Consider the following 144,179-nt stretch of genomic DNA (forward strand, 5'->3'; position numbering starts at 1 on the left):
ATATCATACACAACAGTAGTAGAATACACACTCTTCAAGTTCACATAGAGTGCAAACAAAGATACACCACATCGTCGCCATATTTTAATAGATTTTAAAGGGTTCATGTCAAACAAAATGAGTCACATGAAGATGTGGGGAAATCCCCATCTGTACATCTGCACAGCAATCAAAGAAAAAAATCAATAGTAAAAATATAAACATATATCACAAAATACATAACATTGTATAGAATTGGCAATACAATATGTATGTAAGATATATCATGAAAGATTAAAATGCCATGATGTGTGGTGTGTGTATAATACCATAGTAAGAAGGAAATTTGTAGCATTAACTATCTGCCTTAGAGAAGAAAGGTCTTAAAACAATGATTTCAGCTTATACCATAAAAAAAAAGAGAAAATAAAATTCCTCAAACCAACAGAAGAAAGAAAGTGATAGATGTTAGAATGGAAGTCAGTGAAACAGAAAACAGAAAGGCAATATAGATAACCAATGAAATTAAAAGTCAATTCATCAAAAAGATCTATAGATATTAAAAAGATAATAAGGCAGCATTTTAAGAACTAATTCAATAATATAGAAGAAATTAAAATTTCTCTAAAGATACAAACTATCAAAGCCCACTTAAATAAAACCAGTAGAACATATAACTATTAAAGAATTAAATGTGTGACTGCTGTGGGATAAGCTCTTGTACACTGGTTTAATAAAACGCTGATTGTTCAGTAGCCAGGCAGAAAGTATAGGCAGGGTGAGCAGACTAAAAGAATTCTGGGAAGGGGAAGGGCAGAGTCAGGAGTTGCCAGCCAGACACAGAGGAAGCAAGATGGTAAGGCAGGACTAAGAAAAGGTACCAAGCCACATGGCTAAATATAAATAAGAATTATGGGTTAATTAAGTGTAAGAGCTAGTCATTAATAAGCCTGAGCTAATGGCCGAATAGTTACAAATAATATTAAGCCTCTGAGTGATTATTTTATAAGGGCTATGAGACTACAGGGGCCTGGCCAGACTGGAGAAACCTTCTGACTACATGTAACTTCAAATCTTTCCCCTAAACTGTCCTACTTCAGACCTGGGTGACTCCACTGGAGACTTCTGTTAAACATTTAAGAAAAAAATAATATGAATTGTAAAAGTTTTTCCAAGAAAACTGAGAATAATGAATACTTCCTAACTCATTCTGAGTCCAGTGTTACTTTGGAACTAACCCAGTCTGGCACCACAAAAAAGCAAAAACATAGATCAATATGTCTGTGAATTCATAACATTTTATTAAACTCTTGATGGCGCTTCAGATTGTAGTTGTTTGGGCTTTTTTTGTTTGTTTTTTAACTCTTTGGGGGCCCACCACTCAGCTCCCAAATAAATACACAAAGACTTATTCTTACTTATGATTGCCCAGCCTTAGCTTGGCTTGTTTCTAACCAGCTTTTCTTAACTTAAATTATCCCATCTACCTTTTGACTTTGGGCTTTTACCTTTCTCTATTCTATATATCTTTCTTTCCTTCTTACTCAGTAGTTGGTTGTGTGGCTGGGTGTCCGGCCCCTGGTGTCCTCCTCTCCTCCCTTTTTCCTCACTCTTTTCATTCTTCTACTATTTATTCTCTCTATATGCCAACCTCACCTATCCTTTCTCCTGCCTAGCTACTGGCCATTCAGCTCTTTATTAGACCAATGAGGTATTTTAGACAGGCAAAGTAACATAGCTTCACAGAGTTAAACAAATGCAACATAAAAGAATGCAGCACATCTTTGCATCATTAAACAAATATTCCATAGCATAAATGAATGTAACACATCTTAAGCTAATATTCCACATTTCCCCCTTTTTGTCTAAATAAAAACAAAAGGTTTTAACTTTAACATAGTAAAACTATACACAACAAAAACAGATGTCAAGTAAGAATTACATTTACAATATTCAGTCCATTTGAATTTAGCAAATTCACAGAAAATACTTCATTATCTATCTTATCCTAGTGATTCCAAAGTTTTACACCTAATTTACTTTCTATCATAGCTAAGGAAAACTATAACTCTAACTATTCAGTTGCTAACTCCATCAAAGACCCCAGGAGGGTGTAATATTATCTAACAACAGAAACATCTAGCTGCCTGGACAGTCACCCAATGTTCCTCTACAATGTTGGGACATCCATCTTCAGCCTACAGACCTAGAATAACTGGCAGACTTTTCAGTGAAGCAGGAAATTTGAAGGATTGTCCCACCTTGTATTGGCAAAGTTCAGCAGTCACTTTCCTGTGTGTCCTGCAGAAGGTCTGGCAGACTTTTCTATGGAGCAGAAATTTGACAGACTGTCCTGCCTTATCTTGGCAGAGTTTGGTAGTTGCTTTTCTGTATGTCCTGCATGTCCAGTCTTTACAGCATATGGTCAGCAGTTAAGACAAAAGCAGTTTCTTGCTCAAATACTAACCTTGCCACAATGTAGCAAACTATATATGGAAGTTCTTTGATACCCATCATCCTTTTATGAAGTAAATTGGTGTTCACAGAGCAGGTGTGTCTCATTGTCATGAAAAACCTTAGGTTATTAAATATCTTAAATGCCATGTTCTGTAGATCTCTGAAGTGTTTCAGAATCATCTATCTGTCTAAAATATACCTGTTTAACCTTGAAAACATACCTATTGTGACTACAAATTTGACTATTATAGATTAACTATGAACCTCATTTCTTAATTATACATTGCATTTTTTTTTTTTTTTTTTTGGTTTTTCGAGACAGGGTTTCTTTGTGTAGCTTTGCGCCTTTCCTGGAACTCACTTGGTAGCCCAGGCTGGCCTCGAACTCACAGAGATCCGCCTGGCTCTGCCTCCCAAGAGCTGGGATTAAAGGCGTGCGCCACCACCGCCTGGCATACATTGCATTTTTAAATGAGCTTCATAAGTACAATATTCATTGTACAATAAGTACAATACCCCAAACAAGAGTAAGAACATATACAGCGTAACAAAATAAGTAATCTGAGGTTATGTGACAGGTCAGCCTCCACTTCCATTTGAAGTAGACTTGGCCCTAATGCTGGTGCTCAAAGCCCCAAATAGCCATAAAAAGATAGGTCTGTCTCATTTTACTTTTCTGTTCTGGTTTTGTTTTTGTTTTTTGTTTTTTGTTTTTTACTGTGATAAACATAAACACTATGACCAAAAACAATATAGGGAAGAAAGGGTTTATTTCATCTTATACTTCCAGGTCACAGTCCATCTTTGAGGGAAGTCAGGCATGAACTCAAGGCCTGGATGCAGCAACTGAAGCAAAGATCGTAGAGCCACACTGCTTGCTGACTTGTGTTCAGCGGCCTTTCTTACCTACCCCGGGCCTACTTGTGCAGGAATGATGCAGCCCACCGTGGTCTGGGCCTTCCTACATCAGTTAGCAATCAAGAAAACTTCCTCATGGGGCAATCTGATGAAGGCAGTTTCTCAGCTGAGGTTCTTTCTTCCCGGATATGTCAAGTTGATTACCAAGATTAGTCATCACAACTTCTCTGCAATGACTTTTCTTCTAAGGATATAGAAGAATTGGGGGTTAGGAAGGGCTCTCTGTAAACTACAGGCCTGGGTGGCAGTCACCACAGTAAACTCAGAGCCCTTCTTGTCTCCTCTAACATAGGTGAGCTGGTAGGCCAGGCTCCCTTTTCCTGTGGATGATCACCAGCATGGGAGTTACTCTCTGTTATACCATACAGATTTTTTTTTATTAGTTTCCCAAACATCAAATGTCTTGTCTGAACTTAGCATAAGACTCCTACCCTATTTAAAGGGAGATGCAATTAAAGTGAAGATTTTAAAAAATAGAAATAATTACCCACTTAATTTATCAATCACTGCTTAATCTACCTCAGGTTTTCCCTGCAGACTTGAGCTGAATGATGTCTTCAATTCAGCTCAACCTGCAAACCTCAGTTAAAAGCCCCCCTGTGGGTAAATGCTCAGGAGTGTTCATGGTTTTTCTCTGGAGTCTCCTTTCCAGGGAGCCTTCACTTCTCTCGGAAAGAGAGAATGGCAAAGGCACTTTGGAGGTGAACGGGAGAGGCCAGGATGGCAGGACAGGTCCCAAATGAGGACCGTCTTCTAGCACTTTTCTGCCAAAGTCTAGATAAAATGAATAAATATGTACTCTGTGGGTAATCTGTCTTACCTCAAAAACTCCAGGGTATTTGAGACAAGAAGATGGATGAGAATCTGCCCTGACTAGACACCTCATATGAGGCAAGGAATGTAGATTCTTAAGCCTGGCCTGTATATTTCTTTCTTATAAGGCCTACTTCAGTTTGTTATAAAATTCTGATTCAGTGCAAATATTAGAAGTGCTAATTCCTTAACTTTTCATAGAATTAACTGTGTTACTTCCAGCAAACATCTTGGGTCCAATGAAGAGCTCTGGTTCAACCACTTAGTCATTTTATCCAGGGACCCCTTTGCCCTGAATCTCTAATCCAAATCTACCAGTGCCTTGACACGTAAAAGCAAAATTCTCCACAGGTTAACTGTCTCCTCTGACAACCTTATTTCTGTTCTTTCCTTAATTGTCCCATCTGCCCTCATCAAATATACACAACTCCTATCTAGGCTGCTCTTTTTCCTCTGTTCACTCTCAAAATACTTCCAGTAGCTTTGCCAATCAGCCAGCAGGGAGTCGTTCTTCAGCCGACCTTCACAGCCAAAACTTCAAACGGATCAAATATGAACCACAGCAGTCTCTTTGTATATGTGCTTCTCTGGACAGAAGGCAAGGTGGTACCCATTTGCGCTGCCCAACAATCTCCCACGGACCCTTACAGGGTTTATCAGATACAGAACTTTCAACATAGTGTTCAAGTTTACCTCCTTTTTATTTGTTCATTTGTTTTTATTGTTTGTTTGTTTGGGGGGTGGTGTTGTTATTTTTCAAGACAGGGTTTCTCTATGTAGCCCTGAATGCACTGAAACTCACTCTGTAGACCAGGCTGGCCTCAAATTCACAGAGATCCGCCTGTCTCTGCCTCTCCAGTGCTGGGATTAAAGGCTCAAGTTTACTTCTTTAACATTAAATTCCAGCTCCATGTCAGGACTTACTGTTTGGCTTGTCTTGAAAAGCCCATGCCTTTTCTAGTTATCACAAGCTTTGTGTCCTAAAACAGATTTACACTGAATAGAAGTTTGATTTTAAATTCACGAAAACCACAGGAAAGTAAGCAAACCTCAGAACCTGTATTTTTTTTTCATGAGACAGAACCTTATTCTTTTGCCCAGACTGGACTGTAACTCTCAATACTCCTGCCTCAACCTCCAGAGTGCTAGGACTATACACCCACAACACAGTGCCTGGCCTCAGAACTATTTGCTATCATGAAGCTCTGTGTTCTGTGCCCCAGCACCACAAAAACAAAAATGAAAACAAAACAAACCTTTACTTATGAACCATTAAATTATCCCACTGCCTGAGGACCAAGGGACAGAGGCTGAGTGTGGCCTAAGAAGGCATTGCTAGTACTTGTTAGGCCAGTATTACCCCTCCTTTTAAAAAATAATAGCCTGCCAGGCAGTGGTGGCGCTCACCTTTAATCCCAGCACTGGGGAAGCAGAGGCAGGTGGATCTTTGTGAGTTTGAAGCCAGCCTGGTCTACAGAGTGAGTTCCAGGACAGGCTCCAAAGCTACAGAGAGAAACCCTGTCTCAAAAAACAAAAATAGGGCCGGGCGGTGGTGGCGCACGCCTTTAATCCCAGCACTCGGGAGGCAGAGGCAGGTGGATCTCTGTGAGTTCGAGGCCAGCTTGGGCTACCAAGTGAGTTCCAGGAAAGGCGCAAAGCTACACAGAGAAACCCTGTCTCAAAAAAACAAAAAAATAAATAAATAAATAAAATAAAATAAAATAACAATAATAATAATAATTAGTAATAATAATAATAGCCCACTGTAAAGTTAACCAGGAGTTAAAATCTAAAAATTACTAATGCCTGGATATTCTGGCATTATAAAATACGCAGCCATATTGAACTTGTCTAGTTGCCTAGTGATCCTAGAGCCAAAATTCTAGCCTTAGCACTCTTAGTGTTAGTCATGAAAATTCCCTGACAGTCTGGACATTCAAAGCCCTACAGAACTTTTTTATTCAAGCTACAGAGCTAATATTACATCCCTTCTTATCATCAAATGCACAAGGATTTCAGAGAGAGTCTCTGAACCCAGTGCCACCTTTGAACTTGAACCTGTTTGAAATGTATTGCCATAATTGATAGATTGACTTTTTTCAATCTTTGTGTAGCTAACTAGAGACAACTTGCATGTAAGCTTGACTTTCTTATACAGTATTTGGATTAAAATCTCATGTTCAGAATGTTAAACACAGAGTCTTTCTTTTTTTTTTTTAATTGAAAATAGATTATTTTCTCATACAACACACCCCAACCACAGTTTTTTCCTCCCTCCACTCTTCCCATCCCCCCATCTCCCCTCTCCCCCAGATCTACTCCCCCTGTCGTCCCTTCAGAAAAGAGCAGGCCTCCAAGAGAAAACAACTAAACAATAAGACAAGGCAAAAAGCCTCACGTGGAGGCTGCACAGAGTCTTTCTTACATCATTAGTTTATTTCTGTGGGTCACTGGAATGCTCTATAAGTAGTGAAACTATTGGATAGGTGCAGCGCCACAGCTCGACTTGTTAGAATGAAGAACATGGATGCAGTTACATAGATTGGGGGAAGCTGAAGGATAATTCCCACCTGAGAAGTGAAAACTGCTTCATTACCTCTGAACATCAGAAACACTTTAATGGAATTTTATGTAGAAACTTACTTCAATTAGTGCCTTAGCATCTGACACAACACATTCATCATTGCAGTTAGACAGGCTGCACGTGCTCCCTTAGGTCTCTGAGATATATGAGTCTCCATAATGTATGCCACCTGATCTCAAGCAGTCATGAAGAGCGGTGATAGCAATTAAGCAAAACAATCAAATCTGTCTTTCCGTAAAGTTTGCACTAGAGAATACCCAGAGATTTAGCTATAATCCTGAGTCAAAAAGATAAGCCAATGCTTTGACCAAAGGATTGTGGAGTTCATATGCCCATGATGAAGAGAATAACCAGCCTTTGAAGCCCTTTTTGATCCTCATGGTTTCTCAGTGCCCATCCCATTGCACTCTTAACAGCACATTGTTTTTCGTACAGCAGGCTAAATGAGCCTCATTTCATCAGACACTAAAGACACACTGATCACACAGCTACAGTAACTGATGATTATTGAAAGTTTACTATATGCCAAACACAAATCTGAGTTCTTTATAATCAGTATTATCACCAACCCTATGACAAGCACTTTTTATTTATTCTTATTTTTACAAGCATTTTTTTTATAGATTAGGAAGTTGAGGCACAAAGAAGCTAATGGGCTTTTCCATGGTCATAGATCAAATAAATGTATCAGTGGGTTTTGGCACAGAGATATTTTCATGCTGGAAATATCAGTCAGTATTTTTGAGTTTTTCGTATGTACCAGTAATTATACCAAGCACATTAGTATTCTATGCTACTTAACTCTCACCTGGTTTAAATTTTCTCCTCACACACATCGAATGAGTAAACGAAAGGAATTTGCTCTCTGATAACTGAGTTTTCTTGACATGACGTATAAGATAGTTCCAGGGCAAATATCAAAAGGCTAGGTCATGACATTCAAAAGAGAGGAAAGAGATTTAAGCTCTATCAGTTCACCAATAATATTGGAGACATAATCCATCTTTTCTGATAAAGTAGAGGAAGTTGGAGATAACCTCCATTCTCTGTGGAAGCCTAGATTTCCACAGCATTCTATATTAGTTGTTTGCATTGTTCTTATTACCAGTGAACTGTGCACATGGTGAGGCTGTACCTACGGGAAATTAGGTATTTCCAGGGCATGGTGGAGTAGATCGAGATGACAAGATAAGATGAAATTCCTTAGAATGATGGACAAGGTCAACTCTAACCCCAAATGAACGCTTCACTACAATTTTATGATTCTGCCTCTGTCCCTGGGATATCACTTATATATCCTTTTATTTTATTTTTGTGCATTTTTCTCTGAATTATTTTGGTGCTCCACATATAATTTCTAATTTCTTCTGTGAGCTTTGCAAATCCTTCCTAATATAGAAAGGCTTTCCATTCCATCTCCTGTTTCCTTCCTTTTAGTCCTCTCTTTGATCAGACTTTCTCCCTCTCTCCCACCCCTCCCCCATTTTCTCACCTCCTTTGATTTTTGTCTATACCATTAAAAACTTATCATCACGTTACCATAGTTCAGCATGAGAGAATAAGCCTGAAGGCTTGAGAATTTTCAACAACTCCACAGCTTGTCAATTTAGTCTGAATGTCTGAATAGAAGTGTCCTTCCTCCACATTCATAAGTTCAAATCCCAACCCCCAAGGTGAATGAGGTGGGGTCTTTAGGTGTGATTAGCTCCTGGGATAGAAACCTTACGATGGGATTAATACCCTTATAACAGACTTCAGAGAGCTCCCCCATCCTTCTGCCATATGAGGAGGCAGTGAGAATATAGTGGTTATAAACTGGCAGACACCAAATCTTTTAACACTGATTTTTGACTTCTCAACCTCCAGAAATGTGAAAACTACATTTCTGTTGTTGATATACCATCTGGATTTTTGTAGTTTGTTATAGTAGCCTAAATGAACTAAGGTATTCAGAAAGTTTGTCTCATTTAATATCATCACATGAACAACATTTCATATCTCATTTAAAAAAAAAGCACCAACATTCTTAAAGAAAAATAGTATTTTGGTTATTCATTTAAAAAAAAGCATAATTGCCCTGCCATGGACACTCAGTTCCCAACATTCTAGATTCTTTCTGATGCACACACCAAGGATAACACTCATGAAGGTTGTTTCTGCACCCCACTAAAGCTGTACTTTTGTGTTATGGAGTATTCCTCAGGTATCCAGCACAGATGAGAAGTTGTAGAAAATGCATTTAGTCTCTAGACTTGGATGGTCCTCTCTTTCCTGTCTATTATTTCTTTGTCCTTCAGATTCCCAGTTCTCTTATAGTGAGAATACTATGGTGCATGCACAGCTTAAGGTTGTCTTTCAAGAGTCCATGTGCAAGAATCTCGGTCTCTAGTGTGATAATATGAACAAGTGATAGACCTTCTCGGAGGTAAATACTGAAGAAGGTGTGAGAGGGTAAAGGGGAATCGTAGGACGTGGGTGATCTGATGGGGAAGTGGAAAAGGATGGCTCTTAGGGAAGGTGAAGGAGGGAAAAATAAATAATAAAAAGATAAATGGGGTAGAACTTTTAAAAGGCAAATGCTCCCCCACAAACACACACATTTCTCTCTGTCTCCCTTTCTCTTTCCCTTTCTTATCATGTAATCTCTTCTCTTGAAGATGCTCCTGTGATATTGCCCATGACCAGATAATGTAGTCATAAATGCCCTTATGGGTATCAGCCTTTCTTTTGGTCACCAATCAGCTCCCAAATCATGACACGGAGACTAATTATTAGTTACGAATACTCAGCCTTAGCTTATGCTTATCCCACTGGCTCTTATAACTTAAACTAACCTGTTTGTCTTCATCTACATTTTGCCTCAGGGCTTTTTAACCTTTCTTTCATTCTGCATGCCCTACTCCACATCTGGCTGGCAGCTGTTTGGATGGCTGGCCCCAGGCCTCTCCCTCTTTTTCTCCCTTGTTCTCTCCCCTCTCTTCTCTCTCGAGCCTAGATTCCTCATCCTATTGAGTCTCTCTGTCTGCCAGCCTCACCTATCCCTCTACTGCCTAGCTATTGGCTGTTCAACTTTTTATTAGACCAATCAGGTGCCTTAGGCAGGCAAAGCAACATATTAAACAAATGCAGCATAAGCAAATGTAACACATCTTTACACAGCTAAAGTAATATTCCACAACACTTACAATAGCTTATGGAATGTTATATGGTCTTCCAGCCTCTCAAACAATAAGCTAAATAAATGTGTTTTTAACTGCTTCTTTTACTACACTAAACCTCAGGTATTTCACTATTGTAATAGAAAAGAGACAAAAACAAAGAAAGGATAACCAAAAGCATTAACTTTTGAATGAGGTAAACACACACAAAAAGGATTTCACCAAGGAGTGTCAGGATGAGCATGGGTGGGAAGGAGGCAGACTAAGCACAGCTGCAGCTATTTCTCAGTTTGTGAAGTAATTAGGAGGGTGTTTCACAATCTCAGCCAATAGGAAACTGGCAAAGCTTTTTCCTAGATGAGCCAGGTTTAAAAGGAATGGCAAAGCGTTCTTCAGGAGTCTGAGTATGAATGTTTATGAGTGACTGGTCAGTGTGTGCAAAGTCTAGCAACAACAGCTTCCTCCTTCTTGGTGTTTACAAATATATGGTTGAATGAAAACAAATTGAATAAAGAGAAATATTGAAGAAAACTCAATCTGTAATAAAGGTGGAATTAAAAATCTTAATAAGCCAATTAGAAAACTTGAGAGACTTACCAGTAGAATGGATCAGCTACATACAAAGCATCAGAACCTGAAGATAACATAGAGGAACTGAGCCAATCAATCAAAGGATATATGGTATATGCAGAAACATTGATATTCCATTTAAAGATCAAATCAGCAAATTACAGGCACAGAAGAAGGAGAAGCTCAGATCAGTTGAACAGTCCAAAAATTAAACTGTATCATAGAAGAAAACTTCTCCAAAGTAAGGAAAGACATATTGAGAAAGACACAAGAAGAACTCAAAACATCAATAAGACCATAAAAGAAACTTCCCATGATGTGTTATAGTTAAAATACTAAATATACAGAAAAACAGAGTGTTGAAGGCTGAACAAGAAAAACTACAAGTCATATATAAAGGAAAATGCATTAGAATTATCAGCTGACTTTTTTCAATGAATAAAGCTAAAAGTCAGAAGAGCCTGGATCAATGTACTCCAAGTTCTGAAAAAAAAAATCACAAAAGCCAACCCAGACTACTTAAACAAGCAAAACTATCTGCCATGGCTGAAGAAGAAAGAAATATTTTCTATGATATGTAAGGAATTCATCACACAACACCAGTCCTACAGAGAATACAGAAAGCAATACCTCAAACAGCAGAGAGGAATAAGAGGAATAAGGACAGCTAATAACCTATAGAAAGAAGACATAGTCAATTTGGCTTTATCCTGAAGATGTGGGATGATTCAATATACACAACTCCATACATATATTAAGCCATATAAAAAACCTTAAAAGCAAAATTCATGTGATCATTTCAATGGATACAGAAAAAGGCCTTTGACAATCCAATATGCTTTCATAATAAAAGTCCTGGAAAACCTAGGGATGGAGGGAATATTCCTCTATATAACAAAGTCTACATACAATAAACCCACAATGAACATCTTCCTAAATGGAGAAAAACCTCAAATTAATACTACTAAAATCAGGAATAAGCCAAGGCTGTCCACTAACCCCACTCCTATTAAATAAATTCCTCGAAGCCTTAGCTAAAACACTAAGAAAAGTAAACTAAAGGAACATGAATGGGAAAAGAAGTCAAGCCATCACCACTTGAAGATATGACATTGTACATAAGAGATGTTAAAAACCTACATCAAGAAAAATGTCTAGAAGTGGTCAACACTCTGCATCCCTCGCCGGACACAAAATCAATTTACAGAAGTCAGTAGCTTTTCTATATACCATGTTGGGAAAGATCATGTAAATACTTTCATTCACAAAAGCCTTTAATAAATGATTTAGGAATAAACTTAACCAAGGAGGTAAAAGTCTTCTACAATGAAACCTTTATATGGAAGCCTCCTCTCTCAGGATTAGCTCCCATAGTATCAGAAGGTGCCATGCAAGCTGTCAAAGGAGAAAAGCAGTCAATAATCATAAAGCCTGTAGTGGGTAGCTGTTCCAGCTTTGACCTGGAAGTACTACTACCCCTAGTGAGGCTTCTGGCAACTGCCATGCCTACCTATGACCTGCCCCTGGGGTGGAGCCAAGACAGGAGCCCTTAAGACCTCATATCCGGATGTGTCCAGCCTCTTGGTTCCTGGTGATCCTGGATGCTGGATGGCAGACCAAGTCAGAGTTCTCCAGAGAACCCTGCTGGACTGCACCTCACCTCTCCTGGATCCTGTAACCAACCCCTTTACTGGCTGTAAGTTACCCCAAAATAAACCTCCTTTTTAACTATGTGGAGTTGCCTTGATAAATCCCCACATTAAAAGCCTATGAACCACATGACTGGCCCAGTAAGATATCCCTAATGGTGTGATATTTATGCTTCCATCTTGGGAGTAATCAAAAGTGGTCTAATTGGTCTTAAGGCCTGATCATCAAGAATTCATGCTTTATACTATAAACCTTGTCCACTGACCATTGCTAAAGAGGTCACATATACTAGAAGATAACCCGTTATGTTTCCTAAACTAATACCATATTTATTCTAAATGCATATTCTTATACCCACAGTTAAGTGTAGCACTTATCAGTCATCAAAGAAGCTTCTTTTTTGCAGCATATGGGACTACTACAGGGACCCACAACTTGTCAAAATGCAGAGAATAGGTGACCACAGGGTGCACAGTCCCAACTGATACATCTACAACTCAACCCCCACTCCTAAGACTCAGGGAACATCACAGAAGAGCTGAAAGATTGAAAGAGTCAGAGTACAATACCTGCTGCTAAATAGCATTTTTTAGACATTCCAGGGAAGGTCCCCTAATAAAATCTCAACAATATGGTTGTCTTAGCTAGGGTTTCTATTGCTGTGAAGAGACACCATGACCCAGGCAGCTCTTATAAAGGAAAAACATTTAATAGGGCTAGCTTACATTTTCAGAGGTTTGGTCCGTTATCATCATGGTGTGACACAGTGGTGTGTAGGCAGACGTATTGCTGGAGAAGTAGCCAAGTGTCCTACATCTTGACTTTCAGGCTGAAGAAGTTGTCTGCCTCACTGGGCGTGACTTGAGTATATCTGAGACCTCAAAGCAAGCCTCCACAGTGACACACTTCCTCCAACAAGTCCACACCTACTTCAACAAGGCCATGCCTCCTAATAGTGCCACTCCCCTTGGGGTCCATTTTCTTTCAAAGCAACACAGTGGTTTTTTTAAACAAGACCCAAATGATGACAATACTGCTTGGCATACCAACAGGGAGCATGGGTGGGCAAAATTTCATCAAGTCCCACTCCCAGACAAAGAGCTATGGGAAAACACTAGCCGCTGAGAGGAGGAGAATCCGTTTTTCTAGAGATGCAAGCTGCCTGACAGGTTAGCAATCCCAAGTGGTCATCCATAAACACATGCACATACTAGTAACATTGAATGTGTGTGTGTGTGTGTGTGTGTGTGTGTGTGTGTGTGTGTGTGTGTGTAATCCTCAGAAGAATTGGAGGGATAGAGGAAAAATGGAAATGATATAAATACAGTACTCGTGTATAAAATGCTCAAAAATAAAAAAATTAAATTAAAAAATAAAATGAGAAAAATAGAATTGATGAGACATGGCAAAGAGATTTTCATTTAATTTCACTGGCTACAATTTTGTAATTAGGATATCTTCTTCAATATAGTTATTGCTTTTGTTATTTTATAAACAAGAAAATGACTACCCTCCCACATCCCCCAAAAAAACTCTTGCTGTTTTCCCTAACTTCAAGAGCAGCTCTCATAGTGTTCTCAATCATTAATAGCCATCTCACATTTTGGCTACCACACTCTTGGCATGACAGATCCCTGCTAGAGATCTAGAGAATGAAAGGCAACAACCTAAGTCTGCGACTTCCAAATGGACAATGCCAGGACTCAGGAAGCCTCAGCCGACTTTACAGGTTACTAATTAGCTCTACAGCCCACAGGGTTAGTGGAATGAAACGGGACAAATCATAATTCAGCCAGTCTGTTAGATGTGTATGTCTCTGAGGAGAGAAGACAAGGGAAGAATAGGGGAGGGCTCCCTGTTTCCCCCAAACAGGAAAGGACAGTATTCAGAGGAGGAGCAGATGGGTCCCGTTTCCTCTGATGACATCATCAAAAGGATCAAGCTTCTGTGACAGGAGTGCCCAGGTGGGTCTAGCACAGCAGCCCATGAGCCTGCTGCAGTTTGCTGTGTTCATGGTTTCTTTGGATGCTACACCCCTCACTGTGACACATGTGGCAAGAGGATGAGAGGCATCCAGTGCTGAGGCAATGTCACTCAAGATCTGTAATTTTCATACCAACACTATGCAAGGATCTGGAATAAACAGCCTCTGGATCCAAGAGGGAATGGGGAATGTAGGGATGTGGGATGCACTCTTCTGTAGAGACACCTGATCCCTGGTAGGAAGGGAACAGGCTGAAGGAATTCCACCTCAATTCATCTGGATGCCCTGTTCTCATGTCACCTCTGCAACCTACCAGCTCCGATCTACCTAGGAAGTCCCTACTCAAGCTGTAACAACCAGCTGTCCCAATGGGTTTGATACTGGCTATAAATTAATCTGTCTTAATTGGCTTTATTTCCAGTCAAATGTGGTGAGTAGGACAAGGGATGGGTCCCAGGAGGAATTCAGAAAATCATCTCATTTTACTTTATTCCAGCTTCTAGAAGAGTTACAGTAAAATAAAATGTAGACACCTCCTCTCCCTGGAACTCACCTGTGTCTCAGAATAATAAGCTTTCCATTTCAGTAGGGAACGAAGCTATTTGTCAGTTCCAATGTCAGGAATGAATGCAATTCGAATTCTCCAGCCATTTATTTCAGCAATTCTCTATTCTTCAGCTGAAATAACTTAACATAAGAAATCGCTGTTCACTCAATGTAAAACTTGCAAACCTGGTTCCGAGAGACATAGTTCCTCAAAAAATATGAACCAGGGCAGGGGCTATTAGATAAGATGCTCCATCCATCTTTGTACAACAGCAATGCCCAAGCCCACTGGACCACTTTTCTCCACCATCCTAGGCTCAGGGGAAGCATCCCAATAGACCCATCCCTTCACTTCATTCTTCATTACCATCATTATAATTGCTACCATTTCCTCATAAACATTCACAATTCATCATCTTTCCTGTTTAAACCTGATGGTTTGATGACACCCAAATGGCCTGGATATAAAACCTTCAATGACTGAGATATCGTGAAAAAATTAGAAATAATGATAAAATTTTTCATTTCACTACTGACAAGTCCCAGTTGTAGACAGATGAAGAAGATAAAACTGAGCAGCCATCTCCAGCAGGAACATGGTTCTGCATGGATGGTAGACAGGAATGTGGGGTCCTGGGGAACTGCTAATGTCAGCTGGAGTCTTCTTGCTCAGTATCTGTCTTTGAACTCAGCACCCAACCTTGAGATTTGCAAGTGATTTTTACTTCGCAAAGCTTCAGCCATCCTCTTTGACTTCCACTCACCACCCTGCTAAAGGAAGATAAAAGACAGAGAATGCCAGAGCCCTGAAAAATGTCTAGTGGAAAGCCAAATGCTTAGATTCTCCTTGAAAACAGCAAGCATTTTTGCATGATATAGCACTCACTATCTGCCAGAGATGTCTGCCATGCTGACAAATATATGTACTTCATGTATGGTAACTCATTTAGCCCTCATAGTCTTAGGAGGTAAATACATCTGCCATCTTTCCCCCATATGCAAAGCCACAGAAAGGTCAGCTGCTCTGTCTGAAGACATCTGGCTTTGTAAATCATGGTACTAAAATTGATTCACAGGCATCTTTACCAAAGCCTGTGCTCTTAACCAGCACACCAGGTATCCTCTCTCAAAACCGCATGTTGCTGACGTTTCTAGAATGTTTAAGACCTGAGGACTCTGAGCAATGGTGTTTTTGTATTTCTGCCTAAGGAGAGAAGAAACAAATTAATAACAGCTCTCCAGCTTTGGCATGCCAATACATATTTAGCTATTTTCCAAATACTGCAAAGGAAGAAAGATGTAAGCTTCTTTTGAAGGTATGCTTGTGCACTTGAATTTCCTTTGGGTGAAAGTAAAGAGTGCAAGAGGAACCAAAAAGGTTAAAGACTGATGAGGAAGACGGTCATAAAGGACCAGTATATTGCATGATCAAAGACAATGAGTGGAAGTTTCTCCGGGGTTGGATTCATGCAGGAGAATAAAGGGGATGTGGGTAAGTGGAAAGATAAGATATGCCCGGACTCGGACTTCAGAATTGAGTTCAAAGGCGCAGTTTGTGTGACCAGCGGAGTGGTCAGAGGAATGGATAACATGTACATAGGTTGCATTCTGCCCGCCTTCCCTCACACTGGGAAGCTTTTCTCCTAAGACCCTTTCGCTTTATTCCCAAAGGCCTTGCCTTTTCATCTCCCCAGAGTAGCCCAGGAGACATTCCCTAGTCTCCAGGCTTCTCTCTCACAATCCACACAGCTCCTTGAGGGAATTCCCCACAGTGCTTGCCTGAGTTCAGTCAAGGTGCAACCCCCAGGGTGGATGTCCACAGCCACTTGCTTGTCTGTCACCTAAGAGTCCTGTCATGCTAGCTGAAGAATTCACCTCTGCAGGTCACATCTCACCTCCTAAATTGTGGGTCCTTACATGAGATCTGTTTGCCTTTTTTCTTTTATTGAAAATATATTTTTTCACACAATATATTCTGATTACTATATCCCCTCCCCCACTTCTCCCAGTTCCTCCCCATCTTCCCTACCATCCAGATCTACCCCCTTTGGTATCTCTTTAGAAAACAAACAGGCATCTAAAGAATAATAGTAAAATAAAATAATCAATAACTATGAATCAAAATATGACAAAATAACCAACCAAACAAACAACAACAAAAAGACCCCCAAAAAAGCATGTAGATATAGAAACAAACATGTTCTCACACACAGGAAGTCCCCTCAAAAAACAAAACAAAAGAAACAAACAAAAACAGAAGCCATAATAGATTTGCAAAGGATGAGCAAGGTTTAAAAAAAAATGCCCTGACTTAACATTATGAAACAAAGAACCTCCAAAGATGCCATTGAGTTGATCATGTTGGCCATTTATTGCTGGGCATGGGGCCTGCCCTTAAGAGTAGTTTGTTTCCCCAGTGAGACTCTCTTGGAGAAAACTAAATTTTAATTTGCAAGTGGCTATCAATTGGAGATAGCTTTTCAGTTAGGGATGGCGCCTTCTTTCCTCTTCTCCTTTCAGCTCTAGGATCCCATCTGGTCCAGACCCATCCACATCCTGTGCATGTTGCCATGGTCTCTGTGAGTTCATAAGTGCACCAGCCCTCTTGTGTCTAGTAGGCCTTGGTTCCTTGGTGTTCTCCATCCCCTCTGGCTCTTACACTCTTCCTGCTTCCTCTTCCACAGAGTTCCCTGAGATGTGAGGGGAAGGAATTGATGGAGACATTCCTTTTAGGCTGAGTAGTCCAAGGTAACTCACTCTGCATATTGTCTGGCTCTAGTGGCTCTAGGTATTTGTTCCCATCTGCTACAGGAAGAAGCTTCTCTGATGATGCCTGAGCAAGGCACAGATCTATGAGTATAGCAGAATGTCATTTGGAGTCATTTTATTACTATGCTCCTTTAGGAGAACAGTATTATTTGATTTTTCTACTAGGTCCCTGGCCTATCTAGTCTCAGGTTCCTGGCCTCCCAAACAGCACTGGGTTCCATCTCATGGGCTGGGCCTTAAGTCAAATCAGATACTGTTTGGTTACTCCAGCAAGCTTTGTGCCACTATTACACCAGCATATCTTGCAAACCAGCCGCTATTGTAGATGGAAGCCTTTGTAGCTGGGTTGGTGTTTACCTTTCACCTTTGGTAACACACAGAGTACCTTCCAGTACCAAGCTCTAGATAGGCACCAGCTCGTCTTCACTATGTTCAACGTAGGTTTTGTCTTCAGTAATAGGACTTTTCCCTCCGTTTATGGAGAGTTGCCTATGGCCTTGGAAATAGCCTTTGTTGTTTGGGGATCCCCACTGGACCCCTTTGGACAACAACTTGATTAGATATAATCCGATTCTGCTACTGGAAGCTTCATTTAGTGACAAGAGATGTCCAGTTGGATCTCTTTCTCCCCCATTACTTGGTGATTTCATTTAGATTGCCTTTATATATGTATATATTATAGGAAGCTTCTTACTGTATTAGGTTTCCATAGGACCCCTCAAATGGACCTTAGTCTCTTTCTGCTTCCTAAGGAGATCCACCCTTCCCACCTAATCCCTTACTCTCTACCTGACTTCCGTGGTTATACAGATTGTAGTGCGCTAATCAATGACTTAACAGCCAACATCTACATATAAATGAGTATATACCATATTTGTCTTTCTGGGTCTGAGTTACTTCAGTCAGCATTGTTTTTTTTTTTTTCTGGTTCCACCTATTTACCTGCAAATATCATGATTTCATTTTTTTAACAGCTAATATTCCATGTGTTAATGTACCACATTTTCTTCATCTATTCATCTGTTAATGGACATATAGTCTCTTTCCGATAGAGCAGCAATGAACATGGCTGAGCAAGTATTTCTGTGGTTAGGATGAAGCACTCCTTGGATATATTTCCAAGAATTTTATAGCTGGATCTTGAGGTAGACAGGTTCCCATCTTCCTGAGTAACTGTCACGCTGATTTCCATAATGGCTGAAAAAGTTTGCACTCACACCAGCAATGGATGAGTGTTCCTTTTACCCCACATTCTCATTGCATGAGCTGTCATTTGTTTTACTGACCTTGGCCATTTTGATTGGTGTAAGATGAAACTCAAAGTAGTTTTGATTTTCATTTCCCTAATGACTAAGGATATTGAACATTTCTTTAAGTGTTTCTCAGCCATTTGAGTTTCCTCTTTTGAGAATTCTGTTTAGACCTGTACCCCATTTTTCAGTTGGGCTACTTTTTTTCCTGATGCACAGTTTTTTGAGTTTTTTATATATTTTGGATATTAGCCTTCTATCGGATGTGTAGTTGGTAAAAATCTTTTCCCATTCTGTAGGCTGCTGCTTTGCCCAAATGATGGTGTCCTTTTCCATACAGAAGCTTTTCAATTTCATAAGGTACCATTTATTAATTGTTGTTTCTATTTCACTAGAGGTTATAGTGTTTAAGTTGCTTATCTGATCTTGATTTAATGTTGGTAGATGTAGCAAGAAAATTATCCACTTCTTTTAGGTTTTCCAATTTGTTGGAATGCAGGTTTTTTTAAGTATGTCCTTATGAGTCTAGATTTCTTCAGTGTCTGTTGTTATGTCCCCCATTTCATGTCTAATGTTAATTTGAATATTCTCTCTCAACTTGCTAGTTAATTTGGATAAGGGTTTATCAACCTTATTAATTTTCTCGAAGAACCAACTCTTTGTTTTGTTGTAATGTATTGTTTTTTGTTTGTTTGTTTCTACTTGATTGATTTAAGCCTTTAGTCTGCTTATTTCTTGCCTTTTGGATGTTATATCTTTTTGTTCTAGAGCTTTCAGATGTGCTGTTAAGTTAGTAGTATGAGGTCTTTCCAAAGTTTTTATGTAGGCACTTAATGCTATAAGCCTGCTGCTTAAAACCACCTTTATTGTGTCCAATGAGTTTATGAACGTTGTATTTCCATTTTCATTCAATTATAGAAAGTTTTTTATTTCTTTTCTAATTTCCTTATTGACTCATTTTTTCTTTCAGTAGTGAGTTGTTCAGTTTCCATGAGTTTGTAATCTTTCTGTTTATTCTGCTATTGGTAATATCCAGCCTTAATCCATGGTAGTCAGTTAGTATGCAGGAAGTTATTTCAATTTTCTTGTATCTGTCTAGACTTGCTTTGTGGCCAAGCATGTGGTCAATTTTGGAGAAAGTTCAATGAGCTGCTGAGAAGGGTGTGTGTGTGTGTGTGTGTGTGTGTGTGTGTGTGTGTGTGTGTGTGTTTATGTGTGTGTGTTTATGTGTGTGTGACGTGCACACATGTCTGGTGAAATGTTCTGTAAATATGTTAGGTTCATTTTGATTATGAAATCAGTTAGCTCCAGCATTTCTCTGTTTAGTTTTTTTCTGGATGATCTATTTATTGGTGAGAGTCAGGTATTGAATTTACCCACTATTGCTGTGTGAGGGTCAATAAGTGATTTAAGCTATAGTAGTGTTTCTTTTATGAACTTGGGTAGTCTTTAGTTTAATGCATAGGTGTTAAGAATTGCAATGTCCTCCTGGTGGATTTTTCTTCAATGAGTATGTAGGATCCTTCCTTATCTCTTCTGATTAGTTCTGGTTTGAAGTCTATTTTGTTAGATGTTAGAGTGGCTGCTACACTGGCTTGCTTCTTAGACCTAGTTTCTTGGAATTCCTTTTTCCATCCTTTTACTTCGTGGATGATGGCTATCCTTGAAGTTATGGTATATTTATTGGATGCAGCAGGATAGACCTTGTTTTCATATCCATTCTTTTTAGGCTGTGTCTTTTTATTGGAGGATTGAGACCATTGATATTGAGAGTTATCAATACGCGGTTTTTGTTGATTCCCATTATTTTTTGTTATGGATAGGTTTCCCCCTTCTTTTAATTTGCTGGTCTGGTATTATTTATTCCTTGTGTTCCTTAGGTATGGTTAGCCTCTTCAGGTTGAAGCTTTCCTTCTTTTGCCTTCCATAGGGCTGAATTTGTAGGTAGATACTGTTTAGATTGGATTTTATTATAGAATGTCTTTCTTTATCTACTGTAATTGAAAGTTTTACTGGGTATAGTAATTCAGTCTGGAATCTGTGGTCTCTCTCAGAGTTTGTAGAATATCTGTCAAGACTCCCTAGCTTTTAGAGTCTCCATTGAAAAGTCAGGTGTTATTCTAATAGGTCTGCTTTTTTGTTACTTAGTCATTTTTCCCTTGTAGTTTTTGATATCCTGTCTTTGTTCTCTACATCTAGTGTTTTGATTATTATGTGAGCTGAGGAATTTCTTTTCTGGTCCTATTTGGTGTCCTGTATGCTTTTTATACCTTTATAGGCACCTCCATCTTTAAGTTAGGGAAATTTTCTTCTATGATTTTGTTGAGAATATTTTCTGTGCCTTTGACATGAATTTCTTCTCCTTTTTTCTTCCTATTATTCTTAGATTAGTCTTTCCATGGTGTCCCAGATTTCCTGGATGTTTTGTGCCTGCGTTTTGTTTAGATTTAACATTTTCTTTAACTGAGGTATCCATTTCTTCTATCTTGTCTTCCATGACCAAGATTCTCTCTTACATCTCTTCTATTCTGTTGGTGAGGCTTGCCACTGAATTTCCTGTTCAAGTTCCTAAATTTTTCAGTTTCAGCTTTCCCACAGTTCATGTTATTGATTCTGTTTCAGCTTGCAAGTCTTGAGCCCTTTTCCTCATTTCATCCCACGGTTTGTCTGTGTTTTCTGAGATTTCTTTAAGGGATTTGTTCATTTCATCTCTAAGGACTTCTAACATATTCATAAAGACTATTTTGAAGTCCTTATCTTGTATTTCAGCTATGTTGCATTTCTCAGGGCCTATTGTAGTAGGGCTTTTTTAGTGGAGACATACAGTTGTGGATGTTATTGGTTATGTTTTTACACTGGTGTCTAAGCATCTGGGGTTGGAAAGATTGTATTTCTAGATGCTGATCTCTAGTCTTGTCTCTGTTGGGTGAGTGCTCCATTCCCTGTTGTCTGATGGCCTTTCTGGTTTGGTTCTCAGGTGTGTTGTGGCTGTGGGTCTGGTAGGGAACGAAGCCGAGATCTTGCTAGGTATGCCTGCTGGGGTTTCCCCTTAGAATGTGTTTCTTGGTATTGGGAGCTGACGTTTAGTAATGTGGATGGACTAGAGGGGGTTCACAGGAGGAAGGAAAGCAGGATGTGCCACCAAAATCTGCTTAGTCCCCTGATAATGGGGTCAAAGAGGAAGGAAATACCAGAGCAGGTGGTCTGCTACAGAGTTGAGGATGAGACTGGGGAACTGTATTTGGAGGAGAGGAAGGAGAGTGAAGACCTGAAGTTCGCCTATCTGCCTTCCCTGGCCAACATGGCTGGAGGGTTCCCAGGGAACGCCTGCAGGAATTGGAGGCTGAGATGATGGGGTGGGGAAACTGGATTTGCAGGAGGGGAGATGAGGGAGAGTGAAGGTCTGAAGATCACCAATAGGCCAAGTTGGACTTTTATAACAGGTTTTTTCTTTTGGGCCACCAACAAGCTAGCTCCCATAGCATGACACAGAGACTTAATATTTAGTTATGAATGTTCGGCCTTATTTTAGCTCTTATTTTAATCTGTTTCTCTTTATCTATGTTTTGCCTCAGGGCTTTTTACCTTCTTTCTTTCTGTATATCTTACTTTCCTTCTGTCTCTATGTCTGGCTGGCTGGCAGCTGGCTGGCTTCTGGCCCTGGGTGTGACCTTTTTTTCTCCTCCTTCCCCTCTCCTTTTTCTCCTCTCTTCTTTTCTTCTTCTGTTTATTCTCCCTGTCTGCCAGTCCTGCTTATCCTTTTTCTGCCTAGCTATTGGCTGTTCAGCTCTTATTAGACCAATCTAGTGCCTTAGGCAGGCAAGGTGGAACAGATGTAACACATGTTTACATAATTAAACACACATGCTGACATCAGTAAACAAATGCAGCATAAACAAATGTGACACACCTTTACATAGTTACATATTCTGCAGCATAAACAAATGTAACACATCTTTATATAGTTAAAGTAATTTCCACAACAGACTTTTGATCTGTCTCTCTTTGCATTTCTCTTTCAGTCTCTCTGCCACAGCCCCCACCTCTAATTCATACACCAAGGAAGTCTTATATCTGCTGGATGATACTTTCTGGAGACCATAAAAAAGAATATGGAGTTCAACTATCTCTTCTGTGAATTTGGTCTTTATTTCTACATATGAATATATGCTATTCACTTTTCAGTGGTTATGCATTACTGTGGGATTATAGAGGTCTGTGGGGATAAGGACATGGCCCAGAGGGCAAAAATACACACTGAAGAAAAGACAGCATCTCCAACAAATGGTGCTTGACAAAACAGGGAGCTACCTGTAGAAGAATGAAACACAACTCAACAATAGATCAAGAACCTCAACATAAGACCCAATAACCTAAAATTGTTATAGGGGAAAATAGAAAATATGCTGGAGCTTACTGGCATAGGTAAGGACTTTCTGACTGGGACCCCATTATCATTCTTATTCACCCTGGATGCTGTCTATTTATGGTTTGCCAATGTAATCAGAATGAGGAGGTAGCAGGCTTCCAAGGGGCAACCTTGAGAACATGACGATAGTTTTGCACCCACACTTAAAAAGTGGGGGGAAATGAGCATGACAGCCCATCAAAGCTAAAGTAAGATCGCATCAGTCCACATGGACAATATTAAGCAAAATCCTTCATTAACTTGATGTTTGCCTTTGATCCGCTATTGACGTGAAGAGACAAATAATCAAATTTCAGATTTATAGATGATGTTAAAAAATTACATCAAGAAAATGAAAAGGTAAATGTCAGCCTGGGAGAAAATACCTGCAAAAGACAAAACTGATTTAAGACACTTTAAAACATGTCCAAAATACACAAAGAACTCTTAAGATTCCATGAAGACAATCAACAACCTAATTTTAAAAAATGGAAAAATAACCTGAGTAAATGCCTCACCAAAGGATATATGCATATAACAAAAGGACATACAAGCCGGGCGGTGGTGGCGCACGCCTTTAATCCCAGCACTCGGGAGGCAGAGCCAGGCGGATCTCTGTGAGTTCGAGGCCAGCCTGGGCTACCAAGTGAGCTCCAGGAAAGGCGCAAAGCTACACAGAGAAACCCTGTCTCAAAAAACCAAAAAAAAAAAAAAAAAAAGGACGAAAAAATGTTCCAAATCATATGGCAGAGGGGTCGTGCAAAGTCAAACAACCATCAGAAACCACTTAGAGTGGCTGTAGCTAGTAATAAGTACCAGGTGTGCCTCATGAAAACTCTCATTCATTGTTCAAGGTAATACAAAGTGACATGATCACTTTAGAAGAGTCTTAGTAGTTTCTTACCAAAGGAAATATTCAGAACTTGGACTTCTTTTTAATTTGGTTTGGGTTTTTTTTTTTTTTTTTTTTTTTTTTTTTGAGACAGCCTTACTATGTAGCCTTGGTTAGCCTGGAACTCACAGTGCAGACTAGGCTGGCCTCAAACTTATAGGGATCTGCCTTCGGAGAGCTTGAATTAAAGGCATGAACCACCACACCTGGCTTAAGCTTCTTGATATTTGTCCCAAAGCATTTAAAAAAACTATGACTACCAAAAAGACTGCCCACAGATATTTGTTAAACTTTTATTCATAATCCAAACTTGAGAGCAACCAAAATTTCTTTCAGTGAATGTATAAGGAAAGTGGGGCACGCCAAACAATGGAATATTATTCAGCACTAAAAACAAATGAACTCTCAAAGCCAGCAATGGCACAGCTCAGGTAGTGGAGGCGGGAAGATCACAGGTTTGAGAGTAGCTTAGGTATCATAAAAGGACTCCGACTTAAAAGAAGAAAAGGGTAGCAATCAGATGATTTATCAGGCCAGGAAAAGTCATGAAAGAATCTGCGATGCATATTACTCAGTAAAAGGAAACCAATATGAATTACTACGAGCTATGTTTTTCTAACTATGTAACATTCTGGAAAAAATAAAACTATGGAGGCAATAAAAAAGTAGCAGTGGTTTGTAGGCGGCAGGAAAAGACAGATGAGATGAATGGATGGAACTCAGATGCGGGAGCCATGAAACTCTTCTGTAAAGGTAGATAAATGTTTGTGAACACCTCAACTGAACACCATGAGTGAACTTTAAGGTAAACTTTGCAGTGTGGCCATAGCAACGTGTGAGTGTAGGTCTGCCGCTTGCCACACTTCCCATTCCACTGAGGTACAGCAACAGTCAGTAATATTGTGTTGTACACTGGAACTCCATCCTTTCTGCTTAATTCTGCTGTGAAACTGAAACGTCTCCCAAGATTGAACATTTGAATAGTAAAAGTTACCAGGATGCATTTTGAGCTTGGAATAAATTTGGGCCCATATCTTACTCTATACATGTCTACAGAGCTTAGCCAGTGAGGGCCTTTCTCTGGACTGATGTGCTAAAGCCTTACTCGTATGAATTTAAATTCTGACCAGACAGCCAAGGGTCACAACATGTGGTAGATTAGTCTCCATAAGGAATTTTTCTACAGCTTCACTAAACAGTTATGGGGGCGCCAAGCTGAGCACTGGGGCCTAAGAATAATCCAAGTGTACCCTAGCATTGAAAGGCTCATGGCATATCAGGAGAGACATGGAAGCAAATAGTTGTACTGAGAACAAGTAGCTTAATGGGATAAGTGTAAGTGGGAACCCCCAGGAGAAATGAGAATTGACATGGAAGAGATTTCTGGCAAATACTCTTTCAACCAGCTCGACCCCCATTCCTATGCTCCTCTAGTGACAATTCGGCCGGTCATGGTTCCAGATACCAGGCAAATAATAGTGACCATGATACTTACACATTCTAGGGTCAGGAAGGTTGCAGTTTAAAAGCCTCGATTTGAATTACTGAAGAAACATGCTACCTAACCTGAAACAGGACACCCTTCTCAAGACGGCTAGTTAATGAGAATGGGGAAAAGCAATTTTGTATGCTCACACTACAGACAATTTGGCATTTGGAGGGATATCACAGGTGCTCTGACACAGTGGTTCTCAAACACAGCTGAACATTTGCACAGCATGGTAACCTTTTAGTAAGCAACAGTACCAGGTTTCACCCCAGACCAATTAGATCAGAATAGCTAAAGACTGGAAGTTGGCAATGGAATTAAAAAAAAAAAAAATTCTCTGGGCGATTCTGGTGTATAATGAAGACTGAAAACTCTTATTCATCTGATTTTTCTCTTCTTCCCAATTATGAATCTGTAAAAGGAGATGCATGATTACAATTATATCACTAATAAAGTAAAATCCATGAGCCACCCTGCAACTTACAAACCACATTACCAATATCTTGTAACTACCTAATATACCCTCCCTTGAGTCCTATTCCCCCAAGTATAACAAATATACTAATTTTTATGACGGTCACTCTTTGTTTATCTCACATACAATACCTATAAACAACACTCTGCAGATCAGCTTGTTTTTGAGTTTCATTAATAGGCTACTATCAAGCTAGGGATGTAGTTCAGCAGAGAGCTAGTCTAGCATACACAACGTCCCAGATTTGATTCCCAGGCTGGCAAGATGGCTCAGCTGGTAAGAGCACTTGGTGCTAAGCCACAGAACCCAAGTTCAATTCCGGAGTCCACATGGTGAAGTAGAGAACTGACTCCCACAAACTGACTCTGACCTCCACACATGTATCACATCATGTCTCCTTCACCCAGTAAATACACAAATGTAATAACACAAATTTTAAGCCAGGCAGTGGTGGTGCACGCCTTTAATCCCAGCACTTGGGAGGCAGAGCCAGGCGGATCTCTGAGTTTGAGGTCAGCCTGGTCTACAGAACGAGATCCAGGACAGGCAGCAAAACTACACAGAGAAACCCTGTCTCGAAAAACCAAAAACCAAAAACCAAAAAAAAAAAAAAAGAAAAGAAAAGAAAAGAAAAAAGAAATGTATAATCCCAGGCACTAGCTCAGATCCACTAATAATAACCCTTATTGTAATAAATCCCACATACTAAAGTTTAAGGAGTATTATTCTAAAGACTTGACACAGGTTTATCCAAGGTGTGGCATGTGGGTACAGCTTCACAATGACTGCATAGGAGTTTCTATTTTTTATATAGAGAGATAATGATATAGTATTGCCTTACATGAAGAACCTTACCTGTCTTCTTATATACAAGTGAAGGGTTTTTAAGTGCTGAGGCTGGAGTTGACTTGGTAGAAGACCTACCTGAGACGCACAAAGCTTGAGGTTCAATTGCCAGCACCACATACACTAAGAATTGCGGCCACACATGTAATACCAGCACTTGGAAGGACCAGAAGTTCAAGGTCATCCTTGACAATATACAAAGTCTGGGGACAGTCTACTGCACTACATAAGAAGCTGTCTACAAAAAGATATATATGTAGAAGTATGATAATAGAAAATAAATTATATAAATAATGAATTTTACAATGCCAAATTATTTTTATTATATTATTTTATTATATTATATTATCCCCTGGAATACCTATTCAGTTATTTTGCCAGTTTTTAAATTGAGCTATTTGGATGGTTTTCTAACCAGTGCACAGTCTTTCATATTTATAGATATGTATATTTTCAATTACACACATTTTAAATCATGCCTGCTAATATATAGCTTGTCTTTTCATTTTCATCATGGTGACTAACGATCAAGAGAAATTCTAACCTCTCCTGTCATTCATAAGTTGTCATTCCCATTTTAGTTAGTGATTTTTGTCTTTTTCAGGAAAGATTTCTTTGCCCTAAGGTCTAAAATATATTCTCCCACATTTTCTTCTAGCAATGTTAAAGTTCTGCTTCCTTGTTACAGTCCTTAATCCATCTGGAATTGATTTTGTGCTCTTTGTGCAGGAGAGATCTAATGTCATTTCTTTTGTGTGGAGAATCAATTGTCCCAGAACTGTTATTGAATAGTCCCCCTTCGCTTCCAGTTGATCTCAAAGCCTCTCGGGTCATGTATATTCATCAGTTTGTTCCTGGCTCTCTGTCTTGTTTCATTGGACAAATCGTCTCTCCTAGCACCAATGCCACAGAGTTTTAATCACTACAACTTTATAATAAATCTTCATGTCTGGTAGGGCAAGGCCTTCCGATTTATTTTTCTCTTTTAGTGGTCTGGCTATTTGGGCCCTTTAACATCCATATAAATTATAAAATCAATGTGTCATGTTACACTCAAAATACTGTTCGAATTTTTATTAGAATTGCATTAAAAATCAATTTGGGGAGAATTGATATATTTCTAGTATTGAGCCTTTCTTTCTATGAATATTGAACATTCACGTCTTTCAATAAAATTTTATAACCTCTCCACAAAATTCTTGCATGTGTTGCTTATACTGACACATATGTGTATTTCCTTTGGTTATTAAAATTTTAATTCCTAGTTTTTGTATATCACATAGAGAAACTTAAATAAATTTCTTGGCCAGTCACTTAGATAAACTGTCTCATTATTTCTAATACTTTTAAGAAATTATAAACAAGCCATTTATCTGAAAAATTAGTTTTATTTCTAGTTTCCAGTCACATTTATTACAGAGGGTGCTAACTTCACTCAATGCATATCAGATCGAATCATCTCTTTCTCACTTTTAGTACGAGAACACCATGAATTTTAGCTGATGCATTATTGACTTTTCTCATCACTGTGATAAGATATTTGATAGTATTTTGTGCTGAGTCCTTGATGCAGCTCCAGGAACCTAGACCTGATTCAGGGCAGCAATGAAGAAAGACAGACAGATGGACACATAAAAAGAAAGCAGGGATTGGATAATCTGAGCTCTCAGGTGGAGAAACCTCAGCATCCCCGAAGCTCAGTGTTTATTATATACAGGGAGTGGGGTTATTACATACAGATGAATAAGGAGACAGGGTTATTACATACAGATAAACAAGGAGGCAAGATTTATGGGATACAGCTGGAGCAAAGAGACAAGTTTAGCTGATCTTGGTTAGGTGTCCTCTCTGTAAGGAGCAGTCTTCAGGCAGTGAATATTTGGGAGAGAGAAAGCAACAGACATTTTCTGCACACACTATTGACACCCACACTTGGACAGGAAGGGGAGGCTTTCCATTTCCCTCTGGATCTGAGGCTACAGTCATTGCTATACCTCTGCCCATTTCATCAGCACACGTGAAACTCAGTTAGCACACATGCCTATAATTTCCACTCTTATGGAGGAGAAATGAGAGGCGGGATAGGAGAATCCCTGGAAGGTGATGGGCCAAATAGCCTGATATCATATAGCAGAAAACAACACAGAGACTTCATCTCAAACTGGAAGGCAAGGACCGACACCTTATGCTGCCCTTTGACTGCCATGTGGTGTAAAGGCACTCTAGTTACACATGAATTCATGCACACCCAAAAAGGAAGGAAGAAAGTGGGGAGAGGAGGAGGGATGGGAGAGGGAGAGAGAGAGAGAGAGAGAGAGAGAGAGAGAGAGAGAGAGAGAGAGAGCTTATTTCACTGATCTGATTACAAAAGCTCCAAAGTCCAAGAAAGTCAGTAAATAAACCCCAAGCAAAAGAAACTTGAAGAAAACTTAGAGAAATATGTAAATCAGTGATGCTATGTATTCCATATAGAGGAATGAAGGTAAGGATGATATTAGATCCTTAGAAAAACTAAAAAATAAAACCCAAAAGACAGTAAAACACTATTTTTAAAGTACTAAAATCTAAAACAGACAAAAATTCTTTCCATCCCATAATTATATACCAAGAACTACATTTTCCCAAATACTGTATGAGGTATTCTCATTTGTTTTCCATTGCTGTAATAAAGACCATGACCAAAAGCTTCTTGAGAAAGAAAGGGTTTACTTCATCTTACAACTCCCAAACACTTCCCATTACTGCAGGAATCCAAGGCAGGAACTGAAGACAGAAACCTGGAAGCAGGAACTGAAGGAGACATGGGGGATTGCTGCTGCTGACTGACTCGCCTAGCCAGCTTTGGTAGACTACCCAGGACCACTTGCCAATGTGGTCATCACCAACCATCCATCAAGAAAATTTCCCACAGACCTGCCCACAGGCTCATCTGATAGAAGCAAGTCCACAACTGTGGTTCCCTCTTCCCAGATGACTCTAGCTTATGTCAAATTGAGGGGGGAAAAACCACTAACCCTGCATAAGGCACAGGAAAAGTAGAAGATACTATTTCCAGCAGCATTATACTATTCTACTTGCCAAGTCCTCTAGACAGAAAAAAAGGAAAAAAAAAAAAAAGAAGAAGACAAGTCATACAGAAACCTTCAGTGCCACCAGCCTCAGGAAATGTGCTCAGAAACATAATATTTGTCTTTATTACTTAAATCTTTTTAAAGCAAAGTGATGTAATAAAGTCTAGTGATTTCAAAATGAGTTGAGTTAAATGTATAACAATAATAATGTTAGCCAGAAATAGAGAAACAAATATCCACTGTTGCAATATTACTAAAGTATACGTGAAGTGTGCTGTATTATTTGATGGGAAATCACATCAAGTTAAAATAGATGCTATAAACCCTAAAGGAAATTATACATATGTATGTATGTATGTATGTATGTATGTATGTATCAAATGGAATGACAAAATAAAAAACACAGTGTTAGTAAAATTGCAATTCAGGGCTGGAGAGATGGCTCAGTGGTTAAAGGGCACTGACTGCTCTTCCAGAGGTCTTGAGTTCAATTCCCAGAAACCACATGGTGGCTCACAATCTGTCTATTATGGGGTCTGATGCCCTCTTCTGGCATGCAGGCATACATGCAGATAGAACACTCATACATAAAATACATAAATAAATAAAATTTAAAAAATTACAATTTAACCAAGAAAATTTTTAAAAAGGAAGGGGAAACAGTATAAACAAAACAAGTAAAAAGCAATTAGCGAGGTAATGGGTTTAAATTAAGTAGCCACATATGTACTTATGATACATTTAAGTAATTAAACACCTTATCTAAAAGACAGATTGACATACAGGAGGAGGAAGCCATAAACTATCTTCAAGAAATTCTATTCATATTTTACTCACATTTGATAAGAGGAACTATGTGGTATATAGACTGTATACCATTCTGAACAAAAGAAAGCTTGAATGTAATTTGAAAGTTATCTCCATAACCAATTTGCATTCAGTTAAAGTATCATAAAGAATTATGACAGATAACTGAAAATCAAAGGCTTCTCAACTCATTTGTATAAGATAGAATTGCTGTCATATCCAAACAAAAACTCAGAAAGTAAAAACGCATGGAAAAACATATATTTAAAAATGTGTGCATGTTTTTTTTCCTTTTCTTGTATTAATTGAATATTTTTCAAATACTATATTTTAAATTTTACTGTTTTACACACATGTACAATGATTCTTCATAAACTTTATTCTGTAGAGTATCTGTCCTGATAAATTTTTGTCAACTTGACACTATATATAGTCATCTGGAAGAGGAAACCTCAATGGAGAAAAATGTCTCCATGATGTATGGCATACATCCCTAGACAGACTGCTGTCCAGAATCCATCAGCTATGGTATGGGTATGCTATGGGTATACAAACAAAGGTCTTTTCATAGTGGGAAGTGTTGGTGGAAGTTTCTGTCCCACAAGCTGCTCTTAAGTAACTACTCAGAGGCTTGGTATTAATTATAAATGCTCGGCCAATAGCTCAGGCTTGTTACTAGCTAATGCTTACATTTTAAATTAACTCATATTTCTTATCTATACTTTACCACATGGCTTGGTACCTTTTCTCAGTACAGTATGCCCATCTTGCTTTTCTCTGCAGCTGCTAAAATCTCCAGACTCTGTCCTTCCTCCTAACATTCTCAGTTTGGCTCTCCCACCAAATCTCTTCCTGCCCAGCTATTAGCCAGTCAGCTTCTTTATTAAACTACTCACAGTGACATATAGTCACACAGCGTAAAGGAATATTTCACAGGGATGCTTCCCTGAGCCTTGGGGGATACCTTTCCCAAATCCTGGGCTTATACTGCCCCTTTCTGCCTAACTGTGGATGACAATTTTGTTTTGTTCAAATTCATTTTTTATTTTTGTTTGTGCAAGTAGTAGATATTGCATCTTAAGATGCATGGGGCTAGAGTGGTTCCTGGTAGTTTAAATGTATATAGTTGATTTTTCTTCTTCTGGAGTGCCATGACTGATGTAACTCTTACACTGAGTGAAACTAAAGGAACAGAATATTAATTAGTTCGTGAATTTTTTTTCCAGGGCTTCTGGAGTTACTTCTCTAAACTGATAATGTTTAAAGGCATTGATAATTTTGCTTATTATAATAAAGAGGACACTGATAACTCTTGGTATACTGTAGCAATAGAAATGTATAAAATATTCTAGGCAAACTAAGATGAATAAAGAGGCAATGGAGAAGGGGGAAAGATGGAGGTGCGAAGTGATTTTGTTTGTTTGTTTGTTTGCTTTTTTGTCTATTTTTGTTTGGTTTTTTTAATTTTTTATTTGTGTTAGTGTTTGTTGTTTTAATATTATTATTTGTATTTTTATTTTATTTTTATTGTTTCTTTTTAAGTTTTCCTTTGGTGTTGGATGGTACAAGGGTGAAGGGCAGATATGGAAGCACTGGAAGGTGAGTGAGATTGAGGTTCATGATGTGAAATTCCCAAAGAATCAATAAAAATTATGTTTAAAATAGTCCAGGAAAAATGGCACACACCCATAATTCAAGAACCAAGGAGACTGAGGTAGGATGATCGAGATGTTGAAGCTCGTAGATATAGAGAAAGGCTCAAGACCAGCCTGAGCTGTGTAGCAAGTCTCTATTCCATTAAAAACAAGTGAACAAACCAACATAAGAAAGAAATGTATAAAATATCCCTACTGGATATTTCTAATCCAAATACAGCGAGACCACATAATGACATTCCTGTAAATGACTGACCTCATTTGTGATGGGGTCTCATAAGCTTTTATCTCCTAATGAGAATGCAGCTATCTCAGGGGATGGAAGTACAATACATGGTTTTTGAACAATAACCAAAAATCAAAATAAAAACCACCCAATGACACATTATCAGACCATACCCTATTATTAAGTGGTGCATGTACAGGCGTATAAAAGGCAAGGTTCTGGATGCCTATGTATTTGATATTTAAAACATTTTAGTTCAACTATCTGGTATAATGAAACTGTTACTAATAGAAAAAGGAAAAATGACCTTGAGCTAGTATTGAAATTCCTAGTTTAAGCTTGGTATAAGTAAAAGAAAATGTCTATGTCATCTCTGAAAGAAACCCCATCACCTATGAGAAGAGAACTGAAATTTCTAAAAGCCAAACTCAAGAGTCTAACTGGTTTTTTGGATGAATTAGAGCCCAGATTAACTTTTGAACCTCACAGAGTACAGACAGCATTCTTAGGAATCAACAAAATGAATGTTAAAATTACTCTTATATTCCATCAGAATGGCTATCATCAAGAAAATAAAAGCAGTAAATGTGACGCAGATTCAGGGAAAGAGGAACCCTTACACATGGCTGGTGGGAATGTAAACTGGTACAGCCACTGTGGAAATCAGTAAGAAGCTCCTAAAACAACACTACCACATGGTCCAACTCCACCACTTCTGGGTAGACAAAGGACTGTGAGTCAACTCACTATGCAAGCTGTTGCATACACATATTGTTATAGGATTCAAAATAGCCCAGATATAGCCAGCCTAGATGCTAATCAATGAAAAAAATGGATAAAGAAAATGTGATATATATATATATAGAGAGAGAGAGAGTTATATATACATATATGTATATGAGTTTTATTTAGCCATAAAAATTAAATTATGTCAGTTTTATAAAAATGTATGGAACTGGACATTGTTGTGTAAAAAGAACTAAACCACACTTAGACTAATACTGCAGTTTTTCCTATGCAGAAGAATATTCAGACAGAGAGAGGAGAGAGTGGAGGGGGAACAGAAGAGGAACTAAGTAAGAGGACTGAAGGATCTAAGATGAGGAGAAGAGGAACAAGAGAGAGTAATGGGAAGGAAGAAACACAAAAATATCACATTTTCTCTCATATGCAGGATTCAGGCTCATACGCACGCACACACACACACACACACACACACACACACACACACACACACACATCAGAATGCAAACTACTTGAGAAGATGAAGGGACCTGCTGACCTGCTGCAGCGGGGAGGAAGGGCGAGGGAAGCTGGGAAACACAAGCAACATTCAACTCTGTACTATGAGAACGTAAGAGTGAAAATAAGTAGTTTGTACGGCAATGTATGAGCTACTTTATGCATTGTTGGGACAAATACCCAACAAAAACAACTTAAAGAAAGGGCTCATTTTGGCTCACAGTTTGAAAGTATAGATCATCATGGTAAGGAAGCCATGGTGACAGCAGTCCAAGGCAGCCAGTCACACTGCATCCTCAGGCAGGGAGCAAAGGGGAATGAATGCCTTTTCCTTCTCATTCAGAAGTTTCTTTCCGTGGTGATACTAAATCTCATCATGTTGCAATCAAGATTAACCATGTAAATTATTAACTAGAGGAAAACATTTTAAAAAGAAATTTCAGTGTGGAGAGCAGGCTTGGAATTGGGATCACTGTAGGCAATGTGGAGAGTGAATCCCACAGTAGAAAGAGCCAAGTGATGGCACTTAATCACCAAAGACGAGTTAGGTGGGGAAACCATAGAAGACAGAAGGTGAAAGCAGCAGGCAGAGCAGTCTTTCTTGAGGAGATCCTGCTGTTCGAGTGCTGTGCTTTAAACAGAAATAGATGGGCGGTCTATTAAGTAAAGTGCTTTGTTCTTAGTCAAGAGAGAAGACCACTAACTTCCATCATTGAAGCACAAGAGTTGTTGCCCTTAATCAATTCCCAGTCTTGAGCTACTTTTATCCAAGTAGCTCTATGCACCGAGGGAACGGAAGTAACCCAGCACACCGAGGACCATCCAGCATTCCATCTGACCTGACACCAATCCAGGAGATCCCAACTGCCATTTGTCCTGCCGGCCAGAGTAGAGATGTACAGATCAAGTGACCAAGTCTTAGCTCAAGTGTATCTTACTGTGTGACTTTTTTCTCCTAGTTCTGGAATGCATGATTATTAAAGTAGACACTCGCAGAATCCCCTCTGGCAGAATCCCCACACTGGTTCCCACCCCAGTGGAGTGAGGGCTGTTACAGAAGGAAAGGCCAAGTGAAATCCCTAGCAGTGAGTATGTCAGGAAAGTAGGAAGCCAAAGCAATTCTGTGTCCATGGAGGGATTTCAGGGATTGGTGCCGTTTCAAGGTCTTAAAAGTTGGAAGGATAGTGAGGTCCACCATGTTGCCATTCAACTTCTATGTTGGGAACAGATGGGTTTTGAAAATGCAATGGGATATCATAAAATCTTAAACAGGTGGTGATTCCAATTGCACCTGCTGTTCCAGATGTGATTTCATTGCTGGAACAAACTGACATATATGCTGCCACCTGGCATGCAGCTATTGAGGTAGAAAATGCCTCTGTCTTTGTTCTCTGTTACTAAAGACCAGCAGGACTCAGTTGTTCTCTAGTGGTAATACAACTGCACAGTCTCATTTCAGGAATATATCACTTCTCATACCTTAGGTCCACAGGGATTCTGATCACTGTATATGTTTACAAGAAACCCACAGGTCCATCACACCAAAGGCATTGGTGATATTGTGTTCACTTAACCTAATAGGCTAGAGTGATAACTAATGTAAACCACATGCCAGGTGGTAGGATAAAAAAATTGACAAAATTTGAAGAGTCTTCTACAGATTCAATGTTGTAGCACGTGTCAATGTGTCCCTAGATATCATGGGCACAATGCACAGTGTCCTCTTTGTGCTAAAATTGAAATACGTTATTCATTTGAGAGTGTCACCAAAGTCTTTTCATAGAGTCATCCAAGCAGCTTCTAATTTTGAGTCATGCTTAAAAAGGAGAAGGCTCATCAGCTATCCAGGATGATGCTCAGGCTGCTGTACCACTTGGACCAAACCATCCATTAGATCTAATGGATGTTAAAGAGCCTGCCAAACAGAAGTGTTCTCTGGAACCTCTGGATGGCCCTAATGGGGACATTACAGAGTAGACCTTTGGACTGTAGAGCAAATCCTTAACATCACAAGCAGACAACTACTTTCCTTTTGAGAAACAGCCTTTGGGTTGATAGCATGACTTAATTAACCTTGGTCTACCTAAAACCTGGGCTGCTCCAACAGGCTGGACATGTACAACACACACAACAGCACTTGGTCATCAGATGAACATACACACAGGATTGGGCCCAAATAAACCCTGAAGATGAAAAGTTATGTGAAGCAGTTGTCCATATATTTCTAGTCGCTCTCTAGTCACATGCCCTTCTCTTTTCCGGTCTGCATCTATGACATCATATGGTATTCCCTACCTACAATCAGATGGTGGAACAGAAGAAGAGACAACTCAGGCTTGGTTCACAGATGGTTATGCACAAGAATCATGCAGAAATGGACAAGGGCAGCACTGCTGTTTCCCCATGGGACACTGCAGAAAGCCAGAGGTGCGGTGGAGCCTTTAAGCAGTGTGCCTGATTGCCCTCTTCATTTGAGAACAGACATGTAGCTATACACCAACCCACCAGTTCTGGTCAATTGTTTGACTAGATGTCCAGGGCTTTGAATGGAACATGATCAGAACATGGTTTCAAGGAGGTATGAGAAGAGATATTGTAAAGTTTTATTATAAAGCAAGCCACACTCTGGGAGGAAATATTAATAAGGCACATGTATCAAAAATTAAGACTTTTAAAATCCAATAATAATAATAAAGCAAATAACCCAATAATAAAATTGGGTAAAGATTTTTAACACACTTCATCTACATACACACACACACACACACACACACACACACACACAGTGAGAGAGAGAAAGAGAGAGAGAGAAAATAAGCATACTGTAATAAGACGTTCGCCAATATTATTGATCAGAGATATGCAAATAAAAATAACAACTGCATTAAAGCTATACAACAATTAGAATATATGAAGTCCAAAAGTTTATAAAGGGGGCCTGGAAAGGTAGATCAGCAGTTAGGAGTCCTTGCTGCTCTTCCAGAAGACCAGAGTTTGGTTCCCAGTAACCACATCAGGCAGACTGGAAATTTAGCTCTATGGGATCCGAAGCCATCTTATAGCATCTACTACTACCTGCACACACACACACACACACACACACAAACACACACACACACACACACAAACACACACACACACACACACACATACATGTATGAGCATGCACACATGCATGAAAGCATGCATACACATCTTAACAAAAGTAAAATAAATCATTCTTAAAGCCCATAATAAAAAGAATTAAAAAAAAAAAACCCAAGTGGGCATAGTGTTGAACACCTTTAATCCCAGCAGAGGGAGGCAGATCTCTGTGAGTTCAAGGCCAGGCCAGCCTGGTCTACTAATCCATTTCCTGGTCTACTAATCTAACATCCAGGGCTGTTACACAGAGAAACCCTGTCTCAAAAAACAAAACAAAAAGGAACCAGGAATCCTCTCAAGCTTCTTGTGGGAATACAAAACTGTAAAACTTGTTTTGAAGACAGTTTATAAAGCTTATCATGCACCCACAGTACAACTCCATCATTATTTTAGTAGGTATTTTTCCAAGAGAAATGATGGATAGTTGTATCCAAACACTTGCATACTTGTAGACATACCAGCTTCATTTGTAACAGCCCAAACCAGAAAACAAACATCCACACAGATAAAATAAGCACATTATCTTGTCTATGTAATGAAATACTACCTAGCCATCAAAGGTATAAAGTGTTGATCAAACAACATGGATGAGTCTCAAAATAATAATTATGCCAAGAGAGAAAAGCCAAGCACCAAGAAAGTGCATCATGTGTGGCTACATTTATATAAATTTCTGGAAAATACTGACAGACAGCAAGATGGCAGATCTGTTGGTTATCTTTGTAAATTTTGTTTAGCTAGTATCTATGTGTGCCCATTCACCTGTGTCAAAATGTATCAAACTTTGCACTTTACTCATTTGAAATCTGTCTGTCAATTGCACCTCTATTGAGCTATCAAAACATAAGAAAACAAGTGAATGGGGAAAGGTCCTTCTAATGTCCCTAATTCAGATGCTCGCTGGGAAGAATTTCCTAGGCAGGTTCTTTGCTTTTACTTTAAATCATGAACAGGTATTAAATATTATTTAAATGCTTTACTGAATTTATTATTATTTATTTATTTATTTATTTATTTATTTATTTATTATTTGTTATTATTGGCTATTTATTCTCCAACACATTGTAACATAATGATCCCCCCTTACTGTTGCAACTGATGAGTGTCATCTTTATATTAAAACATCCTGCAGGATTTTGCTTCATGCCCACAGTTCTGGACTTGGTCAACTGATTACTTTGGGTGTTTCTATACCCAAATCAATGCAGAAACAACAACAAAAAAAGTTTTTATTTCAAGTTTCTAACATGTTCCCAAGTTGTAAAATATGTGCCTTTTATCTATGAGAAATTATATTAGATTCTACAAATTTAGAATGACCCATTCTATTTGAAATTAGTTGGAAAGGGTAAATAGTAGGATGACCTGGTATTTCCTTGGCCATAAACTTTTGCAACGTTATTTAATGCGATAATAGATGGAGATCTCTCCAGTCACTCCAATGCTTCTTGGGATTATTTTGCAATTTTTATTTTTCTAATATTTTTCCTCTTTGCAGTTCCTACCATGAAGCTGACTCATTAAGCTCTCTTGTATCTGTTATCACATAGCCTTTCTGGACTTCACGTTGTTTGTTATATTTCTTTTTCAACCAAAGTCAATTTCCCTTGATTTTTGCAACTATCATCCTTTGGGTTTGTTGATCTTATTTAGATTACTAATGCTTCTTAAAGCTATAGTTCTATACTTTCATCACAATTTAAAAAAATTCTCTGCCAAATGCTTCTTAAATGTTTCCTTTTCCTCCATTCTCTCCATTAACAGATGCTGGAATACTGAGTGTATTAGAAGTTTTATTCTATTCTCCATCGCTCTTAATTTCTCCTGTAATCATCTATCTTCCAGCTCTGTATGCTGCAGTCTAAGCAATTGATTTCAACAAATGGTCTAGATCGATAATTCTCTCTGCCATTATATATAATTGGCTACTTCTAAACAATTTATTTAACACACTTATTAAGGGTCTCATTTTATCTCCATAGTCACACAGTGATGAAAATTCTATTCAGTCATGTTTTGAATCTGTGCAGCCATGCTGACACTCTGTTTTTGTTAGGTCCTATTTGTGTGTTCTTTCATTGGAGTTCTTGCCTAGATCTCACTATCTTATGATTTCTGTATCTACAGCCCTCGTGTCCTTTGTATGTTCCTCCAATCCTCACTGATGGTAGCTTTTCCAAATGCTTAATAGTCTCAGATTGAGAGTTCAGATTTATTCCATCTTAAGGTCATTCTTATTTATAGTCTCCAAATGAAAATGTTTTCTTCCAGAAAAAAGTTTGTGTCTATCATTCTCTGAACCTAGAGTTTCTCCAAGCTCCCCTCAAGGATTATGGCTCAAACTAGAAGTCTGAGACTCAGTTCCACTTTCTTATAGCGACAACAAAGCTCTGAATTGAAACGTAGTTCTACTATAAACCTCTTTTCCAATGGCCACCCTTCCCTTCTCATCTGCTCACTGCTTACTACTCTCAGTTCTACCCTGATCTCAACATTTTGTTTCTCTGCTTTCTTTCAAGATTGGATTAGATATTGCACCTCAGAATACATCCTCTTATGTGCCCATTAATCTGCCACAGTATTTTTCCTTCAGTGTCTAGCATGTTCTGCAGTGGGAACACCTACCAGAGCACCTAGGAGTCTGTGTAACCAGACATGAAAGTTAATTCTAGAACCACATCTTATGATTAAAAGAAATATTGGAAACTATCAGGGCTACCCACCTCCATTCAGTATCCTAATAGTCAAGACACACCTATTCACATAACCTCCAGATAGGAAGGAACTGTCATGGACCAAATCACATCCTTTCAAAAATCACATTGTAAAGCCCCAAAGCTCAGTATACTTCAGAATGAAGTTGTATTTGGAGATTGGATGTTTAAAGTGGTAATTAAGGTTAAACAAGGTCATAATAGTGGGACTCGGCATGCCTAGTATCTTTCTAGGAAAAGGTAGAGAAGGCAGGAATGCCTAGGCACCCTATGAAAAGACAATGAAATGATAACCACCTTCAAGCCATGAGAGACCCTCAGAAGGGCCAACCATGTCAGCACCTGGACTTTGAACTTACAATGTCTAGAATTACAAGAACCAAATCCTGTTGTTTAAAAGACTCAGTCTGCATAGGCCGGGCGGTGGTGGCGCACGCCTTTAATCCCAGCACTCGGGAGGCAGAGGCAGGCGGATCTCTGTGAGTTCGAGGCCAGCCTGGGCTACCAAGTGAGTTCCAGGAGAGGCGCAAAGCTACACAGAGAAACCGTGTCTCAAAAAAACCAAATAAATAAATAAATAAATAAATAAATAAATAAATAAATAAATAAATAAATAAAATAAAAGACTCAGTCTGCAATGTTGTCCTGTGAGTCCTAGCAAACTAATGAAGCTTACAAAGAATTAAGTGTCCTTCTCATTCTTATAATGTCTTGTTCCTCTCGCCTTCCCGGGAAATTTCATCCATCTTTCAAGGCCAGCTCTAAAATCACGTCTTCTATGTAAATTCCCTTAATCCAGCTCATTCCCATATTTGGATATATTTCCATTGTAGTACTTTTATACTGTATCCGTGTCTGTCCCTTGTATTAAATGTGAATTTCTGAAGAGAAGTTACCTGAAGTCCGTCTTTGAATTCCGGGTCCCTACACCAATCCTTGTAGGACGTGAAAAGATGCAGTTTCTCCGTACACCACACTCCTGCTGCCCTCTGGTGGCTGTTAACTCTCCAACACATCATTGAAGGCAGAACGAGGACAACACCCAGGCTCCTCATGGCTTCTTTCAGGCAGTTGACTTCGAAATTTATGAGAAGTTGCCTTTTTTCTCCACTAGCATTAGCCTTTCTCCACTTTCTACAGCATCTGTAACTTTCTGGTCATTAGTGTTTATTAGTAACTTGTGTAACAACATTCGCAATCCTCTCTATCCTAAAATCAATGACTTCCAAGCCTAGCTGGACCATACTCCTAATAAACCTAGGCTCACCCAGGCACTATGGTACAAACTTTAAACCCTGTATTTGAGAGGTAGAGGCACCAGCATCACAAGTTTGTGGCCCCAAAGTGGGTTTGATACTCTATCTTAAAAAAAAAAAAAGCTTTCAAATTCCTAATATTTTCTTCATATCTTACTTCAGAAACCCATTGTTTGACTGCACTCAGACTTAACTATCAAAACACTTTCATCTATCCACATTTTAGCTCTGCTGTAGCCAATGTCTTCCAGGAGATCCTCCTTGCTGACTTACATGTCCTGAGAATGTGTGGCTTTACTTGATCAAAGAGACCTTGTAGGTGTGGTTAAGGGATGGGAAGAGAGTTCTGAATTATACGAGAGGGTCTGATACAATCACAAAGGTCCTTATAAGGAGGCAGAGTCCTTATGGGGGGGGGGTGACAGAAGCAGAGAGGCAGAGGTAGCAGGAATGTGGGGCCAAGAGCCAGAGAGCACAGGTGTCCACCAGAGACTGGAAAGGACTGGAAGGCACATTCTCTCTTCTGACCTCCAGGAAGCTCTGCCAGCCCATTGGAGGCTGCTAACTTCCCAAGTGTAAGAGATAAATTGTGACCTGCAAGCCACGATGCTCATGGCAACTTGACAGATGAGTCACAGGAAACCCCAGTAGACTGATCACTAGCCTATCATAAGCCTTTTTCTGGTTCACATATACTCTTCCTACTATACTCAAGCATGTTCTTACAACAAGATGTCCATCTAAGGGCTTTGTTTTATTTCCCATGTACCTAGACAGTATGGTTTTTAATTTTAGCACTTCACTTCTCAGGATGTTGAGGGTCTAACCACTTGCCATTTCTCCTTATCTCCTCTAAAAATCTCAACATGGCAACATATCCAAATCCTGTTTGCCTCTATCCTGCATGGAGGGTACAAACCATCTTGTGAGTAAACAACTGAACAATAATATTAACAGACTCACACCTGGAGATCTGAGCTAGCTCCTCCAGCCCCCTATTTCTTTCATGTAAGTTTCATTACTTCCTGTTTTCCTGCAATCATTCTCCACCACTATCCCTTCTCAGCTCACCTGTACTATGACCAGAATTCTCTCCAATAAGTTCCCCTAGCTTCTGGTTTTATTGTTGTGCTTATTTTTTGTTTATAGTACCAGAGATTTAATGCAAGGCCTTGAAGAAGCTCGACGTTTGACCCCTGAGCTACAGTCCTAGACTTGCGGCATCGCTTCTTTATTTTTGAACACAGTTTAAGTTAAGTTGTTCAGGCTGCCCTTGAGCTCACTCTGTAGCCCAGGCAGCTCTTTCAATCCAGCTGCCTCGGGCTTCCAAGTTTCTTGTAATACAGGCCAACAACGAAAGCCTAGCTCGTCTTCTGTGTTTAAGAGAAATTTGGGGAGCGGTGTGGACTTGTTTGAACCTGGCCTCTTGTCGCACGGCCCTTTGCTCTCATGGTACTAAAAGACCCCCTCACTATGCCGCCATTCTTCCTAGTCTATATTTTCCTAAACACACTCACCTCTTTCTGTTTGCCGATTGAGGGGAAGTGTCTATGAACCAGTCGTTCGTGCTTGCACTTTATTGCTCTGTCTTCTACTGCAACTGTCATGTCACGTCCCATTAATCATGACGTCATGTTTAAATGCATTCCTTTTTTATGTGTCTCTCCTTTGGTTAGACTGCAGATGCCTTTAGGTGAATTAACGATTTCTGTCTTCTCATCCCTAACACTCCAGCACTATCCCTTTAATTCCTGAGAAATAGTAAGTAGAAAGGAGAGACTCTCAGGAGGTGAGTGACCAGCCGGCCTCCCCCACCATGTGCACACACTGTTCTATACCAGGCCTGACTCTCACCTCCTCCCAGTGACTAATCTGTTCAGAGACCGAGATCCGTCCCAAATCCCCAGGCAGAAGCTCATAGCCTTCCAAATGACAAGTGCATTGGCATGTCCATCAAATCTGCTTCAGAGTCAGGAAGACACTCTTGGCTACCTCAGTGCTCCGGACCATCTGGTCAGGTGGCATAACGCCCACTTACAAGGTCAGTTTCTCACTGCCCTGCACTTTCCATATTGTGATACATAGAACTTTTTCTCCGAGCTTCCAAGTGAAGCCGTAAGTGGCATCATTAGTTCCTCCATCATTTAATTTTCTACTGTAATTCTCCACTAGGCAGCAGGGATATTTATTTCTTCAGAACATTACTGTCAAGTAACTATGCCCAAGAGCAACAGAGTGGTTTGGGAGGGCACAAGGAGCTATATGCCATTCTCACGTTCCTTTCGATTGGAAGGAGGGTGGCAGTGAAGTAACATTCACCAAAGGAACATGGACTGGTGTTTTTTAACTTCAGAGATTGCCTCACTTGCATAGTGGACACATTGATCTTAAATTCTATTGTTGGCCTTAGGAGTAGTGTGTCATCCACTACATCTACTTGCAAATGATGGTTTCTTTTGCATCCAAATGAAAGTATTGCCTCAGCACCAGAGGTGGAGAGGGGGAGGGCAAAGGCAGCTGTAATGAGCATCCTGGTGGTGTAGGTTTTTTGGTTGGAATTTGCCTGAAGATCCCTTCAAGCCTCTTGGAAGTAAATGGCTCCAAACAGAGGACAGAATGATAAAGAACTATGCAAATGACATTCATCTGTGCCCCAATAGAAAGGAGAACCATACTGCAGACACAGTTCCTAAGGAGACAGTCTCCAGGTTGGAGACCTACGCAGGCTTCACACAAGACAGATATAAACACTTCTACACAGTTGGTACCACCACTTTCGGATACTGACTCTCTTTGCGGGTCACTCTTTCTGAGTAGACAACGGGCAGATGTAGTCAACGCAAAACAAAAGCGTAGGCATATTCCAAACCAAATACATTAGAGGATAACCTAAAATCTACGTCTGCCTTGCTCGACTAAGCATCTGGGAAGAAAAGAAAGCGGATAGGAAGAAAATTCTCTTCCTTTAAAATTCAGTACAAAGGCTAGCTTCTCAACAGGCTCCCTTTGACTACTGCGATTCACTAAAATTGTTCCTGAACACACTTAAGATTTTGCATTTCACTATATCCTATACAGACTGGTTTTACTGAAAGTTCATTTATGTCAAATAAACTCATTTCCCCAATTAGCTGCAAGGGCCACAAGGACCCATTCTCCAATCCAGTGACTAAACATAGGAAATGTTCACTAGAAACCCACTCCACATCACAAATGTGACTTAATACTTATCTTTTACAATTCCAAAGAAGAAATGAGATGGTGTGTGTGTGTGTGTGTGTGTGTGTGTGTGTGTGTGTGTTGAGAGGCACGGGGCTGGGACGGATGATTTCTGGAGGAAGCAGGGAGAATGTAAATAAATAAATAAATAAATAAATAAATAAATAAATAAATAAATAAATAAATAAATATGAATGAATGAATAAATAAATAAATAAAAATGAATGAATGAATGAATAAATAAATAAATAAATAAATCCATCAAGCTACTAAAAATAAGCCTCCCAGGGAATTTAAAAAAATGGATTAGTGAAAGTTTACCTAAGCGGCTAGAGATATTTACAAGCAATACTTTATAGGGCCTGGACTAGTTCTGGAGACTTCTAGACTTTCTTGGTGCTGGGTGAGCGCAGGCTCTGGGTCTCAGGCTAGCAGAGCCCTGTGCGCGCCCGCCGTCGCCACGGCTCCTCGCCACCAGGGGGCGCCCGTGGCGCTCCTCCACCGGGCCGCTCTCCCAGCGTACCCCGCTCCCGCAGGCCACGACCCGGAAGCTGTCGCCGGCTGGCGGGCGGCTGGCCGGCGGCTCTGACCGCTTTGGGGCTGCCGAACGCAGTCGCCGGGGCTGCCGGAGCTTGCTGTGGCTGCTGACCGCCGCGGTCTGAAGGAACCCCCCAGTGAGTCCGCTCCGGACAGGGCCGCAGTCTGGGCACGCGGCACCCCCCCGGCGACGTGTGACCCGATCTGCCGGCCGCTCGGGCGTTCGTAAGTGTCCGTGGGCCGCGCGGGGCCGCGAAGAGACTCTCCGCCTGGGCCACGATGAAGGCCGTCAAGTTTTCCTCATCTCGACTGGAAGAGACTAGTTGCTGGGCTCGGCTGACAGACGCGAGCGGGGGAAGAAGTAGCGCTCTCTCTGTCGCTTTGCAGCGCCTGTAGTCCTGAGGGTCCAGAGTTCACTCAGTAGCACCCGGGCTTGTCCTTTTCTGGGACACTTCATGCTCTCACTCCCGTCACCAAAGTGAAATAGGAGGCTGTCTGTGGAAACCACCTGCCCTTTCAGCCATGAAGGCAGAAACAGTCACCGCTCCCCAGGAGAATGCCCCCGAGTCCAGCTGTGTCTTCGGTAATCTGTGGAGTAGCCGGAAGCTGATGGTTTTGGGGGTCTTGCTGGGCTGGCTACTTGTCATCCACCTTCTGGTCAACATGTGGCTTCTGGTCCTTCTGTGTGCATCGTTGGTGGTGCTGGGAGGATGGCTGGGCGCCAGCGCCATTGCAGGGGCTTCAGGTCAATTGCACCTGGAACGATTCATCCCGGTCACCCCCTGTCCTCCATGTCCCGAGGCAGAAAGGCAGCTGGAACAGGAGATTAACCACACCATCCAGATGATAATCCGAGATTTTGTGTTATCCTGGTATCGTTCAGTGAGCCAGGAACCAACCTTCCAGGCAGAGATGGAGGCGGCCATGAAAGGGTTGGTTCAGGAGCTTCGAAGGCGGATGAGCATAGTGGACAGCCATGCTCTTACCCAGAGGGTCCTGACTCTCTGTGGTTGTCACCTGCAGAGCTATATTCAGGCAAAGGAGGCCATTGCAAAGGAGCAGAACGGTTCAGTTCAGCCCTCCCAGCTATGGGATGCTTACTGCCAGGCTACTACTCCCCATCCTGCCATGCACAGCCCCACCACTGAGGTCACTTACGCACGTAGCATTGTGAATTTGTTACTTCAAGAGTTAGTGCCCAAGCCCCACCTGGAGACTAGGACTGGACGCCATGTAGTAGTCGAACTCATTACTTGCAATGTAATCTTACCCCTGATCAGTAAGCTATCAGATCCCGACTGGATCCACCTTATACTTGTGAATATCTTTTCCAAGTATAGACATGAGGCAGCCCAAGGAACTAAACCACCCTGCCCAGCCAGTGTCCTAGAGCAGCCCTCCGTGCCCACATCTCTGCCATTGATTGTTGAAGTAGAGAGTCCGCCAACAGGAAAAGTGCCTTCTCCAGTAGCAGCCCCAGTACACATAACCTGTAGTGAGCCAGCCCCCTCCCCAGAGGTTGAAGAAGGCCACGAAGCTGTAGAGGGAGATTTGACTGGGATACTTGAAGAAAGAAAAGTAGGAAATAACTCATCCCATTTTCTACAGCCAGATATTCGAGGCCCCTTGTTCTTATGTGAAGACTCAGAGCTAGAGTCACCCCTGTCTGAACTGGGCAAAGAAACCATCATGCTCATGACCCCAGGCAACTTCCTCTCTGACAGGATTCAGGATGCACTGTGTGCCCTAGAGGATTCCCGGGCTCTGGAGCCTAAGGATGGCGAGGGGTCTGAAGGTATGGAAGGAGCAGAAGCTGAGGAAGCTCCAGGAACAGAAACAGAGACAGGCCTGCTGGTCTCCATGCTTAACTGCCCAGAGATCCAGATTGACCCAGCAGACAAGGAGGTAGAGCAAGATGTCACCTCTTTAACGACTTTGCTAGAGGAGCCAGAAAAATCCTGTCCCCCACGACCTTCATGCTTGGAAAAGGATCTCACCAGTGGTGTGAGCTCCCTTGATCCTACTCTGCCACCAATTCCACTTTCCTCGTCTCCACCTGGTCCTCTCAGCTCAGCCACCTTCAGTTTTGAGCCCCTGAGCAGTCCAGATGGCCCAGTTGTCATTCAGAACCTTCGAATCACTGGCACCATCACTGCCCGAGAGCACAGTGGTACCGGCTTCCACCCGTACACGCTGTACACTGTGAAGGTAACAAGACTGCAGCTGTGGTCCTTCACTCTGGGGATGAGTTTGGAAAGCAGAGTCGGGAAACAGAGTGGTGCGAGGGAGCTAAGAGTATCCTGTGTTGAGTTAAACACATGTGTGCGTGGTGTGCAGCTAATTTGGAAGGCAGAATAGGCTCTTACCCTACAACCATACAAACAGCCCTAGAAGCTCAATGTTAGAATACCGAGGGCCAAATTTTTCATTGCTTCTCAAACCTGGTTCCACCTCGAAATCACTGATTCTCATAGACAGACAGATTCTGAATAAGAATTTCTAAAAATGCATCCCAAGATTCTACATTTAAAAAAAAAAAGACTAATTTTATTTTATGTGTATATTTTGCCTGCATGTATGTAAGTACATTGTGTACCTGCTACCTGTGGGGGCCAGAAGAGGGCTCTAGATCGCCTAAAATTGGAGTTGCAAACAGTTGTAAGTTGCTGTGTGGGTGCTGGGAAACCCTGGTTCTCTGCAAGAGCAGCAAGTGCTCTTAACTGCTGAGCCATTTTTCCATTCCCCTGCTTTTGTTTTTTTAAATGAAACTTTTCAGTTAACATGTTGGTCCACAGCCTGGCTTAAGGGGAAATCAGCTACTTTAACCAACTTCCTTTGTATCATCTCTGCATAGTTGGTCCCAAGTCTGTACTTAAACACCTCAAGGAATGAGGAACTTGCCACTTTCTGACGTAAATATAAATATTCTACCTTCCTGTAAAAAAAAAAATACAAAAGGTATTAATTTTTTAAGAAAGAAATTAAGAGGAAGTTTAGAAAGTTCCTTGACAGGAGCCTCTGTGTTGAACTTTACCTGCCTTCTGGAATTTCTGTGATGCTCACCAGCCTTGTACTGGTGTACAAGCACCACCACCATACAAGCCTAGACACACTAGTCCTGGGGAAATCCAAGCCAATGAAAGAGCCTGCTGAATGCAGCTGCAGGATGACCTGGTATTTTAAAAGTCACATGACATTCCAAGTTAAGACAGTGAATGTAATTAGAAGCACCTGTGCACTTATTGCAACGACAATCGGTCACATGATCTTTATAAAACAGGTATCTTTTGGAAGCACAGACATCTGGTAATGAATAACAGGCAACTGTCAAGCAGTAGCATAGCTTGGACAGTTTGCCTACCATTTTGTTCCCCTAATTCTGGTGTCCCTCTGGCCTGCCCCCTGCTCACATAGAAATGCTAGATTCTGGCTATTTCATCTTCTACTTATGACATATTTGTGGACTGATAGCAGAGAACAGTTTTTCCTTTTTATTACCAGAAAAATCAAGTTGTCCCTCAAGGGGCAGACTATTCCACAGAAAGCATCCTCGCTCCCAGGTGCTGCAAGCTTGAAAGCTCTGCCCTGAGTTCTGCCTGCTCTTTCCTTCTCAGTACTTGTCCAATAGTACTTCTTTGCTCACCTCAGCTCATAGTGGCTATCTCTTTCTCTCTAGCTCTGGAAATGTTCAAGCACCAACTCAAGTTCTTTCAACAAGGAGATTGGTTTTGGTTTTGTTGTTGTTTTTGTTTTAAATCACTTGCCATTCTGTAACATTCCAGTCAAAGAATAACCAGTTTCTGGTAGAGCCAGCACATGCATAGTTGCTCAGAGCATCTCTGCATGTTCTTTGTCGGAAGCCTTCCCTGTGCAGTGGTGTTTCCATGCTCTCCGGATACTTGCTCTGCTAAGAGTGTGCAGTGTCGGTCATCACACCCACATACTGGTCCTTTAGGTACATGGAGGCAGCAGACTAACCTCATAGAACATTTCCAATCATCATGGGACATCTAATGATACAGCTAATGTATACTTAAGACAAAGAATTTCAGTTCAATTCCAGGAATAACAATTAGGAAGATTAATCTGCCCAAAGCAACAAAAAAGAAAAAATATTCCAGGCAAAGACATGATTTATGATTATCTGTTGTTTGGGTTTATTAGTTCTTCCCCCAAACTAGTATAGATCATTAGATCATTAGTGGCTAGATGTAATGGCAAAGTGATTTTCTGCTGATGAGGTCTGTCTTGTAATTTAGCAATGGTCACTTTTGTAGGTATTATATCTTCTGTTTTATAATGTCTTCAGGATTTGAAAAAGTGATGTAGCTGCTTTGAGGGTGAGAAATTTTGGATAGAAGTAATCCTAAGGAACAGAGAAAAGTATTTCTGACTGAGCAAAGGGTCCCAGGAAGTACAGCTCATTCAGCCACCTTGGAGTTTGAGTTGTTAGTTACAACTGACAGTGACAGCAGAGGCAGTGGGTTCAGCAGCGTAAATGAACAGCTTTCTCTTTTTATCCATACTCTACTGTGACCATTGAACAAATCATTAAAGCCAGAATAGATTCCCCACGCCTCACTGATTCCATTGATAATTCTGTTCCTTCCACAGTATGAGACAGCCCTGAATGGCGAGAACAGCAGCGGCCTACAGCAGCTGGCCTACCACACTGTGAACCGCCGCTACCGGGAGTTCTTGAATCTGCAGACCCGCCTGGAGGAGAAACCAGATCTACGAAAGTTTATCAAAAGTTAGAAGTTCCCCAAGCCCCAAATGCCAGCTTGCCTATCACATCTAGCCACTCGGATCTGCATGCTTGGTGGCCTGTGGGTTTGTGGGGGGAGAAGACAGCACTGAGCGTGTATAGTCCCCGAGTTTGCTCTACAAGCTGTGATGGAATCCTTTCTGAGGTTGTCCTTGGCTACATGCTTTATCTAGTGTCCCCACATAGTTTACATTTCTACCTGTACCCATAGAATCATTTGAGCTAAATTAGCTTTACCAGGTTTGTGGATTATCCATCTTAAATAACCTAGAAATCCCTGTCTTTAACAACCAAGCCTTTTGTGTGCTGTTTGACACATCCAAGGCACAGGGAAGAGTTTCAGATATAATACAATTTAACTACAAATAAGCTAGGAACTGGTACTTTGTTTTTGTTGTTGTTGTTTTAGATGTTAATGATCACCTAAATAAATGATAGGTTGAGTGTAACGGAGCCAATACTAGGACGGGCTTCAGAATTGTGCCTGGTTCTCTTCTATACACTTTACATGTGTTAGCTCATGTAGTCCTCTCACAGCTCATGATGTAGATACTATCATTTTTTTTCCTTACAGAAAAGCAACAGTTACAGATCATGCAGCTTGCCTAAGGTCATTATTATAGCAGGGATTGGAGTCAAAACTTGAACTTGGGCCATTCAGGCCTGCCTTATAACCACTGCATTATCTGTTCTCTTCACATTAGTGAGAGCAGATTGTTGCATCACAACTGTGGGGATAGTTGGAAACCCCAAAATTAACAAAAACCTAAAAACAGAGCCTAGTGAAATATATTCAGTGATTCCGTTTGTCTTATATGGGATACCTCTGCATGAATGCTAAATGGATGAATTTGTTGTTTTGTTTTGAAGATATTAAGGGTCCAAAAAAGCTCTTTCCAGATCTTCCATTTGGAAACATGGATAGTGATAGAGTAGAAGCCCGGAAGAGCCTCCTGGAGTCCTTCCTGAAGGTCAGCATCTGCTCTTCTGGCTTTGCTCACATTCTGACCCCAAACATTCAACCCAAGGTGGTGAGATCAGGGGCCTGGGACTTCTTCTGACATATTTGTCTTTTGCAGCAACTCTGTGCCATTCCTGAGATTGCCAACAGTGAGGAGGTGCAGGAGTTCCTTGCACTGAATACGGATGCTCGGATTGCCTTTGTGAAAAAGCCATTCATGGTCTCTAGGATAGACAAGGTAACAGCAGAGCCGCTATGCTCAACACTTGTCCTCTCTGCAAGTGTGAAGTGTTCATTAGACTGGAGACCGTGCTGGGAAACTAAGAAGGGCGTAGGTCGAGGAAGTACAGAGAGTCAATAGGATGTGTTGATAAATATTGACTGGATCATCAACTCACTGAGTCGAAGTGAGCAGTTATTGGAAGACAGTACTCGCCTGCTATGTGTATATATACCGTCAGAAGCTATTGTGGTATTGTTCTAATGGAAGCATGTGAGGATAGAAGCGAACCTCTGTCAGCAAAAGGCTCTCTTCAGAGAAGTAAGTTATTCACATTATTGGGTGCTCAGCAGACAGCTCGAAGGCAGGACGTTAATCTGAATTTGGATTGGTCTAGTGATCTCTGCTGGAGAACAGAACGTGCAGAGAACTGTATATTCTTCAAGAGGGCGTCTCAGCACCTGTGTAGATGGTAGGAGAAGGCTACTTGGGGAGTACAGTATATTGAAGCCTCAGTTGATATAATCTGCAATTTTATAAGCAAATATGACTCATTTTTAGGAAGTGGGCCTCATTTTCTGGGAGAAATAAAATGGAATTTCATGTGATAGATATTAGGAAACATCCTTTGTTATGGGGAAAAACCAAACTAGAAAGGGATCAACTAGGTACAACCCCCAGAGTTCTGAGCAGATGTGTTCTCTGGTTCTTTTCTCATTTCCTTATGGGGAAATTTCTTTGTTTTTGGCTTTTTGAGACAGGATCTCACTGTAGCCTAGTCTGGCCTGGAACTACCGATATAGTTCAGTTGGTCTCAAACTCCTCCTGCTCAGCCTCCCAAATGCTTGAATTATAGGCAGGTGCCATCACATTCAGCCAGACTGACAATTTTGAGCAAGGCACTGGACTAATTTCCAGTAAAGCCAAGTGGAGGGCACAGATGAAGGCCTTCCCATCAATTACAGTCCTTGAGGCTGGAAAGAAAACTGAATTATGCTTGTACACATATGCACACAAGTACATTCACCCATACATGTGTGTGGAGGACATGGGATGTCTTCCTTCATTGCTGCTATTTTTTGAGACAAGGTTTCTCACTGAACCTGAAGTTCTCTGGTATTGGCTAGACTGGCTGTTTAGCAAGCCCCTGGGAGTTGCCTCCAGGCTAGCAGCACTGTAGTTACAGAAATGCATCATGACACCCAATTTTGATGTAGGTACTTAGGAATCTGAGCTTGGGTTCTCATGAGTAAGGACTTTGCCCACTGAACCATCTCCCTGGCCTGCAAGTGTATTTTAGAAGCTGCATTATTTATGTCCGTTCCTTCCCACCCCCTGTTCCCTCCTCGTTTGTTTTCCCAGTGTTCCCTGTGGTCTTGCTGGTTGTCCAGTATGTCTTGGCTGTACTAGCTGTGCTCATGTGGTGATTATGAGTTCCAGAAGGCCTGGTGCTCCTCTGAACCAGCAGCATTCATTAACATTGTTTACTTCCATTTCCTTGATGTTTCTTTTTTGTACATTTCCTTTAATAGCAAATATATGCATGTCAACTTATTCTGAAAAGGTATAGATGATATGAAAAAGTCAAATGATTTTTCTTTATAGAAATTCCAGATAGCTTAACTGCAGGCCTGAGTGATTTTTATTCTTTCTGTACCTAAAGAACAGAATTGTTGGATTTGACTATAAACCCAACTTGTTACTATATGAATCTTTGCAACATGTTTATATTATTTAAGCTGCTACACTGTATCTTCTCTTTCCTTCTTATCATCTTCATTTTTTTCCTTATATACCTTTGTAATTTCTATTAATTCACACTTTGGTGATGGTATTGTCAATTTGGAAGCTAGTAATCGCTTTTTTATGTAAAAAGAAAAATGTTAACTGAAAGTATTCTCTAGTTGGAAGAACTCACTTGAATTTTTGTTTCTTCCTGTTTTGCCTTTGGCTTCTTGTCCCATGGTATTGTTTGTCTTACTGTGTAGAGAGGATTGTTCAAGACAGGGAGAAAAAGAAATTCTTGTCCGATTTTCTTAAAGGCTAATACTCTGTGGATGGCTGGCTCTTTTCATCCTGTGCTATAAAGCACAGAGAGATGACTGCTCTCTTCTCCATCACTGCCCATCAGGGATTTGCATAGCCATACTGACCCTGTACCTCCAACCCTGCAGATGGTGATGAGTGCAATTGTGGACACCTTGAAGACCGCGTTTCCTCGCTCTGAACCTCAGAGCCCCACAGAGGAGCTGAGTGAAGCCGAGAGTGAAAGCAAGCCCCAGACAGAAGGCAAGAAGGCTAGCAAGTGAGAAGCCCTTCAGTGGCCCAGGGCCCCTGTCCTCAGGTGTCAAAGCCCCATTCTATCCTCAAGCCCTAGAAGAGAGGAGGTACATGGTACCCAATGGCTTCTTAGCCATGCCAGAGGCTGGGTTCCGCTCTGCCCAAAGAGTCTGAGTAGGTAGATAGCTGCAAAGGCAATACTGCTAAGTGTTTGTTCCCGCCCAGGGAACCCTGGGCCCAGTTCACTGGAAATTGTTGACTAGAAGGAAAACTCTAGAGGCTGGATACTCTTCTTTTTGTGGAAATTGAAGTATTTCTTTCCTACTAAGAATGAAGGCTTACAATTGATTTGTTTGCCATTATTTCTGGAAGTTTTGGCTCAGAGAGTACTTATACTAGCAATAAACAGGAAAGGACTAGAATGGAATCCTGCAGGATGTATTTTAGTAACTGGTTGATTGCTGCTGCCCTCGCCACATTAATGTCCCAGCTGGTCTCTGGAAGCACTCCACACCAACATGTGGAAGGCAAGAACAACACACGTACCCTTACTGAAAATGTTGTGGGAATGTGGGAATGTGGTCCATTAGAGAGAGCATTGAAATGAATATGTACCTGACTGGTTATCTTCATGTTCATGTTAAGAGCCAACAATACTATCTTCATAGTACTTAGCCTGTAAAATAAAAAAGATTTCTTTTTTTTTTTTTTTTTTTTTTGTGTGTGTGTGTGTGTGTGTGTGTGTGTGTACGTGTGTGCTAGTACCCATAGAGATCAGGAAAGGAGATCAGATCACCCAGACCTGGAGTTACAGGCAGTTATGAGCCACCTGATATGAGTGCTGAGAGAGCAGTAAGTGCTCTAATCCCTGCCATCCCTGTAGTCTCAATACTCAGCCTTGCAGCCGGGCTCACATTTGAACCAGTAACCACAATGCCTGTGTTTAAGAGTCCCTCTTTATTGAAGTTGTCATTTGCAATTGATTGTCCAGTCTTACTTGGAGTACAAGGGGAACAAGTGATTGTACCAAAAAGATACCAGAACAGCAACAGAAACCATTAGTCTCTGGTATTTGTCTGTTTAATCCTCCATGAATTTCTTAGGCAAGCCTGTCATCCAGCCTCTGGGCATGTAGCCATGACAGACCAAGTGCCATTTTACTTGACAAAAGCCCTTTCATAAATACCCTGTAGACATAGTTTGAACATGGCACTGTTTGAAGAATTGCCATGCATACATTGTTTGAGAGACTTCAGGGTCCCATCTTCTGGGTAGTTCTGAGCACACTAAGCCCCCCGAGAGTAAGCATGGGTGCTTCTGTTTTAATGTGTTGTCATGACTTGCCAGCCTCTTTTTTAGGGACCATGATCTCGACTTGCATTTCATTCTACCTTTGTTTCTGTTTCAGGTCCAGATTGAGGTTTTCATCCAGTAAAATTGCTCCTGCACTGAGTATAGCTGAGGCACAGGACAGGATTCTCTACTCTCTCCAGGAAAGCAGTGCGGTAAGAGCCCAAACCCAAAGAACTACTAGAATCGCAATCTGAGGTTTTGATCCTGCAGATATAGTTTGTAGGAAGCTTCTCTGAATTAGGCACTCTAATAAGGACTTAGCTGATTTCTGGGTCTTGAAATTTTATGCTAAAAGTGTTTCCTCTGAGTGCTTTCGGGGTCTATCAGTTCTGAGTTGGCAAGTTGGCTTCTTAAGGTAATGGATTTGCGATAATAATGACTGGATGAGAAGGAAAACCAGTTTTTAGATGAGAACAGATGACCCAGCAATGCCCAGAAGTGATTATCCCAGAGTAGGCTAGTTTTACTTACAACTTGGATAATGAGTGAAAACTTCCTGAAGTGGCCATGGGGCTAGTGGGCTCTGTGCTTATGGTACTTCTGCAGGTGGAAGATGAGAAACCCAGATGTTCTACTTATTCTATCTGCCTTCTGCATTCTTGGTGATCTTTGCACTGGCTGTTTCTTCAGGAGTCCGAGATCCTGTCCGTGTCTGGGATGGAATCCTTCATTGAGAAGCAGGCAAAGTTACTGGAAGTACAGCCAGCAGAAGTCCCACAGAAAGATCACCAGCAGGTCCCCAGAGACTATGTGGATAGTTGTTTGCTGGACACAGCTGTAGTAGCCCAAGAGCCCAACAACAGTGACCCAGGTGAGTGACAAGACCTGTGCTTCCACAAAGAAGAGAAATCCATGGGGACTCTGGGTAGGTGAACTTTGTAGTGCTCAGCCGAGAATCCATGTTTTGAAGTATTCCAGAGCTGGAAGTGCTAGGGTCCAGAGATGGGTAAGATGGAAATGGTCCTCAGATCCAGTCCAGCAGCAGGGAAAAATCCTATATGTATATCTAATAAATGCATAGTACCAGTGTGTTGTTTTTGGCACAGGGGCTACTGTCTTTTTCTAGACAGCCCCCTCCCTCAGCGCCTGTGGTACCACTCTCCTAATGTTTCTCTCTGTCCCTTTCGTTCCTTACCATCATTCTGGATGGTTAGTTTGGGTTGTATTCTTACTCTGTGCCCTCCCTACCAAGAGACTGTCACAACCTGTCAGTTTCTGCCTTTGCACCTGTTCCTAAAAATCAAATGCCTAAAAATCAAATAGCCTGTGTCTCCACATGGGCAGACCACAGAATAGCTGAAATCCAACATTGTCACGTAGAATTCATCTCTCCCGGATCTGCTCCTGCTTTAATTCCTGCCATTGCAACTTTCTAGTTCCCCGGGCAAAAGAGGCAGGAGAGGTGAAAAGTCTGAGCCCTACTTACAAGCATTTTCTTCCCAGGAGAAGGTCAAATGTTTCCTACAAAGGAAAAATTCAGAACCTAGCTTTTAGTATGTTTGTGACATACAACTTAAAAAGAAGTTTTATTGATTAACTAAAACAAGGACCCCCGAGAAGCTAAATGATCATAAAAATCTTGAAATCAGAAGGGGATGAAAGAACTAATTTCATATTTACTCCCAGATGCCCAAGAACAACTCACCTGGCTTCTGCTGTATGGACCTCAATTTATGTGACAAAATGGGGCTTCCTATTGTCCTATGTAGCTATAATTGTCAACAAGACACAGCCTAGAGTCATCTGAGAGGAAAACCTCCATTGATTGAGGAATTGTCTAAGTCAGATTGGCCTTCGGGCATGTTTGTGAAACATTGTCTTGATTACTAATGTTTGTGTGTTAGAGAGTTTATTATGTTCTTCCAAAGGACTTTGTGGTTCCTCATTTGCTTGATTTTTACTGCTATGACTGCGTGTTACCACAGGGTGGCAGCTGCAGACAAATGCTAACCCTGAGATGATGGCAGTGAGGAGGAGGGTCTTTCTTGAGGGAGGAATAGCCCACCTTTGAGCAGAGGACTGGAAAGCAACTCATCATTTTCTCCCCTCCCTTGAAATACAGTCAGAAAAAGAAAATACGTGCTGGGCAGAGTTTAAAAGGAAGTGAGATTCAGTTCTAACAGAGCTGCCCCAATCCAAAGTGATGTGTATTCTGAAACACCCTTGGGAGAGGAAAGCTGGTGCAGGCTGGCCCAGAGATCCCAGTAAGCACAGACTATTGGAGCTTTGATAATAACAGTGATAACATTACTCACAGCAGAAATCCCAGGATTCCCCTAATCATTGTGGAACATGGACATGTCCTGGGGCACTGACATGACGAGGGAGTCCCAGCACAGATTTAGAGAATAGATGCTCCTGTCCAGTAAACAGATGTTGAGGGCACTCTAGCATAGCGTAAACATGAGCTCATCTGTGGCCCCCTCAAGTCTTCCAAATAGGAAAGAAATTGGTAAATGTCATGGCATTTTACCAGAGGTGTGGTACCCTTTCTAGAACCACATGTTATCTCAGAATCAGATTAAAGCCTCCTGAACCCCAACCCCACTGCTCTGTGTAATGGAGATGGTTTTTTGCAAGAGAATGAGGCCCAGCTCTTTTCCCGATCTGCCCACTCTTTTCCATCATTCACTGTGGGGGCGAGTGGAAGGGACAAGGCCTTGCCAATTCCACTTAGTCACCAATTGTGAGCCCCTATTTAGAGTATATTGGGCTTAGCATCCTGGAGAAATACGGGAAACCGATGCCAGATCAGTGAAATAATTAAGTGGAAAACCAGTTAATAAGATAAAAACCTGTGGTGACAGAGCATCAGGACATAAGGAAGTTGGGAAAACATTCAGAGCACATCACTCCATGTCCTAGATACAAGCGTTTCTTGATTATATTGTGCAGAGGGATCTTGAAACTCCAAGCTAATGACATAAAGATAGAGAAGACCTGGCTGCTCCCCAAAGCTCTGAACGAGGAAGGGTCTCCTCCTGACTTACTTGTGATGCCTTTGTCCCCTAGGAACAGAGACAGAGTTGGCCGACACGGCCTTGAATCTGGTCCTTGTGCTGTTAATGGAGCAGTGGGAATGGCTGTGTACTGAAAGCATGCACAAGTTCCTCCACCTTGTTTTTGGAACGCTAGTTCAAAGGTAAGATTGCCCGGCTCTCTCACATTAGAGCCTCAGTTTGCTAAGAGATCGGACAGAAATCTCTTTTCTGTACTAGGAAGTATAATACAGCATCTGAGAAACCTATGACCTCTGCAGAAGGTAGATTCCTTCCTTAATCTAGAGGTGTGGGGAAGAAGTCCTATCAGAAACCCTTTTTTAGTCACCTTGTCTAAAGTTTGAATGTATCTAATTCTCTAAGATGTCTGACATATATAGCACACTGAATTACAGACATTGTCTGTGTTCTTAGAGTAACTCAGTCTGCCTATTCTAGTATATCCGTTTAACACATTAGCGATTCCTCACACAGGGCACCAAAATGCGGTCGATTTAAATACGTTAGTGACTGTCTCAGTCACCAAGTATGCATTGGTGTCACATTAAAAAAATCAAAGCACTTCCCCTTAGAGTCATTTGACCAAGAGTGAGCCCAGATTTAAGTTCTCCATTTCTCTCCTGTGTCTTCTGTCTCTCTGTAGCTTATGGTTTCTGGCCTATCTGTAATCTGTCTGTTGTATGAGTATGAATCTTTGCCGCTACGCCTGTCTGAATGTCGTCTGTCTTGTCTGTTTGTGCCCCAACAAAAGACTTTGCTCTGAATTTATTGAACAACACAGAAAGCATCACAAGGGAAAGGAATGAGGGGTACTTTACGGAGTTTTACAGGGCATTCACTCACTGACTTTAACTGACCGCAAATAACAAACTAACAAAAGTTATCAAGCTCTACATATGTGCTGCTTCCAGCATTTATGGTGGACATTTGTTTTATAAGGTTGCTTTCAACCTATTTTCTGTTTTCAGCATTTATTATCATAACACGCATACACATGTGTGTTACTCGTGGGTCAGGGCATGAAAGAGTACATAACATTAAAGCTATGCATTATCTCAGGTTGTAAACCTTGATTATGTGGGAAATTCAGGGCAGTAAGGTTTGTTGTTACATTATTCTCTTAAATGTAAGTTAAAGGAGCAGGCTGAGAACATACAGTCTTAATCTTATGTAACCTCAAATTGTATTCTTACTAACTTAGTTGCAAGGTCTGCAAAAGTTCCAGTCTCTCAGGATGTTAGAGAGAGTTTCATCATACTGTAGCACCACACTCAAGGATCAGTTCCCCATCCTTACATCCTTGGGCCCTGTGTCTTTCTTTCACCTTTGTGCAGTGAGCGTTTCTCTTAATAGTGCACAGTGCTTACAGGATGGTAAAACAGGGAGAAACTTGGACTTCTAACTTAGCTGCTTTATAGATGGCTTGAAAGACTTACGAATGGATAGAGGTTTCTATGGCTGATTTCTTATCTGTCCTTATGACCTTCCCCCATTCTCTCATGCTTGACATACTGAAGACAGATTTCATTTGCTCTGTGGAACTTTTTACGGCATCCTCTCACTTTCTCCTGAAGTTAAGGAACCCTCTTCTCCACTCATCCTTTTTGACAGTGATACTTATGACAGTATATTATATAAATTGTCCATTTTCCCCAAAGTAATGATTCTCAATAGGGTTCTTTTTTCCCAGGAGACATTTAGCAACATTGAGGAGTTTTGGTTGTCACAATAGTTGGAAAGAGGGTAGAAATGCCCCCTGACAGACATCTGGTGGCTAGAGATCATTGGTGCTGCTCTTTCCATCTGTGTTACACAGAACAGCCCCCACTGTACTCCCACTTCCACCACCACCACCACCCCCCCCCCCCCCCCCCCCCCCCCCCCCGTGCACACACAGTGATGGCATATTCTTCCCAAAATGCCTCTCATGCTAAGATTGAGAAATATTGCTCCTTCACTGTTGGCTCAAGGGCCACAAGGACCCACACAGGTACTGAAACTGTAGAGCCTCTTTAAATATTAGACAGAAGAATACATATTTTCCTTCTTAATAGCTTTGCAATTATAACTCTAGTTCTACTGTGTTTTACTCTGTTACATGTGAATGTCACTAATGGGGCTTTTATTTCTCTTCACCCTCTATTAAGCTTTCCTTTACTGAGCTAAGATTACAATACTGAGTGAAAAGATCCTCAGTCTTGTAATCTGAAATCTGCTAGTAATGAGTAAATGACATCAGGAGTATATGAGCACTGATGACCCCTGTCCACTGAAGACATTTACATGATGGCTTGGTTTAAGAACTCAGGAAGTTATTCAGTAGGAGCAAAACACATAGAAGCATCAGTAGAAACTGGAAAGAAAAATTGAGATCTGTGACTTAGACGTTGGATGAAGTTAACCTTCAATGTTAATAGCTCAGAATGTTAAAGGACTTGGGCCAGTCAGATACAGAACAAAGAACTTTATCCAGAGAATTCCAGGAAGACCGCTGAAGAACTGGTACTACCTCACAGGGAAGTTCAGTCCACAGGAAGCACACTCCCAGGCATACATAAACACAGAAAAGGCCAGCCTCATTTCAGGATTCCAGCCAAGTGCAGTACTTCAGCAGGAGTAAATGGGATGGGAAAAGTAACGGCTGTGCTAGTCTGAGCTATCTCTTGTCTCAGTGGTGGAAACTTATCTAAGCTGTCTATAGCACTGACCCAACTCTAATTTAAAGTACTTGTCTTACTATCCAACTGGGGATTCATTTCGGTCTTCTATCTTCAGTCATTTTTTTTAAGTATTACTAAAGGCTGGTTAGTAGTGTCCAAAACAGACATGAGCCCCTACTTTTTCATATTTTAAAATATAATGAGGATAAGCACTGAAACTCAGGCTTTGCCCTTGATTGAAAAGTGAGTGAGTGGTGGAGCCAGTATTCAGCCCAGCTGCTCCAAAGCCCAAGCTGCACTACCACAGACTGCTTTCTGCTTTGTTCTCTGAATTTGGTTTCCTCATCTGGAAAGTGGGATTAATAATGCTACTTTTTTACTTTATGTGTATTACAAACTATCCCATAAATGTTAGGTCTTAATATTTGTTCTTAAGAGTAGTAAACAATAAAAAAATAGCTTATGTTTCTAGTAACTCCAGCTAATGGCTCCAAATTAGCTCCACTCCGAGTGTTTAAGATCTTTAGCCCATGCCAGTCTCCTCTAGCCAGCTGCTGTCATCCCCTTTGTGCCTGACTGAGCAACACGGAGTTGAGCTTGCAAACAATGGAGGCTCCATAAGGGCTTTGAAGGTGATTTATACCAGTGGGTTCTTTTGTTAAGACAACAATCAGGAAAGTTCCAGACTTACATCAGGAGCAGAGCACCCGTGCCCTGGTCCAAGGCAGACAGACAAGTACAGTACTTAGTTTCCTCATGTTTTTCACATTTACTGATGCTTCTGGCAACATGGGCGGGGAGGGCTTCTGGAACGTACTCTTAATGAGAAGAGTTTGGGAGTCAACTAAGTACCTCCTCTTTCTATCCTTCCCCGGACACTTCTCTTAGACCCAGTTAGCCAGGCTGACAGCTGTCTGGTGAATGCAGAACAGCAAAGCCCGTGTACAACTCCATCTAGAATGGGAATCAAAGAGCATATTCTTCAAGTGCCCCTGGTTCGTTTGCTTTTCACTTTTCATTCTCTGGGATTTTGGTGTTTGCTTATGTTTTGTTTTATGAAGAAGAAACACTATTTGGAAAGGCAGGAACATTGAAGTGTGTTTGATGGCTGTAAATGCCTGAACAGAATTTTGTGGCTACCGTGAAAAACTCTGTGACTCTGATCAGTACTACTTTTTCATCCAGGTATTCTCAGGTTTTGGTGGTGGTGGTGGTGGTGGTGTTCTTCAGGTACCTCCTTTCAGAAAGGGTTTATTTGCATCTACTCATGTTCTCCATGGCCATTTTGCTTTCTGCTAGTGCAAGGTTTATAACTCCAGGGGTTGGCACCCCCACCCCCCCACTCCCCGCTTCCACAGGCTAGAGTTAAATGAAGACCATCTCCTTCCCTGTTCAAGACCTCTCTTTCCCTACAAACCATTCCCCGTCTTTTTATAGTGTTTTTGATTTGGTTCTCAGAATCCATTCTAGCTTTATATTGTTCTAGATGCTTTCTTAATAGAAGGAAGGGGCAGGGGTCATGGTCTTTGAAGAATGGAACATTTCCCTCCACCCAAAGGCTTCAAAGACCTGACCATTTTAGCCCATAGTATTACCTCAACAAGTCCCCAAGTGTGTAGTAGCATGGAGAAAACAGGGCTCACTTCAGGATCCAGAGTATTGCAATGGATAGTCTTACTGGCTTAAGTGTACTTATGTCTAGTGAGAGATTAATTCACTCAGACATTATATGAGACACTTGGGGATATTTTATAGTTTAATCCCTTTAAAGAGCTCTGTGAAAGAGGTATTATGATCCTCACTTCTAAAGTGAGGAATCTATAGTTTGTAAGGAATTTGGGTTATTAAATCAAAACCATAGAGTTCATAACTAACACATGCAAAATCTAAAACACAGTTTCCCACTTTTCAACTATGGAGATTCTCTTAACTTTCAAGATCAGACGTTTGCCCCATGATTCCAAGGGACAAGGACCCAAAAATCACTTCTCAGAGTGGGAAACATTCCCTTGGAGGAGATTATCAGGCATTCATAGACTCCAAACTGCATGTCCATGTCTACATGGAGAAAGGAGAGCACCTCTGGCCTCTGACATGAGCCTCTCTCTGTCCTCTGGGCAGGCCAGGGTCTTTCTTTTTAAACAGGTGTTTGTGTGGTAAGCAAAAAAGCTGGAACTTTGATCTCTCCTGGAGCTGCAGCACACACACCCAACACACCCACCTTGGCCCCATACAAGGGACCCCCAACACACCTACCCTGACTCCACTACAAGGGGTGATGTATGAGGTCTTAGTGTCCCCATGACTGACTCCCACGTTTCTGTCTGAAACCTCAGGGCACTTGATTCCTGTCCTGTATGTGCTTTAAGAAGCTTGGTGCTTGTCACTGGCCACAGATAGCTGCTCTTGTAGCTTTGCTTTTCCTCAACACTATGCAGTCTGGATATCCAGGATGGGACAGCCACCTAGATGTAGGTGCCATGCACCCTTAAAATGTCCTCACTTTCCACCCTCCAGCTCGTTATCTCCAAGCAGACATGCTTCCTTCTGCTGCTTCCAGCTTCCTTTACTCTCCCTGCTCCCTTAAAAGACCTATATACAGAACTGCCTTGGACTCCAGGGCCTTCTGCCAAATTGTAAGCACACTCTCTGTAGCCTGCAAAGGCGGGGCAGAGGGAGACAGAGTAAATTCAACCCCATGACCCCTCCTTCTAAGCCAACTTTGGAGGAGTTCTGATCTGTGCCAGGCTTATAAATCTCCCTTGATTGTTGATGGTGTGGAGGGAGTGGGGGAGGGAAGCCCAAGAGAAGTTAGTTGCCCAAAAAAGGCATCGTTAAGTCAAAGGCAAGTCTTGCACGCATGCGTGGCTGACCTCATGTCAGCTTCTGTGCTGGGAACATCCAATTATGTAAGGAGGAGAACTCCTTATTTGGGAGGAAAGGGGAGTGAGGATAGCGGTCTAAGCCAAGGAACGAATGAAACCAGCTTGTGCAAACTTCTTGTGTCCGAAAACAGAAGAAATTTAACAATTCTCTGTGTGCATCAGAACTGGATTTAGGAAGCTGGGAAAGTATTCAGAGCTCGTCTGGGTTTGAGGGAAGGAGAGGTGTACTGTGCACCATTGATGGTAGAAGGCTTGGGGCAGGAAGACCTAGCCAAGGTGAAGGTAAAATTATTTTGGAGCCCTGATGTAGAGAGTAAAGGAATGAGAAGAAGCTGGACCAGCTCCTTGCCTAGATGCCCAGAGCCATGCCACGATAAAAATAGGAGCCAGGCCAGCATCAGAGTACGTGAATGCCATGTCCATGACTCTGCCCTCCCCGTGGCCCTGAAGATGGCATCAGACCCTATGTCAAAAGGGCAGCAGACAGATTCCTGGCATCTTTGTCTAGATTTCTTAAAGTGTGAGTGAGAGAAAATGAGTGTGTGTCTGTGTCTGTGTGTCCGGGACATATAGAGAAGGAATTACCAGACACAGTAAGGGAAAAAATTTCAGCGACCTATGGAATAGAGGAGAGTAAAAACTAGATAAAGTATAGCAAGAAGAAGAAATGAACGTGCAGGCTGAAGAAACTCAACAAGCAGGAAACCTGGAAATGAAATATTAAATGCAATGTCTAGAGTTTATGCTAGGCCATGGAGTCCTCTTAGGAAAGATGTTGCTCAACACACCATCTCCCAAGAAAGTCCAGAAGGTGGTGGCGGAGCATGGGACTATTGGAGAGTGTGGGCTACCCAGTGGGATACCTGTGTCTCCTAGGGACAATTGGCAATGGCTGATATGAACACTCTTTCTACTACTGTTCTCTCAAGTCGCTCCAGAGCTGTGGGTGTAATCTGGGTAGAACTCCATTCAAGGTTTCTTTCTTAGTGGGTGTGTGCATGTAACAGCCTAAGGGACACTTGTGACATTAGTAATTTCTTAAGGGAAACTCAAGGCCTGCCACCAAAAGGACACAAGCAATACAACAGGAAAGGAACCGACATTTATTACATACTATGGCAGGTAAGCCTACTTACTGTACATACAAATGTGCAATTCTGTAAGATGGGCATGCATGTTCACATTTTACAAGTGAGAAAATTGATATTCAGATTAAAGACCCCAATCAGTCATCCTAGCTTCACTACCCAAGCATTTCCTTCCTTTCACACTGCCTGCCTCCCTTTTGTACAAGCTTCCTCATAAAACAGTGTCCACTAAAGTCTGCCTCACTATGTTCTGGAGTCTTCGTCCTGTCTAGTCTTTGGTTTTCCCCAGACTGGTCTCTGGGTCAGATGCATCTGATGGTACCACATACATTTGTTTCCATCAGCAGGCTCTAACTTAATTCTTAAGCACTGCTGGGCCAGAGATTAGCCTCTCCTAGTGTTTCTATTCGACACCCTGTCCACAATTAGAGAGAGACGATCAAAACAATTCAGAGTCAGCCACGGAAGTGCAGGGTCCCTTTACTCTGGGACTTCACTCCTTCCAGTACTGCTCTAGTGCCACACTTTGTCTCACACCTGGTTTCTTCCTGCAATAGCTTCTTTAGAAAAAGTACGTGCTTTTGCAAGAGCACCAGATTCTTTTTGACTCAAGGCAATCTTTAGCTTCTTGTGTTAGGTTATTTCAGACCTAAACAGTATCATTGACTTGGGCTGTTTTTGAAAGTGCTGAAATTAGGGGTTGTTTGTTTGTTTTTGCTGTGATGGCTTTGCTCAAATAGTATTGTGTCTCCTTGAGAAGAAGGAATGCTTCATGTCATGCTTCTTCCACTGGGGATGTTGAAGGGACACCCTTGACCTCTGTGGACTGGGCCAGGAGGGACCCCAGCAGTTTTGTCTACCATGTACATTGTCTGCCTTGCATTTGGGGGATATCACTTGCTCTAAATTCACATTATGTTAAAGACACCATGCCCTATCCTATTACATACGAGAATCTCCAGTTAATGTGTCTTTAACATTGTAATAGATGTGTAACTGAATACCTTCTGCCTGTGAATTGTGTGTTCATTCTTCTGTGTATTTTATATGTTCTTAAATTGTCATATATCCCAATAGAAATACAGCACTAATCATTAGAAAATGAACGAGAAATGCATAAACTCAAGGAGACTTTCATTTCTCAAGCTACGTTATTGGTAGCTGTTACTTGACTGCAACCATGAGTAGGAACCTGAGAGTTTGAGGTTTTGACAACAGCTTTAGACTATGGAAGATCCTTGAGGACAAAGACTGTCCAGTTCACAATTGTCTCCTAAACACCTCAACTGACACCTAGAAGACACTGAAATTATGTCAAATGAGTAGATGTGCAAGATTGCATGCAATTCTATACATCCCAGTACCTCTCTCATCACTAGTGAGAACTCCAAGCATCCTTCCCCCACTGTAAGTCCCCAGCTGGTAAGTTGGTCAGCTCCAATACCCAGAGCCATGGTTGTGCCTACACACAGAGGCTTTCCTTTCAGGCCATCTACCTCAACAGTACCATTTTACTTTCCCAAAAAACACAGTGCCCTTGAGCATCTTGGCGCCACTGTGAGGACCCACTGAGCTTATCCTGTCTAGAAGCATGCCCTGTTGTGATGCTGTCTCTACCCACTCTCTGCGTAGAAAGAATGAGTGTGGACATTGAAATCAGACAGATCCAAATTTAAATCCCACCATGTGCCTCACTACCTGTGTGAATTAAAAAGCAAGTCACTTAACCTCACTCTAAGTTGCTCACTGAATGGGAGATTGTTGGGGGGAAAGCTATCTGGAATAAATTTTAGGAAAGCTTTGTAGAGAAAGATATGTGTTTGGAACTGGACCTAATAAAATAGAAAGTATCTCATACTAATTTTGAATGTTTTTAATCTGACTCTCTGAATGCTTGAGTGCATGTCTGTGGCTTGGAGAAATGAGTACTATGATTCTCCATGTAGACACCAGGTGGCGCTGCAGGTTAAAAAAATACCCATTCACAATAGACGTTCTCCTGCCCTGCTGGTGATAATGCCCAAACCTTGCTCCATAATTCAGAAGCCACTCCATGGTGCCAGTGACATAAACAAGCTGAGTTTTTCTCTCATCTTTCACATTCCTCCTCCCTCTCTTCTGATGGGTCCTCAGCATGCTGTTTTTCTCTGGTCAGGCCTGTCAGAGATGCCCTTTGAGTGGGTTCCATCCCTTAAGAATTCAGTGCTAGGACTGATGCATTCAGAACAGAATGAACTAAAGCTGTGGTAATAATGAACCAGGCGCACATCTGCATTGGGAGAACTTTGTCAGTACTCTATGAGATAGCTCATATCAGGCCCTTTGGGATCCCAAAGCCTTAGATGTGCATGATGATACATCTGACTATAAAGTAGAGACCATCAGGGCCAGACTGCCCTGATGCTAGTAGTCTTAGGAACCTATGGTATAATCATGTGCATTTCCTGTTTCTTTCAGCCAGGCATTGAGATCTTGTGGCTCACTGCTGTATGCTTACCTTGGAGAAGCAATCAATGGTGATACAAATTTTTTAATCTCTCCTTCCCCCAGATGCTGAGGATTAAGCCCAGGGCCTCCCATGTGTTAGGCAAGTGCTCTGCCACTGAACTAAGCTCCATTCTGCTCTTTACTCTGTCCTTAGAGTTGCCATCAAGTGCCCTGGAAAGGAAGAAAGCTTGACATTGGAGTAGGGAATGAGCAGATGTGTACTTCAAGGAATTTGCTTTACTCACCTCCAGTGTCAGGGCCAGTGGACTGCAGTTCTCAGGGAGAATTACGCCTTTCTGTGAGGGAGACTTCCTGTGTAATGCTGTGTCAATATTAGCCCCCAACAGCCCCTTCCTCTCTTCCCTGTGGTTTCTTTTCTCCTCAGATTTTATGCATTGTGTCCCATGTTTTAACTACAACTGGTTCTCACAGAGACTCTGAAGTTGCCACCGTGTTGTTCTTGTATCCTTAGAGTCTCTCCTTGATGTCAGGATAGCCTTGGACTTGGGAAGGCTTGGAGACCATCTTAAAGACAGGAAAGCAGAAACCAGTGCCATTAGAAAACTCCCCCAGCAATTGCCCACCCAGTCCACTCTTCTTCTCTCCTGTGGCCCTGCCATTAGAAGGTGACTGCCCACCCAGTCCACTCTTCTTCTCTCCTGTGGCCCTGCCATTAGAAAACTCCCCCGGTGACTGCCCACCCAGTCCACTCTTCTTCTCTCCTGTGGCCCTGCCAGTATTTCTCCTGTTTCTTTCTCTTGGACGTCTGCTTCCCCTGTTGAGCCTTTGTTCTCAGGGCTGCTCCTTTCCAGCCTTCTGTGGCCGTTTCCACAGCCTGACTTGGAGCCCTGCTGTGTCTGCTTATTTTAGCAGGATCCCAGGTAATTCTCTTCCAGATCCTGGCTGGGCGCACTCTAACTCTGGTACTTCTGATATCAGAGACATATGGAAGTGGGCCCCTTCTGAATAAAGAGCTCATAATTACCTAGCTCTTCTCCCCCTGCTTCCTTTCTCCCTCCCTGCAGTGGTGACCATGCCCTCAGCCAAGAGGGGAGCACCCGCAGTGAGTTAAAGTCTCCAGGATCAATAGGGACCCCGGTTGTCAGGACAACCACTAAATTACTGCTTCTTCTTCCTTTGTATCTTGCCTTTCTTCCTGCTGCTCCAGTGCTAAGGCCTGCACACCCTCTCACTGCCCTTTCCCTTCAGCTGACTCCATTTTCTTCTGACTGGGTGGCCCTTTTAATTACCCTTGCCTTCTCAGCCCCTCCCTGCCTTTGCACTCCACTGAGAAAGGCAGGCTCGGGGTAACTACCTAGGGACTGTGAATGAGCCAGACCTGCAGTTCACATGGGGCCAGGGAGTGGGAAAGGGACATTGTGCATCCTCTAGTCTCTAAAATGAGAGTGTCATTGTTTAGGATACAGAGATTAAGCTTTGGGAGGATTCTGACATAATTTTCATGTTACCCCTAACTCCACAGGCTTCTTGCCAGTCTGATTAGTCACTCTGTACCAGTGTTTTACTGTTTCTGTCTTTATTCCCCTGAGCCTGCTGGGAAGGAGGGAAACGGAGGCACGATATACAAGGCTCACTGTCTTCTGCTGTCCTGTTCTCTGGATCTAGTAGTGTTTGTTACAAGGAGGGGTCGCTTTCTCTGTCACATACACAAATACAGCAGCTTCAAAAACATTTTTTTTTTCATTTTTCTCATTTGATCTTGTGAAGAAGACAGCATAGGAATTCTCCTATTTTAAAAAGGAGACCTAAACTCTGTTCATTCAACTTCTAAGAGGTCAAGCCAGCCAGAGATGTTTATAGTTATGCTGTGCGTTCCTAACAAATGGCAGTGGGGAGGCTTGAATGTCCTCAGAGGCACACTGGATTTAGGTAATAAGCTTTCAAATTAAAATCTTAAAGGTGCCACGTTGTCCAAATCTGGAACAGATGTCTGCAGATCACCTTTCGCACTCCATCTCACATCTCCCAAAAACTCAGGATCTACAAGTGTGTCGTATTTGTTAGAAAGGGATCCCACAAAAAGCTTTTGATTTTTGTCTATGTCCCCACCCCACCCCCATCCTGCTACATTCTTTTCTTCTTTCTAATTTCAAAAAGTTGGTTGGAAGCAGCTTGGTGTTGTTCTATCCATCAAAGACACTTCCCAAAACACAGGGGTGACTTAGTCATCATAGACCTCTATGTTGGACTTGCAGCCCCTTCTGTCTTCAGGGCCCGTTTGCCAAGAAAACCAACAGAAGCGTAGGCAGCCGCCGACAGCTGTCTCCCTTCTCTGAGATTTATAGTCTGCAGAAAGAAGCTATGGCTGGGCCACTAACCCTTGCCTTTCACCTCCTGTCCCTTCCAGCGGGGTGCATAAGTATCTGGGACTTGCCCTTTGCATGGATTGTTCATGATACATTCCTCAGTCTAGAGCAGCCGACTTCTCACAGCATACTCCTGACAACACCCAGCCTGCAGCTGGTGTATTGCCTACATTTCAGTTTGATTGCTAGCTTTCAAAAAGGTCATTATTAAAAAAGTAAACCTAAGGTTTATGACCAAATGTTTATATAAATACATATGAAATGCAAATACAAAGCATTTCTATATTGTATACAGTCTATTGGGGTTTTTTTTGTTTTTTGGGTTGGTTGGTTAGTTGGGTTTTGTTATTGTTTTGAGGTTTTGTTTGTTTGTTGTTTCATTTTGTTTTTCACACCAAGGGTTCACCATGTAGTGAACTCTTGATTGTTCTGGAATTGCAAGTAAATGCTACCATGCCCAGTGCCTGCTTATCTGTTTGTTTTGGGACAGTCTTACCGTGTAGCCCAGGTTGGCCTCACTCATGATCCTCTCGCCTCAACCTCAAAGTGCTATCTATGATTGCAGTTTGCTCTGCCATACTCTGTCTTGTCCACAGTATTTAAAATTTGTCATTATCCTCCACCATAAGCATAAATAATTAAAAGCTTGCCACTTGTTTCCTTCTTTAAATATTGGGGCATGTGCTTGAGCAGAATTTATTTTGTACTGTGGCCATACCCTAAGACCGGAGGTTTCCCCACTACAACATGTATGAACTGATATTTGCCACTCAGCTACTCTGTTTCAAGTGTGGTGATTAAAAATACATTAAAAAGACCCCAGGTCTCACAGTAGGAAGTTGGATATCCAATTGAAGGTGCAAACTTATAATTGAGTTCTAGTATAAAACTGAAGCGCTTACAAAGGAATTCAGTGTGACTCGGAGAAAGGCGAAGCAGTCAATTGTGAGAAGCCCAGGGAAGGCTTCCAGACCAGATAACATCCAAAGTAGACCGGGAAGAGTGAGGGGAGTTACAGCAGATGTGACGTGCAGAGCATCAAAGCAAAGCAGTGGGAAGTGTAATCTGTCTGGTCCTCACGGGAGCTAAATGGTGCAGGATGTACCACGTACAAGACATGAGAGCTAACTCACACGGGCTGGTGAAGAACAGCATCTGTCTACTACCGGGTAGGATGCAGTTTACAAACAGACATCGTGATGACATGCTCATTTTGGCAGTCTGGAAAAATCATTTTCACAGTGCTGCTGACAATTAGCGGAAAGAGGCAAAGCTGGAGCCAGGGAGACAAATTTGGAGAAGTTCAACTGAAAGAGATAGAAGCTGGGAAGCTCAGCTTGGGCCACTGCAAGCAGGACGGTGCAGGCAAGAGGTCTGTGAGCTGTGGAGGGGGTGGGGTCAATGAGACTAGATGTGTGCTGCTGGAGTGGGGTCAAGGACAAGAGAAATCAAGAATGAGTTGTACAGAGTTTCTGCCTTGTGGGTTGAGAGCTATAACTGATAGAATGACAGACTTTTTCTGATCAGTCTATCCAGATTGTGATTGGAAGGCTGTCACTGCCAAAATCAATAGCTTTGATTTGAATGCAAGTGAATTACACTTGAAGAAACACAGACTCTGTCTCTAATAATTACTAGACTGTAGATAGAAAACTTAAGGCCTAGATAATATATTTGCCTGTAAGTCTGTCTTTAGTTTTTGTTTTTTATGGATTGTTTGTTTGTTTGAGATAGGGCTTCATGTACCCCAGGCTGGCCACAGATTCAGTATGTAGCTGAGGATAACCTTGAAGGTCTGATCCTGTTGCCTCCACTTCTGAGTGCTGGGATTATAAGTGTGTATCACCACACCCAGTTTATGTTCGGTGCCATAGTCTGTGGTAATTCAGGGTGAATTCTGACCACAGACACTAGAAAGTATATTATGCTCTGCAGGAGACCATCACTCAAGGACTAGGGAGAAGTTGAAGACAATATGTAAAGTAAAAACTGAAAAGCACTTGCCTCACATGGAAAAACAGCAGTGGGTGAGAGATCCTGGGATTCATAGAGAAACAAAATAGAGTGAGGTTTTTTTTAAAGCATACTGCTTTATGAGCTATATAACCAATGGAATTGAAATATTGGCACCAGAAATATTCATGAAAGTTCTAGAATAGAATTAAGTTAGATATGTGACATCTTATTATGTATTTGTCACTCTTATGCTAAATGCTCCAGGAAATAACCGAATGAGGAAGTGAGATCCCTGCCCTTCAAGCTGTAAGTCTTATTCTTTTGGCACTTACAAAAAGCTGTCCCAAATCAGAGGTTCAGTAAGTATGTGAACAAGTTAAATACACAAGTCTAATGAGGGAAAAGAGAAGAATCAGCATCAAGTGAGGTTAAGATCAATACTGAGATCAGATGAACACTGGAAGTTCGAGAGGGATATAGACTCAGTACTGCAGACCAAGTCATAATGGAACTGATGAGAAGAGTGGCCAGCACACAAACGTGGCAGGAGCTAAGACTGATTAAAAATCGGGAAAGAATGGCTTTTTAAAAGAGCCAGCAGTTGATTTCAAAGTCAAGCTGATTGTTTGGGATAGATGCTAGACTATTAGCTGCTTACATTGAGAAAGATTTATTCACTCACAACAAACAAATGGGTCTACATTCTAGGCTGTATAATTCTGTTTTGGTTTCTTTGAAAGGAAAATGGTCTAATAAGAATGAACATGATGATGGTAGAATTGAAACCTACAATAATATGGAAATAATAGTCATAGAGTATTTAAGTATTTTGTCTGTTTTGTTTTTGTACTGAGAATCAAACCCAGGGCATACATATGATATACAAGCATTCTGCTCCTGAGCTGTGTTTGCAGGCCATAGACACAGCTCAGGCTAACCTGGAACTTGTGACTCCCCCCAACTCATCCCTTTCAGCAATTGCTTCATCCTTGCACCACCACAACTGGCTTCACCAGTTTCAAGTCCATGTACCTTACATAGATGAATCTAGTCTGTAGAACTGGACAAATTTATATTTACCACTAGAGATCCAAGGTCCATGAGAAATGATCATTTGTGATCATTTGGGGGTGGATTACAGATGGACAAATGTCTTGCCTTAAAAAAAAAAAAATGGTTAAAGGGTATGGCTCTGGCTTCTATCTCTGTAAGTTTCTGAAGCATGTTATGAAATACATGTTTTCTCAACACCCAGGAAAGGAAACAGTAAGTCCAAGAGAGTGGGATGGATTTTGTAAGCACATGTCCTGCCTGGTTATGGTAGCTTCTTTGAGAGGATTATGAAAGGAAATAGTGATGGTAACGTATGTCTGGATTTCAACAGGTGTTTGTTATGATATGCCTATAGATAAAGATGGACATTCTTGACTAGAATCAATTAGCACTTTAAAGTGATTTGTGGCTAGTTCAAGTGGTTTTTGCACACACACACATACACACACACACACACACACACACACACACACACACACACACACACACGGGCAGAGGGGAGAGAGGAATAACTGATGCTATTCTGGGAAGCTATTTCTGGTGATGGAGCATTGGTCCTCTTCTTCCCCTCTTCAGTGTTTTTCATCTGTAATTTTGGAAGCAACCCAACCTTAGAGAAAATGAATATTCAAGAAGATTTGAAAGGTTGACATTATTATCTCAGACAACAAAATAGAATTTGTATGACATACATAGAACCTGAAATTTAGATTTTCTTTTTTCCTTTTGGTTCTTTGAAACAGGGTCTCTCTGTATGGTCCAGATTGGCCTGAGACTTCAAATCCTCCTCCTTCTATATACCTGGTTTGGGGATTGCAGGCATGTGTTATCATGCCTAACTACTGCATATTTGTATTGCACAAGTCCAGGTTTAACTCCAGGCTGCTAATTTTAGTCTACATATGTGGACTTAGAGTGTTAGTTGACTGCAAAGGCAGTGTCAGTTAGTGCTTTTGGTATATGCCCCCAAGCCAGCGTAGTCATAGACTGTCAACTGACTGACAGCATTGAGATCCAAGAAGACTCTGTTCCCTACACACAGCAGGTCAGGACCTCCAGGCATGTTTGGTTCTGGGTACTCTTCATTAAGAAAGGAATCATGAAGCAGCACAGATCTGGAGAATGGAGTCAGGGTGAGAAATAGTCCACTTCTCTCCATCATTCAACAAATCCAGAGGACAGACAGAACCAGGGTGAGAAAGAAGTAGTCCACTTCTCTCCATCATTCAAGACATCATTAGGTGGCTGATGGGTGCCCAGCTTTGAGGCTAGAAGAGTCAAGTCTATTTAGCTTACAGAAGAGATGTAAGAGAGGAATAATTACTGAATTAAAATTGTACTGTACCATCTTTAGAGATAGACTTACCTTAATACCTGTTAACTGAGAGGGTAGAACTAAAACAAGGGACTAGAATTCACAAAGAGACAATATTTAAAAAGCACTTCTAATATACTAAAATTATACTTTTAATTAAGCTTCCCTATGGTCACATTGCTAATGAATGGCAGAAGTAAAATAAAAGCCTGTTTCTAGACTCAATAGACAAGCCCTTGTTTATGTCTTGAACTTATGGAGCAGTGTTCTGCTTGGAAAGGAGGTTGGATAGGATACATTCCCTTCCAGTTCTTAAGTTGTTTGTTCCTGTAAGCCACTTGAAAAGGCTTCTCATTGGTTCTCAGCATTTACATGTATGGAATTGGTGAGATTGAGAAAGGTCACCTCTACAGTTCAACAGAGGGTTTTTAGAAGTTGCTTACTTAAGACCCTTGAATATTTAATGCATATTACCATATCATCTATGATTTATAGATTTCTAGTTAAAAAGAAAATAGTGACTGTTCGGGGCTGGAGAGATAGCTCCAGGGTTAAGAGCATTTGCTGCTCTTCTGAAGTCCTGGGTTCAATTCCCAACCTACATGATGTTAACTCCAATCCCAGGGAATCTAACATTCTCTTCTAGTCTCTGCAGGTACCAGGCACACATGTGGTGCACAGACATACATGGAGGGAATATACCTATACACATAAAATAAGTTTAAATATATATACTGCCTGTAATTCTCAAAGAATTATTACAAATATATTTTCTAAAACCATTGCTTGTTTGCCCTAGATATAAAAGTCAGGACCCAGATTCTTAAGTTGTAGTGTTAAGGAGGGTTAGGTCTTCTTTTGATGGACATGTCTTAGAGATGTGGACACATGATCTAAGCCATGAAAGCAAAGGTCACAGAAGGCGCGTACATACTCAGTAAGCCATTTCAGACTTCACAATAAGTGCACGGAGGAGGAAGCAGGAGCTCCTCGCCCTCAGAGTTCATTTCCTCCTCATTCTTCTCCATAGAGGACAGGAAAGAATAGAGATCTAAGTACACAGTCAGAGGGCAGCAATGTTGAACTTTCTCAGACACAGCCGAGGAACTTGGGTCTGGCGGGCTATCAGACTGAGAAGTGTAAATTAAAATTGCTGGCTGACAGCGGAGATTGTGAATAAACACAAGAATGGGCCATCGCAGGGAAAGAGGCTTGAGAAAGGAACCTGGGAAAGAAGCTGTTCTGTCAAGTGTGAAACCGGCAAGAGCAACTTACTGAATGGGAAAGGCCAGGGTCCACGCTGTGCCTCCCGGGGCCAGCTTCCTCTCCCGCTCTACAGATGGGTGCTACTGAGCAGCGAGCCAGTGCTCAATGTGCTAAGTATGTAATTTGCAGGGCTGCAGGAGGTGGCCGATGTTTCTAGGAAATGAAAAATGGCTTGGGCTGTCTCAGAAGTCCTTGTCCATTATTCTGTATCATTGTATTAAAACTTTTCTGAAAACTTGTATCCACAGAAAGAAGTAAATTTATATGGAAAAAATTTTACCGAATGCTCATGTATACAGACATGCATACAGGTATGCATGCATATTTAATCTATATACACATAGCTGCATGCATGCATGAGAAACAGAAGTATCCTAAAAGGTATATACACTTCTATATTTTCTATTCAATTTCTACTTAGAGTTTTTTAAATGTTGATACAAATGATAACACATGTTCTCTAATGATGTCCAGCCACAAATTGAAATATACTGTGCTAAACTGCCAAGCTTTTAAAACTCACTGTGAAAGTAGCCCGATATATTTCATCTAAAGGATCCTAAGTCTAAGGCAATGATTCTCAGCCAGAGGCATTTTATTCTCAGGGGGCATATGGCGGTGTCTGGAGTACTTTTGATTGTCATAGCTACCATCTAGTTAAGGTAGACGGTCAGAGATATTGGCTGAACACTTCCTAATACCCAGAATAACCCCTCACAGTGAAGAATTAGCAGTCAAATCATCAGGAAGTATATGGCCAAAAACCTTGCTTCAAGGATCCTAAGGTGAGTCACCACTTTTAATCTACTGTAGGTCTATTTCAAATAGTAGAAAATGTCCATAAACAGAAGAATGAGTCATTCAAGGTTAGCTTTAACATGATCATCTTTTTTCTCTCTTTTTTTTTTTTTTTTTTTTGAACTGTATTTGATATCTTATGGTAAGGTTGGAGCATCTTCTTGGGCTATGAGGTACAGCCCAGTAGGTAATTAAGAGATCTGTTATTTTATTCCATTCAGAATGCACTGGGAATGTTTGTTAGAGTATTATTAATACACATATTTTCTATTTCACACCTTTGCAGTCATTTCTGTTCCACTGAAGTCATCTAATCCAGGACCCTCCCGCACTTAGTCTGCGGCTCTCTTAGACAAGAAGTGAGAGGGGAATTCAGCTATCTCCATTAGACACGATCTCTAATGTCTTCTCTCCTCCCTCCTGAGATTTGATTCGGCTGTTTTGATGGGAAGTGACCTTCTACTAACCTTGAAGTGCTGTCCTAAGCCCTGGTATTAAACTGTCTCCATTTTAGCCCCTGTTCCATTTCTCTATCTGTAGCTATTTCAGACCAGGTTCTTCTGAACATGGAGTAACATACACTGTGACAGCGAGCCCTAAATCTCACATCCTCCCTCCATGGCTGGCAAAGCTGCCAAAGCCCCTCCGATGTCCCAGAAGTCCCAGGACAGTCTATTGTTTATCCTTCTTATTATTGTTGCGTTGTTTTATTTTGAATTTTGGTCATGTTATTTGCTATTTTGGAGTCTTCCATTCAAAGATGCTTGACAGACTAAGCTTGTGAGTGGGGGTTGGGGATTGGAGGGATAAAGGTAGAGTGACAGAAAAAGCCCTCTCTAAATCAAATATCAGACCTGGAATGGTGATGGGAAATAAAACCAGTGCTGCTGGAGGCTATTCTCTACCGTTTATTTCAGTGTGTTTACTTCATATGTCTTGTGTTACATAAACAATGGTATTTGTGTTAGTAAATGATGCAGCAGAAGTTACTTCTGATAACTAGACAGAGAGATGTGTGTGTTTATAGCTACCTTGGTTTTCGATTTAGGTTAACCAGAGGGTAAGTGAGCTGGGTATAGTGGTACACTCCCATAATCCCAGCATCAAAAGGTGAAGGTAGGAAGATGGCAGTCAAGGCCAGTCTGGATTACATGAGGCTAGAAACCTACTGCAGTACATCAGTTCCATCCCTTTACTTTAAGGGAGCTATAGCAATACAGATCTCTTTTTAACCTTTCCATTGCTGTGTTAAGAACAGGACAGGGCTGGAAAGATAGCCCAACAGTCAAGAGGACTTGATGATGCTCTTACAGAGGATGGAGGTAGACGGCTCACAACCTCCTAATTCTAACTCTCAGTGGAGCTAAAGTCCACTCCTGGCTTCCCTGGGTGCCCACATGCATTTATACATACACAGACGCACGTGTACACATAAATAAATAATAAAATAATCTTTAGAAAACGTGAAGGAATAAGATAACATGGAATAGAGAGAGGAAAGGACCAAATGAAGAAGGGTCACAAGGTCATGCTCTCCTGATCACGCCTTCATGTTTGCCTTCCCTGTGGTAGGCAGGGTGGATTCTGAGTGAGCCCAGTAGGACTTAGGGAGTTAAAGTTTGATAAAGAAATGGAAGGCTGGAGCTGGAGAGGTGGGTCACGGGTTTGGGGCGTTGGCAGCTCTTGCAGAGGACCTGGGTTCAGTTCTTAGCACCCACATGGTGGCTTATAGCCATCTATAACTACAGTCCTAGGGGATCCACCCTCCTCTTCTGGCCTCCACAGGACCTGCACACACGTGGTACACAGATATACATGGATGTAAAATACCCATACACATAAAATAAAATCTAAAAAAAAATTAATAAATGGGTTTAGAGAAAAATGACAGAATAAAAGAAAGGGAACCTGGGGATAGAGAATCTTATCTCTCTTTGTTTTCTAGAATCTCCAGGTATGTGTTTCCATCTAGACATCAAGAAAAGCAAATTATACAAAAGCCTGAGCCTACAGCTTTGAAATACCTCCTGTGTAACAACTAAAGCATATCTTGGAGACTGGATTCAAGGACAGCTTAGACATTTAAGCAGAGTAGTATTTGAGGAACATGACATTTAGGCAGGGGTAGTTATGACGGCAGTCTTTTTAGTTTGCACTTTGTTGTTTTCCCTGCTGCACTGGAGTGTTCCTTGTTCATGATGAGGTACCACCCTCCCCTCCAATTCAGAGCAGAGGATTTGCTGACGAGGACCAGGAAGTGAGGCGGGACTGAAGAAAGCAGGACTGCAGGAAAAACTGGACAAGAGGAAAATTCTGGAAAGAACGGGGGTTTAGGGTACATGTGCCACCTGTGACCTGCGAGATACACTCTAGAACCTCCTCCACCTTCCCTTTGTAGACCTGAATTCTTTTCAAATTCTGCAGTTTGCCCCAGGCTTGTTCCAGACATTCCTAGGGATGACTTTAGGGGCTTCAGTTGGCCAGCTCTGTGCTTCAACTCTGTCCTGCCTTCCAGGGACTGTTTCATTAGCCTGGAAGTTGAATCCTTGATGACAGGTCTGCTGCTTTGCCTCCCCGTATTTAGCTTACCAACTCAGCCCCATCACCATGAGCTGAATTTGACCATTTTGGACTTCGATTCTTCTTCCCAACATTCATAGAGTTTGAAGAATTGTAGTCAGACTTGTATAAGTTCATGCTTCATGACATACTAAAAACTGGTTGCACCCTACATCTATGCATGGGATGATAAATTCCTGCAGAAGAGAACAAAGAGGACATCCTTGCCATAATGAAATCCGAGGTCTTGTCCTCATTGTATAAATTAGTGTAGACTAAAAAGAATCCAACTCCTGTCCTCTGAGACATGCCCAGAAGATGGCTGATGTACCCAGATGCTCTTTTATATAAGGAGAGATTGTGTGGATGCTGTGGTTGCTTGGGAGAGTTTGACTGCCTCATTTCTAGCCCAGGAGCCAGATAAAGAGGCAGCCTGGATTATTCTATGCATATGTGAAATAAGCTGAGCTAAATCTCATCCTGGTTAATGTATCCTGTGCCAAGATTCACCAGTCTCCTTGAAGATCCGAGTCAGCAAGATTTTGTCCTTTCCCTCCATCCTAGGTGAGAAAAGCACACGTGGTTCACCTTAGTAAACGTGCAAGTGTGCATGTGGCTTTCAGTGAAGAGGGAGTCCTGGAGCCACCTTATCCCCTGCAGAGAACCTGATCGGGTCATTGCAGCCACCTCCCTCGGGTGCTGCCCTTCTATAAACAGGAACAGGAATTCTTCTTGCCACTAGATCCCTCTTGTCAGGCGGCTTAAGCTTGCTGAATGAAAAGCCCGTGAAAAGGAGATGCAGCCCTAATAATAACAGACACGATCCTGTTGGCTATTCTGGGCAAGAGCAGCTTTGTGCCGCGCTTGATCTCTATCGATGCCTGCCATTCTTGCCCTGCTGTTACCTTTGGACTTCCTATTCTTAGAATCATTTGTGAGCTCTGGGCTTGGGGGATTGCAGCCCCCAGAACTGGAATGCCCAGCTGGAGTGGAATGCAGACAGTCTGACAGAATGGAGGTTAAATAAAGTTTGCCTGGTCAGCCCCCTCTTCTCTTGGATGGATGACAAGTAATTTGGATATAAGAGCAATGACATGAGTTGTCATGTAGTGTAGTCCCAAACAACCTTCTGATATAAGTAGAAGTGGTTGATGGTCCATCCATGACCAGCGCAGCTATGCCAGTCTCCAAGGAGATACATACTAAGGCGGCCTCAACAGTGACTAGGTGTCACTAGGAAAGGAAACAAAAGAATAGTGTTGACATGCCTTCCAGGTTTTCAGCTGAGCTCTAGAATTGGCGTATCTGCTCCTTAGAGTTACTAAATCATGTTTGAAAGCATGACAAAGGGGAAAACCTTCATAATCATGAGACTAGATGTCAGTCAACAAACATTTCTTGAGCCACAAGGTACTTTGGGGATTTTTAAGAAGTACAAGACATAGAATTCTTGTGGTACTGACAGTCTGGTTAAAACAAAGTCATAAACACATGGGAAAGGAATTCATATTCCAGAGTATGTTATCTCCACACATTTGCAGCAGCACCAAGTGCGGGGGGGGGGGGGGGGCATCAGAAGGAGAGCATTTTGGCTGGGCCTCTCAAGGAGGGTTTCATGCAACAGGCAGTGAGTGTTTTGAGGCTTTGCAGAAGCAGAGAAGAGAAGCTTGAAGCAGTCAGTGTGTGGGTGTGGAACATCCTGAAGACAAATCAAAGGCCTTACAGGCTCCCTGACCGGAGCAGAATGACAAGGAAGGAGAGTAAGAGGTTGGGTGAAAATCACCAAAATCTTAACTCCAGAGTAGTGTGGACCAGAGAGATGGAGACTTCGGGTGCAGCCCTGCTCCGAGACTGGGGCCTGTTCACATTTTCTCTGCGAGTGCCTAGTATAGTATTATCACAGTTGCTTGTGTTGAAATGTGTGATACCATTTGCTGAGCTGGCTTGGTTTCCATCATAAAGGCTGGTGCTGACTCTGGCTACTTACATGAGTTATGTTCTGTCAGTCTATTAGGATGACTATAAGAAAATATAGAAAATAGAGTGGATACCATAAAGCTTGTAAACAATGGAAATTTGCTTCTCATACTTCTCAAAACTGAGAAGTCAGGATCTAGGCATGGGTAGACTCGGTCATATGCCTACTTTTTGGTTCACAGACTTCTTTCTCATTCCTATATTCTTACATGGTAAAAAGTGAAACACCTCAGAGCCCATGCTCACTAATTCTATCTCTTCACAACTGGAATTTCAAAATATGAGTCTGAGAGGAGAGGTAGACATCTGGCCTTGAAAATGCCTGTCTTTTCTGAGTTTTCTTCTCTCTTCTACCACAGGTGGCTGGAAGTACAGGTGTCTAATCTAACATGTCCCCAGCGCTGGGTGCAGTACCTCCGGCTTCTTCGGGAATCTATCTGGCCTGGTGGAGTGTTGCCTAAGTTTCCACGGCCTGGAAGGACTCAGGCACAGAAAGTGGCTACTGAGAAACAGGCTTTGCAGAGCTTGATGAGTATCCTGCCAGGTAATGGGACCAGGGAGATGGTGATACTGGTATTGTATATTCTTTCCTCCCATCCTGCTTTGCCACTGCTGCCTGACGTCCTTCCCCATCTCCAAAAGGGCCCTCAAGGTCCCACTTTGCCAACTGATGGGAAGATGGTCATGGCTGTGATTCTCCCATCACTCACTCAAGTTACGGCAAGGGAGTGGAAGGATCACTTTGGCCACAGATGCAGGGACAGTCCTGCAGACATGTGGGTTTAAAACTTTGGAGCAGTTCTGAAAAAGCTATTACTGCAATGGCAGATCTCAGGACCATTCCCACCACGTGACAATGTTGAGTTCTCCACTAACTCACGGTGTTTGGGGACCAGAGAAGAGCATAATGTCTCCTGTAGAGCTCACACTGGATTAATTGTGTCCTTAGTAGTAGTGAAAGCACAGCCTGAAAGGGGTTTTGCCTTCTCCTGGGTTGTTTTTCAAGGGCAGGGAAAGCCATTCGTTCCTATGGCTGTGGTAACCAGGGAAGAGTAATGAACTGAGCTCTGGATAATCCACTTGAGTTACCTTTCTTCCAACCTAGATGGTGATCTCAAAAGTATCTCTGCACCTTTGTGGCAGGTTGCAAAGCCCTCTTGAGCTTCATTCTTAGTTACATAATCTTAAAAACTCTATTTTTCTTGACTTTTCTCTCTTCTATTTTCATTTGGCTGTGTAGCTTAGGGCTATACTAGAAGTAGCCAATCTGCGAGACGGCAGAAGTTCTGGGAGATACTCTTTGATCCTAAGGCTGTAGTGGTAACACAACTGTCTTTTTTGGTTTTCTCCTTCAGATTTTTTAGTAGAAATTCTGGGGGTGAACAAATGCCGGCTGAGCTGGAGTCTAGTCTTGGAATCGTTCCAGCAACCCCTCATCAACAGGTAGGCTGGAGTGTGCAGCACCCAACACATCATAGGTAAGCTATCCACTGTCCCAGGGGACAAGGTTGGTAGGTGCAGAGCCCACTATTCGAATTGGTCTGCACTTGACATGTGCTGACTGGAGGATCCAATATCCAGATTCTACACACACTCAGTGAAAGCCATGCTGCCAACTTTTGAGCAGGTGGCTTTGTGGTCGTAAGCTGCTGGAGGACTAGCCACTGTTTGTATTTGGAAGAACTCAGTGCAGACCCCAGCAAGAGCTACTAAAAATGCTCTGTTAACTTCCAGGCAAGAACAGTCCTTGTGACTAAATTTCATAAAATGTCACACTTTTTACAGCATTACATTAGCACTTCAGCATGATACTGAGGAAGTATGCTCAATGGTTTTTCTCAATATTTGTCAGTTCCTATGTCAGGAACATGCCCTGGCCTGTGTAGTGCAAGCTATGTGATATCTTTCACCACAGGTTCCCAGCCTCACGGCAAAACTGTGATTGGTAGTGAGATCAGAAGTTGTCATTGTTTAGCAGGATATAGACAAGATAGTAAGGGTTGCATCATATAAAGGGACTGGCACCTAGAAATTTCAGGAGCTAGATCCCATCTCTAGGCTGGAAGGCTTTGGGAAAGTGTCAAGTACCCTTGCACCTACCTTCTCAAGCCTACACCAGTGTCTAGTCTCCCAGCTCTCGGTCCTCAAGGACTCAGTTGATGGAGATAAGTTCACAGTGACCCATCATCAGAAACAACAGTCAGCTGCAGTGACATCACAGCAGTTCCCCCCAGGTTCTCCAGAGCAGTGCTGGTGTGCTGACGTAACTGCAGAGCATGTCATCTGTGCGGTCTGCTCTCCAGTCTATGCTTGTCCGTGTTGAGCTGTAGCTTTAGTAGTGCAGTAGACATGGATCCCATGGCAGCTGCACTGCAGACTGCAGCTTCTGCTAACAGCTGAGGCGTCTTCTGGTTCTCTCTAAGATGAGAGCTGCGTAAGGCAGACCCTCTTCTCAACTGCTTCTTCTCTCCATTTGTTTCAGACATTTGATTTACTGCCTTGGAGACATCATCCTAGAGTTCTTGGACCTCGGTGCCTCTGTTGAGGAGCCTGCCCCAACCACCTCTGCCTCAGATTCCCCGGGCAGCCTCAAGAGGATGGCTGTCTCCACCTAGCTAGGAGTTATTCCCACAGTCTTCAAAGAAAGCTTTTCAACCACCCAGAGACCGATTAAGATGCCTATGCCCTCTGGAGCTAGGCGACCTTAGCTGGCCTCCATCTCAGTGGCTCAATTCTCCTGCCAGGTCTCCCTTAGTAACAGGTGACAGGGATATATCACCCAATTGCATGCATATCTGTTTCCATAGTCTTATGGCATATGGATTGCTGCTGGTGAGGAGGTCTTGTTTGTTTGGAAAAGGAAGCTGTGAAGCAGGGGCGTCTCCTTCGCTGCCTTCTCACCATCATGGTTAGCCAACAGCATGGTCCTGTGCATGCATGCACCTAATCCACAAATGCACAAGCACTGGGTAATACAGGCAAATACTATAGCCAAATCTGGGAGGATAAACCATCTCCTGAGTTCTCTTCCCACCTGGAAACCAAACATTCGTTCAGGATCATTCCCTCGCCCTGACTAGTTCGGCAGCAGTTCCAGAAGAGGGAAGGAAAGTATGTCTCAAGGCACTTCTTGCTCTTTGGCTATTTTGTCACACAGCGACCTTCTAGGGGATGTCGGGAATGTCGGGGGGGGGGGGGGGGTATACTTTTCCTATCCAGAAGGCTTCAAAGCACACTGTCAAACTTCTGGTAAATCCACCCCACCCTTCACACCCTTTCCTGCAAGAGATTACACCACAAATTTTCTTAACTCTCCTGCCAGCTCCTGCCCAAGAGCAAATGAGTTTGGATTTATAAGTTTCCCTCTATCTTAACAGAATTGCATGACAAGTTACATGTTGGGCCTCAGTGTTTCCAAAGAGAAGGGAAAGTACTGTTCCGTAGCTGAGGGTGTACAAAGAATAGAAGTCTGGGTAAGTGGGAATCCCTCCACAAGACGGTGGCAAAAATTGTTTACTCTGAACACATAATACAGAAAACTTGCAAGATATGAGCTTCACTGCCTGTTCCTTAAAGATTGAATTAGTCCTTAGGCCAGCAGTGAAAGCCGAAGTGCTCTGTGTCTATTGGAGAGATGGAACGACTCTGAGAAACTGTTAGAAGAAAAGGGGGTTGGAGGGACAGTCACAAGGGAAATGCTGCTACCAGTAAATGCATATGAGTAGCCAGTGTTCACACGGGACCAATGGGAGACCATAGCCACCCCTGCCTCATGAGCATCTGTGTAGCTCTAGCCCCACTTTCCCGAACTACAGGATCCACATGGATGGGGTCTTGAAGGAAGACTGGGGAGAATGGGGTGAGGCATCAAGAGCCAGCATCAAGGATTTCCAGACTCTGAAGTATGTGATGAGCACACAATTAAAGTTGTTCACAGAAAAACATAGTGAAATCACTGCTCTCCTACCCCAAGAGGCTTATAATGTACATCACTCTCTGGTGTAACTGGGAGGCTTGAGATGGCTGCTCTTGCCAAAAGGCAAGAGGTGAATGAGATGAAGTTTCATGGCCTCTTCTGGCCTTGAAGCATGACTTGGTGGTTCCAAAGTTCTTGAAGTATCCCCTTCCCTTGGCCCTCAGAGGCAGAGGTAACTCAACATGCTGTGCTGAGTGCCTCCCAGGACATGGCTCCAGGGGACACCTGGGAACTGCTCCTGCAGTAAGGACCACTTCTTTCTGTTTGGGTGGAGTAAGAAGTCCTGATTTCTGGAACTCTTCTCTCCCCACATCACACCTCCACATGTCCATAGTCCTATGTCCTATGTCACATGTCCACATGTCCTATATCACTTTGAATCTACCACCAGTCCTGGTACACATGTGCATAAACCTGTTGGTAACCCAGTGCGCCATGAGTTCCCCACGGCAATGAGGTCTAAGGGATCTTGTCATGCTTTCACCCAGAGAAGTCCTTGCATTTCATTTTATATAAGAGGACCCCACTTTTACTCCACCTGCCCCAAAAGATAAGCTATCCTCAAGAGGAAAATGATAAAGATAACCAGGGAAATCATCTGGCTTTGAAAAAGACCTGCCAAGTTTGAGTAGCATGTTCAGACCACGTGATCATCAACATATAGGAGAGCCTGAGTGTCAGGATGATGCTCCAGGTCGGGAGATTGAAAAGCAGGGGAGAACTTACCACTGGTTCATGGCTTCTCTTTCTTTTTTGTTTGTTTGCTCTGGATATTTTTATGATTAAGTTTGCTCATTTAATTTAAAATATTAATATCTGAAATAAGATCAGCACCCTTTCTGTCTTGACTGTACATCTAATAAAAAGATGAGGGATGGAAGGATACTGAGCTCTTTCTGTCATACTCGAAATGTGGTCCCTGCCATTATTTATTGAAGTTCAAGAAAGCTGTATTTAATTGTATAATATTATATCAGCTGTAATAGCCCACAATTTTTGTTTTCAAGATTCTGGATTAAGTTTCATAGAACCTAAAAGGAAAACACACTCCTAGATCTGAGCATAGGAACATGTACAAATTTAATATTAACAGAAGTTACCCTGACTTCCATTTTGAAGTTTCCAACATACAACATGATCTTTTTGTTATAAGGGTGCCATGGAGCTCTGCCTATAAACACTGTTGTACACCACATCTCTAAAAGATTTCCATCATGCATAACTATAATTTTATACTCAGTAAAGAGTAATCTGTCCTGTCTCCTGCAGGGTCATGGTGGTGGATTAGATGGTCACCATTCCACTTTCTGTACATGTGAATCACACTACAAGTGAGTGGAGTTGTAAATTGTGTGCCCTATGACTGGTTTATTTCACTTAGCATTATATCTTCTGCTTCATCTATGTTGCAGCATGTGAAAAAGTTCTGTTTTTGGGATATACCACATTTTCTTCATCTGTTCGTCCAGTGATGGACATTTAGGCTGCTTTCTTTTCTTGGTTATTGCGAATACAATGGAAAATGGCAGTATAAGTATTTCTGTGGAACCTGCATTCAATACTTTTAGATATAAGTACCCAAAAGTAAGATTGCTAGATTATATAATCGTTGTGTTTTAATTTTTGATTAAAATTACTATTCTGTGTAACAGCTACATTTCTACCAACAGTGCATAGAGGTTCCAATTTTTGATGTGCGTGCACTCACACATTTAATAATGCCTCCCTCACACATGTGGGATGCTGCCTAGCTATGATTTTGATTTGTATCACCCAGACCTTCTTGATTCCTGCTTCGCCTTACTCAGCCCGTTCATTTCTTCCTTTGCTCTCAGCACCTAACAGTTCTTGGGTCCTAGATGGGGTGACAGTGTATAAACATAGTTCTGGCTGTATGAGTTAGGATGTTCTGGACAGAAATTAAGTTGCCAGGAACATTGTATTTTCTTCCATAAAGCCAGTGCATAAGTAAATTGAGTCTCAGGGGTTCATTGACTCAACAACTTGAGGACCTCACAAGAACTGTTTTTGTTATTGTTTGTCTCTTTGTTTGTTTGTTCGTTCTTCCATCCTAAACATTTTAGGTCTGTCCTGAGACTCCCTGCTCCATGCTTACTGTGCTTCCCGACACCTCATCCAGACCTACTGTCTGGAAGGTAGGGCATCTCTTTCAAAGAATGAGGGATCCATCAGGCAACCTGCAGGAATCTCCATACTCGTTGCTCTCACCCCCAATGCCAGTCCATACACATTAAAAATGGTTGGCTTGCAGTACTAATTACTCCCAAGGATACAGCAAGTACTAAATGAAGGTCAGACAGATAAAAGAATAGTTTATCAAGGAAGAAACAATGAGTGTGTATTGATAGACATTGTCTCCCTAGGGATTCATTCTGCCCATAAATCTCCCATGGAAGTCCAAGAGCTACCATGTGTTGAGGTCATTGCTTGAAGCACTTGGCATATATTATCATTTAACCCAGGAGTCAACACCATGAGGTAAGTTCTGCCATGTTCCTATTTTATAGATGTGGAGCACGACACGTAAGTTGACACAAGACACATCAATTGCTTGCTTGGAAGTGACAGACAGAGCCTAGATCAAAATCTCATCAGTCTCTCAAAGCACACCTACAGAACCACTGTGCTCAGTTGCCTTTTTGTCTTACAAAGCAAAATCTGACCAGGTTCTCAGTTTTTGAGAAGTCTCTAGCCTAACACAGTAGCCAGAAAGCTTCTGTAAAGGATCAGAAAGCAAATTTTTCCGGCATTGTGACTGCATCCTCAGCTGTAATCGCTCAATTCTTCCATGGTAGCAAGAAAACAGACACCAACAATTCGTAAATAAGTGAAACCGTGTTCCAACACAGTGTGAATTAAAAACACAGGCAGCTGGCCAGATTTGATCCTTGAGTGGTAGTTTTCAGACCCAGTCCAATGAGTTACAAGAGTGTCACTCAAACTGTTGGGCCTACAATTTACCTGCAATCTTATAAGAAATGCAAAATTTGACTTGGTAGTCTGGGATGAGACCCAGTGAAAATATAAATGCCATGCTATGAGATGTTGATACTTCCCATCCCTTTACTGAGGAGACAGATGAAAGGCTTCCTTCAGGGACCCCACTAGCACCTGTCATGTCCTTTCTACCATAGCAGTATGACTTTCCCTGGCTGAAGGCTAGCTTGTCCTGGATAGGAAAGGGATGGGCACCAGGGGAGAGCTGGTCATTGGCAAGGAGAGAAACTATGATGCTTTTGTAGTTGAAGGCCCAGCTGGACAAGCTCTACCATAACTTGGCCTCCTCTGTTTCCTTTCCACTGGAAATGCCAGAAATCACAGGACAGTCATTCTCACTGCCTTTGTGGAAAAGAGAATGAAACCACTGAAGGGTGAAGTTCAAGCCTGTATCACTGCTTTGAGGTGAGACACTGCTACAGAAAAAATGGATTTCTCGGGAGAGCACACGAGGGAGGCATTGTCCCGGGCATCATTCCACATCCTGAGCCTTACCTGAAGGTTCCTGTTGCAGAGACAACACTGACTGTACTTTTAAATAAGTCCAGGGCGATGGAGAGATGGCTCGGCAATTAAGTGAGTACTGTTCTTCCAGAGAGATCAGTTTCCAGCATCCGTGTCAGGCGGCTCACAAACTGCCTGTAACTCTAGCTCCAGGAGATTCAACAGTGTCTTTTGGACTCTGCTGGCACCTGTACTTGCACATGTACATTCTCCCACACAGATACCCACATATACACACAATAGAAAAATCGAAACCAAAAAGGAAGTTCAAGCACCATGAAAGAAACAAGTGAAACTCATTAGAACCTGTTCCTGTGGTGAGGTGGCATCAATGAATGGGCAGATTCTGCTCAGAGGTGGCAGAGAAACTATGGACGCCAAGTCACTTGGCAGATACACAGAGCTGTTCTCACAGCAACTGTGGCTTCCTGCTGCCTCCCCATCACTTCTCACCTATACCTAGTTCAAAGGCCTATGTCAACTCTGCTTCTTTGGAAACAGAACAAGCATGTAGCATGAGGAAGGAATGGCTTTTGATGTCTCCTTGCCAATGTGACATTGGGTTTCTCCAAATACCTCCTCCAGTTTGCCATTACCTGCAGGGATGACTGTAGAAGTCAGTGTTATAGGTTCTGAAATGTGGATGGTTGGGGGCTGGGAGGAAAGAATGAAAGAAAAAAAAAGGAAGAACTGAATCCAAATCCAAATATAGAAAACGTGGCTTGCTTCTTGAGACAAGATCTCCATGTAGCTCAGGCTAGTCTTGAACTTGTGACCCTTCCTCCTGTATTTTCAAAGTTTTGTGATTATAAGTACCATGCCCAGCCAAAAACCATTTCCTAAAGTAACGTTATCTACTTCACCCAAAGTAGACCCCATGGTCATCAGTCTACATTTGTTTAGGAAATACAGGCTAACTGTAGTATTAAAGTGTTACAGTGGTAGACAATAAGTCTGTGTGTGAATAACCCACACCCGGGCTTTTGCCTTCTCTCTTATTCCATGTCACTGCCACACTCAGTTGTCACATGCAAGGGAGAATTGACTATGACTACCCCCAGAAACTTTACTTCATGAGGCTGAAAACCAAGCACAGAAGTCTCTGAGAACGAATAAAGGGATTAATGGCCTGGAGCAATGGCTTGGGTTAAGAATGCTTGTGACTCTTGTGGAGGACCAAGCTCAATTCCCAGTGCTCTGGTTGTGCAGTTTACAAGATCCAAGGGATCTGAAGACCTCTTCTGGATCCTGAGATGACAGCACTCACATGCACACACACCCCCCCCCACACACACACACACACACAGACAGACAGACATACATATACATAATTAAAAATAAAATGTTAAAAAGAGAGAGACTTGTCAACAGAAGCTATGACCTACCTATATGAATGAACGTGAGTTTGGAGACCCATCCCAGTCCACTGACCGCCTTGCTGTGGAGCCATCCTGTCCTCACAGCTATTAGAAAGATTAGCCTTAAGGCTTTGCATTAAGTGCCTGTGTTCCATATCTTACCACCAGAAGAAATAGACCTTGCTCAGGGAGGGAAATCTCTTCTAGAATTCACATCCTGTACCAGGACAACTCCTGTGAGGTCCAATTGCAGCAATGTGAGAGCAGGCTAGCTCCCTTTCATCTTCATGTGGTAAAACTCAACCTTCTATTATATAGGAAAACAATTCTTTCCAGTAGAGAGAAGGCATCTTTCATTAAGGCTTCCTGGGTCACTGGAAGAGTCACAGACTTGCTTGGCAATAGGGACAGAGTCTATTATGGAGATGGTTGAGGCAGGGGGTTAGGAAAGAAAGCTCTACAGAAATCTTGAGGTTAGCAGTCTGCCTCAAACAACCATGCTCTTGTCTGATTCTTTCTAGCCTCTGTCCCATGATCTTTCTTTGGTTTCTACTGGGGAGATTACCTGAGTACCTTCCCACTTCCTGTAGGCACCCTCCACCCAGCAGGTCCCATTCAAGTTCCACCTCCAATAAGCATTGTGTGATCTTGCAGCCAAAGCTGCCCTCCCACTCTGGGTTTACATTGTCCCTGCCATCAAGCTGTATATACATGTCTTCCATAGTTACTGAGGCCAGTGAGCACATGGATCTCTTTTGTTCCCATCATATCCTCATGGCTGGCTGCCTGGCTGCCTGGCTATATGTGTGTCTATATATACATTTGTACCAACTATGCCATATATATGCCATATATACATATATAGCATATATATATACATATATACCAACTATGTCACACATATGGCATATATGTGGCATAGTTAATATAAAATAAATATATAATATAATAAATATGGCATAGTTGGTACAAAATAAATACTATTTATTTAAAGATCATATTTATTAACCCTAAGATATAAAATATGGGAATAATTCTAAAGAAGTAATTTTCAAGGAACCAGAGGTAGACATAAAAACAAAGGTGGGTGGCCAATTTTCATTGTGAAGACCGTATTATGCCCTTATTCACAGCAAATAGCAAATATCAGAAGTCTATTCTTCTATTTCCTGGGAAAGAACCCATACAAGTTTAGGATGTACTGGTGCAGTGTAAGTAAGGTCACATAAGGTTCAAAAACTGTAGTCCAGGCTGGCCTCAAAGTTAGCAGTCCTCCTGCCTCTGTCTCCCAGAGCTGGGATTACATGAATGTGTTACCATTCTGCCTCACCCCCCCACACACACACACAAAAGCCTAAGCTCTTCAAATGAAAGGGTCCTGCCATAAAAATGCTTTTGAAAGTCATCCAATCATGAAATAGCCAGCATCCTCACTGACTCCCTCAACTGTACTAACTCTGCTTCACCGAGATCAGAAAAAGCTATGTCTACCTAAAGAAAACACTGTGAGCGCCTTCCCACACCAGACTCTCTGTAAGGAATGCTGCTACCAAGAAGAGAAAGTAAAGACCTCTGCTTCCACTCACTACCTGAATTCCTTAACGTTGTCCTTGAGTTCCTTTGGCACCACGGTTAAAATCCTGTCTCACACACCTCACATGGTATCTGAGCAATGCCTATGATGCCACACAAGAAACCCTTCAAAGATGAAGTCATTTTTTGAAGGAAGGATACCACAGATTCCTTACACATGCAGGTGTTCTCTGTCGTCCATTCTGTGTTTGCTCTTGTAGCTATGTATCCAAACCCAGATCAAACGAGGTGGCTATCATAAGAATGACAACTAAGAGACCCAAGCTATCTGGCCACCTGTGTAGGGTCTGTAGGGACAAGGTCACCTGTTCCTGAGTCTGCAGAACCAGGTGATCTGCAGCCTCCAAGCCATGGTGGGAAAGACAGAAGAGCAGGTGGAGGCATGAAAAAGAAAGTTCAGGCAGAGAGTCAAGGCAATGTTGGGTTTCATAAAAGGAATCTAGACAGTCCAGTGCTTAGGTTATATGTTAGTTTAGAATACACTGTGTAAAGCGTGCGTCTGCTGTGGAAGAAGACCTGTTCCTTGTTCCAGGGCACATTTGCACAAAACATGATGTAAAATAGTACGGAGCCAAGACTGATTCTGTATCCACCCCTGGGGCAGATTGGTCATTCTCCAGTGTAAACCTCCTTGGGATTAACCACTTATTCCAATGGAGAGCACTGGATAATTAATACCAGACCTGCCCCAGCCCACTCTGAATGTCTTTCATATGGGTGAGGACCCATAAAGTTCCCTCAGCCCGTTTGGATGAGGTAGACAATCTGCTGTTCTAACATATGAGAGGGGAGTTTGTAGCTTGCACAAATGTGTCCGTGTAGAGAGCATAAGCATTTATAGGGCAGATCAGAGGGGGACGACGTGTGTGTGTGTGTGTGTGTGTGTGTGTGTGTGTGTGTGTGTGTGTCTGTGTGTGTGTGTCTCTGTGTGTGTGTGTGTGTGTGTGTCTGTGTGTGAATCCAGCAGCAATGCCTGTGAGCTTTCTGCTTGCCAGAAACAGAATTATGTCCTTCTTTTTAGCATTCTGGAAAGACTGAGGCAAGGGCTTGTGTTTCAGCAACTCTGTATCCTGTAGCTTGAGGAATGGAAGAATTGCCTTCTGTTAGGCTGAAATGGCCTGAGTTCTTTATGGGGTTAGGGTTCCTGGGAATTTTTCCAAATGATAGGAATTTTTCTGATCTAGTCTCTTTCACAGTAGCCAGCCTTGAGTCAATCATTCACTTTGTCCAGTTCCTTCTCTATGTTCATTCCTGGGGTGCTATTCTTAAAAACTAGGCACACAGCAACAACAACAACAACAACAACAAAGCCTTAAAAGCTCCTCCTATCTCTCTCATTTCTCCTTGCCTCATATAGCCCCAAAATTGAATTTTTCTTATCATATCTTCTCTTCATGGTTGACTTGGACACCCCAATGTCTTTTTGATAGTTAACATGGGCATCCACTCAAGGGTATGTCCCTCGTTTCCCTAGTTGATATTCTATTGGGGAAGGTGGGCCCAGTGAAATCAGTCACTGCCAAGATTAAGGGTAAACATTTTGATGAACTTTCTCCATCTTGCACACACTATTCACAAGGCTGGAGTTTAGCTTCCCTTGATTTTTTCCTCTGATTCCAAAGCCAAAGGGTTTTAATGACTTGTTGGGGTCTCTGTTGTAAGAACTGTTTTGTTGCTGGGCTGGGCACCACAGCCTCTAAAAACACTGACTCTTCCATCCCTGTCCCCCACCCCAGCTATTTCTACAAGTTCAACCTCTTAGAGAAGCCTTTCAAAGATATGAGAACGAAGCTGAGCAGTTAGGGCTCAGGGGAACAGAGTGACATGTAAAAGCAAAAACGCTGTTGTTCCTTGTACCTGACCGCTGCTCTGCGTACTTCCTGCATACCTGCTGATAGGCTATGTGAATAGAGATCCCTTTGAGAGTTTCTCCTCAGTCAACGGCTTGAAACACACACAGCTGCTTCCTGAGAGGTACCCAGCTGGCAGAGTTCCTTTCGAGTCTGCCTTCAGGCTGTCTACACGTCTGTCTTCCCTTCTGGGCTGTAAACTCCACACAGCCAGGCTGATTTACAGCCTCCCCAACACTGAACAATGTGCCTGGCTCCCAGTTTCCTCCTCGTATACTCTGTCACGTAGCAAATCCTCGGGCGCCCAGACTCATTTCTCTGCCCTCGTTCAGGCTAGTGATGGTGGTGAGAAACTTGGTACAGCATGGCTTGATGCCTAAAGGAGGGCGTCAAGAACCCTCTCCCAATGAACATCACTTTTCTTTCCTTCAAGTGGACTTAGAAGTCTTGCTGCCATCTGGCAGTTTTCTTCCCAGCTTCCTACAGGCATAAGAGCTCCCCCTGCAACACACACACACACACACCTCTCTCTCTCTCTCTCTCTCTCTCTCTCTCTCTCTCTCTCTCTCTCTCTCTCTCTCTCTCTCTCTCTCCTGGCCCCTTCAACTACCCAGAGACAGCAGGAACACCCTGTTCTGAGCGAGCAAAGGGGTGCCTCAGACTTTGCCTCCCTCTCTTCTGCTGTGAAAATATATGAGGGAAGGGGAGGTCATGTCACCTTTCTCTCAGAAGGAGGGGTCTCAAGTGAGTTTCACAGCTTCAGGTGCTTCTATCTGAAACTTTGTGAGCTCCTGGGCTGTTACCCCAGTAACCAGTCAGCACCTATCTCCAATGCCTTTGAGTCTGCCTGTCTGATCTGAGATGGAAATGAACCCCAGGCTGGCAGATCTTACTCTGATCTCCTCACATGCACATATCCAGCTGCAGTCTCTCAGTTCCTGAAAGGATTTCAATACTATGGGGAATAGAATGAGCTCAGAGAAGGTGCAGATTTTTTTCCAGTACTAGACTGACCTCCCAACCCCCAAACAAGTCCCTTGATCAAAGGAATATATATATATATACACACACAAGATGAGGTTTTCTGGTGTATTTGTTGCCATTTAGCAGCTCCCAGTGATTCATCCTGCTCACAGGAGCACCCGCCACAGTAAGCAGGTACTGGTTGTAAACCCAAAGGGAAGCATGTCCTTGTCACAGGAAGACAGACGATTAACAGTACCCCTGAGACTCCTGTAGGTCATCCATATTCAACTCCAGGCAACACAAAGGAAAAGATGAACCATTTGAGAAATGAGCTGAAAAACAAAACCTCATGTCATACTCTATGACTGACATAGGGCACACTATGGATCTTTAATAAATTCCTACTCACCCCAACCCCTTCTGAAAGGGAAGCAATGAAATGGAGGGAGACATGGTTCCCTGTTATCGGAGTAGCTGAGTTCTAGTCACAGGTGCTTCAGACTGTGGACCAGTCATCTCACCAGCCTGGTCTTTGATTTCTTGCATACAAAGAGGTTGGATGGAACCATAGACAGTCCTTGTCCCTCCTGACAACTTCATTTGAGTCAGATCCAGGCCAGTGGTGTGATGGTGATCTCCAAGGTCTGTCATAGGATGAATGAGTGGTCACTGTGTTCAGCTTGCCTTTTGTTGGAGGTTTTCTTCAAGCTCATGTGAGTCTCACCCTAGGGAAGGAAGGACAGAGGCATCATGAAAGATGAAGGTGACAAAGGACATCTTTAAGAGGAACGTGTTTACCTTGGTTCTTCTAGCCTCCACAAAGGAAGGGTTCTTTCCTGCATTTGGCCTCTTTGAACCTGGCACAGTCCAGGTGATTCAGGATGCCACAGAGCTCTGAAGAAGCCATACCCTCAAATATTCATGGGATGGAAGGACTTTATCTCCAATTAACCTTTCTCAGGAGGATGGGGCTTGTGGATCAGTGGGGCTCACACCTTTATTTTGTATACATACCCATCTCATTTTACCTTTTGATCATTCTCCTGAGGAATATACTTCACATATGTATAGGATTTCCTGATTCACAAAGTATTTTCTATCCATTATCCAACTTAGCTCTTAACAACATCTTGGGTAATTTGAAGTTATCCATGTCCTCATTTAACCAAAGAAAACCCTGAAAGGCAGTTTATCTTTGGCCTAGGCTTGCTCTCCCACTGGATTACAGACTTCAATGAGCTATGCTAACATATAGCAATGAGACACTCCAGCTCTGCCAATGGCTAGCCCTGGACCCATGGGTCAATGGTGTAGAAACTCTGTGACTTAGGTTCCTTATCTGTGAAATGGGAACCAGCATGATGCTCTCTCACAGAGATAAGCAGGCAAAAGGCAAAAGGTCTCAGCAAGTCAGTGCACTTAAGGACAACATCTGGCACACAGTGTGTAGTACGCCTCCATTATTATCATTGGCAAGACCAACTCTGGAACCTGATCCTTCTGTCCTCCAGTGCAATGATGGATGTTCCTGCTGCCCTACACCAGTTTTCTCTGAAACATGGAGATGTCAATCTCAGCATCTGCCTTCCAGGGAAGAGCAACTCCACTCATAGGAATCTGCTCCATAGGTCCGGAATCAAAGCCTCTGGACTCCATTCAATCAAGTCACATCACAGCTCATGGCTCTGCACAGGTGCCAACCTTCAGGTTTTTAGATGACAAGTTAGGCACTCTCTTCCCATAAGACTGTCAGCTGAACACAGATGGTCCCACTTCTCTTGGGAAAGGCTCTTCTACCCTTAGTCTTATAACTCATTGCTACAGTTGTGGGCTAACTGTTGCCCCTTGGCCCCTGGCCCTTCCTTGGGTCGTGTTTCCATTGCAGTGACCCAGAACTGAAGATGATTTGAATTTTTGAGGATTTGTAGTTTCCTGAGTACGTCTCTTGTTTCCAGGCCTTAAGTGTGCTCTCCCTGAGAATATAGACTATGTGAAGTGGAGAGGGTCTACCTTTCACTGCACCTAACAAAATGCTTGGTGGATAGTTGGCACACACATATTTCCTGCTTTGCAAATTGACTGATGGGCTGACAGAGACCTCTCAAAGAAGATAATAGGTTCCTTTCTCTATGTTTTAAGTCTAGAGTGATCAAAGATCATGCCAAGATGCATTCAATACCCGAGTGCCTAACGTCAGGGAGAAGTTTCAGGACCTAGACATGAGGGAGGGGTTCATTCTCCTGCATCACAGCATGTCATCTGCTGCAAAAACCCCGAGTATGGGCCATGTCCATTGTCAGCTGCACACTGAACACAGAAAACCAGGCCAGACCCAGGGCTTCGGCTCCCAACAGTGTCTGTACACCTTATGGTGAATGGCTAGTAAACATAACCTTGTTCTCCAGTTCAAAACAAGTGAAAGTCAGTTGCCAGCATCACCTGGCGCCAAAGCCCTGTGGCAGAGGGGCTCCGAGGAAAGGACAGTTCAAATCCAGGCATTAAAATACTCCAAATGCTGTTTTCTGGTTACATTCCTTTCCTTGTCGGGTTTGTGATTCTTGAGCCTGAGAATGTCCTTCTGAGCTCAGGTTTCTCTGCTGTCACACTAGTCTCAAGCCTGGAATGTGAGCACTGGCCACTGAGATCTGATGTAACTATGTCACCATCCCAAAATGGAGAGAGAGACATTATCTCATAGATGGTGGCAGCAGGCAGACACCAGCGTGCTGCTGGCAGGCATGGCCTAGCACTCGACCATGGCTCCTTCCATATCCACATTCTCAGGGAACAGAGTCTGATTCCCCATACCCCAATCCATGCTCTAATGAGTTGAGGTTCTGTGCATCATCATCCCAGGGAGAGAAGACAGGAGGGCACGAGCTAGGATCGGGGCACACCCATTTTTTTGGTACCTACATCAGTTGTTAGGTGATCCCTGGTTGTAAGACCCTGAATCGCCTGAAGCCTTGGACAGCCATTCCCATGGTGGTAGACGTGCACTCAGAGAGTGTTAAGCCTCCATCCTTCCCCAGCAAGCCCCAGGAACAGGACTGCTTTATTCAAGGGCAAGTAGGTCCACTGGCCTATGAGGTAACCATCCCTTTCAGCACTTGGAGAGGATGAAGCCTCTGGGGAATCCATTAACCTCCCTTCAAATAATAGCATCAGAGTCCTGGTCATTTGACCCTGGATGAGACTTTGGATTAAGGGGCAAACCTTCTTATCCAGCCTTGAAAAGAGGGGACCTTCCTCCTTAGTCTGCTCCCAGCTTTGTGCCCCATTGCTCTGTTAGGAGACAGTTGGTTCATTTATCAACCAGCCATTACCCATTCTTCCCTTCTTCCTGACTGCCTATCCTTCCTTAACTAGATGGGTTCTTTTCTCAAGATGCAGTTTAAACTGCCCCTACATATCCAGTCCTGCCTGAATAACCCAGCCTCCTCCCCGTCTCTAGAACACCTTCAGAACTAGTATCTTCATGTGCCACATTCTCCCACTCCTGGAAGGATCTCACAGGTGCGAGACAAGTGCTGCCTCTGAGCTGTGAGTCCCCAGCCCCTAAATATGCATTTGATACTTAGTTTACATCTTCCATCACCATCTATTTTCACCTCTTATATACATTAGCTCATGTCCTTTAGAGCATCCTCCAGTACAGACTAGGAACACAGGGTAGCCCAGAGCTTAGCTTAGTTTATTCACTACGCTGATTCAGGAATGCTTCTACATCTCACTAATTGCTTCTTAAAATCAAAGCCTGAGACTGACTCCTGGATATAGCCTCACTTCCCAGCTGTCCCTTTTCCTTATCTTTGTCAAGCACACTGAGCACATCCCTGAATCAGTCATCTGTCAGAAATGATCTTGCCTGGATGTTCAATGGCTCATTCTCTCCTCCATGGTTTCTGCCTCACTGCCACCTTCTCAAAGACCACCGTCCTGACCATTCTGTTTAAAAGATAGTATCCTTTGTGCCTATAATACTGACCTGCCTAATTTTCCTTCACAATACTTACCAGCAGTTGATTTAAATGAGAGCATGTTATATTGACATACAGTATGTCATGCTACATTTTGCAAATTTGTAAATTGAAAATTAAAAGTAGTGTTTTGAGTAATAAAGCATTATGTTATGATATGTGTATGAATTGGGAACTGGATAAATTTTGGTATATATAAAATATATATATTATATAACAACACTTAAAATATATAATCTGTGTAATTTTCAAATATATAATATGCTTCTATTTCTGGGGTCACCATGCTATGTAGATGATCCCATAAAGTTATGCATCCCATAGAAAAATACTGCCAGGATCCTGGTTCATTATTCTTCCTTACCTCCTGTTTGGCAGGACCCTGGAGGACTGTGTGCATTTGGAATAAAGGGAAAAGCCAAGCATATGAAGAAAACTAAGTGGTACTTATGACCATTGGTCTCCCCAGGCACCTATGAGATGCCCATGGGGACACTATAGGTAGCAGGAAACCCTGAGCATGACTGGCTTAGCTGCACTGTCAACAGCCATCCCCGAGTCTTTCTGTTGTTGTTCTGAATTCCCCACAGGGAGCTAGGGAAGTCCTACCAAGGCAAGAGCCTTCTCTTCCGGCAGGCCTTCAAGGGCAGCTGCCGGCTGCTTTCCTGGGAAGACTGTGTTTGACAGCAGTGAAACCAACAGTTTAACAGCAGTCACTTCTTGGCAGGACAGATTGGTATGAGACATGTCCCCAAACAAAATAAGCCTTTCAGGGAAGTATATTTCCAGCCTAGCTCACGTTCCCAAGACGCTGAGATTCTTATATGGCTGACGCAGGAGCCGAGGCTGAACCCTAGCCAGGGACAGCTAATTATTGCCAATAACACAGAGGGCCCATCAGTTCATACAGGGGAACCGAACACGCATGAACTCGTGGGGAAAGGCATAGTGCTCCAGCCTGCTCCTTCTTGCTGGCCCTGTTAGTGGCTCCAGCACAGGACAGAACAACACTGCCTTCTCTTTCCTCCCACCTTGCTTTTATCCCCTTTTCCTCCCATCATGCTCCTCGGCTCTTTGCTCCCCATCAACACCATTTGCGCCGCTGTGTTTGCCACCTGAAGGCGTGTGCCTGGAAACTCGTTATAGCTACTCCGCTGACCCTCTGCACTGAAGGTGTTGCAAAGCCTAAATTTCTATGCTTTCTTTTCCACCAGCCCGCAAAATCAGACATCACAGGGGAGCTTCTCCAGCCACCAAGTCACTCTGTGCCTCATCCTCCGAAAGTCCACAAGAGGGTACCCAAGATCACCCAAGACAGAACGCATGCGGTGGCCCTGGAACCAGGAGGTGGTGCTGTTGTTTCAGCCATGGAGCTGTGAAAACTAATGAGGGCAGAGCTTTTGTGTGTAGAGAGCCACAGGAGAGCCGGGAGATGCTGCACCTGTCCCAGACTGATGTCACCAACCACCCTGGGAAAGCACACCAAGCCCCAAATGCTGGATGTGAAAAAGAAGCGATCCAAACTGCAGCTGAGGAGCCCCAGTTCTTGGGCTCATATCCTCGCTGTGCAAGGAGACTGAAATTGGGAGTTCTTCTACCCTCTCTCCACACAGCGTCCTCCATGTCTCCGCATCCAACATAGATCTATAGTGTCAGATGGCCTGGGATTCAGGATGGGAAAAGGCTAAGCTCCTGCTCCGGTGAATTCATCCTGGGTCCAATGGTGACGGTGCTAGGGGATAAGAAGTCACAGCGTCAGGTACCCCCAGGCACTCAGGAGAAAGACCTCACCCATTTGGGAGTTGCAGAGGGCAGAGTCAGACAGTAAGGGCTTCCTTAGGAAGGATTTGGGAAGGGCTCCTTAGATGAGGGCATAAGGAAGTGGGCAGCAGAGGGGGTGGGGTTATCACGTGAAGGAGTGCCCCTAAGGAAGGAGTTGGATCAGGGCCAAGGACCAGAGGGGTGAGGGCAGCAGGTGGTGTGCAGACTCCCCTGATAGGCTTCCTCCTCAACACGCTTTGTACAGTTACAAATAGCAACAGTGTCCTTGACAGGTGTATTCATTTACAAGTATTTAACCGTATGCTCTTGTGCAGACACATGAGTAGCTCACAGGAGTATAGGAGACCTGGAGAAGACACTGAGGCTGTGTCCACCTTGAGCTAGGGTTGACCTTGACTTGGTGTCAACACTAGGCACTCTCCCCGCTTTCCTTCCCTTTCCCTCCATTCCCCTCCCCTCCCCTGTCCTCTCTTTCCCTCTCCTTCTCATCCTTCACTTTCCCTGCCAAGAAATACATAAGCATTATATGATATCAATTTCTTATCTCGAATTAAAGCACTGTTGACTAAGTCAGATCCATATACACATCCCTTATTGTTAAGATAAATAGTCACCATAAGTAAGTCAAAATAAAGGCACATGCCATCATTTATTCATCAAAACTTAAATTTCCATTTTTGGGGGGAGGAACTGAGATCTACTGAGTTTAGAATGCTTCATACTGGTGAGCGTTGGTGATGGCTCTCACCCAGACTGTCTCACCTCATTCATTACATACTGATCCTCCACACATGAGGTGTCCCACCCCGGTGCACTCAGGAGTTTACCACCTTGTTGGAGAAGGGAAGCCGAGTATCACCTGCGATCAGTACATTCTGTGACCCACAGGTGTAAAGACAGGAGGCCATACCCATCTCCTGCCACAGAGTCACTAGCTGTTGTCACTTCCTTTTCTACACCCCTCTGACATGCCAGTGTGAGCACCAAATAGTTAGCTGCACTGATAGAGTGCCTGATGATGGCAGACACTGTACTATCAGGTCTAATGTGACAGCATAACCGAAGTTCACCATCACAGTTCCAGAACCTACAAGTTAAGATCGAGGTGCTGGGGCTTCAGTATCCGGTGAGGACCCATTTCCGTATATACAACTGTCTTCTTGCTATGGCCTCACAGGGCAGAAGGGACAAACTCTGGCCTCTTCTACAAGGGCACTAATCCCACTCATGCGGGTTCCACCCTTATGATCTAATCACCTCCCAAAGGCCCCACCCACTAGTCCCATCACTCCGAGGGGCTTAAATGTCAACATAGGAATGTGAGGAAGACACGAACTTTCAGCCCACAGTATGGGAAGGTATGTTCTACAAGACCACTTGTTAGGGCACGATGGCATCTATGACAATGTGGCAGGGAGAGTCATCTGGGAGCGTCTGTGAGTCGGTACAGCCTTAGTTAAAGTGGCTTTTTTCCAGCTGCTTGCTCTCCACACAGAAAGGCCTGTAATTTTATTCTTGGGAGTTTCTGTGGCAGAGATCCCTTGCCAGTGTGTTGAAGTTTATTGAGAGAATGTTTTTAATCAGTGAAGTGTGTCGAAGTGGTGCACAAGATTCCAGGAAAGAACAAAACCCACCAGTGTGGCAAAAAGAAGTCTAGTAAAGACAAAGGATGCCATGTTAACCTTCACTGGGAAGAAGATAAACCCAGTCAGAAAGCTGTGCTGGGGGCAGATCATGAAGAATACCATGGAACAAACGGCATGCCGGTAGTCCACAGGATCACATGTACACTTGCTTTGGATTTCCTCAAAAACTCTTGTAGGGAGAAGACCCTGGGCACCTGAGAGCCTCAGGACTCACCAGCAATGGATAACAGTGCTGAATCCAAGAGAGGGGAAGCTCTCTCTGACAGGAGTACTAACCTCCAAAAGGGTTTACAAGGTGTCGGGCTCTGGCTTCAGTGCTCTTCATAGAGAACTTTGTCCTCTCCAAGACTGCTTGAACTGTGAATTTCTACCCATATTTACACACTTGTAGATGAGGACAGAGATGCTTCAAACTAAAGGAATCTGTACATCTCAGTAAGGAAGGGGCAAGGTAGGGACTCACACCCAGGTCAACTAGTTCTCCATCCCATCCTCATAGACACTTTCCTATATTGCCAGCTCCAAAGACAGCAGCCAATCAACAACAGAATGAGAACCAAATCCCCAACTCCTCATCTCCTAGCCTTTCTACTATTCTACTCTTACTAAGACTCAAGCTCTACCAAGACCAACATCTCCATCTGCTTCAATGATAATACCCAAGTGCCCAGCACATATAGACATTCAGTAAACAGCTAGTAGATAGTTCAATAAATTAACAAACAAATGGGCAAATACTAAAAGCATCCACAAGCTGAAGAACTCTAAACAACACTGTGCTATACGTTAAAAATACTTCCTGGCTGCTTCTCACCAAACTGGTTGGGTGTTCCAACCCACTTCAGGTGGTTCCTTCTCCATGAAACCCCCTTAGTCTTTCCATCGTCTGGCCAAGATGCCTTCCTTGAGTTTTAGCATCACATAGTTAAGAATCTTCTGTTGAAGGTTAGAGTTAGGGTTAGGCACTTCTGAAAGAGAGCACATAATATATCAAGTTCCTACCTGGCAACACTTCTAACTATATTAAAATAATACCTACATACTGCTTTATGGATAACAGAGCTGAACCAAAGTGTAGCTAGCATGAAACAAGGGCACAGAGCATTGCCAGCCATGGTGCTAAGTACTTGGCACACTGGATAAAATTCCAAATATCCCAAGCTCTCTGCTTTCCTGGCACCAATGAGAAATGTACTGTTTAGACCTTAGCTGTTGGATGAGACCACAGTGACTAGTTCTAGCCAATCGGGCACAGGCGGCCCTGCTGCCCACCTAAGGTGCGAAGGAGACACCCTTCAGAGCGCTTTTCCTTTTGGCTCAGCCAGCTGGAAACCTTGGAGATAGTGTCTGCCCCCGTCAGCTTAAGTCCCCAAGTGATAGTGATGAGCATGTCCTCAGTCTCATCCATGTCCCCAGCTGAACTGCACAGCACCCTTTTATGGCAGCCATTGCTGTGGTCCTTTGCTCCACAAAGCAAGAAGCTCCAAGATGTGAAACAAGCTGGCCAGGTCCCACATCTGTACATGACAAGAGGCAGATCCCAGGTGTTAGATGCTAGGACACAGGACTTGTATCTTTTTGTCCCCTCCCTAATCTTCTTGAGTAGAAATAATATATGGGCATAGAAAGATAAGAGCTGCAGCTTCTTTGCAGAAAATAGAAATTTTCTTAGGGGCACTGTGGACTTGGAATCATGAGAGTCAAGAGGAGACAGGAGGATACTGGGAGACTTGGAAAAGGCTATGCCCACTGTGGGCTGTGCGGGGTGTGTCACTGGCAGCACTGGTGAGCCCACAGCTACTTGGTACTTCGCTTGTTGGAGAGGAAACATCCTCAATTTTGAGTTTACTCTTTTCCCAGCATGCTCACCAGCAGAGAGCTCACAACTAACTACGCAGCAACTCTGCTCAGGTAGAATACTGCCATGAGGGCCTCTCAATGATGACAGCACCCACCACCTCTGCTTTTGAAGACTCACAGGCTATCAGTAGATCGCTCTCTTCGTCTTTTCCCACATAATATGTGCATCAGCTCTGAGAAGACAGGCAGCCGTGTGCTCTGTAGGTCGCTGGTCAGTGGTTTCCAGGTAGAGGACTCAACACCAAATCCCAGCGCTACTTTGTACATCTAAAATCATTTGGCATTTTTACCCTTCTGTGTGCTTCCAATTCTCTTTGGCCTGTTTACACAGTTGTTGAGGAGAGCTGGGAAAACGCTTCTGAAAATGCAATGTATAGATGTGCTTTGATTTTTTTAAATTTGCATACGTGGTGAGTGTGTGTGTGTGCATGTGTATAAGGGTATACGTGTGCAGGTCCCATAGAAGCCAGATGGCACCAGATCCTCTGTACCTGTTACAGGTGGTTGTGTGCCTCTCACCAAAAGCAAACTCTGGTGCTTTGAAGGAGCAGCAAGTGCTTTTAAATACCAAACCATGTCTCTCAGATGTGAAGTGTGGTATTGGACTTAAGAGACTCCACTTCTGTTCTTACATCTAGATTTTAAAGAAGCTGGAAAGGTGGCTCAGCTAAGGGCACTGGCTGCTCTTCCAAAAGACCCAGGTTGGATTCTCAGCACCTACATAATGGATCACAACCATCTGTAACTCCAAGTCTGGATAATCTAACACCCTCTTCTGGCCACTGAATGCACCAGGCGTGCATGGGATACACAGTTATGCATGCAGGTAAAACACCCAGACACATAAAATTTAAAAAAAATTTAAAGATGAAAAATACATATTTCACAGAGATTGAGACTCATTTAAACAAGATATGGGGCACCAGAAACTGAGAAGGTGCCACTACAAATGCTGCAGATCAGTTGAATTGTTGTGTTCTGATAACTCTGGAAAATTAGCTGCAGGCAGGATACAATTGCATCTGGTTTCTAGACCAGATTAGCTAATGTGGGTGAAGCTCTTGGACACTTGTGAAGAGAGCAAAATCCTGTCGTGATTGTTGTTATTACACTGTTAGATGTTTCCCCTGAGAGGCTCAGGGAACTTTAATAGCTGGTTGGCCAATCTCTGCATCTCTGCTTCCAGAACCCACAAAGTGGTGCCTTCGATCACATCAACTGGGCTGCTGCTTCCTGAGAAGAAAAGAATTATCAGGTACTTGGTTCTGAAGCAAGACAGACTGGGAAGAAGGAAGGAGCAAGAAGAGGGAGGCTCAAGGAGAAAAGGAAGAGATAAGAAGAAAAGTTCATAATATTCTCTGTCAATTCCTCATTCTACATGAAGACTCATCCAAGCTTGTGTTTGTTTTGAAGAGCAAATGAGGTCTGATTTGTTCCAGAAAGTAGATCTTGAAATTTTCACTCTAAATAGCCCATAATTTAGCAAGCCTATTGGTAGATTAGGAAGCAATGTACCTAAAAAAGAAAAGGACACTTACTAAGTAGAGCAGGTGTGTACAACCTGTGGCCCATCAACCAGGAGCTACATAGATGACTTTATGCTGCAATGTCATGCAAAATAAACATGAGTATGCTCTTGCTATTTGTACTCATGTGTGGCTTCAATTTTATAGTGGCCTGTGGCTTTCCATTTGTTCTCTCCCAAGTGCAGAAATTAAATTGGCACCTTCTAATGTCATGTGTGTTCCTGATGATCTGGCAAGTGAAACACAGTGATTATCGATAATGTTTCAACTTAACATTAATGCTATTTAGAAGATGAGTATTCCTACTTGATTGCATATGTGTAGTTTGTGTGTACAGGTATGGTGATATTTTATTTGTACTGAAATGTGATTTTATTTGTATGTTAATAAATAAAGTTGCCTGGGGGTCAGAGCTAATAGCAAGCCATAGTAGAAGCTGGGCAGTGGTGGCTCAAGCTTTTAATCCCAGCACTTGGGAGGTAGAGCTAGGCAGATCTCTGTGTGTTCAAGGATACAGCCAGCATGGAGACACACTCCTTTAATCTCAATACCAACCATAGAAGACCTGGAGGTTTGTACAGACAGGCAGTGATGAGGAGGTCATGTAGTTGGGTTTACAACCAATGAGAAGGCAGAACAGTAAGTCTATAAAAAGACAGACACACAGGAAGTAGCGCTCTTGCTGAGAGGAAGGACAGCAGCGGCAGCGAAGGGTAAGCTCAGTTCTCAGCTACTGCTCTGACCTCTTGGGCTTTTAACTCTGCAATTGGCTCTGTGTTTCTTATTTAATAAGACTGCTCATCTACATTTGGTGCCCAGTGTTCACATCTGTGCACATGTGTGTGCAGGTTCACTTGTGTCTGTGCAGGTGTAGGCCAGATGATGATCTCTGTCTCTTCTCTCTCTCTCTCTCTCTCTCTCTCTCTCTCTCTCTCTCTCTCTCTCTCTCTCTCTCTCTCTCTCTTTCTCTCTCTCTGGTTTTTCGAGACAGGTTTTTTTCTGTATAGCCCTGGCTGTCCCAGAACTGGCTCTGTACACCAGGCTGGCCTTGAACTCAGAGATCCACCTGCCTCTGCCTCCCTGCTCCTGGGATAAAAGTCATGTCTGTTTTCTTTCTCAGTTACAGTTCAGATGGATTCTACTGTGAAAGCTAGTTGTGAGGTAATATATTTAATAGGAATGAAAAGGAAAAGAAAAAGAAAGAAGCAAAAACCGTTAGCGATGGGGAGTTTGTTAAGAGGCGTATGGAGGGTGCGACAGATATAATACATCCTGAAAAGGGGAGAGTTTCACTAGATGACAAGGAGGCAAACTGAAGGGATTACAAAATCTATCAAAAGAAGTTTGGAGAGTTGGGCTGCTGATTTTACATTGCATGCATTGGATGATGGATTAGAACACTGATGCTACAAATATGGATGGTCCAGCCTGACGCTTTTCTTAGACATATTAAAGACAAACATAATGTCACTGAAGAAACAGCTTCTTTGGGACATTAAAAGATAAAACCAAATAAAAAGACAGCTATGAAACATTAAGAGACATGTTAAAGTGATTTTCTTTGTCTATTGTCAACATATCTGCTATTTAGAGTTATTGATGGTACTCTGCTAATGATTGGTGTATTAGTTACTCTGAGTTGATGTGAAAAACACTGACCAAAACCAACTTGAAGGTGGAAAGGGTTTATTTGGCTTACACTTTCTTGTCGCTGTTCATCATTGAGGGAAATCAAGGCAGATACTCAAGCAGGAACCTGGAGGCAAGAACTGAAGCAGAGACCATGGAGGCATTCTGCTCACTGGCTTGCTTTTGCTCAGCCTGCTTTCTTATACAACCCAGGCGCACACGCCCGCAGTGGACTAGGCCCTACTACATCAATTATCAATCAAGAAAATGGCCCGCATATACGCCCATAGGCCAGTCTGATGGAGGCAATAGTTCAGTTGCAGCCCCCTCTTCCCAGATGTGTCAAGTTGATAGCCAAGTGTAGCCATCACAGAGGTAAAGGAGGGGGACTTGTGAGATTAATAGGTGATGCAGCTCGTGCCCTGGCTCTCATTCCATCAAGCACCGCTGCATAGTACGCCAAGGAAATGTCTGCACAAAAGCATTGAAGATGGTAACGTCATGCAAATCATCATTAAAACTATGAACATCGTAGGGGTTAGGGAATTAAATTATCACCCATTCCAGGAATTCCTGAGAAGTGGTGATGCTAACTATGGCGACCATCATTTATTTTTCAGAGGTAAGATGGCCAAATCAAGAACAAATGTGGGAAAAATTTTATGCAAAAATATTTTATGGCTATGAAACGGTAATGTGACATGCTACCAAGTCCTTTATGGTGTCATAAACAAAATACATGCCAGAACTTGATGAAGAAAACTGGCTTATAGATTAACACTGTCATGTTATGGGTTTAACTTCTCATTTAAGTGACTTAAATTTCACCTTCATGGTGCAAACCAACTTACCAATACAATGTTTCAAATCATGGCAGCTTTCCAAATAAAGCAGAAATATGGCAAGCTCAAATTAACTTTATGTATTTTGACACACCGATTAAAAGCAGTCCTGTAAATACTGAATAATCTGTAGCCCAGCATTTCCATTTGATCTAAGTATGAACACAGATCTTGCTCTCTCTGCTGCCAGACCCCTGCTACCATAGGTTACATGTCTGCTTCCGGGATGGGCCCGTCCCAGTCAATGCTACCCTACCTACCAACATAAAGTCCCCACCTGGCTGAAATGAACATTTGACAATGTGAAGGATCAGATTTACAAACTGGCCAAGGAAGGCCTGACTCCCTCCCAAAGAGGTGTAATCCTGAGGGACTCACATGTCGTGGCACAGTCTGTTTTGTGACTAGTAATAAAACCTTGAGAATTCATAAGTTCAAGGCCTTGCACCTGTTCTCCCCCAAGGACCATTTGATTAAGAAAGCAATCACTGTCTGCAAGCATCCTGAGGGGAACAGAAAGGATAAGGATTCCAAATTCTGCCTGATTCAGAGAGAGATCAGAGTTCACTGATTGGGACAGTACAAGACTAAGTAGGACCTCCTGCCCCATTGGGAATATGAGTTGTCCACTCTAGTGGTATAAACTCTCTTGTGTATGCACGCAATAAAATCACTATATATATGACTCTCAGTCTTTGAAACTCTCTTAAGTTCTATACTATTTCTACTTAAAATTTTTTGAGTTTTTTTTTATTAATTTTCATTTCGTGTGTATGGGTGTTTTGTCTGCATGTATGTCTGTGCATCACATGTGTGTCTTTTGCTTGCAGAGACTGGAAGAGGACATAGGATCCCTCCCCTGTTGCTGGAGTTAAAGATCATTGTGATCTGACATGTGGGTGCTGGGAATAAAATAAAATATGTATATATTAAATATATATCAGAAATATACAGTATATATAATTATATATGTAACATATGTATGAAACAGTCTCAAGATTTCCAGGAAAATAATCAATATTTTGGTGTGCTTTTTATTCTATTTTCTTTTAAATATTTATTTTATTTTTATTTATGTGTCTCTGTGTATATACAAACATGCATGAGGATGCCTTGGAGTTGAGAAGAGAGCATTAGATCCCCTAGATCTGGAGTTACAGGTAGTTTTGAGCCTCCAAACAACAGTGTTAGGAATCAAACTCGAGTCCTCTGTAAGAGCAGCAAGTACTCCTAAGTACCAAGCCATCTCTTCAGCCCCAGGGCTCCATTCTCAGTTGAAATAATGTTACCTGACAATTTTCAAGTGGAAAGCATAGAGCAGCAGTCTGGCATTTGACTTGAAGAACGTTTCAACCATATCTCTTTACTAGACTATTTTAGGTCCTATCTTTCCTGAGACCAGCATCCTTTGCCTCACATTCACACCCTATCCAGGCCATTGCTTTTTGGCATCACCTACATTTGTTACAACTATTTTCAAGAATGAAGTACACTAAAAATAAGAACCAAAGTATCAGATGCAATTATATACAAACTGTGTTGGCTGGTCTTCTATCAACTGATGTATCTTATATCAACACATAAACTAGAGTTATCTGAAAGGAGGGAGACTCAGTTGAGAAGATGCCTCCATAAGATCTGGCGGCAAGACATTTTTTTCTTTTCTTTATCCTTCTTCCTTTTTTTCTTTTTATCTATTCTTCTCCCATACAATACATCCAAATCACAGCCCTACCTCCCTCCACTCCTCCCATACCCCCTCCTCTCCTATCCCCCAGATCCACTGCTCCTCCATTTCCCTTCAGAAAAGAGCAGGCCTCTCAGGGATAGCAACCAAACTTGGCATAGCAAGATGCATAAAGACTAAACACAAACCCTCATATTAAGGCTGGATGAGGCAGTACAGTAGGAGGAAAGGGTCCCAAGAGCAGGCAAAAGAGTCAGAGACACACACACCCATTCCCACTGTTAGGAATACCACAAAACCCTCAAGCTAAACAACCACAACATATACGCAGAGGCCCTATTTCAGACCCATGTAGGCTCCGTGATTGCCACTTCAGTCTCTGTGAGCCCCTATGAGCCCTGCTTAGTTGATTCTGTGGGACATGTTCTCCTGGTGTCCTTGACACCTCTGCCTCCTACAATCTTTCCTCCCCATCTTCCAAAGGTTCCCCGAGTTCTGCCTAATGTTTGAGAATGGATCTCTGCATCTGCTCCCATCAGCTGCCAGAGTAAGTGTCTCTGATGAAGACTGGGCTAGGCACCAATCTATAAGTATAGCAAAATATCATTATGAATGGTTTTTTTTGCTAGTCATGTTTGGCTATACCCTCAGTCTCTGGGCCATCCAGCTTCCTGTTCTAAGCCATCCAGACAGTGTCAGGCATGGGCCCCCTTTTGTGGTGTGGGCCTCAAGTTAAATCAGTCACTGGTTGGCCACTCCCACAAGCTCTGAGTCTTCATTACCCTAACACATCTTGCAGGCAGGATAGATTGCGGGTTGAAGGTTTTGTAGTTGGGTTGGTGTCCCAGTCCCTCCACTGGATGCCTTGCCTGGTTACAGAAGATGACATTTTCTTAATTAATGATTGATGGGAGAGGACCCACACATTGTAGGTGGCTCGATCCATGGGTTGGTGGTCCTAGGTTCTACAAGAAAGGAAGCTGAGCAAGCCAGGGATAGCAAATCAGTAAGCAGAACCCCTCCATGACCTCTTCATCAGCTCTTGCCTCCAGGCTCTTGCCTTGTTTGAATTCCTGTCCCAACTTCCTTCAATGATAACCATAAGTATGGAAGTGTAAGCTGAATAAACCCTTTCTTCCCACCTTCCTTTTCGGTCATGGTGTTTTGTCACAACAAAAGAAACCTTAAGACACAAAATATAGTTTTTTTTTCTCACCATCATTAGTGTTCAGATATTTAATATGTGGCCCAAGATAATATTTCCTTATCCAGTGTAGCCCAGAGGAGTCAAAAGATTGGACACCCCGGTGTAAAGCATGGTACTATTATAAAAATGGCAAGGGCCAATTTAATTCTTAATGTCAGCATGTGTTTCTCCCTCTCTAGGGTGATAGTCTGTCTTGGTTTGCCCGGGACAGTGAAACTCTTGCATTCCCTAAGGTCACTCAGTCCTAGTCAAACCAACATAGCTTGTCACCTTCCTATGCCCCAAATGCCTATCTGTGATGCTTCATCCTTTACCGGATCTGTTGGTAAAGTCATGCTTCAAACAATCTCCCTCACGAAGTTCTCTGTGAATGTGCAAACAGAACATGCTCTTGTATCTATGTTCCCATGGCACTTCTCACATGATTAACAGTAGCATAAGTGATTGCACAGCTCAAATGCATTGCTTCCCAGTACATTCTAAATCCCTTGAAAACAATGTCCATCACATATTTATGTTTGAATCTTTAGTCCCCAAGTAAACAAATATTTGCTGATTGTGTGACTGAATAAACAAAGGAACAAAGAAAGTTGGAGATAACCATATTTTCTTCACATCTAAATGTTAAAAGAAAATCACTCCAACCTGCTTGGACATGATAGAAAATTCTGGAGGATTGTATTGCACATACCCAGAACAAGAATGCTTAGCTAGTGGGGCTTCTTTCACAAAACATTTCATCTACTGCTAATATGGTATCTAAAAGTTCTGCCCTGGAATATCTTTTATTAGGTTAAAAAATGCCTTTGATTGCAAAAGACTGGCCCAGACTCTTGTATAAAACTGTGTTTTGCTTGCATAAAATTGTGTCATCTAAGTAACTAGCCTAGTAAATCAGTACACTCGCCCAGCATCCAGATATTGCTCCAATAACTCAAAGTATCTGGCAACACAAGAATGGCTGTATCTCAAGATGACAAATCCCCCATTGTTAGGATCAAAATGCTCCTTGGGGCATCATTCTCTTTAGAAGTGGTTTGTTCCCAAATGAACTCAAGCAGAAACTTTGTTATTATTGGGCTTTGTGGAGGACAGCATCCAGCTTTTCACTCAATCCAAACTGATAAGAATTTGTTACTGTACCTCCTAGGACTCAGATGGCCTGCAACTGGTTCCATCCAAGCTTTGGGAATGAAATGATTTCCTTAAACTGGGATTTTGATAGTTCTGTTGAAATAGTGTTTTCTTCTGTGAACCAGTGGAGGCAGAGTGCTGGAAGCCATGCCAGGCACCTTAATGAAAAGAGACAAAAGCCTAGGGCCGGAGCTCTACTGAAAGAGAGCTTTCCTTGAACAAAGGAGGACTTAGGCTCAGTACACAGGACTATACAATAGTACTGACAACAGACAACACAATAGACTTGCTATAGACCTTCAGAAATGTCAGCAATGGAAAGAACAGTGTAGTCTAGGAGAAGTTAAAATGATCAGAAGTAAAAGGTGAGTTTTTTTGTTTTGTTTTGTTTTTTTGTGGGTGGGGGAATGTAGGACATAAGGACAATATCCAGAATCAAGAGCAATCACAATATTCCTGAACTTAGAGGGGTGGTTAAGACATGAAAGTGGTTGTGCACTTAGCCCTAAAATTGTGTAACTTGAGATCTAATTGTCTTTTAATATTGCCGCCTTTTGATCTCTTTGTCTTTATTATCAAAGGCCATCTTATAAAAGACATTGAGTCTGGACTGAAGTTGAACATGAAACAGAACTGAGTGTTAACAAGAGTAACTCTGCCACAAATCTGAATGAGAAATGGTCAGAAACCATTCAGGATACACATAACTGGAACGATAAGAGAAAAGGGTGGAAGAAACTTCAAAACTCGCCTTGTTTGGAGGTCCATGGTGCAGAGGAGTTAAGGAAGCTAAGTATAGAAAAAGGTATGTGCTGTGGATGATTGATTGATAAAGTGCTGATTGGCCAGTAGCCAGGCAGGAAGTATAGGTGGGACAAAGGGATAGGAGAATTCTGGGAAGTGGAAGGCTGAGGCAGGGAGATGTCAGTGCTGCCATGACAGGCAACATGTAAAGCCACATGACAACTTATAGATTAATAGAAATGGGTTAATTTAAGATGTAAGAGCTAGTCAATAGTTAGCCTGAGCTAATGGCCAAGCAATTTTAGTTAATATGAGCTTCTGAGTGATTATTTTATAAGTGGGCTGCGGAACTGCGGGGGCCCGAGTGGGACTGGAGAAAATTCCAGCTACAAAGTATGGGTGCATCTCCAACTCAGCTATAAGGAAAATTCACTGGACTTGAGCCTAGTTTTAGCCAGGTAGCAAAAGTCCCAGAAGAATTATAGATCCCTATTCCTTGTATGTTTATAGCCTGGCTGACCACAAGTGAGAGCTAGAAAAGACAAATTTTCTCTATGGCATTGTAGTGGTTTGAATAAGAATGGCCCCTATAGGCTCATATATTTGAATGCTTGATCCCCAGTTGGTTGGAACTATTTGGGAAGGATTAGAAGGTTTGCTACTGAGGGTGTGCTTTGAGGTTTTAAAAGCCCATGCCATTCCCAGTTAGCCTAACACAAGCCTCAGGCTTGTGGATCATATATAAGCTCTCGGCTACTGCTCCAGTGCCATGCCTGCCTGCCTGCCGCCATGCTCCTTTCCATGATGGTAATGGACTCTAACCTTCTGGAACTGTAAGTCCCAATAAATTATTTCTTCTGTAAGTTGCTTTTGTCATAGTGTCTCTTCACAGCAATAGAAAAGTAACTGAGACAGAAGATGGTGCCAGGGAGTGGATTATTGCTATGACAGGCCTGACCACACTGGGTTTTTGTTTGTTTGGTTGGTTTTGGTTTTGTTTTTTAAGGAATGTGGGAGACTTTGGGATTTTGGACTATGAAAGCAGTTGAATGGTTGTAAGCAGGGCTTAACAGGCCAATCTAGTGGGGGCTTGGGAGACAGGAGAACAGAGAACAATGTGGACTAGGGAGGGCTAACTCAAGAGGTTTCAGAGGGGAACAATATTAGCAAGTGGGCTAGAGACTGTTCTTGTTATATTTGGGCAAAGAATGTGGCTGCCTTTTGTCTTTATCCTAAGAATGTGTCTGAGGCTAAATTGAAGAGTTTGGGGCAAATTTTTTTAGCAAAAGAGATTCTAAGATAGCTGAATATTGACTGTATTATATAATTGTTAGTGAGCACTCTTATGCAGGTCCTGAACCAAAAAGAGCAAGTAGGCCAAAAGAAAATGCAAAATGAACAGTTTGAGAAGAAAAATGGCATCAGGAAATTTAATGCTGGAGCCACAGTTTGTACTGAAAGAGAAAAGGAGAAAAGGAATAAAGAGGGTGGTGCCCTCATGGTGAGACCTCACCCTGCTAAACTTGCAGCTTGTGAAAATAAACGACCTAAGGGATTATCTGATCCTAAAAAAGCAACAACAAATCAAAACTTATGCAAATATAATTTGAGGAGTGGGGGTGTGAGGTTCCACCCCAAGCAGGCAGCAGAACTTGGCAGTATTAGCCCCTTGGTTCAGGTTTTAGAGTCATAAAGGACACAGGAGTAAAGGGTTTATAGAATCTTCTTCCAATTTTAAGGAAAGCTGCTGAGGCCAGGCTTGTAGAGTTCCTGCATGGAGGCCTGGAGAGGCTATTGCATGAAGATAGGAAAGTGAAGCCTGGATTGCATTGGATCCCAGGATGTTAAAAGTGCCAGAGTTGTGGGATGTCTGCCAGGAAGAGCTGCATACAGAAAGTGGAATGAGACCAACCAAGAGAAAGAAGTGATTCATGGCCAGCAAAGTTGGAGCATAGAGCTATATAAGCCCTTCGATATCAGGCATGGAGTTACAGGATTTGGAGTTTGCCCTGCTGGATTATGATCTTTCTTTGGTCCAGTATTTCCTCACTATGTCCCCAGTCCTCCCTTTTGAAATGGTAATGTACATTCTGTGCCATAGTAGATTGAAAGTATGTACTTTGCATTTTTATTTTACAGGGAATTACAGTTGAAATCACTTTGAGTCTCCGAAGATCCTCTGGACTTTTAGACAGTCTCCAGACAGAAAGATTTTGAAGTTGAACTAAATGTATTTTGCATTATGATATGGACACAAGCCCACAGGGGTCAGGGAATGGAATGCGGTAGTTTGAATGAGAATGATCCCCATAGGTTCATATATTTCAGTGTTTGGTCCCCAGCAACAGTGCTTTGTGGAACTATTTGGAAATGATTAGGAGATGTGGCCCTGTTGGATGAGGTGTGTCACTGGGGTGAGCTTTGAGGTTTCAAAAGCCCGTGCTATTCCCAGTTAGCCCTCTGCCTCATGCTTGTGGGTCAGACAGATGTAAGCTCTCAGCTACTGCTCCAGCACCACTGCCTCTCTACTGCCATGCTTCCTGCCATGATGGTCATGGACTCACCCTCTGGAACTGTGAGTTCAAATAAACGCTTTCTTCTGTAAGTGGCACCTGGATCATGGTGCCTCTTCACAGCAATAGAACAGTAACTGCAACCAGTGTGAAACTTGTACATGGCAGTTTTCCATCAACACTAAGCCAGCAGATGTAGTTGTAGGTGGTCTTGATGAGCTCAGTAGCCATACAGCCCTGGGCTCCAGTTTCTTTGTCAGTTACTCCTCTATGATAGGGGACAGCCCTTGTGCTTTAGAGAATCTTGGGTAGCTACAAATACAAAGGCAGCCATTCACTTCATTTGTATCTTTCATAAGCAGTCAATACAAAAGTGTTAACATCGAGCATGAAGTTCAGTGGTGGCAGGTGTACATATCATGTCCTTTCCTGTGAGGACAGACGTGGACTTCACAATGATGCTGGACCTTCTGCTGGTGTTTTCGCCCAGCAGACCATTATCCTCTCATCTAGATGACCTCAGTAGCATCTTCTGGTTAATCAGATTCCCTGACTAGAGCCAGAGACTGTCCACCTGCATAGTGGCTTTAGTGGATTAGCTGTCCAGTAGCCAGTATGCTAGTACTGAAACCTAAAGGCACCTCAGATTTCCGTTGGACAACTTTCAAAGGGGCTCTCTTTCCCTAGTTCCCCTAAAAGAGGCATTTCTATAGATTGGCTCCTGCTGGCAGTTCCCTCACTCACCACCTGGTCCGTGCCCCCTTCCCACACCCCAGCAGGCAGTGGGTTTATGTTCCCCAAACGGGCTCTGCCTTTGCATAGCCTGTCCCTTGTCCTACCCGAATGGTTCCTCATAATCGCTCCTCCAGATGCCTTTTATTTACGTGGGTAACCACTTCCCAACCCTTGGGATTCTGCCTGCCCCCAGGACAGACCAGGTGTTGCCATTTGGGGTTCCTAGTTGTATTCTGTGCAAGCACCTGTCCTCCTATGGCAGCAAGCAGTGTGTTCTCATTTGTCCTTCTGTCAACGTAATAGCAAGCCTCAAGGACAGGGTCTGGATCCTGTTCATCACTGCCCCCAGAATGGAAAGTGGCCCATATGATGTACTTACACAAATAGGTGCTTTAAAAAACATTTAGTCTGAAAGATGCAAAGAAAAATTACAAAAATGAACCCCCTTTCTTTCTCTGCTTTCTTTTAGATTAGCATCTTATAAAACCATGGTAAAATTGCTGAAACCAGGATCTTGTTGAAATCATCTCTTTGCTAATCTATAGACCTTGTTTGAGATTCACTGTTTTCCCACTAATTCCTTTTGTCTTGTGCAGGGTCCCATGATGCATTTAGTTGCTGTGTTTCCTTCTCTAACCTGGGAGATTAGTCCTTTGCTTTTCTTTGTCTTTTGTGACTTTGACATTTTTGAAGAATGGACTGTTAATTACAGAACTCCAGTCCATTTGAACATGATGCTTGTTTTGGTTAGATTGAAGACATGCATTTTTTAAAAGCCAGAATTGTTGAGAGTGGTGTTATGTACTTATTGGTGCACTGTATAGTGGTGATGGGGGGTGCCACATGATGCCACTGTGACTTAACACTGGTCATAGTTACATGCTTGGTTAAACTGCTGTCTACCAGGTATCTCTGCAATAAAGTTCTTATTTTTCCACTAACAATTAGTGAGGAGCATGTGAAAAGATCATTATAAAGGATGTAGGTATGGGTTCTGTACCTGAGAGATATAAAGTATGTATATATGTACGGATGGATGAATGGATAGATGGACGGGTGGATAGATGTGTGTGTATATGTATTTATGCAGTTCTGGCAGGATGGCTCAGCAGGTAAAGATGTTTGCTGCTAAGTCTGCTGGCATGAGTTTGATTTTCAGAACCCACATGGTGGGAGGAGAGAACCAACTTCCAAAAGGTGTCTTCTGACATCCTCATATGCATTGTGGCACATATATGTGTGCATATTTGTACACAGGTATACATCCACTAAATGAGTACTTAAATATTTATGCATATTAATGGGACAATGAACGAGATACAGGATAGTTATGGCCACCAGCATCAGTGTTTTTAGGGAGCATTCACAGGGAAGCACAGCCTCTGAGTCTAGAATCTAAGACCCCTGATTACTATGCCCATCAGACTTCCTGGGACAGGATATTCAGGACCATTCTTGAAATGAAAAGAGTCACTCGGTATCAAGATTGTGTTCGACTTTCCCGAATTCCCCCATGCTCACTCAGAGGGAAATAAAAGCATATCTCTATGTCTTGTCAATAAGAGAATAAGCCTGGTTGTAGGCTCACACACCCAGCCCATCTTTGTCATATTTATCTCATATTTCATATTTTGTGAAAAACCAAAGCAAAGGGTAAGTTGACTGGATCCAATTTACACTTATGGTAGAAAGCAAACTCTGTGGAAGGTGTCAGTCTAGTGTGTGATAAACCCGAGTTATGTGGGAGATGAGCAGAGTCTGATGTGTTGTGAAAGGCCAGGGGGATGAGCACAAGATGCCAAGTTTAGAAAGCAACATTCAAGAAAGCGCAGCGTAACTGTCTTAGTGAGGTCGGGCAGCAACGATGCAATATCATAGTCTGCTTGGCTTTGTAATCCAAACCCAAGATGCTGGAATACCCAAGATGTTGGCAATTTTAGTTCTGATAACAGGCCTCTGCTTAGCTTATTACAATTTTCTTTCTTGATTCAAATACAGTGAACAAGGAAGGTGTGGGAAGAAAGGAGGAGACAGGGGAGATAAAGAGAACACTCTCTCATCTCTTCTTATACAGACATGCTATCAAATCAGGGACTCATCTTTGTGACCCCATTTAACCCAAATGGTCTCCATTTAACCTGGTTTTTGAAGTTCTACATATGAATTTAGAGAGACGCGAACATTGACTTCATAGTCATCGTCAAATGATTCCTATAGCAGATGTTTTCCTTGTCTCAGTTACTGCGGAAATCCTATTATCGAGCTGCTAATGACCTCCAAATTTAAAGAAAGGTGCTAAGCCAAGAACTTGTCCTACCCCCAATAGCCTACCACCTACCTCAAGATGACATAGAAGTGACTAAGAATTCACCAAGACACAGCAGTAGAGAGCCAGACTTCTCCACAAAGACAATTGCATACCCATTGTCCTCCCAATCCTCCACTACTCAAGCCAACTGGGATGAGTCACAGAGTGGCACTCACTAGTCTGTCATATGTTCCTTGAAGCTGGCAAAGATTAAGATTTTGGAAGTAATGTCTAATCCATATTTGGAAGAGAGTCTGAAAGAGAGACGATGGCTTGCAAGGCCTTGCTGGCAGAATGAACAGACACCTGCAGTGAATCGAGCCATATCAAAGGCGGGCCCCAAATGGAAGTCTCCCCAGTGCAAATGCAAACACTAAGTAAGAGACATCCAGCAAGCTCTTTGGGAATTCTCCATCCAAAAAGAGCCTCAGAGAAGGGGAGTATACCAGGAGACTCTGGTAGACACCAGCCGTGAGCTGGAAGGGGATCATAAGCATCTAGCCAAGAGGGTATCTCCCCATCAGAAAACTGTAGTAGGCAGTTCCCAGTGGGAGATCAGAGGAAGCCAGAACAGTGCCAGTAAGAAGGATAAAACAAACAAGCAAACAACAACAAAACAGAACATGGGAACCCAACTAAGAGAGCATGGGCACCAGTCCACAACTGAACCTGCAAGTGAGGAAGGCCATTTCCACCACAGATTTTCTCCTTACCGCCTTGAGTGTGGGAAGGCAGAGGCAACCTGCCTGGGGAGGACCAGGAGCAGAAGAGGGTCCTCTGCAGATTCCTGGCTCCAGCTTCTCCTGGCTGGGGAGGACAACAATAGTGATAGGAAGAGATCACAAATTAAACAAGATTTTTATACCGTAATATTCCGCGAGGTCTGTAAGACAGATTTGAAAGAGTTTAACACAAAGTCAAATAGAAATAAAACTGCTTCCTGTGTGTACTCTAATGAGTCCAGTGCTCAGAAATAAAACAAAACGTTTCCCACACTGCCCTGGTCTTGGGGATGCCTGCCCATGTATGCACAGAACCCTTCTTTTAGAAGGGCGCCACACGTGGCTTCATGAGTTGCTAGTACCATCTTGAAATTCTTATTGTTTTTAAATAACAGGTTTTATATTTCCATCTTAAACTGGGTTTTGGGTATGAGGCAGACATTTGCGGTTACATGTAACAAAGGACTTAGCCATGTTCTGTGTGATTCCCAGAGGTGAGATAAGACCAATGAGCAGGACAGAGGAAGAAAGACACTAGCTCAACACTAGGAAAAGATTTTTTTTTTTAAATTCAGGGCTTCTCCAGTTGGAGTAGACAGTATAAGCAGGGAGCCTTCCATCACCAGGGTCCTTACGGTGGAGATGGGTCAACTGTTGTTCAGGAATGTTAAGCTGTACTTAAAGGACTCCAAAATCTGTGGGGACCCTGAGGTTATCTAATTCTTTGATTGACACAGTTCTTTCAAGATGTCTTCTTTCTGAATTTGGGCAGGAAATGCACTCACTGGCTCTGCAGCAGGTAAGAGCACTTCCAAGTCCAGGCTGTCACCCTTATATGGCCAGATTTTTTCTGTCTCTCTGAGTTTCCATTCCAAACCCTGAGCTGTTGTTTTCCTTGATGAGAACATTATTGCCATTACTCACAGTATTTTTTTTTTTATCATTGCAAGTTGGGTCTTATTATGTCTGGCACATTGTGACTTCTAATTTCTAAGAAAAAGGCTTTTAAAAGTCCCCCAAAATTGTCTTGGGCTTAAAGCCATTTTCATTAATCATCATTTTGACAGTGATACATAAACAGATCTGACAAATACTGATTAAATTTAATAGTAAAAACCCATGTGTGGGGCGGAGGATATATCTCAGTTGGTAGAGTATCTGCTTAGCATGCTCAAAGCCTTGGGTTCATTGTCTAGTACCACGTAAACCAGGCATGATGACTCACAACCTTAATTCCAACATTCAGAAGTAGAGGCAGAAGGATCAGAAGTTCAAGGCCATCCTTAGCTACATAGTGAGTTTGAAGATAGCTTAGGATACATGAGAACCCGTCTCAAAACCAAGTAAGACCCAGTGACTTTTACTTGCTCTCATCATCAATGGTATTATTAGTCAGGAGATGAGTGTGGAAGAAAAAAAAGAGTCAACCCATTTTCTAGATTCTTCCACATACAGCCTCTTAGGATGGGATGTTTACCTCATCTGTTCTACCCCTATGGTATTAGATTTTGAAGCTGCAGGGATGGAGGAACCATACAAAGGACCCACCAGGAATGACAAACTTAAGTTCAGAAAGGACCAGGAACTTGACCATAACTGATAAACACAGTTCCCTGCAGACTTGCTCCTCCTGCATACCAAGAGATGTTGAGCTTCATTCGTGCAGTACTTTGGTTTGACCCTGATAGTACTGAGCCTCTCCACAATGGTGTCTATGTGTTTCCACACCCTGAGATCAGGGCCCTAATTATAGCTGTCTGGAAGAAATTTTCAACTCAATGACGCCTTTATCAGACTCTGGCTGCCAGTGGAGTCAACTTAGGCGTCAGATCTGACCTGCTCAGAGCCCCTGTCATGTACTGGTCCCCATAGTAACTAGAGTCTTTGTAACAAGAAAGGCCAGATGGCCACCTGGTTGCCCCTAGCTAGGCCCTCTCTCCAACTGCATTGCTCAGACAGGATGGAGCCAAAAGAGGCCTTCATATCCATGCAATGGGGCTGCCCATGTAATGCCCTCTCTTTGCTGTTCATTGATAATTTTTATGCACAGAAATTAAATGAGGATGCCAGAGTCTCATCTTGGAAATGGACAGTTGACTGAATAAGGAGATCTTTGGTCACGGGGCATTTGGGGCAGGTGGGGGTCTTTAATTTGGACCTGTATTCAGAAATTATAGGACCAGTGAGCTTATCAGCACAAAGGAAGCCTGTTGTCCTTCCTGACTCTTTCGTATACAGATCTGCACAAGGACAGCGTGGCCTTTATTTTTATTGCCAAGTCTGGTTTTCTTGAGTTTCAGGTGAGTAATATTTTAGAGCACAGTCCATAAGAATGAGGGTGATCTGAGGTCATCCATGTGGTTGTATATTATTCTCTAGTTGGTTCCTGTAATTTATTTTGTCTTCCATATGAGCTCATATAATTTCTAAAGGATGGAGGTTATTCCTTTTCTATCCCCCAGGTGTCAAGAAAGTCCTTTAAAGTATTTGTTGAGCATTACATGCTCTTCAATTATTTTTCTAGGTTTGAATGTGGGCATGTTTCTGTATTTCTGTGTCTCCCTGGGTACGTTATAAACACTATATGCAAATTAAACTACAATCATCAAATCTGATTGGTAGTCCTTATGATTTGGCTTCACAGATACCATTCTAAGAAGTGGAGTCACTTTCACAAGAATGCGGGACTGCTCTGCTTCTCCATCCACGCAGTGTTCTTGCCCCAGCACCAGGTCCCCTCTTCATTGTGACTTATTGGGAGGTAAATGGCAAACTGCCCACACACAAAAAAGAAGACACTGGAACACGTGGTGTGGATCAACCCTTAAAAGCAACATTATTCGTTTATTCCTAGCACCTCTAGTAAGTGGAGCTGTCAGACCTTAAAACGCGTACAGTTTCATGAATATTCTTTAATAAACAAAAACCGAATGCTGGTCTATGCTTTGCCACACATCCATAGTTTCACTTATACACAGGGAGCTGTGCGTATGCATGGTTTTGCACTTTGCTTTTTCAATCAACTGTATTCCTTAGAGATATTTCTATATGGGCACATGTACAGCAATTGCTTCTTAATGGCATTTATGGTTGGATAAATTATAGTTTATTTAGCCAGTCCCCTACTGAAAGCCTGATTACACATTCATTCTAGGAAATATGTATTTTAACTACTTCCCTTGGGGGAGTTTTAAGTTGCTAGCTTGTCATTAGATCAGTATGTTAGAATAATTTGGAGTGGTTCAAAAATAAAATATCTTCATTAAAAATTCACATTTTTTTTTTTTGTGCTCACGCACCTGTTGCTCCAAGAGTCACGTGTCAGTGTTTACATGTGAAGGTCAGAGAAAAACTCGCAGAAGTAGATTCTCTTCTTCTATCACTTGGTTCTTGGGGATTGAACTCGGGTCATCAGGCTTGGCTGCAAGTGCCTTTACCTACTGAGCCATCTCACTGGCCCCAAGTACCCTTATTTTCACAAGTGATAAAATTGAAGTTCAGAGGAGTATGGATGTCCTAAGTGTTAGTGGCAAAATGTGGGACCGGAAGCTAGTCTTCCTGAGATTTCTGCTGTTCATTCCCCTGCACTTGGGCCGCCAATGGGCACTGAGCATTCTTGTTCAGCCACTCTGGTAACTCTCAAGCCCAAACAGAGTCTTTGTTGAAATAACCGATTTAACAAAAGATTCTGATCATGGTTTATACTTTACTAGCCCCACATTCACCGAGTTAAACTTCCCATTTTAGTAGAAGAACCAGCATGCCTTGCGTAGAAATGTAATTCAATAAAAACTTAATCCTCTCATAAAACTGAATATTCTCTGGCTCCCCAATGAACCCCAAAACTTATTAGATTTCTTCTGCAGATGATATTAAATGGTTGTTTTTACCTACCTAACCCCATTATGCCTTTAAAAATATATTATTATTTAAATGTTTACATTTCTTTTATCATGAAAATGTACAAAACAGCCAGAGTCGAGTTTCTGTGAGAGCAGGGGTAGGAGAGAGGCCTGCTCCGTGGGGGATTTTAGGTTGCTTGTTTAGAAATTATGAACAAAAGCAGATCAGGGGTAATGCATGCTTAGCTCATACAGCCTCCTGAGCAATCAGGGCCGGCAAATTGCTGTATGAGGAGCTCATCGCTGCCTGAAGAACTAGGATCCAGGCTTCCAGGGGGAGTTCTAAAAGCTAGAGTAATTTTATAGTGATTTTTCAGATGAAGAACTTTTTGATTGTTTTAAATAAATAGAATTTTTTCACTGAACAACAACAAAACCTTGATTTTTTTTTTCTGTTTGCTTTCAATAATGAATATAATAATCATGTGATGGCTGATTTTTTTGTGCCAACCTGACTAGTTGAAGGGGTGGCCTTTTAGCCAGTAAAGTTTTATTTCTAGATGTACCTGGGAGTATTTTCCAGAGAAAATCAACATCTGAAGCGGCAAACTGGGCCAAGAAAGTCCATCCCCGCCAGTGTGGATAGACGTCATCTGCTCTGTTGAGAGCTGGGCTAGAACAGGAAGGTGGAGAAAGATCTAATTTCTTTTCTCTTCTGGGACATCCATCTCTTACACTGGGCATCAGAACAGCAGGTTTTTGGATTTTGGACTCTAGGACTTGCACACCAGTGTGCCCTGCATCCAACTGAGGGTCCCATGCCTTTGTACTTAGACCGAATCACACTACCAGCTTCTCTGTCTCTTTACTTGAAAATGGCTGATCATGGTTTTCCCCAGACTCCATAATGTGTGAGTTCAAGTCTCATAATAGATGCTTCTAGGATACCTATAGGTGTCTCTATGTTCTCCTTCTCCAGAGCACCCTGTCTGATATGAGCAGCTTCTATGCACTGGGCACCTGCTCCGCAAGCCTTGCTCTCAGCTGTACTTTGTAGGACCCTTGTTACACACCTTATGACAAGCTAAAGAGAGAGAAATGCATGAAGGCTTCCAATCACTCTCCCAGTGACCTAACCATTGTCTGATCACAGGATGTGTGTGCATCACTCACAAGTGTGGTTTGAAAGAGACTAGGTGCCATCTACTCCAAACCAGTAATCTTAGGACAGGCGCTGAGAACTCTTCTTTACACATCAGCTCAACCCTACAGTGACTCAGGCCTACATGCTTTTCATTTCCATCTTTAACCCTTAAAACAGGTGTTGGAGAGTAACTTGAAAAGAGATGAGCCAAGTTTCAAGCCAGCTGATGCCCATCGATCATTCCATCTACATGGTCAGTGGGACCAGCATCTTGAGCTAAAAGTCACATGTACTCAAAGGGTGCTGGAATCCTAGCCCAATTCTTGTGTTCACAGCACCAGGGAAGGATGGTGCTCAGGAGCCATGACTGATCAGCTTTTCCATGATGAGGCTACCTTTACCTGGTGGTCCTCCATAGCTCAAGCCATACCAAGCTCCTACCTGGCCTTGTCCTCATCTCCCAGGTGATGAGACAGAACAAATTGAATCTAACTTGTAAAGGATTGTGAGGAGCAGTTTCTCTACCCCTCTTATACTCTTTCCAAATGCTTTCCAGCACTTCAGCCAAGTGAGAGTTAAGACTGCTTTCTCTGCTGTAAGTCTAAAAGCATAAATTTGGAATTAAAATCCAGGAATAACACTATAAATCTATATTCGCCTCTGTTAATTTTCAAGATTTAAAGAAAACAAGTACTCAGAGCGAATACCATACCAGCTATTCTCTGCTCTGTGGCATCCTTCAGGATAGCCCTCTGCACTGGGAAAGAATTCCTATATAATAAGATAACTCAAGCCACACCTTTTTGTTAATAATTATCCCCTAAAGCCAGGACTACCAGTGCATTCTATAACCCCAACATGCAAGAGGCCAAGGCAGGAGGATCACAGGTTGACGTGTAGCCTGGGCTACATAGATCCTGTCTCCAAGAAGCATCCCCTGACCCATTAGGAATTTTCTACTTCTTTCAATGGTTTTTCTATTAGAGCAGAAGAACCTTCCTGCTCGCTCTCTCTCTCTCTCTCTCTCTCTCTATCTCTCTCTCTCTCTCTCTCTCTCTAGGTAGTATGTTCTGGGTGAAAGGTCCCATCTTTCTTCCTTGGCATTTGTTCATCTTTGCGTTTAAGTATACGTTTACATCCTACAAGGGAAACACAATGTTCCATTGCTTTAAGCATCCATTCAAACTCTTCATTTGGTTTCTTGCCTCAAAGCTATGACTTCCTAGACACTTAAGCATAATAAAAGTTTAATTTCTCTGGAACTTTCTTGCTTCTGAAATAGGAATAGCAAAGTTTTTCTATAAAGATCCTATAGTGAATGTTTAGGGCTTTGTGGGCCACATAATTTCTGTCAAAACTACTCCTGGCCTGTAATGTGGAAGCCACCACAGAGAGTACAAAGATAAACATGAGTGTGTCCAACAAAGCCTCATTTATAAAACACGGGAGTGCATCAACCCATGTTCTAGGTTTGAGGAGGGAAAAGGAAAATATTTACAACCAGCCACCACTGACCTTGACTGCCTCCTCTGTGAAAACTACTATGCCAAACATTCCATGGCATTACCTCTTTCAATCTCCAAAACTTCACAGGTTAGGTACAGCCATTGCATTGTACAATGGAAGAAACTAAGCTTTAAAGAGGTAGAACCATTTTCCACACTCAACTAGTAAATGGAGGAGCTAGAGACTCGGATGTGACACCAAAGGTCCTGTTGGAATCACACACACACACACACACACACACACACACACACACACACACAGTAGGAAGTCTGTGGGACAACTTCTCCATATTTCTTCAAAAGAGAATAGGAACATTAAATAAACTCACAGAATTCAAACCCAATAGGAAAACTGAACACGCTTTGAATCTGCTTAATCTATGTAGGCCTTGGATTGCTGAAATATTTAGATGAACTGACATTTAGCACTTTTCTCCATGAGCCCCACACTACAATAGGGATTTAAGGAAAAGGTAAATCTTAGGTTATAACTGCCTTAACTCAGACACGCTTAGAGCATTTGGGGAAAATCCTTTCCTTCTTGGACTTGTACAGTCTGTCTTAGTTTGAGAAAACAGACCCACAGCTGGCATTGCTTAAAGAAGGCAACCAAAGCTTATTTCCAATTGTCCACAGCCACAAGTGTCTCTGCCTTTCCAACCTCCATGATTCATGTTTTCACATAATTCCTGTTCTTTTATTATTGTGACATAAGCAGTTTCTAGGGATTTCAAGTGATCTTACAAGTCTTTTCCCAAGATGTAAAGTCCCACGTTCTCGTAATTTTCCCAGGATATCTCAGCTAAGACGTTTATTTACTAGTCAATGTCCCATTCAAGAAAGCATTCCAAACTGTCTTTTCAGAACCCCGGGGTTGGCTTAAGAATACAGTCCTAGGGCTGTGATGTCGGCTCAGTTGCTATTTGCTGTGCAAGCATGTGGACCTGAATCCAGATCCCCAGAACTCACATTAAAGACAAAACAAAACAAAACAAAAAAATGGGCATGGTTAGTGCATGCCTGTAACCCCAGTACTGGGAGATGAGGGATAGGGACAGGTGGATATCTGAAGCTCATTGACCAGACAACGAATCCAAATCAATGAGCTTTCAGCTCAGTGAGAGTCCTCTTCTCAAGAGTGAAGATGGAAAGTAATCAAGAGAAGATGGCCTCCACATACACTTGTATACATGTGCACCCACATGTACAAGCCCACAAGCATATACAACACACACACACACACATACACACACACACACACACACACACACACACACACAGCAGGGTTAGGGCAGAGACACTATAGTACCCCTCTCCTCATCCACACAGGGGCTTTCTGTGTTCTAACAGGGTGGGTTAGAAAAGCAGGACACATTTATGTGAAATAAATATGCTTAAGAAATACACAATCACATAGAGGAAAAAGAAAAGTCCCCTCTTTCACAAAGTACTTCTAGCCTATCTAGAAAATGTTCTCTGTTGTCACCCATACAATTTCTTCTTGTTACCCCCTCTATTTACTCAGACAAAATGTCATTTTAATGTCCTTCCCCTCCTGTGTATCTGTTTAATTATTATTACAGCTCATTTGCACTAAGCCCAAATGGAAGCCAGCCTACAGCAGTGGGGCTTGGTGGTGCTTTTTTCCAAGGTCAACCCTTACGCAGCTGTTCATGCTGAGCCATCTCCAGCTAATAGCAGCTGCCCAGCCTGTATGTTATGTTAGAGATGTTCTCTTGTTGCAGAGCCCAGAGAGCTCGCTGTTCAGCCAAAAGAAACCCTTGGGGGAAAGAGTCAGAGTCAACGTCACGTGCGTGGTTTGGGGGCACCTCCTTTAAACTGCATTTCCACAGGAGCTCATGGAAACCAGTGCAATTTGTTGGTTAAGCCTGTTGCTTTGGGACCCCTGGTTCCCTGTGTCTTCAATATACCAACACCCCAAAAGCCAGAGAATGTGCTAAGGACATTTTTTTTTTCCTGAGGAAAAAAGTATATATAAAATCTGTGATGGCCAACCATTAGGAAAACAAGGAAACAATTTGTATAATGCCAATAGCTTGGGGAACTTGAGGATTTATTTCCTTATTATTGTGGTGTTGAGATTCTTTTTAAAAACATGGAATTTGGCAAGGAAGAGGAGAGAAAGGAAATGGGAAGAAGAAAGCAGATGAGATTTTGCTGAGTTTAGTAGAACACCACATCTAATTGTGAAGCTGCAGCAAAATCACCCTTGACACTACACAACACACACCAGCATCCTGGTTACCTCAGAACATCACTTCAGCCAAGCCACACACTCTTGACCAATGGCAGAACTCACCGGTGTCCTGCCTTCATCACAGTGCCTCATAGACAGACATGAACTCTCTATACCTAAGAACATGTGCAACTCAGAAGAGTCCAAGGAGGAATTAATGACAGTGAGGCAATCCTTCATAGCTAATAGATCCTCTGCCTTTTGTCCTCTATGTTGGAAACTCCTGTAAGTTGATGATTTTGTTTACATCTCGGAAAGTTTAGCAAAACCAAGTTCTGGATGTCTACAACAGCAGCAGCAGCAGCAGCAGCAGCAGCAGCAATCCAACAACATCATCCTGGCCTTCTATTCTCCTGTTTCTCTCTCTCTCTCTCTCTCTCTCTCTCTCTCTCTCTCTCTCTCTCTCACACACACACACACACACACACACTTTTTATTTCTAAAACACAGACTCACCTTCCTGAAGCATGATTCTATTTAGTCTTATTAATAAAAACCAGGAGTCAGATATCAGGGTAAAAGATGAAAAATCATAGAAGCAGAGGAGCAGCCAGCCACCAGAGAGTTCTTACCTCTCTCAATCCTCAGACCAAATGGGGAACTGAGATCTTGTCTCCACATGCCTTATATTCCTATCTCCACCTCCCTAGTGCTGAGATTAAAGGTGTACACCATCACCTGGCTATGTTTCTCTTTTAGACTGGTTCAATCTCATGTAGCCCAGAGTGGCCTTGAACTCCTGATCTTCCTGCTTCCTCTTCCAAAGTGCTGGGATTAAAGGTGTATGCCACCACTGCCTGGCCTCTATAGTTAACTAGTGATTGGCTCTGCCCTCTGATCTCCAGGAAAGTTTTATTTGTCAGAACACACACAGAATATCATATATTTCCCCCCTTTTGTCTAAACAAAAAGCAAAGGTTTAACTAACATAGAAAAACTCTGTATAATAAGTACAATAGCTATATACAAATATATACAGGCAGTAATTACATTAAAAATGTTTAGTTCATTAGCATTTGACAAATTCAGAAAAAACACTCCATTATCTATCCTATCTTGGTGAGTCCAAAATGTTATACCTAACTCACTTTCTATCCAACTTGCATTACCAACCCAAAACTATCTTTTGATATCTCTCAACCTTATACACTTTACACCTCTTTTGTGTTTCTTTTCTGAATTTGTTACAAAGGAAAATTATAACTTTAAAGTCTTCAACTCCAACTGAGAAGAATATAATATTACCTGAGTATATAGGAAGTGCAAGCAAGTGACTTCCAAAAAAATGTGAGAAATGACAGAAACAGCTGGCTGCCTGGACAGTCACCCAAGATTCCTCTACAATATTGGGGCATCTATCTTCAGCCTATAGGCCTAGAATATCTGACAAACTTTTCTATGAAGCAGGATTTTTGAAAGATTGTCCTACCTTGTCTTGGCAAAATTCTGCAGTCACTTTCTTCTCTGTCCTGTTTGTCCAACTTGGATAGCATACTGTCAGCAGTTGAGACAAGGGCAGTTTCTTGCCCAGTAGCTAACTTTTGCCACAAAGGAAGTAAACTTCATATGAAGTTTCTTTGATGCCCACCATCTTCTCTGAAGTAGATTGGTGCTACCAGGAGCAGACATGACTCATTGTCATAAAAAAAAATAATAAAACCTTATGTTATTAAAACATCTTAAATGCCATATTCTGTAGATCTCTGAAGTGTTTGAAAACTACTTGCCTATCTGAAATATATCTCTGTTTGACTTTGACAACATACCTAACATGACTACAAGTTTGATTGCAATAGTTGACTAACTACTAACCTGCATTTCTTTATTATCCTAAATAGTTTGTAATGATAACTTTCAAGGACTAAAAATTTGTATTTCATTAATTAAAACACCTGATATTTTGATTTTACTTCAAGCTTCTGGAAATCACCCCTTCTATCCAAGCATCATTGTGGTCATAGATTCAATATTGACTATATCTTGGATCCATTCCTCTATGGGTGTTGATCTTGCCTTTAAAGGCCTAATGGCCCTTTTGCATTGTGAATTGGCATTTTCAAAAGCCGAAGATTCAATTATTATTTATCTAGCTTCTGAATTTGGTATCATTCTATTTACAGCTGAAGTCAATCTTTGTTTAAAAAAAAATCAGTAAAGATTTCTTTTGGGCCTTGTATGACTTTCCAACTTTTTCAATTCTATCCCAAGCATTCAAAGCTGCTGCACAGCACAGAGCCAGGGTGTGGTCATCATATAGATTGTCTTTGTACATCAGCATAATTGCCCTTTCCAAGAAGTTGGTCTTGGGAGATTTCAATACTTCTACTTCATTGTTCAATGGTCCTAGTCACATTTTTCCACTAGGTCCTCCACTGTAATTGAGGACCAGGCTCCAATACGGTTGCAACCAAGTCTCTCCAGTCTTGTGGGACAATTCTGTTACTAGTTGACTGTGAATTTAACATCTTCTTCACAAAAGGTGAATATATACCATATGAGATTATTGCTTCCTTAAATCTAACATTTCCACCAGAATCCAGTCAACTCTTATACAGCCTTGAGTATGTCTGTCATTTGGCAGTTGTTCCTGTAAGGTGACTGGATAAATTAAGTTTGGTTGTTTGAAAATCTTGGGCTATTCCTCTCTAATTTTATAATGTAATGGTGAAATTGGTTCTTTAAATTCCCCTGTCTGGGTCTGAATATCTCTATGATCTGTTTTAATGAGTTTTTCTAAGGCCTGTATCTTGGCACTCCTATCAACCAATTTTTTTTTAAGGATAAACCAAGAATTATCAAACCAACAATAAGGATTATCAAAATGATAATTATCATGTCAATCCCAGTTTAGTTGATTATCCCTTCATTTAATTGTTCCATTTTTAAACCATGCATTGTGTAATCATACAGAGACCTAATTCTTCCATTGTAATAGTGTTTCCCATATTTTTGGTGTGAGAAAAAACTCTTTCTCTCTCTTTTTTAAACTAATTCCCCCCTTTAAGAATTTCTAATTGTCAGGGAATCAATGAATCCCCACTGGACATCATTGGCAATGGGTTTCCTTGAAGCTCTCCAAAAGGCACAGGGAAGCCATAATCCCAAGGCTGGTACACAGTAGTCAGCCATACCATGGAGGTTGGGATTACATGTGAAGCTGGAGATTACCAGCTCCATCATAGAGAGGTGTAGCTAGAGTTTTCCTGCCTGGCCCACGGTCAGGACAAATCTTTGTCACCCGCCAGTCCTACAGCCACTCAGACCCAACCAAGTAAACACAGAGACTTATATTGGTTACAAACTGTATGGCCGTGGCAGGCTTCTTGCTAACTGTTCTTACAGCTTAAATTAATCCATTTCTATAAATCTATACCTTGCCACATGGCTCGTGGCTTACTGGGATCTTCACATGTGGCTTGTCATGGTGGCGGCTGGCAGTGTCTCTCTCTCAGCCTTCCACTTCCCAGAATTCTTCTCCTTGTCCCGCCTATACTTCCTGCCTAGCCAATGGCCAATCAGTGATTTATTTACTGACCAATCAGCAACACACTTGACATACAGACCATCCCACAGCAGAGAGGTCCTGAAAAGTGGCTCCACTCTTGTCTGTGGCCCAGGATCCTGTAGAGTTCCTCTGAATAAGAACAAAACAAGGGTTTGATGCCTGGTCTCTCATTACATAGCCTCCAGTGCCCCTTCAGCATATCCAGCAGCAGTTGCAAACAGTCATGCCAAGTCTTCAGGCCCCTATGATAGAGTCACTTGCGAATAGCCCTGACTTTTGTAAGTTCTTTTGCCTGGGTGGCCCACTTCCTGTTCAATTACTTCCCACTCCAGCAGGAAGATACTGATTTCATAGTCATTCCATGGCATATTTCCCTGATGGGAGACCTGGAAAACACTTGACTGTGCCACACCTACTTCCCACCTTTGTCCCTGGGGAAACCAGCCTTCATCAGCCATGGTCAATTTCTTATGACCACCAAGGCCCTCAGAGGAGACAGTGGAGTTTCCTTGAATTTTCTCTAACAACATTGAAATTATTATGGTTTGTATGTGTCAACTTCTTTCTATACCTCCTCAGTGAAGACAAGTGAAGTGAAATCAAATAAAGGTCTCTAAAGAAAAAAATAATAATAATTTCCAAGTGTCTCACCAAATCTGCTGACAATGATGGTGAAGTGTGAGGCTGACTGTTGCTGCATAGAAAAGTAGAAGCCGAGTGGGTGTCAAGGCAGCTACCTAGCATGGCAGCAGCCAGAGGAGGGGGTCCAAGGAAAGCCCACAACACACCAGTAGAGAAGAAACCAAAGGGGGAAGGATATGCAAAAGCAGGTAACTCCTGTGAGCCCAAGTGCCTGTGGAATTTGCTGCAGAGAGGCTGCAACAGAAAAATCCTGAACTCTCACAGAGGCTTGAGGAAAAAAAGAAAAGAAAACCTAGCTGATGAGGCAGTGCTCCAGGAGCCCCCGCCTGCAGCTTGGGCCTGTGCCAGTGGCTGCAAAGCCATGGGCAAGCTGCTTTTTCATGAATTCATGCCCCAAAAGTTGGACACCAGATAAAGCGTGGTCCTAATTAGTCTAATTAAATAAAAACCGAGAGTCGGATATTAGGGTGAAAGCTGAAAGATCAGAGAAACAGAGCAGTGGCCACTAGAAACTTATTACCTTTAGGAATCCTCAGAGCGAATGAGGAAGGGGATCCTGTCTCTACAAATCCTCAGGCTGAATGGGGGGCCAAGAGCCTGTCTCCACATGCCTTATATTCCTTTCTCTGCTTCCCTTATGCTGGAATTAAAAGCATAAACCACCACTACCCAGCTCTGTTTCTCTTTTAGACTGGATCAATATCATGTAGCCCAGGGAGGCCTTGAACTCCTGATCTTCCTGCTTCCTCTTCCCAAATGCTGGAATTAAAGGTGTGTGCCACCACTGCCTGGCCTCTATGGCTAACTAGTGGCTAGCTCCGACCTCTGATCTCCAGGTAAGCTAAATTGTCAGCACACAAATAAAATACCATACAACACCTCCCAAATGAAGTTCTTACATAAGTTCCCCTGTCTAGCCTCTGCTTTAATGATAATTCAAGCTAAGATAACAGTGTTTCTATAACTGCCTTCTAGGATAAAACATACTTTGGAACCAGTTATGGTAAAAATCATTTCTAGGTTTGGGATAATTATACTAGAATATGTTTATTTAATATGTTTCTTAAAAAGCAGTCGATGTGGAAGAATTGTCCTTCTCAAGGTTTCTGTTTACATATGCTTATTCTACATAGCATATTGCTCCTGAGTAAGTAAGTAAGACTCATGGGAGAAACCCATCCATTGTAATACAGGAGAACACAGCCTTTGCCCTTCTTGACTGCCTTCTTTTCAGTATATCAAGGATATACAATGGCCAGAGGCTTTTGAAGATGTCAGGAAAATGATACTGGAGAGTGGGAGGCTTCATACACTTCAAAGGAACATCTAAAAGATAAACTGGCCAAAAGTAACATTATATGAGCTGTAGAAGATAGCCAAAGGACTAGAGCAACCAAGGGAACAGCAAATTCCATGTGGTGGGAAGTTTTATGCTAATTTTGTTCTCTCTTCCCTTACACTGGTTCTGACTTGGCACTATCTTGGTTAAGAGAAGCTGGTAGTTCCATGTCTTCTTCCTTGAATTGGAAGGAACAGAGTGAACCTTTTTTTCACCTCTGTGGAGACTGTCTCAATATTGATCTCAGGCAGCTGAGTTTTACCAAACTCAGACATGAGGCAGAGAAAATTAGTAAGGTGCTTGGGAAAGCTGGGGGAGACAGACACACAGAAGCCTGAGACAAGGGATACTGATGGGAAACTCAAGGCTCCAAGAAGAAGGCTATAGGGTAAGATTCTAGAACATTTGTGAGCATCTGCGTATTGGGGTAGTTGAGTATTAAAATACAAACTCAGGCAAGAGAAGACCTGAGAGGTCCTAAGCTTTCTCCTTCAGCTAATCCAAGACTAAACAAATCTGGAAAAATCGGAACTTCTCTGGCACAAAGCAATTTACCGCTCTCGTTGGCGTGAAACTGGGAGACCAGAACTTAAAAATGAGGTGCACTAAAGTCTCATAGACTAGCCAACTTTAGTCAGAGCATCAGACAATTTATATTCTGAGGGTTAAGAAGAGTCATCTAAGTAAAGTGTGCAATCACGAGGACAAGTCACACATGACCAAAACATGTTTTTTTTTTCCATAGAGGTGTATGAATAAGAACAGGTGAACTCATGCCCATCCACTATACTTAGAAGGGGCAGGAAGCACATTCCAAGGACAATTCCATGCTTTTTTAAGAAACTGAGGTCACAAGACTCTAGTTTTGTTCTCTTGGGGTTTTCTCACAAGCACTCAAAATGACTCCTCTTGCGCAGCTCTGTTCTTCGACCATGTTCCAACACAAAGCCAATCTTCAAAGACATGGAAAGGTGTCTTTTCCCACAAATGCTCAATTTTTAGCAATGAATAGGAATTCATAATGCATATACAGACAGAGACACACACAGACACACATACACACACAGCGAGCAAGCAAACAAACAAAAATCCAGTACAACACAGGAGGAAATAAAATTGGTGGCAAAAACCATCCCTGCAAAACCACAAAATGGATAGACTTTCAAGCCAGCCTTCTGTAGGATGATATATATATATCTGAAGTGCTAAAAATTTTTAAATTATACAACAATGAAATGAATGAAATGAAGAATGTCTTTCTTAACTACAAATTAACTACTTTAAATGTTTTAAATTCACCTAAACTAATGCACTGATTGACATATGGAATTTAAAAAGCATGATCCAACTATATGCTACCTATCAGAAACTCACAATAGATCTGAGAGAATGAGAGATAGAGATAGAACAAAAGTGGCATAAGATTTTCTGACAAGTAACTAAAGAAAAGGAGCTGATGACATGAATACCAAGCAAAATATACTTCAGGCCAAACACTACAGAAATGATAAAGGATATCATAAATTGTTAGAGGTCAATTGCCAAGAAGATGTAACAAGTATAAACTACAAACATAAGTTATTATTATCAGATTTGAAGACAATAATAGCTCTACAATATGGTAGACAATTCTAATACCATAAAAACAACCAAAGAGAAGATTGATTATGAAATAAAAGCCTCAAATAATAATTCAAATAAATTAGATTTAATATATGTGTATTTAATATATATTATATACACATTATACATTTTTAGTCATTATATTTTTATGACTGTCATGCCATTATTATCCTGGGCTATGCAGCAGTGTGAACTGAACTATATATGTAATTGCACAGGAAATGGCCCAGGTTGCAACAGTCATAATGTATATGTGTGTGTGTGTGTGATATGTTTATTATACATATAGTAATATATATAATTCTACACAACAACAGAAAAACATTTATTTTATCAAATGCACATAAAATATTATCCACTGTATACCTTTTGTTGGGCAACAAAAGAAGTTTTAATAAATTTCAAAGGACTGAAATCATGCAAAGTATCTTTTCCAACCACAGTGAAATAAAACCAGGAACCAATAACAGAATAAAAATGAAAAGAATGCACAAATATGTAGAAATTAAATACCATGCTTTCTTTTGAGAATTTCAAATAATACATTTTGATCATATTCACCCCAATTCCTACGTAACTCCTCCTACACACCTCCCTACCTCCCAACTTCACGTCCTCTTTTGTTTTTTGTTTTTGAATAACCCACTAGTAGAATTCATGCTGCCCATATACTCATGGGCATAGGGCCATCCACTGGAATGTGGGGAATGTGGTCACCTACAAGGGACCAACCCTTAAATAAAACTGACTCTCCCTTATCCAGAAGCCAGCAATGGTTCATTGATCCTCAGTTAGTGTGTGGGCCTCATGAACCTCTTTCCCTACATGCTAGAATGTTAGAATTTTGAATGGTTTGATCATGTGCAAGTTTTGTGTAGGCACCCACATGTGCTGTGGTTTTTAAGTGCAATGATCTTATCATATCCAGAGAACATTATTTTACTCTGGTGTTCCTCAACCTCTGCCTCTTACAATCTTTGCAAACCCTTCACCACACTGGTTCCCGAGCCTTGTGGGTGTTGTAGTGAGACAAACGTCCTATTTGTTGCTGAGCAATCTGTTAACACGTATTCTTTGCACTTTGGCCGGTTTTGTGTTTGAGATAACCACCATTCACATGAAAGAAACTTCTCTGATGAGGTCTGTGAGCTGCACTAATCTATGGGTAGAGAGATATAAATGAAGAAGATAGTTTGATACTGTCCATTAAGCAGAATGATGGTAGCAGGTTCACTCCTGTGGCCTGTGAGCTCCCCAATGATGGGTTCTTAGACAGATTTACAGCCCCAGACTGTAAATTCCTCCTTGGAAAGAGCCTTAAATGCAATCGAAAAGCAGGTGGTTACTCATGACATCTGCCACTACTGCACCCATGGGCATATCTTGCTACACTGGTCACTTTTGTAGTCCACAGTGTTTGTAGCTCGGTAAGACTGTTGATGAGGTTTTCCTCCCAATAGCTTCAACTGCACCTTTTAGTAGTGTGGAAGCTTGCCAGCAGGAAGGAAGCTTCCTTGTCAGTATCAACTTCATTTCTCCATGTACTTGAAAAAATAAGTGTAGTATCTTTAGCAATAGTGGCTTGCCATCAAGTTCTGGCAGGCAACCAAGAGCAAGGTATCCTGGAGACCCCCTAAACAGCACACTCTTAAACTCTGGCTCAAAGAAGGAATTGCAGAGGAAATTAGAATACAGATAGGAACACGGGATGATAAAATGCATACAATGCAGTAAGAGCCAAGCTCCGAAGGAAATGTACGGCCGTAAATATGGACATTGAGAAAGAAGAAAGGTGGAGAAGCACTTTAGTAGAGTGCTTGCTTGGCATGCATAAGGTTCTGGGTTTGAGTTGAAGGAGGACAAGAGGGGATAAATTAACATACAAATGCATACATTAAGTAATGAGAAGAAACGTATTGGCTGATAATTTATTTTCCAAGCTCCAAAGACTAAATGTGTCTGCTGATGCTATGACTATCTTAGTTAGGGTTTCTATTTCTGTGAAGAGACACCATGACCGTGGTAACTCTTATAAAGAAAACAAACTTGGTGTGGTTTCCTTACAGTTTCAGAAGTTCAACCCATGATCATCATGGAAGGGAGCATGGCAGACATGGTACTGGAGAGGTAGCTGAGAGTCCTACATCTTGCAGGCAAAAAGAAGTCAACTGACACACTGGGCAGTATCCTGAGCATATGAAACCTCAAAGCCTGCCTCCACAGTGACACACTTCCTTCAACAAGGCCACACCCACTCCAAAAAAGCCACACCTCCTAATAGTGCCACTCCCTGTGAGATTATGGGGGCCCAATTACATTCTAACTACCACAATGACCTACTCTAGCTTCAAGTATTCCAACATCTATAGCTTTTAACTTCTCTAGTCTACACTTACAACCTCAAGTAGAATTTACAGATATGTTCCGTGTGTTCAAAAATCAATGTTTTCACTTGTATGAGTCTTGTTTTACCTTTTGTTCTTCAAATCCCTAGTTACAAAGACTTCCTTGCTTCTGTTCCTCTTTCTCCACTCCGCATCCGACGGACCCACAGACAACTGGGGACATTGTCTCTGCTTTCCAGACCTCTGGCTCTTATCTTTCCGCACCCTCTACCGCAATGGTCTGCATGTCTCTTTCTGTTCCTAAACCGTTGTCCCTACTGCCCTCAGGACTGCTTACTGACTACTAAAACAGCTCTCTTCTGGGACTACCTTCTGTCTTCTTGTGATAATATTAACATTAAGTGCACGGAGGATGAGGCCATAGCTCAGTCAGTAAAGTGTTCACCATGCAAGCATGATGACCTTCATCCAATCTCCTGAATCCATATTAAATAAAAAAATAAATAAATAAAAAGCCAATTACATTGTCACATGCTTGTAATCCTAGTGCTGAAGACGCAGAGAGGACAGCCACTGAAGAAGGACACCTAAGTGTCCTCTGGCTTCAACATTCATATATTTACATGTATACACGCATGTGCATATGTGCGGGGCATTTACCCACCAACCCCACGGCTCCCCCAGGGTTTTCTTGAGTGTGAGCAGCAGGAAATATTAGAAGGATTTAGATTATGGAGCCCCAAATGTCTCTGCCCCAGGGTATTTATAGAGACGCCAAGGGGTGGAGCAAAAGACCTCCCCACAGCATAGCCAAGTGCAGACCATCTCAGACACCTGCACTCAGGCCCGTGGTCCTAATCATCTTCCTCTATGCGGACCTGCTGGGTAAAGCCACGAGGAACCTGAAAACGGGCTCCCAAGGTCCCCCTTCTTAATATATAAAAAATAACTCGTTATTAAGAGTTCACAACAATCTCCATAGCTGTTACACCTCCCAGTATGGAGTAGAGGATGATAAAGATGACATTTCTCTTTTGGATTAGGTCCAAGGTGACTATAGCAGTCTTTAGCTGCATCAAGCCCTTTCTAAACCAAAAACTTAATTGTAAACTTAAAGAATCCCTTAGCTTCATCATTACCATTAACAGGTTAACATAAATATTGCTATACATAGCCACAATTCTCCCAATCTTACAACTCAAAGCAAACTCTTAACTGAACAATTTGAATTAACATATATGGTGCTATATATAGTTAACAATTTTCTCAGTCTTACAACTTTAACTCTTAATAGAATCATTTGAATTTTCTTGCCAACAGAACATAGGAAAAACTTCTGATGTATTCACATCAAACATAAATATTTCCTTAATTCCACAAAACCAGGGTGCATTAATATCAATAGGTTAAACATACTTTCACTTCATTAGCTTTAACTCCTGATATTATTAGCAGCTGTAATATTTAGCATTGATTTCTTATAAGGAATTTTCAGGTGAAGCAATTATTTTTTTAAGACAGCTTTTCTAAAGTTTGTTTACAGTCTATAAAGCAGTCATTTCTTTTTTGAATGCCTGTTTCCTTGTCTCCCTCATTAGATATGCAAAGTAATCATTCATTGCTGGCTGTTTGTTCAAAGGGCAAAGAACTTTATTTTCCCATAAGTTTCTTCATATCTAAAACAATATTCAGTGTATAAACCGCTTTCTCTTGCTTTCTTAAGGATTTTAAAGTGGCTAGTTTGCTCTTAAAGGTAGCTTTTTGTCATCCAACTACCGTAAAAACTTTGCACAGCTATTAGGGTAAATAAGGCATTTTACCAAAGGAGCCCCAAACCGCAAAGCTCCTAGTTCCCTATCCTATCAATTTTTCATTGGAACTGACATTTAACAAACTCTTAGATGGATTTTCCTCCCCCTTATTCTTTTAAAAGCTGTATTTTAAGTTTACCATCCACATATTTTCAAGCTGACAAAAGTGTTTCAGGGCAATTTCGCCATCTTTAGCGGAAAAACTACCTTTCCCAGAATGCATTTCCCTTATATCAGTCCTTTGTTGCAAGCTAGCTTTCGGACTTCATTTCCCATAGTTCTTTTCAGGTCAGTGTCAACTGGTTCTCTTTTACCGGACTTGCTTACAAATTCTTGCGCGGGAGGTTTGAACCAAGTTTTTTGCTTTTGCAACTGGAGATTTGAACAAGCGTTTTACATTTTCAACTATGGGACATTGAGAGATTTCTAGTCTCTCCTCAGCTGGCTTCAACAGGTGTCTCTCCTTCATTTGACACTGGCCCCAGATCAGAACCGCACCTGCCTCCTTAGAGCACATTGAGGCTGGCATTCCTGATAGCAACTTTCCTTGGGGCTTGTGTTTGCCTTAGCCAGTCAGTGAAAAACAAAAACATTAACAACAGAGCTTTTCAATAGCTCCTTCAGAGACATTTCTCCCACTGATAGATCTTCATCATATTTCGCTTGTTCCTTCCCCCCAGATGCAGAGCTTCGGGTATCTGTCTGCGGCTCTGTACCTCTGCTAGCTGCCTTTGGAGGTAGGGGCTTTCTTTCCCCCAAATCTGCCTCAAACTCTAGCAGCTTTGTCAGGTCATGCATTTTCTGGGGAAGAATCTGTCCCTTCTCCATATCTTCAGAGAGTCAGTTCCCAAGTTTGGTCTCAGTTTACCCCCTCTGCCCCAGAAACAGTTTTTGACACTACAGTAGCGGCTTTCCCTGCTACTGAAGGTAGGGCTTTTTGTCCATTTCTCTTTTCAGGGTCTGTGTCATTTGCGTACAGACTGAAAATCTAACAAGGGAGGTTTTTGCTATTTCTAAACTCCCATTAGGACAGGTGTTTTGCCTCATCAGGCCTTCACCTGGCCCAGTCCCCCAGTGGGTTGCATTTTGTTCATCTGGGTGCTCAAGGACAGAGCTTATGTCAGAGGCAATCACCCCTTAGGGCTACACTCCCTCATCTCACCAGGAGTCAGTTGAAACAAAGCTTTTCTCAAAAAGATGCTTTCTCTGACAGAAAAGAAAGCTTTACTCCTGGATAGTTCTGTTCTGCCCTGGCTGGGCTCTTTCCCCAGACAGCGTTCTGACTCAGCAGCACAACTGCTTCAGACACAGTTCAGCTTTACTGTTTCCCCAGAAAGGTCCTTTCTCTGATAGGAAAGCTTTTCTCAGATTTCTTTTTGTGGCTGTGGACCTATCAACCTGGGACTTGTAGGAAAGTGGACAACTGTGCTGTTCCCACCGGCTTTAGCTTTGTTTGTTCATTAGCAATCTTCCCCTGGGTCCTGCGCCTTCCTGCCTCAGCTCTGTGCTCCAGGAAGTTTGCAACTGCAGGAACCCTAGTATCCCCGAAATGCACTCCAACTCAGAGACGCTGGCCAGAGGCTGTAACTGAAAAGCTTGGCTTTTTTGCTTTTCTCAGGTAAAGTTTCCTGCCCTTTTGGGCTCTCTGTAGCTCTTTACCCCCACTCTCCCGATTGTTTCCCCTCAGGGGACTCTGACCCACTGTCTTTTACCAGCTTGAAGAGACAGAGCTTAGAAGAGGTTTTTAGGAACTTGTCCCTGCCTCCTGCATTGCAGGGAGGATTTTTAAAGCTTGAAAGAACTTGGAGAGGTTTTGCTGTCTTAAGAGGTTTGTTGTTTTCTTTTAGAGCTAATCATAGGTGGTCCGTGTACTAATATCTTCAAGTGATTCTAATTTTTGTCCTTTTGAGAAAGTTAAAGGCTTTAGTTTTTAAGTTTTTTTAAGAGAGCTTTTGAGAAAGATTAAAGCTTTTTAGAGAGTTTTTCCCCCCCCAAATTTTCCAAGAAAAGCTTTTAGTTTAAGAGAAAGATTTTTTCCCCAAAAGAGAAAGACCAACTTTTCCCAAAACTTCTGAACTTTAAACTTTTTGGCTTTTTACACCCCCATTTTTGCCTCAGGGAGAAAACACTTTCTCCTGCCGCTTGGACTTAGCATTTCAGCTGTTCCCAGGTCAAAAGCTTCCATAGGAAACTTTTTCTTTCCCATAAGCTCAAAGAAGAGCTTTTTTACTACCCGTAAAACCAAAGTTTTTTTTCCCTGTTTGCATTCATAGCCCCCAAAGTTAGAAAATTGAAGAGTTTTTCTGTCTAGCTGCCTTACTTATTTTTTCTACACGATCTTACACTTTTAAGGGTAGTTTTTCCTACACTGTATTACTACGCTATACCTTATACTTATTTTTCACAGAAACTGAGAAAGGGATGGAAGAAAATTTTGACAGAAGAGAATTTTGCCCTGTAGCATCGGACATCCTTCCAGTCTGTTTTTCCTTTTCTCTTGAGGATAAAACCCCTGCCCCTCAAATATATATATATATTCCATAACACTGGCATGTCACTTTCCACTTTCCACTGGCAGGGCTGACTCAGCACTTTCACCAAAAACTCTGTAATAAAACTATTATTTTCCTTTTTCTTTAGTCTCTATTACTTTGTCTTTAGTTCCTGTTCATTTGTCTTTAGTCCCCCTTTTTTGTCTTTAGTCCTTTTTTTTTTTTCTCTTTTTTCTTTAGTCCCTGTTCTGGCAACATTCTTCCGGGTGTTTACCCACCAACCCCACAGCTCCCCAGAGTTCTCTTGAGTGAGAGCAGCAGGAAATATTAGACAGAAGAATTTAGAGTGTGAAGATGAACAGATTAAAAAAAATAAAGGATAGCCTTGAGAGGGCCTGGAACCTATTTCAGGAGTCCCGACTGTCTCTGCCCCAGGGTATTTATAGAGACACCAAGGGGTGGAGCAAATGACCTCCCCCCCAGCACAGCCAAGTGCAGACCATCTCAGACACTTGCAGTCAGGCCCATGGTCCTAATCATCCTCCTCTATGTGGACCTGCTGGGTAAAGCCACGAGGAACCTGAAAATGGGTTCCCATACATATGAACATACTCACACTTGGACACATACACACACACACGGACACTCACATGCACATACACACACATTCGTGCCAGGAAGCATAGGTTCTAAGACTGAGAAAGAGAGAGAGAGATGAGACCTCTATCCTCTATTGATTGCTGGCTACTTGGCCTTGAGTGGATCACCTACTCTGTCTATTCTTCATTGTGCTCATCTGTAAAATGAGCTGCAATTGTCCTTACCTCATGGTTGGACATGATAATGAAATTAATTATTAATTCATGCAAATCAATTGAAATAATTGCATGAACGTAACAGATGTTCAATAAAGGATGGCTATTGTGGCCTGCTTAATCTTTCTGTTCTGTGGGTCTGATAAAGTCATTCCATAATCAAAAATAGAAATTTCTCTTGGGTGTAGAATAAAGTCCTATTTCCTTTAAGATCAAACTTTTCTTTCTGGTCTTAATTCTTCTCTATATATACGCTACCATCTGGCCATACTGATCTGTTTGATGCTCATAAAATACGTTCTACCCAGGCCCACACCATAAATTCTGCTCAGGTGGTTGTTCTCTTTGGAAGCTTTCCCCATCACCATCTACCAAGGCCTATCTGTAGGCCCACACAGAGTTCTGGTCAAATGTTACTCCCTCTGCCCCAGAAAGTTTTCTCAGATTACACTACTATGAGTCACTTTCCCACATCTGTACTCTTGATCTGTCCCTTTTGTTTTAGCAATTATCGCAGTATTTATCATGCAGGTAGCTGTGGGTACTAATCCAGTGTCAGCAAGCAATACTCAAAGGTTACCCAAAGAGCTAGACTGTCCAGCAGAGCCCTACCTTACTGTCCACATAGCTAACATTCAAAGGATGACTCCGGATGCTGAGTCTATCTGAATTTATATTTTATTCCCTAAATCTATTCTTAGAGGCTATGGATTGAGAGAGAAGGAAGAGGATGCTAAGAGCAATAAAATCCCTCATAAAGAGGGAAAGAACTTTCTTTTTTTCTGTTATGCCTTGTAAATCCTAAGAGGAATATTGACGTCATTAAATCTGGCCCCATACTTCCAGTGTCCTTCCTTGGTCCCAAAGGTTTGAACGTGACTAAAGGAGCTGATACAGTGAAAAAGAGTGCTGGCTGGTGGTTTGGGAAACGTTCTCCAGTGCACAAGTGCTCAGAGCAAAGAGAGTGATCTTGTTCACCAGGGTCCGCTCAGCCTCACTCACACAGCCAGGTGGGCTTTCTTGATTTCATTCTGAATCCAGAAAGAATGGGCCTTTCTTTGCTGCATGTTGAATCAGTACACCCGGAACACTGACCGTCTGTCCAGGGCTTCGGCTATATTAATGTGAATACAGGTTTCCTGCATCCAAGATATCTCAGTTGGATGAGGAAGAAGCAAGGTGATAAGTAATCAACAAAGAGTGAGATCAGAAACATGAAGAAGATGAGGCAGGCACACGAGGAGAGGGATGGACTGTTGGCGGAGGGTCAAGGTCATTGATTAGGGGCGGTCCTCTAAGGGGTCAAGTTCTAGCTGAGAAATGAAGGATTATTTGGATTTAAGTGAACTGGAGAGATGGCCAATAAAAGAAAAGATAGAGAAATGCAAGGGATTAGACCTGGGCGGAGGAACATCAGCCAAGTCTGGAATTCCCTGTTACAAGCATTTGAGACACATCAAGTGGTGTCTACAACAAGCCTGTCAGGTGGAGAACTCTCTCATTTCCATTTTCCAGGGGAACGGCTGGAGGAACAAGGAGATTAAACAGCTTGCCCAAGACGGTTCTGCTTCTCAGAGAGAGAGAGTGCTCCCAGAATTTCCAGCCAGAAGAGGTGTGCTCCTATCCCAAGCTCAGAGCAGTTATCCTCCCACACACAGATCACACGGTCCTGCAGAAACATTGCATTTTCTCTTGTAGACCAAACAAGACTCTAAGCTTAAGCCACAAGGAGCTTCCACTGCCATCCCAGCACTGGCCTTGCTGAGACGTGGTGTCTTGTTTCACTTATGGGGGAAAGTGACACTTACGAACATATGCACATACATTTTCAGACACAAATCACTTAATTTCTTTTTTTTTTTTTTAAAAAAAAAAAAGAGAACCCTCTGATGAGTTCAGTGTAAATGAGTCAGAGACATATGGATCTAATGAACTTGAAAAAGGCTCATCGAAGTTCAGAGCAAAGGGCAGAAACCTTGCAGGAAATCACAGTTGGGGATTTCTCCCAGCCCACTACCCTTGGTTCTTGCCAGCCACAGAATGGAGCTCCTAAAAGGATCTCCAAGGAAACCACCAAGGAAGAGTAAATGTAACTCTCTACCAACTCCTCAGGGTCAGACTTAGTCATATTCCAAGCAGCTGGTAGAAGTACCTTGCTCCATGAAAGCCCATTTCCTGGACATCCCAATCAGGGCATGGGCTGGGACACCAAATCCAGCCAGTCATTTCTCCTTAGAAACTCAGATTTCACAACTCCCCTCAAAAAAGCACAAGTTGAACTGAAATCCCTATTCTTTCTCCCAAGTCTCCTCCCCTTGCAGTCAACCTTTCTGAAGAAGGTTAAGGCCAAGCCAGGCTTTTTATCAACTGATTGGATGGTTGAGCTTGTGGTCATTGGTCTTGGAAGATGAAACACTGACCACAGTCCTCTTTGGAAGCATCAGGTGGGAAATGAATGTGCACAAAATGTTGAACATGAACATGAAACACTACACAAAAAAGACTCAGATCCAGACTTATCAGTCTGGTTGGGTTACATCAGCCATGAAAACAAACACAGGCCAGCAGGCCTAGAGCCTGGAGGGATGAAGCTGGTTAATGGAAAACAGGCAAGTGGCAGGTGTGTTTCCCTGGGCATAGTCATCTAGTCCAGCCCCTCAGTCTGCACTTCCTCAGGGTGAATGGCAGACTGCTCAAGGCATCTGGCCAATTCAGAGCCCAGCTCAGTGTCAGCTAGGTTTCCATTTCTTTATCCACTGAGTCCATCTCCCAGATAAAATCCAAGCCTTCTCTGTGTTCTGAGTTTTCTCTCTCACAGTGGAGTTGCTATGGAAACAGGCCTTGCTCATCCACCACTGGACTAGTCACGTTTCGGGGGTGGGGAGGACTAAGAAAAATGACCAAGTGGAACAGTATTCTCCCCAAATGGTTCTGTAAATTGAAATCATCTGTTCTCCAGCCCAGCCTCCCCAAGCCCAGCCACACCCGTGCAGCTGTGAAGGTGGGCGGGCCAGCCAGGCCAGCCGCCTTCTCAGAGAGGGTGAAACCTCTGTGGTGGTAAGGTGATATGCTGGGAAGAATTTTGCTCTGGGCTGTTTTTCCTTTTCTGTTTCTTATTTACTAATTAGCATTTTAATTGTTCACATTTATGGGCTTTATTATGACAACTCGATACACATATATAACATGTAATGATCAAATCAGGGTAATTAATATTTCCATCTCCTTAAGCATTTTTAAAGTTGAGATTCACTCATAATAACTGTGCATTTCCGAGGGACCATGGGATGCATGGTCCGTACCCTGTTCCCCTGCACTCAGTCTTCACACTCTTTTGTACTTCACTGGAAATCCCAACTTGGCTTTCGTGTCTCTTCCCCAGTGCCCCAGAAACAAGAATGAACCCTGGAGCCTGGCTGAGGGCTGCTGGCTCTTCAAGGCATTTTCTGTGGCCCCGGATGTCACTACTGTTGCACTTCTCCCCAACGGGCTCCCTCACTGGTGGGGTACCTGCAATGAGTTACGAGGTTGGGGGAGGATCTTTCTGTAGCTGGAGACTGATACTTGAGGCAAAGAACCCGAGTTAACAGCTGTGATGCCTTCAGAGAATAGGGTAGAGGAGGACAGAGGCAGGCAAGTGTAGGAGGAAGGTGGTCCTGGTGGGAGGC

General features: G+C 42.2%; 1 protein-coding gene, 1 long non-coding RNA gene and 1 pseudogene across 6 annotated transcripts; 2 read left to right on the forward strand and 1 right to left on the reverse strand.

The window, feature by feature from the left end:
• Positions 1-40,522: 40,522 nt before the first annotated feature.
• On the reverse strand, positions 40,523-44,860 carry LOC131914833 (uncharacterized). The gene is made up of 3 exons (XR_009380193.1): positions 44,444-44,860; positions 42,421-42,654; positions 40,523-40,800 (listed from the first exon to the last, which is right to left on the reverse strand). It is a non-coding gene; the product is annotated as an uncharacterized LOC131914833 (long non-coding RNA).
• Snx19 (sorting nexin 19) lies at positions 44,664-82,788 on the forward strand. 5 transcript variants are annotated; one of them, XM_059267551.1, is made up of 11 exons: positions 44,664-46,867; positions 49,274-49,412; positions 50,298-50,398; positions 50,507-50,626; positions 52,783-52,913; positions 54,297-54,393; positions 54,872-55,052; positions 57,254-57,383; positions 79,971-80,155; positions 80,967-81,054; positions 82,094-82,788. In XM_059267551.1, the coding sequence occupies exons 1-11, from the start codon at positions 45,182-45,184 to the stop codon at positions 82,224-82,226; spliced, it is 2,991 nt and encodes a 996-aa protein (XP_059123534.1). In that variant the 5' UTR covers positions 44,664-45,181; the 3' UTR covers positions 82,227-82,788. The 5 variants fall into 5 exon arrangements, with proteins under 5 accessions (XP_059123534.1, XP_059123535.1, XP_059123538.1 ...); XM_059267552.1 differs by having other exon boundaries at positions 80,967-81,089; positions 82,094-82,206; XM_059267553.1 differs by having other exon boundaries at positions 44,669-46,564.
• A 23,561-nt stretch (positions 82,789-106,349) lies between these two features.
• Positions 106,350-106,784, forward strand: LOC131914649 (small ribosomal subunit protein uS15-like; annotated as a pseudogene).
• Positions 106,785-144,179: the final 37,395 nt, after the last annotated feature.

This window comes from Peromyscus eremicus, chromosome 7, assembly GCF_949786415.1.
Source record: "Peromyscus eremicus chromosome 7, PerEre_H2_v1, whole genome shotgun sequence".
In the NCBI taxonomy this organism is placed as follows: domain Eukaryota; kingdom Metazoa; phylum Chordata; class Mammalia; order Rodentia; family Cricetidae; genus Peromyscus; species Peromyscus eremicus.

Bases quoted from the DNA above. Each gene is read 5' to 3' on its own strand.
- Snx19 (XM_059267551.1), top strand. From the start codon at position 45,182: ATGAAGGCAGAAACAGTCACCGCTCCCCAGGAGAATGCCCCCGAGTCC. The intron at 54,394-54,871 runs GTAAGAGCCCAA...CTGTTTCTTCAG, and splicing joins CTCTCCAGGAAAGCAGTGCG to GAGTCCGAGATCCTGTCCGT. The intron at 81,055-82,093 runs GTAGGCTGGAGT...CATTTGTTTCAG, and splicing joins CAGCAACCCCTCATCAACAG to ACATTTGATTTACTGCCTTG.